The sequence below is a fragment of the Anguilla anguilla genome, chromosome 17 (genome assembly GCF_013347855.1).
Source record: "Anguilla anguilla isolate fAngAng1 chromosome 17, fAngAng1.pri, whole genome shotgun sequence".
NCBI classification, from domain to species: Eukaryota; Metazoa; Chordata; class Actinopteri; order Anguilliformes; family Anguillidae; genus Anguilla; species Anguilla anguilla.
Genome location: NC_049217.1, coordinates 5,670,306 through 5,814,170, shown reverse-complemented (window position 1 = coordinate 5,814,170; position 143,865 = coordinate 5,670,306). Strand labels below are relative to the sequence as shown.

General features: G+C 45.1%; 6 protein-coding genes across 13 annotated transcripts; 4 read left to right on the top strand and 2 right to left on the bottom strand.

The window, feature by feature from the left end:
* The first annotated feature begins 668 nt into the window (after window positions 1-668).
* Window positions 669-8,896, top strand: LOC118216303 (meteorin-like). Its single transcript, XM_035397395.1, has 4 exons — window positions 669-1,075; window positions 1,898-2,334; window positions 4,175-4,234; window positions 6,531-8,896. The coding sequence occupies exons 1-4, from the start codon at window positions 975-977 to the stop codon at window positions 6,842-6,844; spliced, it is 912 nt and encodes a 303-aa protein (XP_035253286.1). The 5' UTR covers window positions 669-974; the 3' UTR covers window positions 6,845-8,896.
* A 14,924-nt stretch (window positions 8,897-23,820) lies between these two features.
* On the top strand, window positions 23,821-37,358 carry LOC118216702. The gene is made up of 4 exons (XM_035398112.1): window positions 23,821-24,021; window positions 30,196-30,522; window positions 32,695-33,015; window positions 34,279-37,358. Exons 1-4 carry the CDS (start codon window positions 23,982-23,984, stop codon window positions 34,650-34,652), a joined length of 1,062 nt encoding a protein of 353 aa, XP_035254003.1. The 5' UTR covers window positions 23,821-23,981; the 3' UTR covers window positions 34,653-37,358.
* A 3,644-nt stretch (window positions 37,359-41,002) lies between these two features.
* Window positions 41,003-50,300, top strand: antkmt (adenine nucleotide translocase lysine methyltransferase). The gene is made up of 6 exons (XM_035398113.1): window positions 41,003-41,269; window positions 42,439-42,630; window positions 42,953-43,057; window positions 43,985-44,125; window positions 48,224-48,274; window positions 48,574-50,300. The coding sequence occupies exons 2-6, from the start codon at window positions 42,469-42,471 to the stop codon at window positions 48,769-48,771; spliced, it is 657 nt and encodes a 218-aa protein (XP_035254004.1). The 5' UTR covers window positions 41,003-41,269; window positions 42,439-42,468; the 3' UTR covers window positions 48,772-50,300.
* A 3,320-nt stretch (window positions 50,301-53,620) lies between these two features.
* LOC118217385 (transmembrane protein 204-like) lies at window positions 53,621-66,536 on the top strand. Of its 2 annotated transcripts, XM_035399346.1 has the most exons (4): window positions 53,621-53,795; window positions 53,826-53,907; window positions 58,998-59,153; window positions 65,453-66,536. In XM_035399346.1, the coding sequence occupies exons 1-4, from the start codon at window positions 53,637-53,639 to the stop codon at window positions 65,695-65,697; spliced, it is 642 nt and encodes a 213-aa protein (XP_035255237.1). In that variant the 5' UTR covers window positions 53,621-53,636; the 3' UTR covers window positions 65,698-66,536. The 2 variants fall into 2 exon arrangements, with proteins under 2 accessions (XP_035255237.1, XP_035255236.1); XM_035399345.1 differs by having other exon boundaries at window positions 53,621-53,907.
* Window positions 66,537-72,387: 5,851 nt separating this feature from the next.
* LOC118217064 (rab11 family-interacting protein 3-like) lies at window positions 72,388-121,031 on the bottom strand. Of its 7 annotated transcripts, none has more exons than XM_035398847.1 (16): window positions 116,343-119,869; window positions 114,363-116,288; window positions 97,617-97,710; window positions 95,206-95,297; window positions 92,870-93,042; window positions 91,380-91,565; window positions 86,127-86,261; window positions 85,154-85,189; window positions 84,300-84,393; window positions 83,849-83,952; window positions 82,658-82,798; window positions 80,244-80,325; window positions 78,908-79,045; window positions 77,352-77,507; window positions 76,768-76,908; window positions 72,388-76,379 (listed from the first exon to the last, which is right to left on the bottom strand). In XM_035398847.1, exons 1-16 carry the CDS (start codon window positions 118,446-118,448, stop codon window positions 76,266-76,268), a joined length of 5,718 nt encoding a protein of 1,905 aa, XP_035254738.1. In that variant the 5' UTR covers window positions 118,449-119,869; the 3' UTR covers window positions 72,388-76,265. The 7 variants fall into 7 exon arrangements, with proteins under 7 accessions (XP_035254738.1, XP_035254737.1, XP_035254740.1 ...); XM_035398846.1 differs by having other exon boundaries at window positions 114,363-116,300; window positions 116,355-119,869; XM_035398849.1 differs by having other exon boundaries at window positions 114,363-115,829; window positions 116,640-119,869.
* A 1,401-nt stretch (window positions 121,032-122,432) lies between these two features.
* Window positions 122,433-137,532, bottom strand: LOC118217333 (nucleoside diphosphate kinase, mitochondrial-like). Its single transcript, XM_035399250.1, has 5 exons — window positions 137,022-137,532; window positions 132,779-132,909; window positions 128,375-128,476; window positions 124,065-124,177; window positions 122,433-123,386 (listed from the first exon to the last, which is right to left on the bottom strand). Exons 1-5 carry the CDS (start codon window positions 137,194-137,196, stop codon window positions 123,266-123,268), a joined length of 642 nt encoding a protein of 213 aa, XP_035255141.1. The 5' UTR covers window positions 137,197-137,532; the 3' UTR covers window positions 122,433-123,265.
* Between the last annotated feature and the right edge of the window lie 6,333 nt (window positions 137,533-143,865).

Below are 143,865 nucleotides of genomic sequence, written 5' to 3'. Positions count from 1 at the left end.
AACTACGTTTTGTCAATCAGCATATCCGTTTAAAACCTTAAAAAGATTTAACTAAAATGCTGCATTGGACAATGCATTGGCCTACGCTACAGTGGTGCGCTGAGTGAATTCATAAGGTATGTTTTCTTAAGCCCTAATAGGCTACATTATTTAAAAATGCGTTACAGGAAGAATCGGTTATAAAATACTTGAATATTGGCACATTGTTGTTTTGTGATGTCTGTATCTCACCGATATCATGAGATCTTAAACTCATTCTGCTCCCTTATTTAGCGCTTAACATTTGTTGCACTTAAGCTATACGTACAGAAGCCTAATACATGTAGTGTTCTCTATGGATTTACATCACTTTATCAACCATCAGTCTCCAACAATAACAGACAGGCACATAGCCTACTTACGCGGGCTAGTTTCACGTTAATATGTAAACGAATCCAGAATTGGCTACCTAATACAAAAAATGCAATTACGAATTACAGGACCGAGTATGTAATATTTACGCCCCCTCGCCAAATTTATTAGAATTCTGCTTTGGTGGTCAGTCATTTAATGAACTGATCTGCGTGGCAAACCACACCCCTGGTACCCGTCTCTGTCCCGTCAGAGGTTTAAGGTTACTGTTCTCCCCATTCCAATTGGACGAAGTCATTCTGTGTACCACACTAAAACCCCCGTCGCCTCTAACCACCATTCACAACAGTTGTTAGTGTAGTAGGGGAGGGTGATGGAGGAGTTAGGCATGTAGATTCTACGACTCTTACTCAAGCGCGACTGCTCAGTCCGTCAGTTGTAGGTGGGATGGTGGTAGTTCACTAGGCAACAGTCGAATTATGGAATTTGTCGATCTTTCTGTCGCTGGATAAAATTAAAAAGAAGTGACGCTTTTTTGCCAAAGGAAAAACTACAGGAGATAGGAGCAGTTAAAACATTGCCGTTTTTTTTTGCTCGTTGCTACTACGTCAATTCGTTTAAAAATGCCTCCCTTTCGGGTATACATCACGTGGATCCAACTTTGGCTGATTTTTGACACGGCTTTTTCCAGCTACTCAGAAGACCAATGCAGCTGGAGAGGAAGGCAAGTTCACGTTTAATGGATGGTTGTTATTAACATGTGAAAGTATTTGGATTTTCACCTCGTAAACGGCTAAGATCTGGCTCCAAGACTCGTACTCTGCCTAATGTTCCACCTGGATGAGAGAAATGCGCTTTAGTTCTCAGGCTGTCGGTCGGTTGATGAACTAGTCGTAGGGCTGGTCTTGTCCTCTGGACCTAATACGAATCTGCGCAATAATCTCGAGAATATAATTAGATAAAACACACAGAGATATATATTTAAGACACGTTCTGTTGTGTGCAAGCCTTTTATGTTGAGTTGGTTTCTTCCAATGTTCCTTTGCATAATATAATTACGTCCTTACCGTAATGTTCTGGTTTAGCCTGCTTTAATATGGCTTTGGAATCCGTTCTGTCACTTGTGGCTGGAAGGTTGATGTAGGGATATGTGTGGAATGTGTTCTGCCTGGCTGTCGTGTTCCACACCATTAGCTGGGTCTGCGTAAATGCATAAAAACTACCCGGTGCTGTACTCCATTAGCCGGGTCTGCGTAAATGCATAGAAACTGCCCAGTGCTGTACTCCGTTAGCCAGGTCTGCGTAAATGCATAGAAACTGCCCAGTGCTGTACTCCGTTAGCCAGGTCTGCGTAAATGCATAGAAACTGCCCAGTGCTGTACTCCGTTAGCCAGGTCTGCGTAAATGCATAGAAACTGCCCAGTGCTGTACTCCGTTAGCCAGGTCTGCGTAAATGCATAGAAACTGCCCAGTGCTGTACTCCGTTAGCCAGGTCTGCGTAAATGGATTTGGCGGTGGGGTTCTAACGTCCCCTCTCTCCTTGCAGTGGGCTGTCCCAGCCGCCGGGCAGCGTGGAGCAGATCGCGCTCCGCTGCTCGGAGGGCTCGCTGGACTGGCTCTACCCGAAGGGGGCGCTGCGGCTCGCGCTGTCCCCCCGGCTGCCCTCCCCCGCGGCGGGGCCCAGAGGGGCCGGCCCCGGGGGCCACATCACCGCCTGCATCAGGCCCGCTGAGGGCTTCGGGGGGGCCCAGCTGTACCTGGAGCGCGGCGGGGTCCTGGAGCTCCTGGCGGGGGACCGGCCCGACCCCGCCCGCCCCCCCGGGGTGCGCTGCGTCCACCGGCGGCCCGAGGAGGGCGTGACCCTCTTCCTGCAGGCCACGCCCCATCAGGACATCAGCCGGCGAATCGCGGCCTTCCGCTACGAGCTGCGCGGGGACTGGGGCGCGCGGCCAGCCCTGACCTCTGACCCCGTCAGCGGCGGAGGTGAGTGTTTGCGTGCTTGCGTATCCCTGTTAAATCCAGTTCAGTTTTATTTTTATATTTATTTTGACTCTGTCACAATGAAATACTGAGCCCAAAAACCAATGGAAGCATCTCCCTGCTCAAACAGTGGGAGAAAAATAACCCTATACATCTATGAGCATATAATCAAACATATCAGCATTTATAGATACCTCTCCTTTTTTCTTGTGAATTTCTTACGGCATATGGGTTTAATTGGAATTGCTGTGTTCTGCCTTTAGCCAACAACGACACACTTTGCAGTAGGGTGGGCTTAAAAGAATAAGTGACTTTCTGGAGTTTAAAAAAATATTATTTAAGTTCTAGTTTCCGATTGGCCAAGATTGTTTCTGTATGGTGTGAAGAATTTGTTAGCTACTTACCGAAATTTCTGATAACCTGCTGACTTTATAATGGCAGTCAGAGGGGTTTTCTTGAGTTCATGGATTAAAGCAAGGAAATGACACTTCAAGTAACTCAGTGGACCCTACCTGTTCCTCTGGATTGGGTTAAGCCCCTCAGTGCCAGGTTTGGTGAGGTGCTGCCTCAAAAGGTCTCCAAATCAACCACAAACAGAGGGTTGGCTTTTGGCCTGTGCTCCAGGGCATTCCCGATGGAGTGTGAGTCCCCCCTTCCCCCCCCCACACACACACACACACACACAGAGGAAATGGGGAGGAAGAGGGGAGAAAATTAGCCAGAGTTTCCCTGAGGGGCCAGGGGGGCGGGGCTTCCATTCAGGCACACGCACATGAGAACTGAAGGATTAGCCCGGTTGCCCTGGTGACAGAGAGGCCCACCTTCAGCTGGGATGCTCCCCTTCCCATTTCTTTCACCCCAGTAGGGGTGCTTGTCTCCAGGAATTCACCCTGTCTGATCAGTGACTGCAGTGGGGGGGTCCCACGGGATAGGGCTCTGGTAATTTGGGAGAATTTTGGGGCTGGTTGGAACAGCGGGCAAAGCGTTTCTCTTCCCCCTTGTTCAGTGGAATTGGAGCCGAAACCAAAAGGTTGCGGTCGCGTGCGGGTTTATTCCGGGGGGGGGGCGGAAAGACGTGCCTTTTAGCGTCCGCTTGAACGGACGGGCCTGACGGGACAGCTGCGTGCCCCAAAGTCTGGGAGGGAGAGCCCGGTGCCTCTACTCCAAGCGCGGCTGGGACTGTAAACGTCTCCGTTCTTTCCCGCCTGCGACGGTTTTATCTGATTCGCCCCCCCCCCCCCCCCCCCCCCCCCAGGCTGGGATAGCCTGTGTGTCGCCCCATCACATCCCCTGCCCCCCCACCCACCCAGATTTGAGCCATAAAACAAACAGATGTTCTGGGTACTGACTCCTGCTTTTCAACTTTTGCATTTAAAACTTGTCTGTTTAACCTTAATTCATGGTAAATTTATTGTCTTTACCTGATGTTTTTTTTTTTTTGCTTTACCTGTCTCATTCACATTTCACACTGCACTTGCTTTTGTTTTGTCTTCATTTAACTCCATTAATATGATTTACTTCAATGTATGTTTATTCTTTGCTTTCACCTTTTGTTTGGACATCACTTTGATACCTTTTAGGAAGCACAAGTTAATTATTATAATTTATTCCTGTTGGACCTGGACCTCTAGGCTCTGTTGTAGTCTTACATTTGCACCTGAAATGTTAATGTTTGTTTTTTTGCATTTTAGGAGTGAGAGTTTACCGTCTTCCTCTCTGTTTCATGTTGTTGTCGAAATTTCAGGGCATAAAATCTTTATTTTCCCATTGCTGTGAAGGCTCTGCATTTGCTGTGTGACTAACACCCCCCCTCCCCCCTCCCCCCGCCCCCTTTTCCTGTCAGGTGCCTGTAGGCCCTGCAATGACACAGAAATACTGATGGCCGTCTGCACCAGTGACTTTGGTGAGTTTCTGCCCTTTCCCCGAAGGCCTTAGTCCTAAATTATACCCTTAAGTCTTAACCCATAAACCTAAATCCCAACCTTAAACCTTAATCACAGCCTTAAACCATAAACCTTTAACATAATTTACAGCCTTAAAGTATAAACCTTAATCACAACCTTAAACCATAAACCTTTAACCTAATTTACAGCCTTAAAGTATAAACCTTAATCACAACCTTAAACCATAAACCTTAAACCTTATTTACAGCCATAAACCATAAACCTTAATCACAATCTCAGACCTTAACCATAACCTTAAATCATAATCACAACCTTAAACCATAAATCTTAATCACAATCTTAAATCTTAATCATAACCTTAAAGGCTTACTTTGCAGGATTTCTGTTTTGAAAAATTATAAAATAACCGACAAGCCGGAAGGGTTTGTTCAAACTTTGGAATTGCTTTTCCTCAATGGTGACAGCTGAAGTTCACAAAGGGGAGGAAAAGAATTGCCATGTCTTTCTGTTTGTCCTGTAAGTAACGTTACCTCTATCCATCCAACTGGCTACATTAGGTAGCTAGATGGCCACAATTGGGTACTCGTGGCGGCAGTGTAGTGTAATGGGTAAGGAACTGGTCTTGTAACCTAAAGAGCAAGGTTTGATTCCTGGGTAGGACACTACTGTTGTACCCTTGAGCAAGGTATTTACTCTGAATTGCTTCAGTATGAATCCAGCTGTATAAATGGATGCAAAAAATTGTGTAAGTCGCTCTGGATAAAAGCGTCTGCTAAATGCCTGTAATGTAATGGATACTCGGGGTGAGTGGGCTAGGTTGAAGATGGGGGAGGAGACTTCTTTGATTGTAAACCCAGAACCACAGCAAGGCTAAGAAAAGTCTGCATAGCATGCCTTTAAAGTGCTAAATCCAGTTTTGGTGGAACATCCATGGATGGATATTAAGACATTCAGTTTATACATTTATTCAGTAGCTATTTTTGTAGCAAAAAATATGTTTAAATATATCCCTTATGATACCCAGCAGTAGCGGGTCTCTGTCATGTGATTTAAAGCAACGGTTCCAAATATGTTTTGGATGTGTCTTTGGCTTTTTTACACAAAAAAATCTCCTTGTTAACACGAAGTCCATTTGATACGTGTCAAGAGTTTAAAGCCCACGGTGGTTTTGCAGACACTACAGGCATTTAGTAGGCGCTCTTATCCAGAGAAACTTACACAACGTTTTACATAGCATTTACACTGCATCCATTTATACATCTGGATATATACTGAAGCAATGCAGGTTAAGTACCTTGCTCAAGGGTACAACGGCAGTGTCGAAATCGAACCTGTGACCTTTAATTTACAAGACTAGCTCCTTACCCATCTTACTACACTGCCACCACAGGTGTGGCTCTCCCGAGCTCTGGAGTGAGCTACTTCAGCCTGAACGCTTGAGGGAAATGAGCAATGCAATGCTAGCAATGATGACGTTCACCTAATCCTGCCCAACCCCCCAGTGCAGTCTGGGGGTTGGAGTTCAGACAGAGCGACTTCCACTCAGCCCCCACAGTGTTCAGAACAATCCTTAAAACTTTAATAGAGATGTAATGGGAAGAGAAGAATAGGATGGCATAGCCAGGTTTAGGGGAATAGTGGGGATTTTGTAATCTATGGGGTCAACCGCTCTCATTTCCCAATTTCAAATGACAGCAGCAGGTGTGACGAGGACAAGCTGAACTGAGGATGTTGTAGTTCGTTCAATAACTGATTTAAGTGACTTGAAAACAGCAGTTTTTTTTCCTCCCAAACGTCTCCAAATAAAGTATATTGTCCAGGGGTAAAGTGTCTTTAAAGTCCGCATAAATAGGTGCTTAAACCTCTAAAAACAGACAATATCAACCATTCTCAAAGTCGATCTTATTCAGTTCATTCCTTTCATCAAAATTAGTAAAAAATCTGTATTTGTGTATTTTTGTATTGTATTTGTATTGTTGTATTTTTCCTGTGGTATTGCAGTGGAGATTTACAGTGTTTTTCCTGTGTATTTGCAGTGGAGATTTACAGTGTGTTTTTCCTGTGTATTTGCAGTGGAGATTTACAGTGCGTTTTTCCTGTGTATTTGCAGTGGAGATTTACAGTGCGTTTTTCCTGTGTATTTGCAGTGGAGATTTACAGTGCGTTTTTCCTGTGTATTTGCAGTGGAGATTTACAGTGCGTTTTTCCTGTGTATTTGCAGTGGAGATTTACAGTGCGTTTTTCCTGTGGTATTGCAGTGGAGATTTACAGTGCGTTTTTCCTGTGTATTTGCAGTGGTGCGCGGGACCATTCGTTCGGTGTCGGACGACCGGGACCTCCAGACCTCGGTCATCCGGGTGGCGGCCTCGCGGGTGTTCCGGCAGAAGCGCGTGCTGTTCTCGGGCGCGGGGCGCCTGGCGAAGGCCGGCGAGGTCCGCACGCCGCTGAGCTGCGGCGTCCGGCCCGGCCCCGGCAGCTTCCTGTTCACCGGCCGGGTCCGCTTCGGCGAGGCGTGGCTGGGCTGCGCGCCGCGCTACAGGGACTTCCGCCGGGCCTACGACCTGGCCGAGGGGGCGGGGCGTATCCCCTGCGAGCTGCCGTCTGACTGAGGCCACGCCCCTCGCCTGCCAGACCAGGTCTGCCACCGCCCCTCCAGTTCCGGGACGGGCGTCGCTCCGGGCCGGACGGGCCCTCCCGTGGGCTCAGGCGCCGTGGGCCCCGCCGTTTTGGGTCCTGTGTGACCTTTCACCCCAGCTGTCGTAACAGCCCCTCAGTCCCTGCATCCTCCGGGAGATCCAGGAGCTGTGTCCTGGGTGGAGTAGTGTCTGACAGCTGAAGAACAATCCCGGGCCAAGCAGTCGATGACCCAGCGTTCCGTTCGCTGTGATTGGTCCAGCCTTTAGCCTGCTGTGGGGGAGACGGGCAGGCTCGTGGCTGAAAGGCATCTGCCAATGCTGGACAGAGCAGACTCAACAAGGACTGTGCTGCCCTGTGTGGTCATTACATCATTAGATTTTGATCACCGTAAGGGATTACAAAAAATACTCAGGAAAGTAATGACTTACCTCTTTCTTGCGTTTGTGGAACCTGCGATATAATATAAAATATAAAATAAAATTGGTCAGCTGTCAGTGAATCAAGGTTGGTTGAATGAATGGAACTGATCCATAGATTTATTTTTTCATAATTTTCATTGTTCTTGAAGTATTGACGGTGTCCTAAAAGATAAAAATGTGTACGTTATAAGCATCTCACTCCCCCGTTTATTTGTTGGTCGGTCCTGTCTCAGGCAAAGGACCATGGGTAAGATGGGAAGGTTCCACTCAGAGGAAATAGGGGGAGCTAAGCTTTTAAGATTTTGACTTGCACTGCTGAGGAAAAGGGAACTTGTACGAAATATCTATGATCCAAGCACTGAGAAATTTGGAAACCAAATGAGAAAAATGATATGATGTTGCCTTTACGTGGGGATGAGTACACAGAATTTAATATATTACTATGGTGACACCAAAGCTAGCTTTGCTGGTTTCCATGGGCGACGGATTGGCAGACTGTCTTAAATTTTATATGACAAGGTCTGTTATTCTGGTACCCATACATGTTTTTATTTTTACTAAACACAGGGTTGCACTTTTTCTTGATGACCCTGTATAAATAAAGCTATATCAGTTTTTAATAAATGTTTGTATTGTACGTACTTCAGGTATTATGTGTATCTAGACCTAGCAGTTAATCTTGTTGAACCAGTCTGTCTTTACCAAGAAATCTTTCTCTGCAGGATGGCTCTGTTATCTTCAGGAAAGGTATTTTTTATTTGTTTGTTTGCTGTAATTTTCTGACTTTAAATCTCTATGTTGGCCATAATCGCCAAGCATGTCTCTGAGTTGCTTCCCAGAGTTTCCTGTTCTCATGCAGACAGGAAGTGCTGGAGGTCACATGACCTATTTCTAAGCTTATCCGATGTGCCCAAGATGACGTGTTCTTGTGTACTTATCTAATGTGTTCTAATGTATAATTTTGGCCATTAATAATGACCACTGAATTCCACGCTATTGTATTTCTTTATGTTTTAACAGATATAAGCTGAAAATGACAGTGATTTTGCCTTGTTTGGGAACTTTTGATGGAGTCCAACGGAGGTCTTTGGCCTGTGTTCAATCTTATTGCATCATTCTATATTCTATGATCTTTAAAAAAACAATTTGAGCGATTGTTTCATTTTTTGACCTTTATGCAACTTTTTTTTTTTTTTTTTTTACTTTTTTTTGTTGTCACGATGTTCATATTTTGTAAGTGTGAAAAGAAACACAGCAGAAGCTTAACTTTGTTAGTCATCGTTATGGAAAGATTGAATTTAGGCCACAAAAGGAATGCTGCTGTTCTGGTTGCACATTTTAGTAAGAGTTTATTTAGTATTGAGTTTACTGTTCCATATCTGTAAAGTCCACCGCGTTTATGTAAGGACATCAAATTAACGTGTGTTCTAGTTGTGTGTGAAAGAGCTCTATACTGCCAGTTTTACTTCCGTTTAAATGTTTATCAATGTTAATATTTGTGTATATTGCTCATGTCAAAGGGCTTGAGCAAAAATATGCCAGGAAAAGCAACACATAATGTGAACAGCTGTATGTGAACAAAATATATAACATCTAAATATGAAACAGTGTGGTCTTTTGCATTTTTCAGGTATATCAGTTTTTTCAGGTATATAATTTTCCAGGATATATAATGTATGGTTTTAGAAGAACTAAATCCCCCATTCACTACCCAAAAGGCTAATGAAATAATAACTATAATAATCTTATACCATTATCTATGCCTGCTTATCCTGCACAGGGTCGCGGGGGGTGCTGGAGCCTATCCCAGAATGCATTGGGCGAGAGTCAGGAATACACCCTGGACAGGCCACCAATCTATCACAGGGCACACTCACCATTCATTCACACACTCATACCTATGGGCAATTAGCCTATCTGCATGTCTTTGGACTGGACATGGATGAAACTCATGTGGACACGGGCAAACATGCAAACTCCACATAGAGGAGTTAAAAGTTTGGTAATGTAGCTTGCACCTAGACCACAACGTGCTTTAAAAGTGAGCAATAAAATCTTAAAATCAATCCTAAACTGTAGAAGCCAGTGAATGGAGGCTAAAATGGGGCTGATATGCTTTATCTTATTAGTCCTGCCGAGGAATCTGGCAGCAACGTTCTGGGCTAGTTGTAATTTAGGTTCTGTTGAGCAAGATGAGTATGTAAAGATTTATAGTAATCAAAGCGTGATTAAATAAAAGCATGAATAACAACTTGAGGTTACATTGGGCAATGGAGAATCTAATTAATTCACAATTTTGGCATTCATGCAGTTAGGACCAATGAGAATAACTTCAGTGTTGTTAGCATTCAGTTCTAGAAAATTTGAAGGCATCCAATTCTGACTGTCTTCAAAACAGTTATGAAGGGAACCTGATTTAAATTATTGGGGTTTATGGAAAGTTAAACCTAATCCGCATGACAATGGGAGATTATATTGTGTCAGTGAATGATATGCCCTAAGGGCAACATATAAATGGAAAATAAAATTGCCCCTGGGACAGAACCATGGGGCACACCACAAGTCACTTTTGCAAGAGAGGCCCTGGAATTTCCAGTAAACAGTGCCAGAGATACCACCCCAGTGTTTAAGACAATCAAGCTGGATATGGTGATCCACAGTGTCAAGTGCAGTACTGAGGTACAAAAGATCTAAAATGGAGTCCCCCACATCAACAGCTAGCAGTATTACATTCATCACTTCCAGTAGAACAGTTTTAGTAGTAGTTTAGCTTTATGGAGGTTTCTAAAACCAGACTGAAACTTCTCCGAGACCATTTCCATTCATGAAGCCAGTCTGCTGATCAGCTACATTTATTTTACATGATCTTAGATGAAAATGAAAGCTTGGAAATTGGGTCTATAATGGCTCAATGTATTGTTGTCTAATAAATGCTTCTTAAGAAGAGGCTGAACGATTGCATTTCTAGTAGTTAATGAGCTATTGTTGGTTGCTAGTATATAAGGACAGGCTAAGTGAAATACTTATTTAGTAGAAGTAACGTCAACCAATGTTTCAGCAGAGACCACTTCAAAGAATTCAAAAGGAGGAACCGTAATCATTGGGACTGAGCAGCTGTGGTAATCTGCACTCTGATATTTTATCCCTCATTAACAGAAAAGCTCAAACATTCTACACATTTCTCATGAGAGGGTTCAATACTTATACAACGTGGGGCTGTGGCATGACTAATAATGTTGAAGAGAATTTGGAATCTTTGGCAATTCTTTTCAGTGAGGTCAGGGAAAAAGTGTGCTCCCGCAATTCAACATCTGCATTCTCACATTTCACTAGATTCATTTTCTAGTTCAGTTTAGAGGTTTTCCATATGCCCATGGGCTTTTGGCAGTTGCTCAAGAGCTCAAATGCTCTCAGTAGTCCGAGGCAAGAAATGACTATTTGCCTTCCTTTCCTTAAATGGCACAATTTGATCAAAATTAAAGTGCTACTAAATGATCACAACGATTCATCTGCCAGGGCTGCAGCTCCAGTACAGTCAAGTCAGTTAGGTCATGTGATATTTTACAGGGTTCTGTAGGCCAGGATTCTTTTCCCCTGTAGGAAATTAAAAGCCTTCCCACTGACGCCCCCCTCTGCTCCCTCCCTCTGTTCCCATGGGGATGAGAATTAGCTTACCCTCTCCAGATTGCTCGGGGCTTACTCTCTGCCTCCACTCATCCCCGTGTGTGTGTGTGTCCCGCAGGGCCTGGTGTGTGTGTGTGTGTGTGTGCGTCCCGCAGGGCTTGGTGTGTGTGTGCGTCCCGCAGGGCCTGGTGTGTGTGTGTGTGTGTGTGTGCCATAGGGCCTGGTGTGTGTGTGTGTGTGTGTGTGTGTCCCGCAGGGCCTGGTGTGTGTGTGTGTCCCGCAGGGCCTGGTGTGTGTGTGTGTGTGTGTGTGCCATAGGGCCTGGTGTGTGTGTGTGTCCCGCAGGGCCTGGTGTGTGTGTGTGTGTGTCCCACAGGGCCTGGTGTGTGTGTGTGTCCCGCAGGGCCTGGTGTGTGTGTGTGTGTGCCATAGGGCCTGGTGTGTGTGTGTGTCCCGCAGGGCCTGGTGTGTGTGTGTGTCCCGCAGGGCCTGGTGTGTGTGTGTGTGTGTGTGTGTGTGCCATAGGGCCTGGTGTGTGTCCCACAGGGCCTGGTGTGTGTGTGTGTGTGTGTCCCACAGGGCCTGGTGTGTGTGTGTGTGTCCCGCAGGGCCTGGTGTGTGTGTGTGTGTGTGTGTGTGCCATAGGGCATGGTGTGTGTGTGTGTCCCACAGGGCCTGGTGTGTGTGTGTGTGTGTGTGTGTCCCGCAGGGCCTGGTGTGTGTGTGTGTCCCGCAGGGCCTGGTGTGTGTGTGTGTGTGTGTGTGCCATAGGGCCTGGTGTGTGTGTGTGTCCCGCAGGGCCTGGTGTGTGTGTGTGTGTGTCCCACAGGGCCTGGTGTGTGTGTGTGTCCCGCAGGGCCTGGTGTGTGTGTGTGTGTGCCATAGGGCCTGGTGTGTGTGTGTGTCCCGCAGGGCCTGGTGTGTGTGTGTGTGTGTGTGTGTGTGTGCCATAGGGCCTGGTGTGTGTCCCACAGGGCCTGGTGTGTGTGTGTGTGTGTGTCCCACAGGGCCTGGTGTGTGTGTGTGTGTCCCGCAGGGCCTGGTATGTGTGTGTGTGTGTGTGTGTGTGTGCCATAGGGCCTGGTGTGTGTGTGTGTCCCGCAGGGCCTGGTGTGTGTGTGTGTGTGTGTGTGTGTGTGTGCCATAGGGCATGGTGTGTGTGTGTGTCCCACAGGGCCTGGTATGTGTGTGTGTGTGTGTGTGTGTGTCTCACAGGGAATGGTGCGGGACACAGTGTTTCTCATAATCATTTGAGATCATTTGCTGATTTGTTCAAGCCATTACCCCCCTGGGCAATACTTCAGTAAATGCCATTGGCTTTGGCTAATGGCATCTGCACAAGATGCCATTAGCCATTGTAACAAAAAAAGGAAACTACTCATGGTCAAATAAATCTTTGAGCATGACTTTGAGTACACATACTCCGGCGTCTCTGGTCTGGCCCTCTGGTCTGGGAGAGTTACAGCCAGGTCTGTGAACCCGGGGGCAGCATTATTCAGGTAGATGCATGTAAATTCATTCACAATTATAAACCGCTCAGGGGTGTCAGCTAAAGCAATGCAATGCAAGTAATGTAATTCACGACATTATGAGCTTAACACAGGTGTAATTTCGAGCCCGTGGGCCGGAGTGCTCTTAGCCTAGAAATGTAGGTATCTGATTTTTTAATTTGACAGCAGAGATCACAGTGCATCCTTGGCTCAGATTTTGGCAGATAGAGTCAGGAGAGCGTGGACATGGAGCTGTTATTCCTCTGCAGGCTGAGGCCGGGGGTAAGGGGGTTAGGGGGTATTGCTCTTGTTTCGGAACAGCCTGCAGATGGCCGTAATCCTCTGCAGAATGCGATGGAGGGGAGTCCGTCATGGTGCTGTACTGGAATTGGCGCTGGTGACCGGGGGGCGGGGGCGGGGGGTGGTTGGATGTTTGGGGAGGTGAAAAGGGGGGGTCAGGACGGCAGGACGTGGGGCCCTCTGGTTTTCCCGCCAAAATGACTGAAACGCTCGCCACCCCTTCATCTCCTCACCGGTCCTCTCCGCTCCCAGTGCAAACAGCCGGCAGCGCGACTCCCCCGCGGTGGCGCATTAGCGGGAATGTACGCAGAGCGCGGTGCCCACGAGAGCTGACCGTGAGGGCCGGGATGCTAACGGGCTACGGGAGCTGACCGTGAGGGCCGGGATGCTAACGGGCTACGGGAGCTGACCGTGAGGGCCGGGATGCTAACGGGCTACGAGAGCTGACCGCGACGGCCGGGATGCTAACGGGCTACGAGAGCTGACCGCGAGGGCCGGGAAGGTAATGGGCTGTTGTTTTTAAAAATGTTTTCTATTTTTAGTATAATGAATGTGTGTCGGTGCACGCATGTGTGTGTGCATGTGTGTGTGTTTGAAACCATGCAAGCATGTGAACGCCTCTATAAAGACATCTGTAAATATGAATGTTAACCTCAGCCTCAGTGTGGAGATTTCATGGTCACTGCTTCATATCAGAAAGCAGGTTCTCGTTTAAAAGTGCTTTCACCTTTGGTTTTCAAAGCTGGGGCAGCTGGCCCAGATCCCCGGCAGAGAGGCGCACCTGCTCCCTCATGAGGAACACGAGTCGGGCTTTCCTCACGGGCCCTGTCGCTAAAAACGCTCGCTGCAAAAAAAAAAGGAGAACATATTTCCCAGAATGTGTGTGATCCTGTGCACCCCCGCCCCCCCTTAAAACAACTCTGTTGACCTCTGCCCCAGATCTGGTGAGGACCTCAGGGCCGGCAGCGGATCAGGTGACCGCTCGCACATTCCGGCTGGAGCCTTACCGCACTGAATCTGCGCTGTGAATTCTTTTTCCTACATTAAAAAAACTTCAAGCTCTTTAATAAAGAATATTTGTTTGAACTACCTAGTTCTGTCTTCTCCTCCGTGAAACACTTCCGTATGAAATTCCTGCTTGTCTAACCTCTCTTCCTCTTTCTTCTTCATCTTTCACTCCCACCCTATCTGTTCATTCTTATATTCTCTCCCTGCTTCATCCTCTGCATTCTGAGGCAGTTCTTTTTCCCTCTCTCCTCCTCCTATTTGCCCCTCTTTCACTTCAGTTTTCATGCAGTTTCCAAGGAGTCTGAAGGAGGTGCTGACCAGTGACATGATCCTTACCAAAATAATGCATTTCAGAGGGTGTACATGACTGACGGCACAGGAGATAACCCACCATTTCATTTTCTGTTCTCCCTTTCTTTGCTGATGGATAATAGTGGAAAGCAGAAAAGGTAGAACAATAAGATGAACGCGGAAGTCTTGAAATGTTTAAATTGCTGAATTCCATTTTCTCCCTACCCAACTTCCACTCTCAAAAAATAAACAAAGAAAAATATTTTGTCACAAAAAACTGTGCTACATTTCTTTGTTTCCAACCCATCATCAAAATGGCGTTCAGTGTAGCATCACGTGAATATGTAATGTGTACTTGTTCGAAACACGGTGCTACGATGCATCGCGCCAGATAAAACATCGGACTGGATCTGGTTTTTGGAACACTTTGGTTGCCGCATTTTTGGACGAGGGAATGCAGGAAATAAGACCGCCAAATCGGCCACTGGGCCATCCCACTTTTAACCCGGCTGCGATGTTTCAGCAAACATTACAATGCACTCCAGCTTCAGAAAAGGTTCTATACTTTGAAACACATATTTTTAGGTACAATTATTGGGGGGGGGGGGGCTCTCCCTGTCCCTGCTTGAGCAAAACCTGCCCATTCCCATTCCATTATGTATGAACAAACACTGTCTGTGCCCCTCTCCCCTTTGAATCCTCCCCCCCAAACCCCCTCCCCTTTGAACCTCCCCCCCCCAATCCCCTCTGCTTTGAATCCGTGTTGACTCCACTTTCGCGTCGGCCATGTTCCCAGGGCATTCCATGCATACTTCCTGTTGCCCCCACCCCGCCCCCCCAACTGAGTTTTCTGGGGAATGCAAATTTGCTTTCATTAAGCAAACACTATCAATGAAATGGCAGCTCTTGAAACAAAGGCCCCCTTTCACCACAGAAGAAGACCCTGGGAGACAGAGAAGCGTGCGTTTCCTGCGTGGACATGCACATCTCATTTTCATCCCACTAAAGTTCTTTTTTTGCCATGGACTTCCCACGGTAAGCTGCTTATTGGGCCTCGCATGCATTATAACAGACTATACAGCAATGACTCATGCGCAACATAATGCAAAACAAAAAATGTGAGACAAGTGACTGTATTTAAGTGTCATTGGTGGCGTTGCTGAGCTGTGTTTTACCTTTGAAAACTGTACATGGTTTGTAGCTTTCTATACTGTTTAGGGTCAGAAATTAAGCACTTAAGAGTTTGTTATAAGGAGCATATATTTCCTACCAGTTGTCACCAGGACTTTATACTGTATATTTACATAGTAAAATGTCCAGTGTTAATTCAACTCTAACAGATAACATTTGGCCCTGCTCTGGTCCAGGTCCAGATACCCTGTGCAGTACAAACCCACGCAGGGTCTTTAAGACTCCACAGGACTTACCCCCCCACCCCCGGTCTGTAGTACTGTCGCTCTACGGCTGACGTTTATTGGGCCCTGTTAGACGTGAGCCGAGTCCGACATGAGCCAAGCCGTTAATCTGGTGTGCAGTCACACCCAAGAGTTCTATTGCGTTTGTGTCTATTGGCACTTCATCGGTCCGGAACGCATCGGGATGAAAGGGATACTTCCCCCAGACGAAATCAGCTCGAGGCTCCAGAACCGCCTGAGACTCTGTGTGCGGGCGTGAGCCTGGCGATACCCAAACTCCGGCCGACTGAAGAAGGTCTGCGGATATTAACCTCGATAATATTTACTTTAGCCCGAATATGATAAAGACCCACCGCACTCGCTCCGAAGGCTGACGGAAAAATAACAAGGGGAACGAAAACACGGCCAGTTCACCGGCCCCGGGGCGGAGAAAGTGGGAAGAATGTTGATCGCGGCGCGCTGCGGAAGACCCCTGGGGGTCGGTTCACCACAGCTGCTGCCAGGGCCCTGTCATCTGAGGTCAAAGGTCGTACGCTCCCGTGTCGCGCTTCCGGCCCAGGGGACGGGCCGAGCCAACATTTGGCTCCTTCAGCGAGTGCCCACTACCCTGCCTGCTGCCCTGCCCGCTGCCCCTGCCCGCTATCCTGCCCGCTGCCCTGCCCCGACCCGCTGCCCTGCCTGCTGCCCTGCCCGCTGCCCTGCCTGCTGCCCTGCCCACTGCCCTGCCCGCTACCCTGCCTGCTGTCCTGCCTGCTGTCCTGCCCGCTGCCCTGCCCCGACCCGCTGCCATGCCCGCTTCCCTGCCTGCTGCCCTGCCCACTGCCCCTGCCTGCTGCCCCCTGCGCTTGGCACAGAGACCGCGCTGGCACCGGTCAGACTCGCCCTCCCTCTACTTTCCCAGGATCCCTGGGACTAACGCGTCACTGACATGATCCTGCTTCCCTGTGTAAAGGGTGACATGGCCGAGCAGGAGTACCAAGCTGCGATTATTATTCTGGTTTGAGGCTAGTAGCGCTCGCGCATTCCTCTGCATCCACAGCTGTATCTCTTTCTTTTCTTTCCGCACCGTGTGCCAAGCTTTGGTTCATTAAAAAAAAAATTAAACGCATTTGTATGTGTCGTGTTGAATACCAAGGGCCATTTTTAAACGACAGGCCGGCCTCACTCACTCCAGTGCGAGTGAGCGCTGTTCTGTGTTTATTTTGGCATGAATACTTTGGCATGACTCTCTGAATACTTTCAGGCCAGTTTCTTTCATCTGTCTTTTTTTGGATTTATGAGAACATATTTCATGTTTTACTCAGGTAAGCAATGAGGCTTATCAAAAATAAAAACTGTAATAAAAAAGAAATTTCCTTTGATTTCCAACAAAACAAATCATCACAGTCATCAGGAGAACAGCCCACTACACAGGCTCTGTATATTCAAAACAATTGTAAAACATGGGGAAGTGGGGACGCTTAATGGCCTTGTTTAGGTCCCGAGGGAAGTGGGGACGCTTAATGGCCTTGTTTAGGTCTCTGGGGTCGAGGCACACTTTATATAAACCCTAATGGTGAAAATGTTCGATAATTTAAGGCCAGACATCATTTTCAGAACATTTTCACCATTAGGGTTTATATAAAGTGTGCCTCGACCCCAGAGACCTAAACAAGGCCATTAAGCGTCCCCACTTCCCTCGGCCAACGCTGGAGGACATCACGCCCAAGCTGGCAAATGCACGCTACTTTAGCGTAATGGACACATGATCTGGATACTGGGTGATCAAGCTCACGGAGGAGTCCTCCGAGCTCACAACGTTCAACACGCCATGTGGACGCTATCGGTTTCTGCGCTTACCGTTTGGCCTTATCTCAGCTCAGGATGAGTTTAAACAAAAAATAGACAAAACTTACCAAGGCCTCGACGGAGTGGTCGCCAAGGTAGATGACGTCCTTATCTTCGGCACAACCCGAGAGGGACATGACATGAGCCTCAGTGCCATGCTACGACGATCACGAGAATAAGGAGTCCGGCTCAACTCTGAGAAGAACACAATCGGAGCTATCGAGGTCAGCTACTTCGGGCATCGCCTCTCAGCTGAAGGAATCAAGCTGGATCCAGCGAAAATCTCCGCCATTAAGATGATGGAGCCACCAAAGAACCGTGCGGAACTGGAGACCGTGCTAGGCATGGCATAATTACTTAGAGATTAACGCACCTATGCGCCAGTTACTGAAGCAGTCCAATGAGTTTCTGTGGGACAAACAACATGACGCTGCATTTCAGAAAATGAAGGACGTTATCACCAGAGAGCCGGGGCCAGTCCTTGCCTACTTTGGATCCTGACAAAGAACTCAGCTTACAGGTGGACACGTCAAAGTATGGGCTAGGCGCTGTGCTACTGCAAGAAGGAAGGCCTATTAGTTACGCTTCCAAGTCTCTCACAGACAGTGAGACCAACTATGCGTAAATCGAGAAAGAGATGTATGCAATTCTGTTTGGATTCAAGCGCTTCCATCAGTACGCCTATGGCCGACACGTCCGTGTGGAATCTGACCACAAGCCCCCGGAGTCCATCATAAGAAAACCACTAGCTGCAGCCCCACCAAGACTACAGAGAATGATCCTCCAGTTACAGAAGTACGATTTCACCATTGTTCACTGTCCTGGTAAAGATATCCCTGTCGCCGACACGCTCTCCAGAAAATCACTTACCTCTCAGGACATCAGGCCTCAGTGAAGGGATGGATGCGCAAGTACACACAGTGTACAGCAGCGTACCGGTGAGCGATGCAAGATTGCAGGAGATCCAAGATGAAACGGAGAAATATGAACAGCTCGCAATGCTGAGCAAAGTCATTCAAAAAGGATGGCCTGAGGAGAGGAGAAAATGCCCTCAGGGCATGTCTGAGTCCTGGAATCACCAAGATGAACTGTCCAAAATAAACGGAATAAACGGAAACGGAGGAGAAAATTGTCATTCCTACCAGTCTCAGAGAAAAGATGTTGACAAAGTTTCATGCAGCCCACATGGGCATGGAAAAGTGCAAACAAAGAGCATGTGACATTCTGTTTTGGCCTGGAATGTCCAAACGCATTGAGGACATTGTCGGAAAGTGCTCCACTGGTCTAGAACGCCGCCCATCAAACGCCAAACAGGCGTACAAACTGTACAGGCAGCAAAAGCACTCATGGACAAAGCCAAGGCAGACGGAAGAGACCCATACCTCAGTCTCCTTGAATATTGAAACACACCAGTCGACAGCTTCAAGTCACCAGCACAACTGCTGATGAGCCGCAGACTTCGCTCAGTCCTGCCAAGCACCAACAAGCAGCTGCAGCCGGAAGTCGTCAGCCACAAAGAAGGGCATGCAAAACGGCTACAAAGACAACACCACCAAAAGAAATACAGATCAGCTAGGCTGTTGCCGCCACTGCACAACAGAGAGTCCGTCAGACTCCAAGAGCAAGGCGACTGGAAGCCAGCAGTCGTCATCCAGCCAGCTGACACTGAGAGATCCTGCATCCTATGCACTCCAGATGGACAGGTGTATCGTCGCAATCGCAGGCATCTCCGGAACACCAAGGAGCACGGTTGGTCCGACAATAGAGTAAGCTCAGCAGACACAGAGCATGATGAACAGGACAATACACAAAAGACACTTACCTGATCCACACACACCTGAAAAAGCATCACATTTCCCTGATACGCACACAGCTGAACTGTTGACCAACTCAGCTTCATACTGCACAAAGTTTGGACAAGTGGTCAAGCCTCGAATTGTCCTGGACCTCTGAAATGTAAAGGGTGTAGGCGGATCGCTGCCCTAAAAAAAAAAAAAAGAAAGAAAAAAAAAATTGTGATGAAAATGCTTGATATAGCAATTGAGACTAGACTTTGTTCAGAATTTTTGGTATATTGCTGAAATGTTCATTGCAAGTGAAATCCAGAGTTTGTTTAGAAATACCTGCTATGCAATAACAAGAGCATTAGAGTATTGATATCTGCAGTTGCAGTATTCAATATACCAAGTTGTCTTACCTGTTCAGGGTAAAGAGAATGTCTATACAGAATATAGTTTACTTATCCGTTAGGCTGCAGAGTATCCAAGCAGAAAATAAGTTATGAGTAATATGTAACACCTTCGTTCGTTTTTTTACAAGGAATGGGATGTGATATTCGTATGTGATAACCAGAGACTGTAAAAAATAACACACTGAATCACTTACGATTGCATCAGTCATCTGTATAGACACGTATTATCTGTACCTCCGCCTAGGGGTCCTTAAAGTTGGTTCCTCATTTGCAAGCGGCCAAAACCAGACTTCATTTTTGAAGCTCATTTCCTGGTGTTGTAGTTCCTGGTTGCTCACTAGCGCCACTACGGATGGCTCCAGTATAGGTGTTTTCATATCCGGTTTCCATGTAAGTCTACGGTACAAATGCGATCAAAATACAAAGTCAATAATTTTTTCTCACAAGAACAAATAGTCATAATAGGTGTATTTTATTCGTCTTATGACTGTCCATGGGTCGATTTCATGATTTATTGCGTCATTTGGGCACAGTGCCAATATTTGTTCTGGACCAATGAGGTACAGCTTGCGTCACTTCCGGATTACTGCTAAGGACTGAGCTACAGTAGGGGCTACAATCTGTGGTCACTGGGGTGGGAGGTGGCGTCTCTTTACATTACATTACATTACATTACAGGCATTTGGCAGACGCTCTTATCCAGAGCGACGTACAACAAAGTGTATAACCATAACCAGGAACAAGTATGACGAAACCCCTAGAGAGAAGTACCGGTCCAAGTACAGGGAACAACCGCATAGTTCAACTTGGACCCTGGTGGTTAACTGATTAACACTAACAACGAGAACGGCAACAACGCAATCTATGGAAAAATAAAAATAAATAAAAATACAAGTAGTCGTTAAGACTGGCGCATCAACTAAGTCACCTATTAAACAGCTGCCTAGTTACAACCCTAAGTTTAGTCATTTACAGGGGGGAAGGGAGGGATAGGGGGGGAAGGGAGGGGCCTCTTGGCCTTGACATTGCGGCTCCGACCACGGTCCACCTGTGCGAAGTCAGAAAATACAGGCATCCCATTTTGTAGTGGTTTCATTATAGCGTGTGCTATTTACAGCTGCACTAGACGACCATAAAATAATCCTCCTCTGACGTTTTGCGGTAGCCGAGTCATTTTTACTATTTCCTTTAGCCCACTTAACCAAATAATTAGTTGGCAGAAAGCGTAATCAGTTAACGCTTATTTGCTATATGTGGTAGTCCAGTAGCCTATGCTAAAACAGTTCGCAACTTCGGCTACCAAGCCATTTGACTAGCTAGCTAACCCTAACCGGCAAATATTCCATCTGTCAAACGTGTTTGACGGCTTGTCAGTCGTGTACATTCCGTAAATGTCTACCTGGGCTATGCTGCATGAATGTGACAAAGCTAGAAGCTAGCAAGAAAATAATAATAATTAGAAATTCAATGTACATTATTTTTGTCTTCATGCAACAGGTGGAAAACTTGCTCTTCAAAGTGCGTTGTCATATTTACACGCCTGTAGATCAGTTATTAAAATACTTGGTAGATTTGTTAATCACCGCTGACAGTGTTAATTTCTATTCGGTAAAAAGTGACTTGCGAACGATCGGTCAGCTAGCGTCACCCAGCAAGTAAACACCACAAACGGCGATGGAGTAGTAGCAGTTAATGGCTCATTAACTACTGTGGCGAAAACCTACGACGATAACTTGCTTGGTTAACAGCAGGTCTACCAGACAGTTATATGAAAATGAGCCTAGTCAAATCACCGGCAGTAGTCTACACATCTCTGATTGACTGACCATCAGTGCAGTCGATGTTCTTCCCCTGTAGTTTATATTGCTAATGCGTGAGCTAACCACGGATAGCTTACCTAGCTCACTGGCAAGCTGATATGCTAGCTAAACATATTCGTTTTGCCGAGAAACATAAATTGAAGATAACTGAACATAATTGTATTATTAATGTCATACATATAACGTGATTACATGACACAGTACAGTCACGGATGGAAATTAAACTCCGTAAACATTTGATAATATATTTTAAAACATAACGGCAGACAGTCAGCTAGCCTCAAGTTCGTTCAGGTTGATGGGCTTTTCCGCACCGGACTGTCAATCACATTGTAAAAATCACAAGACCGCTCAACTCTATGGTTTTGGCTCCAAATCGAGAACATGGCCGCGCCCGCCATTGAGCTTCAAAACGTGTTTTACAGACCCACGGAGAGGCAATGGGTGACGTCACAGTAGCTTTGTCCATATTTTTTACTGTCTCTGCAAGCTACACAGCAGGGCAAATGAGCAGAGACTGTAAAAAATATGGACAAAGCTACTGTGACGTCACCCATTGACTCTCCGTGGGTCTCTAAAACACGTTTTGAAGCTCAATGGCGGGCGCGGCCATTTTCTCGATTTGGAGCCAAAACCATAGAGTTAAACGGTCTTGTGATTTTTACAATTTGATTGACAGTCCGGTGCGGAAAAGCCCATCAACCTGAACGAACGATTGCAGAACGAACTTGAGGCTAGCTGACTGTCTGCCGTTATGTTTTAAAATATATTATCAGATGTTTACGGAGTTTAATTTCTATCCGTGACTGTACTGTGTCATGTAATCACGTTATATGCATGACATTAAAAATACAATTAGGCTATGTTCAGTTATCTTCAATTTATGTTTCTCAGCAAAACGAATATGCTTAGCTAGCATATCAGTTTGCCAGTGAGCTAGGTAGGCTATCCGTGATTAGCTCACGCATTAGCAATATGAACCACAGGGGAAGAACATTGACTACGTGATGGTCAATCAATCAGAGATGTGTAGGCTACTGGTGATTTGACTAGGCTAATTTTCGTATAACTGTCTGGTAGACCTGCTGTTAACCGAGCAAGTTATTGTCATAGGTTTTCGCCACAGTCAGTTAATGAGCCAGTAACTGCTACTAGCTACTCCATCGCCGTTTGTGGTGTTCACTTGCTGGGTGACGCTAGCTGACCGGTCGTTCGATTTTTTACAGTCTCTGTTCGCAAGTCACTTTTTACCGAATAAAAATTAACACTGTCAGCGGTGATTAACAAATCTACCAAGTATTTTTATAACTGATCTACAGGCGTGTAAATATGACAACGCACTTTGAATAGCAAGTTTTCCACCTGTTGCATAAAGACAAAAATAATGTACACTGAATTTCTAATTATTATTATTTTCTTGCTAGCTTCTAGCTTTGTCACATTCGTGCAGCATAGCCCAGGTAGACATTTACGGAATGTACACGACTGACAAGCCGTCAAACACGTTTGACAGATGGAATATTTGCCGGTTAGGGTTAGCTAGCTAGTCAAATGGCTTGGTAGCCGAAGTTGCGAACTGTTTTAGCATAGGCTACTGGACTACCACATATAGCAAATAAGCGTTAGCTGATTATGCTTTCTGTCAACTAATTATTTGGTTAAGTGGGCTAAAGGAAATAGTAAAAATGACTCGGCTACCGCAAAACTTCAGAGGAGGATTGTTTTATGGTCGTCTAGTGCAGCTGTAAATAGCACACGCTATAATGAAACCACTACAAAATGGGATGCCTGCATTTTCTGACTTCGCACAGGTGGACCGTGGTCGGAGCCGCAATGTCAAGGCCAAGAGGCCCCTCCCTTCCCCCCCTATCCCTCCCTTCCCCCCTGTAAATGACTAAACTTAGGGTTGTAACTAGGCAGCTGTTTAATAGGTGACTTAGTTGATGCGCCAGTCTTAACGACTACTTGTATTTTTATTTATTTTTATTTTTCCATAGATTGCGTTGTTGCCGTTCTCGTTGTTAGTGTTAATCAGTTAACCACCAGGGTCCAAGTTGAACTATGCGGTTGTTCCCTGTACTTGGACCGGTACTTCTCTCTAGGGGTTTCGTCATACTTGTTCCTGGTTATGGTTATACACTTTGTTGTACGTCGCTCTGGATAAGAGCGTCTGCCAAATGCCTGTAATGTAATGTAATGTAATGTAATGTAAAGAGACGCCACCTCCCACCCCAGTGACCACAGATTGTAGCCCCTACTGTAGCTCAGTCCTTAGCAGTAATCCGGAAGTGACGCAAGCTGTACCTCATTGGTCCAGAACAAATATTGGCACTGTGCCCAAATGACGCAATAAATCATGAAATCGACCCATGGACAGTCATAAGACGAATAAAATACACCTATTATGACTATTTGTTCTTGTGAGAAAAAATTATTGACTTTGTATTTTGATCGCATTTGTACCGTAGACTTACATGGAAACCGGATATGAAAACACCTATACTGGAGCCATCCGTAGTGGCGCTAGTGAGCAACCAGGAACTACAACACCAGGAAATGAGCTTCAAAAATGAAGTCTGGTTTTGGCCGCTTGGTAGCTTGTCACCTTCACCGTTGATTATTAAAATACCTTTTTAAGTTCATCCTCGGCAGTGCTATTATTATTATTTTGTACAAGTGTGCAAACAAGACAGTTAAGTGTCTCAGTAACGATTCCCAGCCGAAATGAGATTTGCAGTTTTTTTCGCCGTTGGACTTCTGTTGGGTGAGTAACTAGTACTAGTACTAGGTACAATCAACTGTACTGTTAGAAAGTGGAAAACTAGAATGTAATATGAGTGTTACGTAGGCTGTATCACTATATATATCACTGTCGATTGTGATATTTTTTGTAAAGTGTTATGAAAATGATAATTTTTTGAATTACGCAATGTTATGCTAAATTGCGTTAGCTAGCTAGCATACATTCTGTGCATTAGCCAGCGAACAGGCCATACATTATGAGCATATTCAACTCGCTAGCTTTGTGTAAAGTTAGGATCCGTTAATGTTCCCATCAGTTGTTGATGGGACACTTATTAACACCGTACTAATAATAACACTTCAGTTCAGCTAGGACATGCAAGGTAACGTTAACGTCAATACGTCATTTTGGGCTGGAACTGTAATTGTGGAAATAAATAAGATTTTGCTAAAAAAGTGTCAGTAATTGCATGGAGTGGAAACAAACGTTGGTCAAAACGGGCCGATTTGCGAGTGCTAATCAATCAACCATCACTAACGTTAACTATCATAGCTAAGTTACCTGGAAAGTTAATCAGCCAGCCACACATTCTCCTACCGATCAACAATGGTGCTCACAGGCGTATTCAACTAACATCAATGTCTTTATTACGTTATATTTGTCAGAAAGCCCACGTGAAGTCTGTGAAAAGTGTCAATAATTTATGTTGCGCTGCATGTGTAATTTATGTAGACAGTAGTAGCTTTCATTTGTTGCATATTCGTATAGTATACTGTAGCCTATAGCTGTACTTGCTTGTACTTGGAGAGCAGGGGAGAGGAAAAGAGATGACTGGAGAGGAGAGGAGAATATAGGACCAGAGGAGAGGAGGAAAGAGGGCTGGAGAGTAGGACGAGAGAAGAAAATGAGAGGAGAGCAGAGCAAACGCCCCTCCTGCCCACCCAAGTTTACTTGTAAATATGTGAATAAAAACAACAATTTGCTAAACCTAGGCCACACTATCTGGACTTGTCTTCATATAACAATGCATAGATTTTGATTATGGTTATGGTTGTACTTTATTAACCCCTAATCTCTGCCATTTCATACAATGAAACAAGAAAAGGTAAAAAAGAAAAAACAGAGCGATGTAATAAAATACACTATTATACATTATTGTAAAAATAATAATCATAATAATAAAAAATTCATCCCATCTGTTAGTGAATTTCTAAATATTTAAAAATGGCAGGAAATGAGTTTTCAAATTTTGAATTTTTTCTGGGGTGGGGGACCGCCAGACCTCCCGGCAGATTTGGTCCCCCTGCAATGTTGACTCCATGGCTACGGCCTTGAGTAGCATGCACACATTTTGCACCACTGAAAGTGTTTGGTTTCAAAAGGTTTAAAGTAAAGGTCTTTTTAGGTAAAGTAGATAAGTGAAATGTTAAAACCAGCACTAGAAACTGGGTAGGGTGCGAATTGACTGGAGAAAGGGTGATTTGGAAACCTTGGAAAGTGCGCAGACATCCAAACAGTCTCTGCAGGTTCTAGACCGATAAATCATTACATTTATTATTATTATTTAAATCGCATGAAAAGCTAATGTCCTCACATTGCTCAATGCTCCCAAGAAATCATGTTTATAACGCATGGCACGAAACAGGACAACGCCTTGATCCCATATGCATATTTAGAAGCGGGGGATTTCCTTGCCACTGCTCCCGTCGTCTCTTCGCTTCTGTTTGACCAGTCAACCTAAGCAGGGGTGCTGTTACCCCCTTCCTGATTTCCTCTATTACTGCATAGCATATTTGTCACACTGAATGGTTTCAGGTCTTTATACAAAATGTTATTGTAGACAAAGGAATAAAGCAATAACTGCAACCAATCGCTTTCTGTTATTTGATATCAGTCATTCATATCGCTGTGGAGGAATTTTAGCCCACTTTTCTTTGCAGAACTGCTTTAATTCAAACAAATTGGTTGGTTTTTCAGCATGAACTGCAAATGTCAGGTCCTGTAACAGCGTCTCTATTGGGTTCAAGTGAGGACTTTGACTAGGCCACCCCACAACTAAAATTTCTGTTCTTTTCTGACATTCAGATGTGGACTTGCTTCTGTGTTTTTGTCCTGCTGCATAACCCAGTTGCGCTTTCAGCTCACGGATAGGGGACCGTAGGACATTACATTACATTACATTACAGGCATTACAGTAGGAGTGTGCGATATGATGACCTTAGTTTGTGAACACTTGCTCCACAATCTGCCTTTACAGAGAGATCGGAAGCATTGTGCTACAGAGCTACTGTACGTTCTATCAGAACAGTTCTGTGATCAGAACAGTTGCACTTGTACTTAATTATTGCTTGTATTATTTGTATTGACTGCTTTGTTGCTGCTTTTATTGTGTTGATCAGATTAACCTACAGGGTCCAAGTTAAACTACACGGTCGCTCCCTGCACTTGGAACTGTACTTTTCTCTAGGGTTTGCAACACATTTGTTCCTGGTTTTGGTTATACACTTTGTTGTACATGGTACTGTAGATGGTACCTTTAAACACGCAATACTGGATTGGATACCTGTTTAACGTGGGGGGGGGGGGGGGGTTGACGGAAAGGAGTTGTGTAGGATTTGGGGAGGATCTGAGGGGGAAACGAGAGTCAGGAGAGGCCGTGGATGTGGAGTTAAGCATGCGAGAACTGAATTGGGCTCTGGAGGGATGTGAGAGGACAGCTCCTGGAGAGTTTGTGATGCTAAAACATGCATCAGACAATGTGATGGAAGCCGTATTAGAGCTGTATAGTTCGATTTGGAGGACTGCCCGCTTACCTAGGAGTTGGAAACGTGTGGTGGTATTTGCAAAGCCACATAAAGATCCCTCTAGGAAAGCCAGCTATAGACATCTAGCCTAATTTTTGTGCAAATTAATATAAAATGATATTGAACAGGATGCTGTATTTCCTGGAAGCTAGGGGATTTATTAGTGATGCACAAAGTGGGTTTGCGAAAGGTGTATTAACTATGGATACACTGGTGACTAAATGTACAGGGAGAAATAAGGCTCTGACAATGAAAGAGGTGCTGAGTGTTCTACACTTTGACATTGAGAAAGCTAACGGCACCATGTAGAGAGAAGGGCTGTTATCAGGTCTTGTGTCAGTGTATACAGCTGAGATGATGGCAGTGATCACAGGATTAAAATGGACTGAGGAGGTAAAGCCACTCAGAGTAGTGATATAGTAATGCTCTGTTGTAGTGTTGAATAGCCTGGAGTTTGGTTGGTTGGATTGGATGCATTTGCCCATGGAGACAATGCTGGTGTTAATGGGGTTGGAGAGGATGGGAGTGGTGGTGTGTTTTTGCTGGGTACCTGCTCATGTTGGGGTGGAAGGCAATGGGAGCGTGGATGCTGTGGCTAGGACTGCTGGGAAAAGAGAGAGGGTCGATATACTGGTCGTGCTGGGACCTAGGGAAGTCAAGTCCTTGATTCGAGCATCAAGGGATCAAGATCTGACATTCAATGGGACAATAGTAATAAAGGGAGGAATTTTTATAATATACATAAATCAGTTAAAGAAGAGGTGCGGGGTTAGAACTGTAGGGGAGAGGAAGTTGTGTGGAGTAGGTTACAGTTCGGGCAAACAGGACTGAATTCATCACTGAAATTGATTGTAGACATGAGACAGGGTTATGTGATCAGTGCTTAGTGGACAAAATGGAGAACGTGTGCTTATGTTTTGTGAATTATATAATCTAGATGGGTAGAGGTTGTTTGAGAGGGTCAGAGAAATTGGGCGGGGATGGGGGTATACGTGGGATATTAGAGGGAGGAAAGGGGAAGGAGGTGGTGGGTAAGGCTCCTCTTAGTTTTCTCAGTGCCTATTATTTTTGCTATTATTTGGCTAAAATTATGTAGGCTTCAGGAGTTTTGCTTATAATCAGCCATGGTACTGTGCCACGGCAAGCTGTTGAGCGTCACGGTAACTTAAATCCCCAAAATCAAATAAATTTAAATGTGATCACTGACAACATTCAGTACTACTCTCTGAAGACTAATCGGACCTCCACACTGCATGAAATGCTCAAAATTGGCATCTGTACAGTGAGAGCACCTATTATCGACCAGGTTCGTTCGACAGACAGGGAACCGTAAACAGATTTGCAACTGTATATAAAATAGGCGAAATATCAGTAACAACCTATACCTAGTTATGTATTAAAACATGTCCTTGTTATCCTCAGGTGGTTGTTTTTTTCAGTACTTTCATTACTTTTTCTGTGCCGGCAAATATGTCAGAGGTGGCCCAGCACTAGCTTCAGTTGCTAAGGGGACGTGTATCGACCACCCCATATAAATGAATGGAACTTGTGCTAAATTTAAGTATAAAGAGAGTATCATAATTGTATTAGCCTATGATAGCCTAAATAATGGAATCAGTGTTGGTAGTGTCTTCAGACTTTTGGTCCCCATGCAATGTATGTCGCTGCTTAGTTTTAAATAAAAACTGCTTCAGCTTTTTGGAGTGCTCTGCACAGGGTTGGAGTCCTGATCGATGTGGTCACTTCTGGCACTACGATCCTTACTTCACTCTAGTGTTTCTTTTGCACCTCTACATCATGAACCTATGCACTTGTTGTACGTCGCTCTGGATAAGAGCGTCTGCTAAATGCCTATAATGTAATGTAATGTGTTAATAATGCATAAAGTTATTCATTTATTATATGTATGCATATAGCCTACCGCTAGAAAAAACATTGAATTTGTCACCCTCACCCACGTAAACCTATTTACAATGTTAGTGATAACTTTTTTTTGTAGAAGGCCTACTGACATTTGTTCACAAAAGTTTATAGATAGTAACAGTTGATATAGACTTGTGCTGGTTTTAGTTTGTGATAATGTTATTAGCAGTAGGTAGCGTTTAGCCTAGTAACTTGACTAGTTCTATGCAGTGCTGTCATTGTGCCGAACAGGAGTGAATTTCATGGGGGAGCCCGCGTTTGTTAAATTTTTTTTAACCTTCAATCTCTAAAAATTACATACAGAGCTGAGCCACTACGTTTTTAAGTCACATGCCAAGGTCATACCTGTAAACTTGTGCTTTTGAGTGCACACAAACCCACTCAGCCTGTGAGTAGCAATCAATAATAAAAATAATTTGCTAATTGCATTGTTATCAAGTATACAGGCGCTATCGTAGTTATTTACATTCTTTCACTTGCAAAATGTAGTGCAAGTGATCTTACTTGGGTAAACATGGTGCGAGATGGTGGTGCTTCATTTTTAAATATGTTCTGTTATTTGAGAGTGGCCCCTTGAGCACTGGTGGCAAGGAGCACGAAAAGTCCAGCCCTGTGAGATTTCCCTCTCTTATGCATGAAAAGTCCAGCCCTGTGAGATTTCCCCCTCTCATGCATGAAAAGTCCAGCCCTGTGAGATTTCTCTTATGCATGAAAAGCCCAGCCCTGTGAGATTTCCCTCTCTTATGCATGAAAAGTCCAGCCCTGTTAGATTTCCCCCTCTCATGCATGAAAAGTCCAGCCCTGTGAGATTTCTCTTATGCATGAAAAGCCCAGCCCTGTGAGATTTCCCTCTCTTATGCATGAAAAGTCCAGCCCTGTGAGATTTCTCTCTTATGTCTCCTGTCTGTTCTGGCCCCACGATGGTGGAATGACCTCCCTGTGGAGGTCAGAACAGCTGAGACACTGACCCATTTCAAACGACGACTGAAGACTCACCTCTTCAGGCTGCACCTCTCCCCATCCCTCCCTACCCCCCTGTAAATGACTTTAAGCTTAGGGTTGTAACTAGGCAGCTGTTTCGTAGATGACTTAGGTGCATTAACTGTCTTAACTACTACTTGTATTTTTTCCATAGATTGCGTTGTTGCCGTTCTCGTTGTGTTAGTGTTAATCAGTTTAACCTTCAGGGTCCAAGTTGAACTATGCGGTTGTTCCCTGCACTTGGACCGGTACTTCTCTCTCGGGGTTTCGTCATACTTGTTCCTGGTTATGGTTATACACTTTGCTGTACGTCGCTCTGGATAAGAGCGTCTGCCAAATGCCTGTAATGTAATGTAAATGTAATGTAATGCATGAAAAGCCAGCCCTGTGAGATTTCCCTCTCTTATGCATGAAAAGTCCAGCCCTGTGAGATTTCTCTCTCATGCTGACTGAACACCCTGTTCCCCACTTGTTCTCCCTCTCCCAGCCTCGCCAGCATCTCCAAACTTTGTGGGTTTAACTGTGAGCATCGGCAGTACTGTCACTCTCCCCTGCGATGGGGCCCCCGGCAGGGAGGTGCAGTGGTATTTTAAACAGCCTGACCATGACAGGATGCTCGTGGCCGAACTCCACACCAGACCCTTTTCCCCAGGAAGCGGCTTCCAGGGACGGGTGAAATCCTTCCACCGAACAGAGCCAGGAAACTACAGCCTCCTCCTCAGTCCTGTGGTGTACAGTGACCACGGCATTTATGAATGCTGTTACAAGAATGAGACTAATACCGCTCTTAAAGATGTAAATCTAAAAACTTCAGGTAAGTCGATATCACCTTTTCTCCTTCAGATTCAGCGACTGTTTTAGGAGTTTGTGGTTTTGTCATAAGCCCTATAATTACGGGTGTACCAGTGTATCAGTTGGCACTCAGCATCTGCCTATAAACTAAAAATCCGCACAATCGACATCAGCCAAGCATTTCAAAAGCAACCGATGGTCAGCTCCGATTATGTGCTGTCAATCAAATGGGGGAAAAAAGTTTTGTTTATTTTGTAATCCACGAGTTGGTTTTAATTTGCCTGTCAGATACAAAATAATGGCACCATATTCAGTGTTTCCTTTATAATTGTACAGGCCTGGTGGGCTGCCAGGCTGGCAAAATCTTTTTTTTTTTATGCCAAAAATAACCCAAATTTAGTTTTTCATTTGGAAATCAATAATCATTTGTGCTTAGGAGCCTTATGCTGTTGTGAAACACAAGTCAACCTCTATGTTGTTGCCTGGGAAACTTGACAGAATGAAACTGGAGACAGGCTGGCTTTATAAAGTAAGATCCTGATATAGAAACTTCAAAGGTATTCCATACATTAGGAAGACCTTAGGAAGAATTTTTTCACACAGAGAGTAGTCAATGTATGGAATAGCCTGCCAGGTCATGTAGTAGAGGCAGAAATTCTGGGGATTTTCAAGACTAGGGTTGACACAGTGTTCGATACTATCTAGTCTGTAGGCAATCAGAGCACTAATCCCACAGGAAAATGGCGAGCATTGTTGGGCAGACTGGCCTGTTCTCATCATTATATTATGTTGTTACGTTATAAAATTTACCATTTTCTTGTGGAATGGCAGTGTCAATGTACAGACGGGTAACAAATTAAAGTAAAAACCGACATAAAATGTCAGTAAGGTGTTGGGCAACCACTAGCCACCAGACCAGCTTCTGTGCCCCTCTGCATAGGTTCTACAAGTCTCTGGAGCTCTACTGGAGGGATGGAACACTATTCTTCCAAAAGATTTTGTCTCTTTTGACGGTGGTGGAGAGTGCTGTCTAGCATGTCGGTCCAAAGTCTCCCATAGGTGTTCAATTGGGTTGAGATCTGGTGACTGTGAAGGTCATAGAATATGATTCACATCATTTTCATACTCATCAAACCATTCAGTGACCCCTCATTACATTACAGGCATTTAGCAGACGCTCTTATCCAGAGCGACTTACACAACTTTTACACAGCATTTTACATTGTATCCATTTATACAGCTGGATATATACTGAAGCAATTTCGGTGTCCTACCTGGGAATCGAACCTGCAACCTTTCGGTTACAAGCCCAGTTCCTTACCCACTGTGCTACACTCCGTCCTACACTCCATCCTCATGCCCTGTGGATGGGGACATTGTCACCCTAGAAGAGACCTCTCCCATCAGGATATAAATGTTTCATCATAGGATAAAGGTGATCACTCAGAATAACTTTGTTTTCATTTACAATGACCCTACCCTTTAAGGGGACAAGTGGACCCAAACCACGCCAGGAAAATGCCCCCCACAGTCTAATAGAGCCACCTCAATGGATCAAACATTCAGGCCTGTACTGTTCTCTTGGTTTATGACACACATGCACTTGCCTACTTGTCGAGAATGTGGTGTAGGATGAAAAATGAATTTAATCAGTTTTATAATAAGGCTGTAACTTAACAAAATGTGTAAAAAGTGAAGGGGTCTGAATACTTTCCGAAGGCTGTGTAAGCCTTGAATATACATAGCAAACAGACTGCGGGCTGTCTGCTGCGACATCCGACCAGGCCAATATGCCGACCAGTCTGCCGCGTCTGTTCAGGGGTTTTTTAGTGGGCCTGGAATAATTTCCCGGGGAATTTCCCGGGGAAACTCATGGCATTTCCGGAATATGCTTTTAGTTGGAAGAATGCATATTATGTGGTATTTGAATATGAATAACTATTGTTATTTTTATTATTTGGGGGACAGGATACTTCTAGTCTGTATAAAACCCACAAGCCTTGGGTGGTGTGCAGTGGACAGCATATGCTGCATCAGGGCCTTCATCTATCCCAAGCAACATGGTTGAGCTGTTCAATTCCTATATGCCAGGAATGCTTTGTAAATCTCTCTTTCTCTCTCTCTGTCTGTCTCTCTCTTTCCCCCCTCCCTCTCTGTCTGTCTCTTTCTCTCCACCTCTCTCTCTCTCTCTCAGTCCCATCACTTGTTTCCGTAGAGATGGGAATGCCCGCCACTCTTCCTTGCTTTGGGAACATTGATAAACGAGCGGATGCTGGTGATCTGGATATCCTCTGGACGAGAGGTAGACAGAAAGTCTACCATCTCCATAAGAACACCATCTCTTATGGGCTTGGGTTCGAGAACAGAGTCTCGCTTTCCCCAGAACAAGCCCTCCTTGGAAACCTGTCTTTAACCATCAAACAGACACAGTCTTCAGATGAAGGCGACTACCAGTGCACCTACAGCAATGAAACGGAGAAGGTGGAACCAGATTCTGCCACACTCACTTTTGCAGGTAAAATTCACTTCGGATCTTCAGTTTTGTTGGGGGGGGGGGTGGCTCAGGTGTGTAGGTGACTCAGGTGTGTGTCATTTTTTCTTATATTTAAAACAGCGCAAACATGAAAATATTTTATAATTTACAGGAATGTTGCTGCTGCAGGCCATTGGGAAAATAACGAATAAGAATTGGTAACCGATTAAAGTAATTACTCGTAACGTTTATTACACACTTGTGTTCTGAATTGTTTCGTTGTTTTGGCTTGGCAAGTGTAAGAGATTTAGCACATTTGTTTTTTCACAATGCCTCATTTACCCGTCAGCCTCCATCCGCTTGAGCACATCCCCTTACACATAAGAGACACAAAAGTATAGGCTTTAGGCTGAACGATTTGCAATCTTATGCTAGCCCAGCTTTGTCAATGATTCTGTCTTTTCTCAGAATTGCTAAATAAAACATTCTTCAAACAATGATTGTAGCCTATCAGTCTACTAAGGCCTGACAATTATTGGAAGACAATTACTGTAAAGTACAGCTGGAGAAAATGCTCTGATGCCGTTAGGCAGGTTTGCTGCTATAACACAAAGAATGTCCTAGAAAAGAACTGTGGCAAGAATGTCACTGTACCCCCCCCCCCCCCCCCAGTATCATGCAGGAGTTCCCCAGGGCTCCATCTCAGTCCCACTGCCTTAGCACTTAGTACGGAAGTTCCCCAGGGGTCCATCCTAGAGTCCCACTGCCTTAGTCCAGGAGTTCCACTGCTCACCTGGCTAATGGTGCAGCCCTGGATGATTTCCTTTACGTCACGGACCACAATGGAAATAAGCTTTCAGCTTTTTTGTGCCATTTCTTTGTGTGACAGTGCAAGGTTCTGTCTTATCTATTTTTCAAATAGAACAAATAAATAACTAACAGCACATTTTCTACTCAAAGCACTACATACATAGTCTTCTCCCACCTACGCTGGCACTTCCTGTTATATTGTAGGTTCACATAGTTACTTCAGTACCTACTACTTATGTGCTACTGCAGTTAGTCAGACTGCTAACTTTGCATCAGCTCTGCTTGTTGTCTGAACCTTTATGGAGGCATGTTTTGTAAGTCCCTCTGGATGTTTGCTGGATGTATTATTATTATCATTATTGTTATTATTACTGTTATCATTTTTAATCTTATTAATATTGTTATTGTATAATATTGTTATTTTACTGCCTGATTATTACCTCCTCTGCTCTATTTCTCTGAAATGAGTTCCTCTTTCTCCATGTTCTCTCTTAGCTTCTACGGGATTCTCTGCAGCAAAAGTGGCTTGGATAGTGGTGGGAGTGATTGTGTTGGTGCTGATTCTGGTTGGCAGTGCCTTTGCAATCTGGAAGTGCCTTAACAACCGAAAGCGAGCAGAGGCTGCAGTCTGTTACCAAGCTGCCAGTGCTGAAGATCAGAACGACTCCAACAGCAGAGCAGCATGCCTTCTGATTCCTGACGGCCCTGAACCCTCTCTCTCTGTGTCCGAGACCCAGCCCGCTCTCCCCGAACCCCATCTCCCCGTGTCTGAAAAGGATCCTTCATTCCTCGAACTCCATCTCCCTGAGCCCGAAACGGAGCAGATTGAAGTGCAGGAGAAAATGCCTAAGAGTGTGGAGCTGCTATGATAATATGCTGTACCTGCGGGGGAATCTGCGGTTCTGAATTTTATTGGATCGGACACGAAAAGGGAGAGGGACAGAGTGGGAGGGACAGACTTTGGGCGATGGCATTACGTCCAGACCAGCCCACCTCCCCCCCGTCCCAACCACTATGAAATTAATCAGTTGCCACTTTGACAAATTGGACTTTTTGTAACCAGCTCCAAACTTGGAAGCTGTTTTGGAGCACGTCTCATTGAACCTACTAAACTAATTTTCCAACACTTCACTTAAGCTTTAGGTCTTTAGTCTCCACCATTCCACAAAAAGGGCAGTTACCAAAGTCTTCTGGATTCCTCACAGCATTAACAGCACTACCTCTACATGGGATTCTGCACTGGAGATCACCTGATGCTTTATAATAACAAAACATTCACACTAAGGCAGTCATATTTCAAATTAAAATGCTAATTGGAAATTGCATGTCATTTTCATTCGATGTGCACAAGAATCATGACACCATTCAAATGCAAAAGCCCAGTTTACGTGTCCACTGTCAGCTTAATGTAGGAATTATGCTTCCATACCACACCAGTTTAATCTACGTGTTGGTTTTCTTCTCAGTGTCTGTTCTTTCATGTAATTAACCGTTTTAAGCCTTTACACAACATCGGTACAGTGCCTTACAGTTCAGTATGTACAGGTCTGGATTCTGCTTTCTTAAATTCGAGCACAGGTCCCGTTAGACCATCTAAGTCCAGGCTAAAACCAGGTTCTGGAAAGGGCTCATCGTCAATAGTTCCTGCAGTTCAGTTCTCATCAGATATCCTGGTTTTGGGTCCAAAGCCTCACTTAAATTAGAGCAAAATTAAGAAACCGTAGCAGTCGGTCCACCGGAGAGGCGATTGGACTCGGCTGCGCTGGCTAATCAGCCCAGGTGCTTAAAGATCTGCTGCTCTCCGCAGTTGGGAACGAGACCGGGAGCTCACACCGGGAGCGCAGTTATGATTTTCGTTTTGTTTCGGTTTGAGCACTGAAGTCAATTAAAGGAATCCTCAGCTGGGATGCTGGAGGAGCTGGACCTGGCCGGGAAGACGGATCAGCTACAGAACAGGGATCTGAAAAGTTGCTGCTCTGTTTTACTTTCTTTTGTCTTTATTTTAGCTTGTTGCTTTAGTTTATTGTTTTTTCCCGGTACTGCCGCATCTCCCTCCCAGGGATGTCACTCTCGCGTGCGTCAGAAACCTTTCTGTTTATCCAAATGCGGTGTTAAGTCTCGCACTGTCTGGCCTGTTTTTAATAAACGCTTGAACCAAAAACAAAGGGATGCAACATACAAAGATCAAACCAAAAACAAAGGGACCCAACATACGAAGATCAAACCAAAAACAAAGGGACCCAACATACGAAGATCAAACCAAAAACAAAGGGACCCAACATACGAAGATCAAACCAAAAACAAAGGGACCCAACATACGAAGCCCAAAATCCCGTATTTTAATTAACACAGAGAAAACTAATTTGCATGACAAGAAAAAAAAAAGAAAAGTAGCTAAAACCTTTCCCCTGGCTGGACGGAGCACGCCCAGCAGCCCCTTCCCTCACCTGCAGGCCTGAGCTTCTTACCTGCCTACCGAATGTGAAAAAGCCAAGGGGAGTGAGTCTTACGGGACACTAGCTCACATGTGCTTATCTTCGTGTAGCTGAAAAAGTGCACTAGAAACGGAACAAAACGCCGTCTGCCAGATAAGAACTTATACTGAAGACAAACGAGGACAAACTGACAGGGTAGCGCTGACAGAGTCGATGACCATGGGAAAAACAGCAGCCTCCTTCCCACACACCGAAGATCCTTATCTGGGCTAGTCCGGTCTCTGTCTTCTTCGCTAATTACCTACGTCTTTTGGGAAAAAAAGGGAGAGAGAAATTTCAGGACATGAGAACATAACTGGCATCTTTCGGATGAGACGTTAAACCAAGGTGCTGACTCACTGCGGTCAAAGACGCCATGTGCACACACACACATACACGCACGCACAAATACACACACTACACTCACACACACATTCTCATACACAGCACACACTCACATTTTCTGCTTTTATTTTGATATTATTATTGTTATTATTGGTGTTGTTATTTTTATTTTGTTACTATTAGTTTGGCATCACTTATGTAGTTTATTTTCCGTATATGAAGTTTATGTTCTTTATAACATTGTGGAATTTTAACATTATTTAGGTGGAGGCTTCAAATAACCCCCTGGATTTTCTGCCTCTCCCTGCACTATATATTATTTGTTGCCTTTGTCATTTTTGTGTATTTTTAAAATTGTGCCAAAATAATTAAACGAAACTAGCGCTTGTCGCAAAGAGTAGGGGGTTCCCCGGTGTCCTCCTGGCTAGATTCGCAAACTGGCTCTCTCGAACTTTCCCACTTTTTTTTGTCACTTTTCCACTCATGCACTGTAAAGCACTTTGAGCATCCGGAAAAGTGCTATATACTGTAAATGCAATAGTCGGTTGATTCATTCATTCATAAGAAAAAGTGATGATGAGAATTGGCCGTTCAGCCCAATTCAGCTTGTCTTTTTAAAAAAAAAAAATGTTTTATAATAAATGTTAAGAGAAACTAACTGACTATATAACCACCTCGACAAACCATCCACAAACAGTAAAAATGATCAAACTATAAAAAAAACCCCACCAAACAATGAATAATAAAAACAAAAAAGCAATAAAACTCATAGCAACTGTAAAATAAATCAAATAAGGATATAGAACTACAGCATATCCTGTGCTGTGTCGAGCCTGGCCTCGAGTACCATCAGACTCTTTGCTTCAACATGTTCTGGCAAACCGTTACAAGCATTAGTCACTCATTAATGACCGTTTCAGTAATTACCATTTAATTAATAGTAAATAATCGCTGCTGTTATTAATGCTGTCTTTGATAGAGTGGTAGTCGCGGGAGGGAGGAGAGGAGAGAACTAAAACTGTGAGAGGGAGGAGATTTGATGGCACTTTTAGGTTTGTTTTTAAATAAGTCCTTTTCGTTTTTTTTTTTTAAATTGGATTTTGTGAATAAAATTTTATGAATTGAATTTGTGTTTCTGGATTCTGTTTTTTTTATTTATAGTCAGCATTTGTAATTGGTAGTGTCAAGTGATCGTGTTATCGTGACCTAATTTGCTTATAATTAATTTGGACAGTTAATTGTGCCATACTTTAAATTTACTGATCAGTGAGATTAGGCCTAAGAACTGATTATGTATGAAGTTGCTGAAGCAGATGGACTGTAACTCTGAATGTGCTTCATCAGATGCGTTAACACATGATTCCGCATTATTTATGCAGCCAAAGCACAGGACAAAAAGACATTGTGTTCTATAAGTGCAGATATTCCCATTTTTAAGATTACAACGGGCGATAACCCAGGCTTGAACAAACACTGAAGACTATTTACATCGCCTTGGTACGGTCAGCGATGCACTATGGGAGTGTGGCGTTTGGCTCCGCCTCGAAATCCCAGCTGGGTGGGCTGGATGGGGTTCAGGTACAGACATTGAGACTTTGTTGCGGGGCGTTTCGGACTTCTCCGATCCCAGCATTACGAGTGGAGCTGGGGGAAATGTGGCTTAGAAGCAGGCAGTTAGCTATGGCATACTGGGTTAATCTGCAGGGACACTGGGAATCCCAGCCTGCAAAAATAATTTTGGCAAAGTGCTGGGAGCACGGTGGGGGCGGGCATACGAGTTTTGGGTGGGTAGGTGATTCTCAGACTGGGGAAATCGGACTGGCTGGGAGGGTGTACAGCCCTACTGTCATACTGCCGGTTGTTCCCTCATGGTTATTGGATCAACCTGAGGTGGACTTGCAGCTCATGGAGAGGGGGAATGAGGGCAGAGAGAGTAGTGCCCTGGTGGATGAGGTGGTGTCATACGTTAAGGCTAAATAAAACATGTCCCTTCCCAGATGGCTCTAAGGACCCGTTGTCTGAGCGTGCAGTGATTGACTTTTGCATTCCCGAATTTGAGGTGGGAAAGCGTAGGCAGGTGATGGGCCATGTGGCAGTGTTTACAGTGGAATTGGTGGCAATGCTACTGGCCTTGCAGTGGGTGGAGGCTGTGCGGCCAGATTTGGTGGCCATATGCTCAGATTCTAGTTCAGCGCTGATTCTAGTCTCTGCAAACTTTCCATTCAAAAAGGCAGGCAGAATGTGGTGTATGAGGTACTGCACACCCTTCTCAGAGTTCAGCGGGGTGGGAAATGGGTAACATTTCTCTGGGTGTTGGCTCATGTAGGGGTCGAGCGGAATGAGGGGGCTGACTATTTAGCTAAACGGGCACTAGGGAGGTCAGTGCCAGATCTGGAGTTCTCGTTGTGTCAGGAGGAAGCTAAAGGGATAATTAAAGCTGCAGTAAGGACAAGAGGGTAGGAAGAGTGGGACAGGGAGAGCAGGGGTCAGCAACTTTATCCTATACTGAGACCGGTGGGGAAGGGGACGTTGTCTGGAAGGGATAGGAAGCAGGAAGTCATGATATCCAGGATGAGGTTTGGGCATACAGGACTGAATGGGACATTGACAATTATGGGTAAACATCCAACGGGGCTGTGTGATCACTGCCACGTTTTGGAGGAGTATGGTACATGTGTGAGGGAGAGGGAGAGGTTATGTAATGCCCTGAGGGAACATGGCATTCAGAATTTAACATTTGGAGCACTGTTGAAGATGCCATCAGGAAATGTGATGTACAGACATCTGTTTTGCTTCATTAGGAAAATGGAACTAGTTAGGAGGGTGTAGGATTAGTTATTTAAGTTATAGTGCACTTACTTTTCTGTTAAGATAGTGATTGCCGGTTTAGATGAGTTTGGGTATATTTATTATATTTGTTCATTTCTTTTCTTTCTTTGATTAGTATATGGTGTTGTTTTTGGGGTTTGCTTATTTATTTATATAAAAAAAATATATATACAGTTGCAATCAAAATTACTCCACCGCTGTGGAAACTAAATATTTTTAAATGTATGCTTTTTGGGAGACTTGAAACTAAAAAAAACAACATGTATGTCACTTGTGTGTTTTGTTAAAACTCAAAATAAAAATGTATTTTTTAAGATTTCCGAGTAGCATGTAGATTTTGTATTTCAGCCGTATCATAAATATTCAACCCCCATTCAATATCACCATTTAAAAAATATTTGCTGGTCTGTAGAGTGACTAAATTTTGTGGAAACACACTTAAGCCCCTAGGAAATCCACCAAGATACTGTTTTCTTCACCTGTGATAAACATATAAATCTCACCGATGCACTTCTTCACATCAATTTGAAGCTGTCTAGCAAACATGCCAAAGACAAAGGAGCTCTCTCAAAAGTTAAGAGAAGAAATTATTTCATTACATAAAAAAGGCACTGGATACAACAAGATCTCCAAGATATTGAAAGTTCAAAGAGACACAATTGGCATCATCATGGCAGAATGTGATGCCCTCAGTGCATAAGCTGAAGCTTGGTGATCACTGGACTTTCCAGCAAGACAACAATCCCAGGCAGGGCCGGGCACAGACATTTTGGGGGGCAGGGGCTCAATTGAAAAAAAAAAGGGCAACCTCCACCTCCCATGCACCATCCCCGCTGAACGCTAAAACTGCCACCGCCCAAAAGGGCACTTGTCGAGTGAGAGGGCAAAAGGGCAGGGGCTTAAGCCCCCCTTGAGGTCTATCTGTGCACGTGCTTGATCTCAGGCATACATCTTGTTCCAGGGACATTCCAGGGACATTCCAACGATCTTGGAATGTCCCTGACTGGCCTTCTCAGTCCCCAGACTTAAATCCCATTGAAAATCTTTGGTGGGATTTGAAGAAAGCATTGGCATCACGAAAAATAAAGAATTTCGGTGAACTTGAAGCATTTGCACAAGAAGAATGGGCCAAGATTCCAAAAGAAAGGTGTCAGAGGCTTGTGAGCACTTATAGGAAGTGTTTATTGGAAGTTATGAAAGCTAAAGGATGTTCCACAAAGTACTGATTTTGGGGGTTGAATAATTTGGTCATTGATTTTTTTGGAGAGATTTTCATTTTTTTCCTTATAACAAATAAACTCTGTTGTATGTTTTCAAAATCACTTGAACATGTTCTAATAAACATGTATTTCTGTTTACAAAGGCCTTAGTTGATACATTGTCATGAAATTTTATTCACATCACAAAGACATATTATGGGTTAGAGGGGTTGAATAATTTTTGATTGCAACTGTATATATTTTAACCTCAGTTTATTTATTTATTTTAGGGGGGAATTTGCCACAGCTGTCTTTGGTCAGACTCCACCCAGTAGGTGGCGGCAATGCACCAATATTGGTTCGTCAACCGCATATTAAGCTGCAAAGACGAAGAAGAAGCGTTCGCTTATTATTAGTGTTGGTAGTACCCAGAGACTGTAATATTGTACAAATAGAAAACGAATAGTTCATATTTTAGGACAACTGCAGTCCGAATTTTCCTTAATTAATTTCATTTTGCTGAACGTAGTAGTGGTTTTATCGTTGTACTTTTATTTTGAAATTTTCAGACCCGCGCGAAAGTCCTTACTGTCGCTAGCTTCACACTGCTAGTATTGGTCTACTGACGAGAGTTAGAAGGTAAGTATTTTCATAAGACGAAGATAAACTATTGAAAATGTTGAACCCAGAAAAACTGTATTTTGTATGTTAACTTTATTTAGACATTCATATTATTACTAGTGTAATCACTTGTGCTGTTCCATGGCGCTTATGAATTGATTGCCTGCAATATTAGGTAGCTTCCTAATGCTACTGTAGCTAGCAAGGTAGCCAGGGTCATGGTTTACGAGACATGCTGTTAGTAACGTTGCTGTAAAATTTCTTCTTACCACGAAGAGTCCTTGAATTTTTAGGTTTATGTTTTGTTTACATTGTGGACGCGTTACCGCAAGCGAATCTAACTGTGTTACACTTGAAGCTGTTTTTCGACTGCCCTTCACGTGTGTGAAACGAACACGTCAAGCTACACACTATGCTAAGTTAAATAGCACTGGATGATGTTAAAGCAAAAGTACTTTGAAATGTAACTTGAATCAGACATTTATATTATTTAGCAGGGGTATAGTAAGGTAAAGATTTTTAAAAATAGACTTTTATTGTGTATTGCACATTAGTCAGCCAAGACATTCCTAGAGTAGATGGATTGCATTTGCTATACAAAGTAAACATGAATAAGTAAATAATGCCTATTAAAGATGAGGCCGAATGCTAAGTTTATCAGCTTTTTTGTCTGGAGGAATAGCGTATATAATTCCCTAAACTTTTCAGGCCCAAGGCACCCCTGTAAATAGTTTCCATTTCCGCGGCACCCTAAAATGACATGCAGTTTGCCGCATCTTATACACGTTTTTATGTGATTAAATAAAACTGCTCGCACTGAACCGGTTGTAAATCTTGTGAATCTGTATTAAAGACAGCAATAGACGAACCTGTCAAATATTATGAGCTGAAATCAGTTGGACTTACCAGTGCTACATATGACCTGAAATTTGTTGTGCTTACATATGCTTCATTATGGATTGAAATCAGTTTTCTTAATTCACAGTATGATTTATTAGTTTTGTCATAACCTTTTTCATTTTTATCACGACTGAAATTTCAAGACAGCCCTAGAGGGACCTCACAGCACCCACTTTGATGCTGTAAAATGATGCTTATCTCTGAAACAGGATTCAGTATATTTTGAAGATTTGGAGAAAACCCAACAGAAGTAGGCTAATTCTTGCTCCTTTTTACGTGTGGCTCAGTGGCGGTGAGCTCTGTGCTGCAGGCCCATAATGGATGGAGACACACCAGAGGAGGTGCTGGCCGAGTTTAAGGAGAGGCGCTTCGGCGGCTGGGGCATCCTGCAGCTGACTGCCGGCACAGGATTGGCTGTGTACGCCGTGTGGGCGGGGCTCCTCATGCCGGGGTTCCGGAGAGTTCCGCTGAAGTTGCAGGCAAGATGCGGGTCGGGCGGTTGAATGGGTCTGCAGCTTTAAAAATGGGGATGTGACTTTTTTTCACCCCGATTAATCCGGAAATACAGATTTTTCCAACTTTATATGTCTCAATCAGAGCCTGAGCAGCTGGGTATGTGAAAGCGCACACATCAAAAGCTCGTTTTACTGTCGGCTGAGAACAGGAAAATACAGTACAGTGCATTCGGCAGCGCTTGTAACCACGGAGACATGTAGGGTCTGAAAATCAGTATTTCCTGATCAGGACCCAGTTTTTATCTTAATTTAAATGCGACATACTGTGCTGGCCTCCCTCACGCAGGTGCCCTACCTCCCAGCCAGTAGGAAGCAGGTGTGCAATGTGATGACTCTGCTAAAGGGCCGATCGGGAAGCATCGCTGATCTGGGATCAGGGGACGGGAGGATTGTGAGTATACAGGCCCTGCCTCAGCCAATCACGGCTCGTGGGAGGATTATGAGTATACAGGCCCTGCCTCAGCCTATCACGGCTCTTGGGAGGATTGCGAGTATACAGGCCCTGCCTCAGCCAATCACGGCTCTCTTTAGACGCCTCCCTTACGTTGTGTTCAGAGGATGAGAAAATGTACTTTGTCCGAGGAGCTTTGAACAGTCTAAAGCTCAGTAAGGCTGCGGGCTGTGCAGTAAGTAATGAGCGTGGCATGTAGAGGAGATTCGGGGGGGGAGGGGGTGTGTAATGGGTAGAGAACTGCGCTTGTAACCGAAAGGTCGCAGGTTCGAATCCCGGGTAAGGACACTGCCGTTGTACCCTTGAGCAAGGTACTTAACCTGCATTGCTTCAGTATATATCCAGCTGTATAAATGGATACAATGTAAAGTGCTAAGTAAAAGTTGTGTAAGTCGCTCTGGATAAGAGCGTCTGCTAAATGCCTATAATGTAATGTAATGTAAAGAACTACTCTCTTAACTCTGGGATTACAGGTTCAGTTCCCAGGTGTAGCCCTGACAGTTCCACCAGTGAGCACAAGTTACTAAAACCTAAATTGCTTCGGTACATACAGTTCATATCCAGCTGTATGAATGGACTGTATATACAATGCATGCTTTATAAGTCGCTGGATTAGACCGTCTGTGAAATGTAACATTAGTCCAGCAGTACTGTGCCTTTGCAGTAGTAATACTGTCTGAAGGGTCATTTTGGTATCAGATTTGGAGGTCTGGGGAGCCTGGTTGTGATGGCTGGAGACTGAGGGCGGGTAATGCGATCCTACGCCCCGTGACTCATACACAGCTTTCTGCAGAAGCGCGGAAATCACCACGGTTACTGGTAAACAGTCTTATCTACAGTGGAGTGTTTCCCAACCGTGTGTCGCAGGTGCTGGAGGCCTACAACCAGGGCTTCAGCCCTGCAGTGGGCTATGAGCTCAACCCCTGGCTGGTTCGCTTGGCCTACTTCCATGCCTGGAGAAGAGGGCATCATGGGAACGTGTCTTATCTTCAGAAGGACCTCTGGAAGGTGCGTAGCTGTTGTCACGTGAGCACATAGCTTACTGGCTAATTGTTGTAGGATAAACTATCATCTAGAGTTTGCTGAAAATGGAGCAATTCTAAGAATAGAATTAAGAGTTTCTCAAAACTTCTCAAGAACCTGTGCAATAAAAAATGCTTTTCAATGCTCACTGTATTACACAGAAAGAACCAAATATAATAAATTCTGTGCTATTTACCAATTGTTGTTCTGTAGGGCATTTCAATTTTTTTTTTTATTATCCATGAAAAATTGTAAGGACAAACTAATTCATTGGCTGAAGTGAATTGAGAAAATGGACGTTTGCCTCTTGAAAATGAGCCCTTTTTATTAATTTGTTGCTGCTGGTTAGCCAGTCACTGGCTAGTCAGTGTGAAGCCTGTTCTTGTGCTTTATTCTGAACTAACCTTATCTGACAGAGGACAGAGAAACTTGGGCTTGGGTCCGTTAAAAAAAAAAACATATTGTAAGCAGAGGAGAAATTTGATGATGTTTTGAGTACAGATACATTAAAATAAACGTGGTGTACAAAATAAATGCTGCTATATTAAACGCGGCATCAGTACAAAAGATAAGATCAACACAACTAGAACTTGAGGAATGGAAAATTTTGGTTTGAGAAATACATTGTACAGTTCCCATAGTAACCAGAAGAGGGGGGTGGCGATCTGTATTTCAAATTCTGTTCAGTTTGAAAGTGGCAAAACAATTAGTGATAAAGAGGGGAGGTACGTTTTTGTAAAAAGGGAGATTGAGAATAAAGAGGTGACTTTATTTAATGTTTATACCTCTATATTCTAGGAACACGAAGGTGCTTTGACACAAGCCATGCAGAGCTGGGCATGACTGAGGTTTGGAGGGATCTCCATCCTCTGGAATGGGTCTGTAACCAGTATCCAGTTCCTTATTTTATCTCCTTTAGAATAGATTACTCTCTAATGCATACACCTGAGAGGCATAGAATTAGAGAATGCAGATAGAGTGTCTGAGGTATCTGACCACAGTGCAGTGCAGTTTATTTGACAACACACATGGATGGTAAAAATAAGAATTCAGTATGGAGAATTAATGTGGGCATTTGAAACATGGGAAGGGAGAGAGTGATAACCCCTCACTGCAAAAACAAGACGTCGGTCATCATCATCATAAAGGCACTGTTTTATTCATCTCACATACCGCCAATACAGATGTGTGCAAAAGAAAAAAGTGAAAAAGTGCACTAAAGAAAAAAAAATAAATGGGAAAAAGAGCAACTGTTTTGGTGTCTCTCAGACCTTCATCAGAGCTGAAAATAAATAAGTTACTTAAATAAGGAATTTGGGTGTGTGGTCACAAGCCAGGAAACAATCATCTCCAAAGTAGACTTTAAACAATTAGCAAAGATATAATAACATTCATGGGCAATTGCTAATAGGAGACAGGGTACATGGAGATTGCTATCAGGAATGGCCAATTATCAAATCAACAGTAATTAAATTGTTTAAGAAGGTGTTTTAAACATAAAAAAGGAACTGTGGACCAGATAAGGTCTGAAATACAGAGGAGAATGATAATGGTGAAGTTAACCCAGTGATTGTGTGGGACACTGTGAAGGCACTCAGCAGAGAGAAATTAATTGCCCTGACGACTTTTGAAAGAAAGGCTTAATTAGCTATTTATCAGCAGAATATGAAGACCTCAGGACCCTAGAACTACAATCTCGCATGATCCATTGATGTTAAGACAAATCAGGGAAATTATAGGGAAGATGAACAGTATTCACATAGACCAAGACGAGAAAAGGCAAGGTTTCTGAGACAAACATACCTTGAAGCAGGTCCAAGGGAAGCTACAATGCTAGCCAGGCGTTTACCTGAACAACAGATCTCTAGCACATGGATAAGAGATCCTCACTTGGACCAGTTATTAATTGAACCTGAGCAGATCAAAGATGTTTTCTAGAAATATAATAGAAACCTATATTCACAGCCACCCTCTGCTGACTAGAATACAATTAGAAACTTTCTAAATTCATTAGATCTGCCATCTATAGGAGAAGGGCAGAGTTGCATCACAGAAATGACGCCCAGAGTGATTGACAAGGCGATTAGTAAACTTGAGACTGGTAGGACAACTGGTAGTGATGGCTTCTCATCGGAGTGGTTTAGACCCTTTAGGACAGAACTGATGGCTCTACTTGTGTCTTCTTCAGTTGGACTCTAAAGGAGAGGATTACTTCCCCATTATAGAAAGAAGCCATTCGATCAGTTATCCCTAAAGATGGAAAAGATAAGGAGCAATGTAATAACTACAGGCCAATATCAGTTTTAAATGTTGACTATAAATCAATCATATCAGAGGGATTTGGGACCTTTGTAGCAGAGCTCATAGATCTAACTGGGCTTATTAAAGGGTCGCCAGACATAGAACAGTATTTTAAGAGCCCTCCATATTATAATGCAAGTGCAAAGAATGGATTCAAGTGCTCTGTTTTTTCGCTCTGATGCTGAAAAAGCCTTTGACGGCATTAATTGGACTTTTTTTAATCGGACATTTAGGCATTGATGATTAGTACAACAGTCAAAGCCATGTGCATCTCAGAGAAAGACTGCTGGCTGCATAACTCAAAATTAATCCTTCCCTTTCCCCGTGTTTACTATTATTTTCTGAAACAGGGTGGCAAAGATAATAGCTTTTGAGACAGGCTGCCAGGCTGGTTTCAGTGTGTGGGAGGTTGGAGAAAACGAACAAAATTAACAAACCCTGCTCAACACTACACATTATTTAACTAAATGGGAATCAAAATATTGAAATCTCAGATCGAGACTGGTTTGAACTTTGTGAAATTTGAACATTCTTCCACCTGTTCGTCAGAGTGAGTTCTGGAAAAACCTGACACAATTTTTTGTAACGCCCGAAATAAAAAGAACTTACCATGCAACAAGCATGCGGGAGGCTGTGTGGAAGGTCATCATAACCTTGTCTTCCAGAGTTGTCAAAAGATGAACATGTACTGGTACTACATGCATTTAATATTGAAATATATTTTGGGATGTGATTGCTTAGTAATGTATCTTGGAGGGATAGATGTAGTGTTGGGGGGGATGAATATCTGGTCAAAATACTATTTGTGGCAAGCAAGAAGTCAGTCACAAAGAACTGGTGTGATGTTGAGTCTCCAGGTAAGGGCCAATGGTTGGACATTGTAAAGGGAACATAAGAGATGGAAAGACTGACGTGTCTTTTAAGACTGATGGAGGAAAAGATGGGTCAAGTTTTATGTATCAGGAAGACTCCAACATTATTGAGGACGTAATTTGACTGAAATAATGCATTTTATCTTACTTAATGTATTTTTCTTGCTTACTCTGACAAACCTTAATAAAAATGTAAGTGACAAAATTATGTGAATGTAATAATATGAAAGTATAATCTAGCCATGTAGGGAGGAATTACAATTACAGAATTAGAGAAGAAGCATGTCATCTTGGTTGTCCAACTCTCCTGTTCATAAATTTTGTGTTACTGTTATTGCAATTATTATTTTCTTGTTTATTAAATGGTAAAAGTGTTCATTAAGCCATATTAGTAATAGTAAAATTTTATAACAATTTATGGGGTCTGTTGGAAAGTTATTTATTGCACATTTCAGGACCGAAGAGTGCTCTTAAAACAGCAGGGTCCTGGGCGTACCCATAAAGGGTCACATGACAGGAAAAATGGATGATTGGCAGCTCACTTCACAGGCCTCAGTATTGCATGTATCAGTATCTGCCTGCTGTGTACTTTGTGAATATGTGCACTGAAAAGTACAGGCCATTGCAAAGCTGATATTTTCATTCATGGCCTACTGGGGTCACCTAAAGGTAATTAGTGCATTTACAGGCAATTAGTGCTTTTACAGGTAATTGGGAGTCCTTTTACGATTCATACGCTTGATTCATGAACATATGAATCATGTTATGCCAGTTTCTAAGAATCATGAGGAAACCGTCTTGCTGTTCTTAGAAATAAAGCTTTAGTAATACAGCACTTCAAGTGCTCTGAGCTTCGTCTTAAAGAAGACGTGTGTGCATTTCCTCTGTGACGTGACCTTGTGTTTTACAGGTCAGTCTAGCAGACTGTAAGAACGTCACTGTGTTCCTGGCACCGAGCGTGGTGAGTTCCTGCTGCACTGCACACAGTACACGCTCATTTTCATTCATTTATGTTCCTTCATGAGGACTTGCACATAGAGTACAATTATACCGTTTTTATGAAAGGAGAGCAGGTAGTTCTCCCTCTTTTCCCCACTCTATTCACGGTACACCGTGTTGTGGCCAGGAGTCGACCCCCCCTGCCAGAAAGGGGCACTTTGCGTACGGGTTTGAGAGCTGGCTATGGGCTGCTTGACAGGATACAGTGTAAGTGCACAAGCTGATGTTTAATCTGCTCTGCCCTGCCGTCTTCATCTCCAGCTCCCTCTGCTCCAGGAGAAGCTGCTCGCCGAGCTGCCTGAAGACGCCTTGGTGGTGTCCGGCCGGTTCCCTTTCACCAGCTGGACCGCTCGCGAGGTTCAGGGAGAAGGAGCGGACCGGGCCTGGGCCTACGACATACAGGCCCAGAGGCAGCGCGCCGTCCCTCCACGCCCAGCAGGGGGCAGCCTCAGCTCCTGACCTCCTGACCCACAGCCTGCTCCTGTGGAACCTCACTGTTTGTCTGTTCCTGAACGTCTTGAGCAGAGACAGAGGGCTAGGATGTGCCAGAAACTTCTGTGCTCTCTGCCAGCAGACAGCAGGAGAAAGTGTCCAGCGTCAAAGCCAAACACGAGCGGGCCCACGGGCATTAGGGTTCGAAATTCAGTGTTGCCCGGTTAATTGGGTAAATTCAGGAAAGATCACGTCATGACGTGTGCATGTCCTGTGCATCTCTTCTGCTTCTCTGAAGACACCTCTGAAGAGCCAAGAGGAACCTTGAGTCTGGGAACTCAAAAACATTTAGTTCAAATGCCTGAGTCCCCCCCCCCTCCACCACACACATTTTTAAAAGTGTTTTTATGCTGGAGATTCATCCCCGGACTGACAAACCATGACGGAGTACTTAACAGCATGTGTGGGAGTTCTGCCTGAGAATAGGACCTTAGCATTTATCTTCACACGCTTGCATTTGTGAAAGGAAATGTCGGGGTCACTTCATGATTTCTTGGCAGAATGGGGTTTCTGTGGTCCTCACAGCTGGAGGTTAATCAAAAACCCGAGCAGCCCTTTCTGAAATGGCTCAAGAGCGGCTGAGAGTGCATTCTGCTTCCTACAGGGGTTTTGAGCAGCACAGGTACAGCACACGGCTCGCAGACTGGATGTGTTTGAAAGCACCTGGGGCCTCATTTTTAGACCATGTGGCTCAGGCACACACCGGCTCAGCTACACAACCCATTTGGTGATTTCAGACATTTTGGCTTATTGTGAAGAAGTGTGTGCTGTGCTGTACCTCTGTCCAAAGTTTAGTGGCTGAATGGTCATTCTGAAAGCCGCAGATACAGTGAGCTCCATAATGTTTGGGACAGACATTTTTTACTATATTTTGTTATTTTAGATTAGTAATCAAATATGGTTGCATATGGTTGAAGTGCAGATTCTCAGCTTTTATTAAAGGCTAACTTTATACATTTTGGTTTCACCATGTAGAAATTGCAGCACTTTTTACATATAGTCCACCCATTACAGGGCACCATAACGTTTTGGACAAATGGTTTCACAGGTGTTTTTGACTGGTCAGGTGTGTTCATTTGCTTCCTTAGTGCAGGTATAAGAGACCTTTCAGTACCTAGTCTTGATTACTACCAGAGAAGATACTCGGCACCTGGTGATGTCCATGGGTCACAGACTTCAAGCAGTCTGCATGCAAAGGATATGCGACAAAGTACTAAACATGACTACTTTCATTTACATGACATTAATATTCCCCAAACATTATGGTGCCCTGAAATGGGGGGCTGTGTATAAAAAGTTCTGTCATTATGGAGGTCACTGTAGATGTTTTTTTGTGTTAAATAAGTGATTGGGTGTGTAAAGAGGTTATTTAAATGACATTGCTATACCTGTTACAAATAAAGGCCTTTAAACCTGGACTCTAGTGCATCTGTAGTAGAACAAAAACTCTGTAGGACAGAGATGAAAAAAAAAAAAAATAAACATTTGGGATTATACTAACGATCTGCTCCTGTTTCTATTAAAGGGTTCTCTGTGTTAGTTCTGATTGTGTAAGTTTTAGAGTACTTGTAACCTCCTGCTCCGCGTCTCTGATTGGCTGACCATGGTTCTGCACGTGGGATCAGGGGTGGAGTCTCCAAACCGTCCTCCCACAGGTGGCCCTGCTGGATTTCCTAAACCGCTCGTCTCCTTAGCCTGAAGCTGCGCGTCCACGGTCAAGACACTGGAACCATACAAAAGTGCTGTAATCAAAGTCAAAAGATTTTACCAAAGTGTTTGGATTTCAATAAAAAAAGTTGCTTCATTTTTACTCAATATATATTGTTTTCATATTAATATTTAAGATTTTATTTACAAGTATCTGGAAGATGTCTGGGTTCACTAGCAGTGTCTTACACCATATCCCCTTACCCCCACTACAATGCTGCCTAGCAATACTACATCCTCTTTCTCCCTTGCACCTACTATGGCTTCAAACTGGCAACTGTAAGATTATCTGTTCATTATAACGACAGTATTGGTTGGTACCCAGATGACCTTGCATTAGGCACTAAACCTATGTGTTAGCACTTTGGTATGTCGGACTGTGACAGTCTTGCTCGAGAATGTTCTCTCTACCAACACTGAGTTGATGGAAGAGGGGAAACCCTGCAGCCTTTGTTCTAGAATGTCCATTATAAATTTTTACCAACTTGGACTCCATTGGTCAGCAAGTTAAACTTTGTTGGTCACTGAAGTTCCTGACAAACCATCACCCCTTTTTTAAAAGTCACTGACGTCTCCTTTTGAAGCCAAGCAGTGATGGATGTACAAATTCAAATGCTACGACTGCGATTCATCGCGTTTCGTTTTCTTTTCGGTTGGTAAGATGGCAGTTGCCTGGTTGCGCGTAGCAACCAGCGAATCTCTCCCTGTGTTCAGGTCACGGTATAGCTTTTCCGGGCGCAGCTGCAGAACCTCAACACCTTCATGAACACCAAACCTTTCCACACACTGGAGCTGATGAGCATGCTGTCAGCAATGGCGTGGCACCACAGAAATGACTAGCCTGGCAGCAGAGCTCGGCGGTCTCTCCTCTCGGTGTTTTGATAGCGGTGAACAGTGAAAGTGAGACTCTGAAAGGGCTGCTTAGCACAGTGAAAGTGTGACTGACAGGGCTGCTTAGCACAGTGAAAGTGAGACTGAAAGGGCTGCTTAGCACAGTGAAGGTGAGACTCTGAAAGGGTTGCTTAGCACAGTGAAAGTGAGACTCTGAAAGGGTTGCTTAGCACAGTGAAAGTGAGACTCTGACAGGGCTGCTTAGCACAGTGAAAGTGAGACTGAAAGGGCTGCTTAGCACAGTGAAAGTGAGACTCTGAAAGGGCTGCTTAGCACAGTGAAAGTGAGACTCTGACAGGGCTGCTTAGCACAGTGAAAGTGAGACTCTGAAAGGGCTGCTTAGCACAGTAAAAGTGAGACTCTGAAAGGGCTGCTTAGCACAGTGAAAGTGAGACTTTGAAAGGGCTGCTTAGCACAGTGAAAGCGCTCGTGTAAGTGGTCTGGCGGCGGAGCTCTGACCGTGCGAAATGGAATGTGGGAGAGGGCCACGACCTCCCCCCCCCCCCCCCCCCAAACCTCCAGTGCAGATTCCGCGGTCATCTGTTCCCTATTCTGCCTCCCCATCGCCCCCCGCCCCCTCCTTTACCAGATGCAGATGTGGGCTGTTTATCGAAGGCAGGCAACAGGAAATTCCCAGAATCTTTAGGGGCCTCAAGACCGCTGGAGCGACTCCCTGCCCCCCCCCCACCATCACCCTGTCTTACTCCACTAAGACTTCTGTCCTGTGCACAACATTACTGCACTAACACATGAGTCCTGTCTGTCTGTACTTAGAATTACTCCATTAACCCATAAGACTCCAGTCCTTCTGTACTTAATACATATGAGTCCTGTCTTTCTGTACTTAACATTACTGCGCTAACACATATAAGTCCTGTCTTTCTGTACTTAACATTACTGCGCTAACACATATAAGTCCTGTCTTTCTGTACTTAACATTACTGCACTAACACATATAAGTCCTGTCTTTCTGTACTTAACATTACTGCGCTAACACATATAAGTCCTGTCTTTCTGTACTTAACATTACTGCACTAACACATATAAGTCCTGTCTTTCTGTACTTAACATTACTGCACTAACACATATAAGTCCTGTCTGTCTGTACTTAACATTACTGCACTAACATGAGTCCTGTCTTTCTGTATTCCTGTACTGGAGGGTCTCTCTCTCTCTCTCTCTCTCTCTCTCTCTCTCTCTCTCACACACACACATACACACACACACAAAGGCTGAAGGACGAGCCCCTGAGATGGGGGAGGGAGAGTTTTAAATCTGTCACACCCTTCCCCCACCACCCTCAGCCAGTCCTCTTCCACGCAGGAAACACATCCTGTTTCTGGTTGGCTGCAGGGGTAGAATGTTTGTCATGGTGAGAGAACACGCCTCCCCACGCTGAAAAAATACTCCCTGGCACACAGGCGTGCACACACACACACACACACACACACAGGGTGTGCTGGAGATCAGAGAGCGATCCCCACATTCACTCCTCCACTCGCTGCAGCGGAGAGCCGAAAAACACGCTCGCGCCCGCAGAATCAGAAACACCCACAGCACCCAGGCAAGAGAACAGAGCAGCAGAGAGAGGGAGGACAGAGACCGAAAAAGGAGAGAGAGAGAGAGAGAGAGACGAAAGGACAGAGAGAAAGCGAGAGAGGGTGGAGAAGAGAGGCAGAAAAGGAGAGGGAGAGGCAGGAGGAGAGAGACAGAAAAGGAGAGCGAGAAAGGGAGAGAGAGGAGGAAAGAGACAGAAAAGGAGAGAGGGAGAGAGAAAGGGAGAGAGACAGAAAAGGAGAGAGGTAGAGAGAAAAAGGGAGAGTGGGAGAGAGAGAGAAAGGGAGAGAGGGAGAGAGAGAGAAAGGGAGAGAGGGAGAGAGAGAGAGAGAGAGAGAGAGAATAAGGAGAGAGGGAGAGGGAGGAGGAGGGCTGGGAGCCTGAGCAGCAGTGTCAGCAGCAGGACCCTGGAGGGAGCGTTTGGAATGGACCTGGCTGCTCGCTGGAGGAACCCGCCGTCACCCGCCGTGCCCAAATCAGAGGAGGAAGGGTAGAGGGTGCGCGCCGTCCCTCCGACCGAAACCGCCAGGAGCACGGAACCTATCCCCGTCCCGGATGAGGATGAACGGTGATGTCCTCTAGCTGAGCTCCAAAGTGCGCGCGTTTGGCTCGGGTCGGTGACTGTCCGGGGGGGGGTTCGGGGGGGTTGGGGGTGGGGGTGGGTGTGGGGTATCCGCATGTCCGCGCGGAGGCTGGTGGCGGCGGCGGCGGCGGTGGCCCTGCTGTCCCTCATCCTGAACAACGTGGCGGCGTTCACGCCCAGCTGGGTGGTGCAGGCGCTGGAGGACGGACGCAAGCGCGCCGTGGGGCTCTGGAGGACCTGCCCTGCGGGGGAGCGCGCTCGGGACGGGGCGGGCGCGGCCCTCCGCCGCCCGGGACTGAGCTGCGAGGCGCTGGGGTGGGGCTCGGACCCCGCGGGCTACCAGGAGTCCCGCAGCACCGTCAGGCGTGAGTACGGGGGGCAGGGGCGGGGGGATCTGCTCCTCCAATGGAAATGCATGAATGAAGCTCAGAACTGCATTTACAGCATGTTTCAGACACTCAGATCCTTTTACAAAAACACTGCAGGACAAAATACAAATAAAGACATGATATAATGTAACCATGACGATTAAAGTAAGATAAAATATACGGTGCAAAACACGGTGACATGAAATTAAATTCAAAGCAAGCGTGAAATAACGTGCCTTTAAAAGACATGCCAGTGTTTGGGCATCTCTAACAGCTGCAGGTCTGATATTACACCACTCTATTCCTCAGAAGCTACAATATATCACGTTCGATTTTGTTGGTGAATCCAGCCGATGCTCTCAGTTTGACCGTGGCTGCTATTTGAAACTGCTGTTTTTCCGGGGGGGGGGGGGGAGAGGGAGGGATTTTGGCCACGTTTCAGTGGGAGTTCACGGCACATGGTAGCACCCACAGCGCTGCAGAAGGGCACCAGGCGTCTACTCACTCTCGCTGCTGCAGCTGCTGCAGCTGGTGACTCACTCTGAGCTGAGCTGCACACTGACACTGCAGCTGCTGCAGCTGGTGACTCACTCAGAGCTGTGCTGCACACTGACATTGCAGCTGCTGCAGCTGGTGACTCACTCAGAGCTGCACACTGACACTGCAGCTGCTGCAGCTGGTGACTCACTCTGAGGTGAGCTGCACACTGACACTGCAGCTGCTGCAGCTGGTGACTCACTCAGAGCTGAGCTGCACACTGACACTGCAGCTGCTGCAGCTGGTGACTCACTCAGCCGAGCTGCAGTCGGGCGCATGCGAGCTGCAGCCAGGCGCATGCACTGCACATCACAGCCAGCGCGTTTGTCCCTCCTGCGTCAGCATGGCGATGCTGCAACAATGGGACAGATGTTTCTAACCGGTGAATAAAGGAGAACAGTGTTAAAAACGAGGCAACACTAAGCACATTCCAGCAGGCTGCTCATGTGGAAAAGCAGGGTGTCAAAGGTCTATGCGGTGAAGATATCTGAATGGCATTGACTGCTAAAATACTGTGAATTCATCAGTTACTCGCACCACAGAAATGATAAGTGTGAACTCTATTAAAGACACTCTCAGGGTTTGTGTTGGCCCCTGTATAACCCCCTCATGATTCCAACAACTCCAACCCAGACTGTACAGCGTTAGACGTCCGCAAGCTTTTCACCACAGGACAGGATGTTCATCTTAGCGCAGTAGCCGATTCTTACACAACTCCTGCCGTCAATCTTCAGTCTTTCGTTTTGCGAAATAAAATGAGTGATGAGGTCATCCCGCACCATTCTCTGGCTCGGCCCTGGGGATGGCTGTGTAAGCTGCTTTTTGTTGCAAGCTGGAGTCTCTTGCTCAGTTAAGGTTGCGGTGCACGTGTTTAAGTGCTTTCCTTAGTTCTACCTTTGACGTAGTAACACGATGCAGGTTTGGCTCATTGACATTTTCTTTGTCTTTCAATTCTTCATTATCTACCAAATGGATAGTTTTAGTGACATTTCTGAATTTGAATTCATTTGACTCACCTCAATAGACTTTAATTTGATCGGTCAGATTTTTTGACCACTTTTTATGTAATCGTTTGCAATAATAGCACAATTTGCACAATGTGAGCATGGGATTTTTATTCTTCATGCCATGCATTGCTTTTTATGGCATAATGTGAATTGAGAAGGTAAATAATCTCTCTAAACATTAAAAGCACAAAATTAAGAAAGAATAACAGCTTGTTAAAATTTTGGGATTGCGAATGTGATTGGAATGAAAACCAGCATACACAGGTGTCCCCCAGGACCGAGTTTGAGAACCACTGATGTAGAAAACATGCGGTCGCAGCAAACAAATGTGCAACAGGCCTAATACTGCATGCAATGCAATACAACCATGGCTGTGGAGGAAGAAGGGCAAGCCATTGGTACAGGGGCACTGTCTCAAAATGGAGACATGGAAAGTCTATCATCCTTTCCATGAGTGACCAAAATAAATTAAATTTAAAGACAGAAAAGCTGAAAGGTTTTATGAATGATAAGGTTTTATGAAGTATATTATACACACTAGGTGTGCAACAGATTGTAAAACTAGCTGAGCATACTTCGGCATATATAATGGGTCTTTCGGTTTTGGATGTTCTCCAGACATATTTGTCAGTACAGTTACCCTGTTGTTAAAGCTGCATTATATGCTTAATCGAACATTATCTTAAAGCAGGGCTACTTACCCCTGGTCCTGGGAGAGCACTGTTCAGCAGATCTTCTGCATTTCTTTAAACCATGAACAGCCTCGGTGGGAGATAGGCCAAACTGGCTTCAGCTGAGCAATGTTCAGCGGAATCTGGGGACTTGATTATAAAAATGTTCCTTGAATTAAACTTAAATGTGATCTTAAGATAATTTCTTAACCCTCCTGTTATGTTGCGGGTCAAATTGACCCTTTTTAAAGTTTGAAAATCTAGGAAAAATACTTAAAATTATTTTTTCAGTATGAAACTTCTTCTACTGGCCTTAATTAGTGTAATCAACATTTTAAATGAAAATGGTTCATTTCATGTATTTGCAAACCCCCCCTGTATGGGGATTGACCCGGGAACATTTTTGCTGTACCTAAAAAATGAACAGAACAGGAGGGTTAAGTTGTGCTTGTGACTGATTAATAACTGAGACTGAAAAAAAAGTCGCTTATGTTGGTTTAAAGTGGTGTATCGTAGTCTTATGCACTCATGAGACATAAATCTTGAATGAACTTCAATTGTGAACTCCAATAATCTGAGTCCAGCCATGACTGAATTGCAGCTTTCCCATGCAGCATATTATTTACAGTATAAGACATCTTATCATGTCTTAAATAATGACACACGTGGGACTGCTAATGATTCTTGCTCTCTTCGTGCCTAAAATTGATAATCAATGAAATGTTATTTTTAAAGCACACACGTAACCTACTCCAGGGATTCACGACAAGCCTTCAAATGTGCAGTGCCTCCACATAACTTAGGTCTGAAAACTTTAAGAAGAAATACGATCATATCCACGTCAAAGTGGGATTTTATGAATAACTTCTTAGTCACGGTTACAACACGTGAGCATAACAGCTGCGGGGTTCTCATTTCATGGAGATTCAGAGCTCTGGCGGACACTGTGGATTTAACAGTAACAGAAAACAACTGGCCACATTTACACCTTTAAATTTCACCGGCCATTTTGGTGAACATAGGCTCTCTTTTAGCTTGTTTTCCTCAGAGGAGAGAGCAGAGGGATAGAGATGAACACTGCTGGCCAAATTTTGTTTGCCAAAACGCCCAGTGAAATTTAAAGGTGCAAATGTTACACCTTTTGCATTGCGGTTGGCATTTAATAAGGGGAAACTCCACTCAACCTTTGCCCTTCTGATTGGATATTAGCCTAGGTCATGTTAGGTGAGATAGCTAGCTGTACACTAGATGTAACATTCGATGTCTTAAACTTGGGAAGAATTCCTGCTAAATCACAGGTTCTCAAATGTATATTTTGTAGACCCCCTAGACACAAAGTTTTGTGTGCAAGGAAGGATATTTTAAATACTTACAGAAGTTTCTGGCAACCTGCCAGCTAGTATAGAGTCATCAATGGGTTTGTGATTAAAGCAAGAAAATACACTTCAAGTAACTCCAAAGCAGCCTGTACTGTGATGTTCATTTTCTTTTTCATTTCCACATATGAATAGATTCTTTTTATAGAGTTTATCCACAACATAAAACATAAAAAATATATATATTTTTTTTATTTTGTGCAGGTCCTTCTTCCCTTCTCAGTTCAAAAGAGGCACAAGGTCATGGAAGTGTTATCATATGCCTAACAATAGCCAAGCTACTTACTGTTTACAACTGAAACTGTCGGTATGGCCCGACTTCAAAACAGAGGAGTTTCAGCTTATTTACTCCGCACCGATTTCACAGATGATGCGTTGCAAGAAATGGAGGCGATGAAAGAGGGAACAGGAACTGACATGCTGATATCCTGTTTGGGGACAACTAGCCACATTTTCAATAGAGCTGGATTGTCTGAAGGCAGTTGGTGAAAGTACTGTTGATACAGGAAGTCATGCCACTTTTTTCACTGAGCACAATGGCCTCAGCCTGGCTACAGCAGAGAAATGTGTCTGAGAAAGCATATACTAAAACAAATAACAACAAAATAAATAAAATAAAATATTATTATTATTATTATTATTATTATTATTATTATTATTATTATACCTGGGGTCCAACAACCCACAGCCAATCTTATGACACTGAACAGGCTGTGGCCACTTGTGGTTAGACCAGAACTGGAGACAGAGGAAAATGGGTAATAGCCAATTTGTCATGATCAATTTAAAAAATGGCGGCAATCCAAGATGGCGCCAACAAATAAGGAACACATATATGATCCAGATGAGGAAATTGATTATGACAGCAAGTTTTAAATGTCTTAAAGTTTCACATTTAAAAAAAAAGAAATTATATTGTGCTCCATAGTATCACCATTCAATTGTGCCAATTGGGTTTTTCAAATCCAATATGGCAGACTTTAATGGTCCTTGATGCAAAATTGTCAGTTATGAGTCAGGGAATCAGAAAAAAAAATAGTTTTGATGAAAGACCAAATGGTTCAAAAGTTATAGCCCAAAAAAGGTAAAGAATTTCACTTTCTTCCAATAGTACCACCATCCGATCAATCTGGAATATTTCTTACCTGTGTAGTGGGTGAGAATGGGAACCAACCCACCTAATTTAACTGCTCCACGATGTACAGTTTTTGCTGTGCAAACACTTTCAGGGCAGAAAAATAAGGAAAAATAAAAATAAAAACCAGAACAATCCCAATAGGGTTCCAGCACCTGTGGTAGTTGGACCCATAATAATAATAATATTAATTCTACTACTACTACTACTACTACTAATAATAATAATAATAATAATAATAATAGTAATAAAACATTTATTTGTAGAGCCATTATATCTTGGTGCATTATTGTTTGGGGTGGATAAGTATTGAATATTTAAGTTTGGCTGGATTTTAATTACCCCCTTCTTTGCCCCCCAGTGCAGTTCGACATGATGCGGGCCTGTAACCTGATGGCGACGGTAGCCCTGACGACGGGGCAGCTGATCTTCCTGCTGGGGCTGCTGGAGCTGCCCTTCGTGGCCCAGGACTCGCAGTGGTGGGAGGAGGCCATCGCCGCCCTCTTTCAGCTGGCCAGTGAGTGACTGTCTGTGAGCAACTATCGCCCTGTCTGTGAACGACTATCGCCCTGTATGTGAGCGACTATCGCCCTGCGTGAGCGACTATCTCCCTGTCTGTGAACGACTATCGCCCTGTCTGTGAGCGACTATTGCCCTGTCTGTGAACGACTATCGCCCTGTCTGTGAGCGACTATCCCCCTGTCTGTGAGCGACTATCGCCCTGTGTGAGCGACTATTGCCCTGTCTGTGAGCGACTAACTCTCTCTCTGTGAATGACTATCGCCCTGTCTGTGAGCGACTATCCCCCTGTCTGTGAGCGACTATCACCCTGTCTGTGAGCGACTATCTGAGGATACCTTTTAAAATGTGTTTGCCTTATGTTTTTACATTGGAAAAGAAATAACCAAGCAGGTTTAAGGCGTAAACCTCACACGCCTTGGTCACTGGTACAGCTCAGAACAGCCACATCTCCACCAATACCCATTCCCACAGGCAGCAGCCTGCCACTGGTCTTACTAAAGCATTGCTCAGTTCCTGTAGTAAAAACAGCTAGCGTGCCACAGCGCTACAGGAAGTGACCTGGAAACCAGGGGGCTACACAGTTCAGCCACTCAGCAGGACTGTTGTGATTCTAACCTTCAGCCCGGTACTTACTCTAGCTGCTTCACTCCAATAGCCATCTGTTCAGAGGGCTAAAAGGAACACGGGGAGAAACTATACAAAAACAAGATAATGGCTAGATAATTGCCTCTGCTAAAAATACATTATACAGTCCTAGCACTGTAAATACAAATATAAACCTGAGATCTGTTTTACTGGAACCCTTTTGGAGTTGATAACAGCTGCATTACTACAGCATGATGAATGGATTTCTGAAGGGTTCCTCCTGCAGCAAAAACTATAGATGAACCCCGATCATCGACTGGAACATTTCAAGTCAGGATTCATTTTTTACTTTTTATCGTTTACTGCTGCACACAACTCCATAAATTGAACTATCCCTTGAAGCACTAGTATTTAAAAAACCACAGAAAACTTTACAATGCAAACATTAAATGTTCAAATGTACATTGCCCAGTGAGAGAGCAGTATTCTACATTTAAAAACGGAATTATTTCAGTGTATTCAGCTATAAAGGTGTAATCCTGGGGAAGCTGGTTCAGGTTTGTTTTTTTCAGCTGAATTATCAGTGCTCTCCATGTATGTCTTGCTGTGTGCTGGTAGCTACTCCTCTAATAGAACTGACACTTGCAGAGCCTGCAGAAGCCAGTATCTAAAATTGTGTCTCTCATAAAGCCTTTTTGATTTTCTAGTTCTCTTACATACAGTTCCTTTACACTTAAAAAAAATGTCAGTGATACGAAATGCGGTTTGTAGCCGAGTTTTACCACTCAGCTCAATAGCAGTTGAAACGCAGAGCCCCAGCCTTGATGCAGAGCACGCAGTGGGGCTTGCAGTGCACACATTCCCGCATGCAGTGCACACACAGCCACGCATGGCTGCATGTTTCAGTGCATCTCACTTGTTGCGTCTCCACACACAGGCCTCATGGGGGATTTTGTTGGCAAGAAGACATGCGAGCGATATCAACAGAACAATGGAATCATCTTGATCTCTATTGAAAATGCACATAAAAAGAAAAGTTATGTAACAGTTTGGAAGTGGAATGAGCGAACCTCCTGAGGTCAGGGCTGGGCTTTCTTAGACAGTCCTGAAAGCGAAGGACTTCCAGACCAGAAATAACCCCACAGGGAAGGAAAATGAATGGCTATGCACATGGCCTCCATCCCCTGTTCCAGTGTGACGTTTGACTTGGGGCCTGTGGGACTGTGGTGTGGGGGCAGCCTAATTTTAGCCCCCCCCCCCCCCAAGAGCAGATCCAAGCTGAGAGGCCGACTGTCCGGCGCCAGGATATCCCTGCTCAGGACAAGGAAATGCCTGTGGCTACCTGTTATGCAAACTGAGCGTGAGACAGGAGCGTGGGGGAGAACGCTGGGTTATGCAATCTGAGCGTGAGACAGGAGCATTGGGAAGAACGCTGGGTTATGCGAACTGGGCATGAGACAGGAGCATGGGGGAAAATGCTGGGTTATGTAAACTGAGTGTGAGACAGGAGCATGGGGGAAAATGCTGGGTTATGTAAACTGAGCGTGAGACAGGAGCGGGGGGAGAGCGCTGGGTTATGCAATCTGAGCGTGAGACAGGAGCACTGGGAAGAACGCTGGGTTATGCAAACTGGGCGTGAGACAGGAGCGTGGGGGAGAGTGCTGGGTTATGCAATCTGAGCATGAGACAGGAGCGTGGGGGAGAATGCTGGGTTATGCAAACTGGGCGTGAGACAGGAGCACGGGGGAGAACGCTGGGTTATGCAATCTGAGCGTGAGACAGGAGCACTGGGAAGAACGCTGGGTTATGCAATCTGAGCGTGAGACAGGAGCACTGGGAAGAACACTGGGTTATTCAAACTGGGCATGAGACAGGAGCATGGGGGAAAATGCTGGGTTATGTAAACTGAGTGTGAGACAGGAGCATGGGGGAAAATGCTGGGTTATGTAAACTGAGCGTGAGACAGGAGCGTGGGGGAGAGCGCTGGGTTATGCAATCTGAGCGTGAGACAGGAGCACTGGGAAGAACGCTGGGTTATGCAAACTGGGCGTGAGACAGGAGCGTGGGGGAGAGCGCTGGGTTATGCAATCTGAGCGTGAGACAGGAGCGTGGGGGAGAATGCTGGGTTATGCAATCTGGGCGTGAGACAGGAGCACTGGGAAGAACGCTGGGTTATGCAAACTGGGTGTGAGACAGGAGCATGGGGGAGAGTGCTGGGTTATGCAATCTGAGCGTGAGACAGGAGCATTGGGAAGAACGCTGGATTATGTAAATTTAGCGTGAGACAGGACCGTGGGGGAGAGCACTGGGTTATGCTATCGGAGTGCAGCACAGGAGCATGGGGGAACATTTCAGGGGAGGGGGAAAGTCTGATACAAATAAACTTACTGTAGCTCACAGATGAAGATCACTGCAGGGTGGAACAGCTGTGGTCTACATAAACAGGCTCATCTTTCATGTTTCTCTTTAAAAGCATCTGAGAACAATAAACAGCATTTCAGCACTTCAGGCAGAATGAGCTGTTATTACAAATCCACACCCATGCAGGGTAGTTAAGATCCTACACAGAGACAGACTGAGATCAATGAAGGGCCTGCAAATCATAAACACCATGAATATCAACACAATGGACACATATATATATATATATCAGACCCAGCCTAGAGAATGAATGGGGTGGTGTATGCAAGTTGAGCAAACAGTTTGTATGAAAAACTCTTACCAGTTTCAGTCATATATTTCTCTCCACCTTGTTCAATATTCAGCTTACCTGTATCCGGGGCAATGGAGCGCATATATGTTGCTGGGGTTCTTTAGTACAATATATTTTTCAGTCTGAATCTATCATGAGAGGGAAGTGCGCTGCCATCGTAATGGTTTGCTGTAAATCCAGAGCGAGGAAGAAGATAGGAAAGGAGAAAGTGCAATCAGGACACTGGCTGCAACTGAGCCTTCATCTGTGGGATAGTCCCACACTGTGTGCTTATCAAGGGCATTGTTTAAATTCCAGAAGTGACCGAGACATTTAAGGTAGAAGGTTTAGAGGTCCTGCTTACTACATGCAATTTCCTGCATTTTTACAACATTCGGCATAACTTTTAGCATCTCTAATATTTGATCTTGTAAGGGTCCAAGTAGTTTTACTCCTGGAACCCAGTTCTGGCACGATTATGGTGAATATACTACGGTGATTATGGTGAATATACCAGGGAGATTACGGTGAATATACCAGGGTGATTATGGTGAATATACCCCGGTGATTATGGTGAATATACCAGGGTGATTATGGTGAACATACCAGGGTGACTATGGTGAATATACCAGGGTGCTACCTTCATCAGATAGGCTTTCTGCTCCATTGTATATTTAAGGGATCCATTTCTTGAGCTTGAGTGTGGAGTTAAGCTTGGACTAGGATGGTACCCACAGTGCACAGAGGGTCTGGAAGCGCCTGAAAAAAGGCATTTACAGTGTTGGAGAATAATGTCCTACTAAAAGTACTTAGGATCTGGTGTCAGACAGAACTGTAATAATTTGACAGTAATAATGGTCTGACAAGTCAGGATTGTGGGACATGACTGCTATTCATTGAATACATTCATCAGATGTTAAGCCATGTTTCAGTCAAACATAGATCATCCACTTGGTGATCAGCTAGTAGTTAATTTTTATTAGTATTAGTTCATACAAGAATTTCCTTTGGTATCAGTGATCCTGCGTTAATTAAGCCAATCTTTAACTCTGTTTGGTTGAATACATTACTTGTAAAGGGTCACATTTGTTGAGATTGTCAGAACAAATTCCACAAATGAGTTTCTTTAAAAAGCTTAGAAGGTCAGGGTAGAGACACTGTCAATAGGATAAAACCAGGGCAGCCTGTGTATGACAGACAGTCTGCTGCCTGGCCTTGGCTTCGGTTAGTCAGGGATTTGAATTCATAAGACTATAGGCCAAATGACTAGAGATAAGAGGTGGAGACCAGGCCTCTCCTCTGCGGAGGTGAGTGACCTGTGTGTGGCGCTATAGAGCAGGCCAGTTGGGTTCACAGATGGAGAGGAACCTCCCTCCACCCAACGCCCATCCCGAGTGGGGCATAGAGGAAGGAAGGAAGGACAGAATGAAGAAAAAGACAAAAGGAAGCCAGGGAGATTCCGTTGCACCAAAAAAAAAAAAAAAAGGTTCACTCAGCTTGCTGTCCCCCTGACCCCACCCAGGAGTTTCGGAAGAGCTTTATTACTTTTGTCAGAAGCGGAGGCAGCTAGGCTAAACACAGACAGTCTTTAAAAACCCATTCACTACTGTTAACCAACTCATTCATGCTCTGGTTCACTCACACCCTCTTTAGAAAAGCGCACTGCAGCTCGAGAGTAACCCATTCCGTTTTATATTACTGTTTTCATGCCCTTAAGGGAGTTTTGCCAAAAACAGGAAAACATGTCACTCTGAAATCCAGTTTGACTAGCTTCATTCGCTCTGTGTTATGGAATGAAAGGCTTTATTTTTCAAGCGCAATCAGGCACGTTTGCAAATTTCAACTGCAACCGCTCCGTTCAAAAGATGACATAACCGATATATATATATATATATATATACAGCTATAACAAAACGGCGAGATGATGTCGCAGGCATTCTTTGCCGTCAGAAGCCAGCGGAAAACCGCCCATGACAACCCCCTCAGAGGAGGATGTCCCTAATCGCGACGGAAGGTTCGGCCGGACGAGGCCCCGACCGAAACGGCGCGGAGGGGCGGTCTGGGACAGACTCACGCTTCCTGAGGTCACGCGGGGTGATGCTTCCCCCCCCAGACGGGCCCGCTATCTGGGACCCGCGAGCCTCACCTCCCCTGGGAGAGGATCGGCCGGGGGGGCCTGAGAAGGGAAACGACTTGGCCCAGATAAATGACTTTATTTTGGGGTCGTGGGAGGGGAGCCATGTTCCTGTTTCACGCTAGTCAGTCTGGTGACCGACACTTGTGTCCCTGACGATGCACTTACAACAAAGAGCTGAACTCCAACATACGCTATTTCTATTTGGGGGAGAGGGGATCAACGGTACCCCTCTCCCACCAACCCTGAGCCAGACTGTAAACAAAAATAAAACAAAAATTAAGGATTAAATAGCATTTGTGTGAAACAAGTAACACATTACACCTGCCTATATGTATTAGTACATACCTACATAATTGAGCAGTCTAATGTTTCTTACCCTTGGAAGGATTATCTGGAAAGCTTTCATGCAAAGAAAACTGTTTTTTGTATGCTTAATTAAATCAAATTACTGATGGCTACAGAATGTTATTAACACATGTGGTCAAGAAGATAACGATTTCGAATACATTTTTGCATATGAAAATGACTCCAAGAAGCAACAAAAGATGAAAGGGCACAGATAGTTTGTACTCTATGCGATATGGATGTGATAGAAATACTGGTTTTAGGAGTTCTTGCAGTTTGTAGGAATGGCATAGTTGTGCAGGTGTTTGTATATGTGTTTATTTCATCTGTACGTGAATGAATCCTTGCATATTTAAAAAATGAACTCCTGTCCTTACCATTGATAGCAGAGCTGTTTTCAGTAGCTGTTATAAGAAGCAACAAGGACTTTTTTTTTGGATGCCTTGAAGCCATTTCAAAATATTTATGGTTGTGGTGAAATTTCTTCCCAGAAGATTCCCCCAGTAAGATCTCCCTTTCTCTTGTGTTCCTGTAGGTTTCGTGCTTGTTATTGGATTGGTAACCTTCTATCGGATCGGACCGTTCACGCACCTGTCCTACTCCTGCTACCTGAACATTGCCGCCTGCTTGCTAGCCACGCTCGCAGCGGCGATACTCATCTGGAACATCCTGCACCAGCGGGAAGACTGCCTCGCCCCGCGCATCGTCTTCATCAGCCGATCGCTGACGTCTCCGTTCGGCCCGCGCCTCGACAACGACTACGTGGAATCGCCCTGCTGAGCACGAAGTCTCGAACCCTGCACCCATTCCAGCAACCCACCAGCACGACGAGTCTAGCAAGCCTCATTCGGAGTACCGTGAATTTCATTGTCGGGGTTTTGTTTAGTCCTTGTGTTATCGTTGGTGTTTTTGTACTGTAGCCCATTGCTGCACAATGCACTCATGGACACCAGCTGCAGTACTTCAGCGTGATGAGAAAATATGGGCAAAGTTTAAGGGTCAGGTAAGGTCAAATACTGGAGTGATTACTTCAAAATATTTATCAATTTATCTTTAAAATGCCACAAAAACGAATATGCTGCTCATGCAATTTAGCACAGCACCACAAAACAAACATATAAACCAAAGGTTTTCCAAAGTTCTGGACATATGTTCTTTCCAGTATGAACTCATTGTAACTTATATTACAGACAGAGAACAAATATTTAAGATTTCTAGAATGAGTATTTATGTAAAAAAAAGAAAAGCAAAAAGAAGCACATTTTTTTTTTCATTTTGATTTAGTTTACAATATATTCATTTGAGGGCTATTTGGTACCAGACTATAACTTTAAAGGTAAACTGTGTTCATGTAAATTGGCCAAGAATGATTGAAAAATTGAGGTGGACAGGGAACAAAATGTCAACTCGTGGATGTATTCCCTTTTATAACATGCTCGCTTGTGGTACATGTATTAAGTATGCCAATTTTGTATGGTTATATTAATATTATATTGTTGTTCTATTACATTTTTTACTTGTGTGTTTCAGTTGAGAAGTATTTTTAACTGCTTAACAACTGGGCTGAGTGAAAATAATAAGTATGTAATAAATGTATGAACATCTTTGTAGCACAATCACTAGTGTTGTTTCCTGTTTCTAAACTATAACCTTCAATTCCTTCGAGACACAACCCTTGACATGTGGTGGTCAGTGCAATTAGTACAGATACATGGGAACTGGGCCTGACAATATATATTTATATATATACATATATTTTATATATAAATATAAAACTTGTAAAAGATGTATAAAAACATATATACTTTTTTTAATACAGAAAATTTTTTATTTAATGATTACATATTAAAAAGATATGTTTCTCATTCAATTAATTGTCATCTCAAATCTGGACTATGTGCCTGCCATACCATTAAATGCACACCATGCTTACATTTGATATCTCCTTGTGAGTCTGTACTCAGTAAAATGTCCAGTGTCCAAATGGTATCATATGCACTTTGTAAGAATTGATTTAACACTGAACATTTTACTGTGTGATATTTTAGATTTATGCAAATGTATGACCAGAAAGAACTTATTTCAGGAAATGCTGGTAGTCAAAGATGACCCAATTTGAACCCCCACCACCTCCATTTTAAGTGCAGTATATTTTAATTTGATTTTCAAAGGGTCATTCTGGTGTTAACATGTATGATCAAGGATAAGGGGACATTTAATGAATTTTATTGAGACATTGAAATGTAAAAATGTTGTTTCTCTTTCTGACTTTGTTCATAGAAAATGTACAGCTTTGAAAATATGCAAAATGCCCTCCAAAAGCATAGCATTACCCGTAGCATAGCATTACCTGTAGCATAGCATTATCCATAGCATAGCATTACCCGTAGCATAGCATTACCTGCAGCATAGCATTACCCGTAGCATAGCATTACCTGTAGCATAGAATTACCCGTAGCATAGCATTACCTGTAGCATAGCATTATCCATAGCATAGCATTACCCGTAGCATAGCATTACCTGCAGCATAGCATTACCCGTAGCATAGCATTACCTGTAGCATAGAATTACCTGTAGCATAGCATTACCTGTTGCATAGCATTATCCATAGCATAGCATTACCTGTAACATAGCATTACCCGTAGCATAGCATTACCTGTCGCATAGCATTATCCATAGCATAGCATTGCCCGTAGCATAGCATTACCTGTAGCATAGCATTACCCGTAGCATAGCATTACCCGTAGCATAGCATTACCTGTAGCATAGCATTACCCGTAGCATAGCATTAACTTAAGGGAATGGTGTCATGTTAATCATATTGCTGTATTTGTATAGATATAGTGCTTATAATTAGGATAATTTCTAACAAGTAGCTAAAGAGCTTCTCTATAGAGAGACACTGAATGCATACATTTATCCCTGGTTTTATTCATGGATTTTCTGTTTATTGCTTTGGAACTTTCTGTGACCTTCTGACCTTCTGAACCTCTGTGACCTTCTGGATGTTGTCACAAACTGATAGCCAAAACGATCCGTCCCCAAAGTTAGTTTTGATGTTTTTTTTTTTTTTTTTTACTGTGTGTACATCTGAGGCTGGATGGAAAATGAATGTGTGTGTGAGAGAGCTCTCCCTGCACGTCAGTACACACTCAGGCGTCCGAGGGATTAAGCGATACCGCGGCCTGGCGCTGCACCTCATTGACCAACCTTGTGTCCCGGGTGTGTTTCCATGGCAACAGGTCAGAACGGTTCTCGGCGTGGGTTTTTTCCTCCCATGATCTCCCACCGCTGAGGGGGGAAGGGCCTCGCAGGAATGTGCACTGCCTGTTTCCATTTAGCTGTTCTCAGAACAAACGGTAAAAATAGCTTTGAAACAAGGAACTTTTATAAAACTGTCACCAGAGCCGTTAGACCCTCTGTGATTTCCGGGACGTCGGATATGCCATTTCTTTCCTTCTTTGTTGTGAAAGTAATTTCTTTTTCGGCGTGGCAGTGCGGCGAGGTGAAAGAATAACATTCGCACAGAGACTCGGGAAGTGATGGTTACACACTGGTGACGTGGGGAGCTGAGGGCCTGGGTCGAGTGCCTGAGCGTTTAAGGGAAAGGAAGTCCTGCAGATGAGCTTATTGTAATAGTAATAAATCAGAACTACTGTCATCAGTCACGGGCTGACGTTCCCTCGGCTACATACACACGTCCGCTCTCTGGCCTAATTTACTGCTCTGCTGAAAGCTGAACTGGAAGTTCAACTCCATTATGTTGAATGGAAGAACCTGTTCAGCAGATCCGTTTATAAAAGTAAATCCTCCTCTTGTCTGATTTTGTAAAACAAACACATTTTTAATCTATTTTTAAAATGCTGTGAACAGTGGGAAATAAAGTCCACACTTACCTAAGTTACACCTCTCACTGAACACACAGTGGTGTCAAACGTATTTTTTTTGTTCATATTGCTTATGATTATGAAATGAGGCAAAAGTATGTCTTATTGCAGCGAAAGCATGTGAAGAGTTATGCTGAAAATACAAAGCTTCAAAAGTCTGTGGTTAGTCTGATAATTGGATTTCATTTCATTTGGTCCATGACTGTATGTAACAGTGCTATATGAATTAACATTTCATCAATGGAGAGAAATTACCCATATGAAAACAAGATTGTTTGAAATGGTAAAACTGGGTCACAAAACCCTCTGAATACTCCTCAGATAGTGCTGTATCCACTGATTCAACCATGGTTCACTTGATTCAGTTCTTCATTTGCCTTCAGCTCATTAAGTCTAATAAGGGCTTTTCTTTGATGAATTCAGATGATTTGTTTTTTTGGACTGTCGCCCCCATCCCGCCATTTCAGAGCAGCCAGCCACCAGCACTTATAGTTTGCCGCAGACAAGCAGCGCTGAAATGACGAGCACCCGCAGTCATAGGTAGGACCACCAGTTTGTCTCCACCACAAGACCTGCAGATATTACACTGCGTGCATCCTTGCCGCAGACAGTCTATTGCCCAGGCAAGTGATTTCACCCCAAATTGGCCTTTCTGTTTATTCAACAGCCCAGATTGATATGCTTGTTCTAGTATCTAGTACTCCAAAGTGTCTCGTCATGTTTCTCCTTTATAGGTTTCCAGAATTCCTCATCATCCAGGAATACTCCATACCGTACTTCCATACCATTGAGCAGTTGTTGTACTGGCCTGTAGAAGACTTCTGGAGCTGAGGACATCCCAGAAAAAGACAGACGACGAAATTTATATCCACTGAACAGCATGTTAAATGTGCATAAATCTGAACTTTCTTCATTCAGCACATTCTGGTAAAACCCTGACAAAGCATCCATTTTGGAAAAGTAGCGTGGTCCTGTCAGTGCACTTGTGATGTTTGTTTTGGTTGGAAATGTTCTCTTTTAATCCACTTGTTCTGGTCTCTGGGGTTAATACACAGACTGAAGTCTCCCTTTCCCCCCACAATTGCCAGATAGTTGATCCACTCTTTAGGTTTCTTGACTTTCTCCACTACCTGTTATCCCACTAGGGATATCAGCATTGCATTCAATCTCTCTTTCAGGGCAATACACACCTTCCCTGCTGGGTCAGCAGCTCTGCAGGGCATTCAGCTGTATCCTGCAGTGACCAGGTAAGCAGTCAATGAGCTGGAACCCATCTTTGAATTCCTTCAATATCTCTGTGATGTTCGCTTGCGCTCTTTTTGCGCTCTCATCCCAGGCACTCAGATGTTGTCCTTGCAGCTCCCTACAACTCTGCGGAGCTACCATAGGCCTATCCCCACTGCTCCTCACAACTCTGTGAAGCTTCCATAGGCCTATCCTCAGACCTCCCCACAACTCCGTGAAGCTTCCATAGGTCTATCCTCAGAGCTCCCCACAACTCTGTGGAGCTTCCATTGGCCTATCCCCAGAGCTCAGCAACAACTCTGTGGAGCTTCCATAGGCCTATCTCCACTACTCCTCACAACTCTGTGGAGCTTCCATAGGCCTATCTCCACTACTCCTCACAACTCTGTGGAGCTTCCATAGGCCTATCTCCACTACTCCTCACAACTCTGTGGAGCTTCCATAGGCCTATCTCCACTACTCCCCACAACTCCGTGGAGCTTCTATAGGTCTATCCGGAGAGCACCCCACAACTCTGTGGAGCTTCCATAGGCCTATCCCCAGAGCTCCCCACAACTCCGTGGAGCTTCCATAAGCCTATCCCCAGAGCTCCCCACAATTCCATGGAGCTTCCATAGGCCTATCACCAGAGCTCCCCACAACTCTGTGGAGCTCTCCTAAATTCCAAGACTCCCAGAAGGCCTAGGAATGCTGTTATCGCCATAGAAACTTGTCTCAACAGATAAAGTCACTATCCACAGCAAATATGTGTTCAGCTGAGTGGGAATTAGCACCATGGAGGAGTTTGTTATGTGTGGATATGACTCCCTTTGCATTGCACTTATTGAAGGTATCGCTCACGCTCCTAAAACGGCAAGTGTCCTTAAAGAGGAAGTAGCAGGCTAAGTAAATTAGATGTACGGCTCATCCTGAACTGTAACTAGAAAGGGTAGAACCTGAGCCCTCATCAGATGATGTAAAACATCTTATATTTCATATTTTTAAATGTTTTTTGTTATTTAAAAAAATAAGTTAGCTTTACACAATGTAGTTAAGTATTGCTTACTATGTACAACCTTGTAAATATTCATTTAAAACAAAATAATTACATAAACTTTACTTACTGACTCTGTGAATGCTCAGGTTTACAGATAAGGTGGGGGAATGGGGTTCCAAACTTGACTAGATTTTTCAGATCAACCCCTGCCTCTACTACATGATCTGGCAAGCTATTCCATGCAGTGACTACTCTGTGTGAAAAAACACTTCCTAACATCTGTGCGGAATTGACCTTTTGCTAATTTCCATTTATGCCCCCTCGTTCTAACAGAACACAACCTGAAGAATCTCCTGAAGTTCACTGTAGTTCATCCCTTTTATAAAGTAAAAAGTCTCAATAAAATCACCTCCATGTCTCCTTTTACTAAGCTTCAAGAAATTAAGCATCTTAAGACTTTCCTCATAATTTTTATCATTCATACAAGGAATCAATTTGGTTGCCCTTCTTTGAACATTTTCCAGAGCTTCTATATCTTTCTTGTGGTACGGTCCCCAAGACTGCCCAATACACTCTAAGTGTGGCCTGACAAAGGTGTTGTAGAAGTATAACTTCCTTGGATTTACCCTCAATACTTTCACTTATATATCCCAGCATCCTGTTTAAATAGATGGAGAGCAATTATCTCTTCAAGAACTATTAACAACTTGTTATAGTTGAGCATTTATGGTTAGAACAAAGACAGAACACACAGTCCCCCACCCCCAAGAGACTGAATTAGAATATCCAAACTCTCCTGAGCACATCTACCTAGCCCTTACACGTGATTAGGTGTACCTTATTTTTCTGTGGTTATTTGCTTTTGTTCCTTTAATGTAGTTCAGTGCTCATTAGGGTAGTTTTGTTCCTGTTTGAGGTAACGTAGTTCAATGTTCTCTTGGGTAGTGGACGAGCTGTAAATCGAGTCTGTGCTTTTTGCTGGTGTTGCATTTCCAGTGGCTTGGGATGAGATTGTCTGCTAGACAGCAGTAAAGAATCCCTGCTATAGGGCAATAGAGACAGGAAGCACAGAGGGAGGTATAGAGTAGCACTGCAAACAGAAACAAGAGTGTGGCTCTCAGCAGAGGATCAGAGGAGAGAACAGAGTCGTGTTTACTCTGCTCTGAACAGAAGAAGGTGAAGACTGGTCTCTGAGTTTGTATGCAAGGTTTTTAAAGTGAGCATTTACAAGGACTAAAACTGATGCTGCCCTCTAGTGTTATGTTCTTGCCCTGTCCTTGTGTCTGTATGTATGTATGAGTGTGTGTGTGTGTGTGTGTGTGTAAGAACAGAGCCTTAGGAATGACAGCAGTGAGACACACCTTAGGTTTCAAATATTATTATTCAGGGCATTTTTCCCCTCATTTTTTTTTTTACAGTAACTTGGAAATTATTATTCTTCAAACAATAATATGATTACATCATCTGTCTGCATTTTTTCCAGAGAAAACAGTAACATACCGCAGTAAACAATACTGATCTTTTCATTAATACAATATCGTTCACACTTAGATTAAACTGTATTTACAATCCTGTTACTATGCGAATGAATGATTTCTCTCAGGTTAGCAGTGAGTTCAGCACCCATTAATAACATCTTGTGCCTTTGAGACAAATGTTCTTTGGGCATTTGGAAGCTAAAGTTTTTCAGTTTTTACAAAAAAAATGAATTATTTATATACAGTACACACTTAAACTTTATTATATTTTTTATTTCACACAGACAAAAAAGTGGTCATTCAATGCTGTTCATACCAACAACTGGGTACGTTCTGGGAGAGAAGGTCGACTTAACTGAGCCTTGGGCCAGCTTACCAGAATTTCAGAGCAGACGGGTCAGGTGTTTTAAACAATATACACGTGATGAAGTGGTGAAGCCAAGCCAGAAACTGGAGTCTTATCATAACGAATGAGCATGTCATAACGAATCTATCAATTTTGCAAGCTTAGCCTTATTTTGAAGTGGTGCAGTCACAACGTCAGGAAAAAAAATCCATGTTTATGGTTCCTGTCCAAGAATGTTGTTACCATGGAAACTAGATCAAAGTCCGGTGCTACCAGCGCTCGGAGAAAAGGTCATTTCTCAAGAAGCAAATTCTTTGGCAATTTTGTAAACAGGACAAATGAGATGTTGAAGTGGTGCTAAAGTGCATCTCGAATTTCCATTCATCAGTTGACGTTAAATCCTGCAGTGGGGAAAAGACAAACAAAACTACTAATTGAATTGTTGTGCAATGAAAAGGGTGTCAAAACCACACCAGTAAGTTGATTTTACCACCGGTTCCCCTCTGTGAACAGGAATAGAGTAGCATTAAACCCCCAGAAATCTGATAGCCAAAAAAAAAAAGTCTACTTGAGAAGCGTGTTCCTCCAAACCCGTCCGTGGTTCTGGTTTCTTAGCGGTTCAGTGGTCCTGGTCTTTCCCAGAAAAGCCTTGTCCTGCACGGCTAAAAACAAAAGGAGCGGACTACCGGACGACTTTCCAGGTCTCTGGATTTCAGACACGACAGCGAGCAGCTACCCAGAAAGATAAATCGGAGAAAGGAAAAGATCTTACATGGCTGCAAACAGATAAACTGCGGCCTTGGGCATCTAACCCGCCAGCGAGACGTTTTGGAGAAACAGCCCACCCCACAAACACAGCTCTCCCCCAGGACCGAGTCCACAGACAGCCGAGCTGGGACCGCAGCACTGACATGGCTCTCCCCCAGGACCGCAGCACTGACACGGGATGTTCAGAAGCTCAGTTTCCTTCACTATACAAAAAAAAAAAAGAGATAAAAATATAATGGTCCCTCTTGCCGTGGGTTTAAAGGGGGAGTCCGAGGGATGGATTCTGAAATAAGGGCAGAACCATGCATCGTATTTACACAGGAGGGAAATAAATAAAGTCCAGGCAGGGGAACTGGAGCTCCCATTCCTCCAGGAGAAGGCATGACCCCATGGAGAACCCAACCAAATAGCGCTGTCCTTCTCTTCCCATAAAAATAACTACATCTACAGGGTAGAAAATTCTCCAGCTGTGGCCATGTACAGCCATTTACATCTAAGGCCATTTCATTAGGTACTGAATAAAGAAAGGAATAGTCGGTGAGCGTTTTGGGGCGCGAGTGAGATGGCAAGATCCAAGGCCTCTTCCACGCTTAGCATTGCGGTCCCAGAGCACCGCCTGCACACCCAACAGTGCTGCCACACCCCATCCCTCTTTAACATCCACAGTCATTGTGCCTGTTCAGTGTCCCCGTCAATGATGTGTCCACGTCAACTCGTTGGCAAGTGACAAGAGTCTGTTTGGCCTCTATGTTCCAATTAAATACTAAATCAAACTGAATCAATCCGACAGTTGCCTTGAAGAACTGGTGAGGTTAAGGTGGTCTTTTTCATGGGTGACTCAGATGGAGCTTTGTTGGTGGTTCCTCACACCATAAAACTGATGTCTTTTAGCTCCCCAGTCCTGTGCTGCTCCTGTTCTCACTCTTACCACGCCCTCTAGTTATTGCCCAGGAACGTCCGTGCATTTAAGTTAGTATCTTCCTGTGTTGTGGTGTCACTAAATGTTCCCTCTTTCTATTGGCTGGACATTTCTGTAGGCTGGCATTTCTATCGGCTGGATCCTGTGTATCTGTGTTCTTGCTAGCTGATACTGCAGGGTGGAGTTCAATATGTGCCCCATACATGTGCGATGAACGTGGAGTGGAGTCCCAACACCTCCACTAGGGGTGTGTTTGTTTAGCATTAGCACCTCGTCATGCAGACCCGCAGGATACCCTGTTCTCCGCAGCTGAGCCAGACTGCTTCAGGAAATTTCCCTCAGGAAGAGGCGCATTTCATGGGAAACATTAAAATGGGCCCGGTCTACTCCGTCACTCCATTTCAGCCATGGGATTCAGGCTGGGACTGGCATGGCTAGCAGCATGGCTAGCAGCACGGCTAGCAGCATGGCTAGCAACATGGCTAGCAGCACGGCTAGCAGCACGGCTAGCAGAAGAGCTAGCAGCGTGGCTAGCAATATGGCTAGCAGTACGGCTAGCATCATGGCTAGCAGCACGGCTAGCAGCATGGCTAGTAGCACGGCTAGCAGCATGGCTAGCAGCACGGCTAGCAGCATGGCTAACAACTCGGCTGGCAGCATGGCTAGCACTCAAAACTTTCAGGGAAAAAGACTCGACACAACCTCTCCGCTAACAGGTAGATTTTATCTCTGTAGAAGCCTATTGTGGTGTTGCAGCTATTAATACAAACATTTTGACATTGTTACATTTTTCTAAGTGCTATAAGTGCCTACTTCCACTCCCCTCTAGTGCAGGACAGCTGACTGAAAGACTGCAGAAACCTTAGTGAAGAATTCCAAAAAAGCTTGTAAACTGGCGCAAACTCAAGCGTGTTAACATCATATTTGGATGCCAAAGTTGATTGATATATTTGTGAAAATCCCAATTATATTTTTGGTCCTCAAACTTTAGCATGTGCACCTATGAGAGACAGTACAGGTGACTGAGGTGAACATTTGTGATAAAGAGTGCAAAACTAAACTGGTGAAGCTCCCTTAGTTTTAACCAGGTAAGGAATCAAGATGGCGGAGCAAACCCCACTGCCTGCTGTAGGGACATCTCACCACAGTGCGACATAGTGCCCAGAATACCTCCAGCTGCAGCAGATTAACAGTTTGATGACGACTCATTAACAGTGTGCAGTGCTCTTATAGCCATGTGACAGGTGACAGGTGACAGGTGGAACTGGGGTCCTCAGCAAACCAGTCCGGAACAGTCAATTACCACTTTCGCTCGAACAACCCGGCCCCCAAAAACAGGGGGTGAAACGAGGCCACTCCAGGGGGGTGGTGGTCACCCCCCCCAGGGTCTATAGTAAGCCACAGACACGCCAAAGCTCCCCGCCACGCCCTCCCCGGGGGCGTCACGGAGACCGCACGGCGTGCACGCGGACTCGTCCGGTCCATGGGGTCCGCTGGCAGCTCACTGATCCCCAGGAACCAAAATACACCTTCTCCAGGGTGCAACAAAAACACCCACCACCAGGGGGAACCCTTCACGAACCCGCCACAAAGGATTTAGTCTCAAATTTGGGAATTTGTTCCCTCTCCTTTAATATCCGGTGTGTGTGGGCCCTGCGGGACCCCTCCCTCAGGTGTCAGGGTCGGCGTGAGGGTGGATGGGGGGGGGGGGGGGGGGATGACCTGGCCTTTATTTGACTTCCAAAATGGAGGGGTTGGATTCCATGATGGCGACGATGATGCGGTCGATGTAGTCCTGCAGTCTGTAGTTGATCTCCTCTTGCTTGTGAATGGCCTCCATCAGCTTAGAAAGCAAAAACACAAGAATTGCCCCTTAAATAAGGTACATGGTGATATTCTGTGTCTTTGTGGTACTGTAAAATATATAGTAGTGTATTTAGTGTAAAGTGTAAAAGCCCCCTTTATAACAGAACTGCTTTATAACACTCTAGCTTTTCTGCAACGAGAATCCATTAGAAAAAGTGAAAATTACTGTTCAGGTAACTGAAAGAGACCACTCTGTGAAAGAAGAGCTATTCTACACTGATGAATGATCTGTGGCTAAAGGAGCTGGCTAATCTGTACAGGGACATAAGGCTTCCTCAATCTGAAAACTGACAGACTGCTTCTGCGACCATCACGGGATAACGAATGAAGGAGAGCCGGGTTCTGTGGTCATGTGACATCCCCACCTCGTCCCGCGACACGGAGTTGATCTCGGCGGCCAGCGACTCGGAGAAGGACGCGGCGAACAGGTTCTTGGCCCCCTGGATGCTGAGGGTGATGATCTGCCCGTTGAGCTCGTCGTTCTGCTCCTTCAGGCCACGGTTGTCCTGTGGGGGCGGGGGAGGGGGGGGGTCACGAGAGGTTTTTTTCTTTTTAAATTCTCAAATCATTCAAAATAAAAGATCACTAAATATTTCATAGGCTAGTGCTTTTAATGTGCACGACTTGCTGTCTTCACTTTACTCGCTGTCTGTTGAAAAGATGGCCAACTTTCAAAAGGGTGCCGTGTGTGGAATGATTTTGAAAAGCTCAATGAAAACGCCACTCGGTGCAAAATATGTGCCCCCAAAATCGGCTACCACACATCGACATTTATAATGTTAGTTCACCCAGAGCATGGGGGAGTGAGCATGTTCCTCTGTGGCAGCACACAGACGAATGGATAGACGGATGACTGAATGGATGGTTATTCCCCGGGGCCAGACGGCAGCTGCAGGGAGGCCCCGTGGGGGCATACCTGTTTCAGGCGGAGGGCCTCGCGGGGGCGTACCTGTTTGAGGCGGCGGACCTCCTGCTCCAGCTCGGCCTCGCGGGTGCGGGTCTGGTACTCCTGCAGCCCGGCGCTGGTGGAGCGGCCGCTCCGCGTCTCCACCTCCAGCTTAAAGAGCTGCAGCAGCTCCAGCTGCTTCCTCAGGTCCTCTATCAGCTGCAGGAGGGAGAGACTGAGTGAGCTAACACACATACAAACACACAAACTGCTCACACACACACACAAACACACACACACACACACACTGCTCACACACACACACACACACACACACACACACACTGCTCACACACACACACACACACATACATGCACGCACACAGACACACACACACACACACGTACACACACACACACACCCAGACAGACAGACATGTACGCACACAGACACACACACTCACAGATAGACAGACAGACAGAGACAGAGATACACAAATGCACTCATAGCGCTCCATAAAACATTTTTCATCTGTGGTTTAGGTCACAACGATAGCAGGGCTAAACTGTAATGCAAGAACAGATTACAGAAAAGTTCCTGCAGTCCAGCTGTCTTTAAATACATTAGCATCTTAAAAATTCAACTGGTCTGCCCAGAATCAATGTCTGGAAAGTTCAGACTCTACAGTACAGCAGCAGGACTGTCTTGTGAAGCAATGATGTCATGAAAATGTCATCAATCTCTGTGCCTCCTCATTAGTAAAGACCAAAGGGCAGGGCCATCGTAATAAACAGCACATTCCTGACTCTGTTAACAATTTGAACGCATCGCCACCCATCCTACATCTAACCAACCTCGCCCCTCCAAGAGTAGCCCCATTTTGGCTCCTCCCACTGAGGTCACCTCTGAGTGACAGCTCTCACCACAGGACTTCCTAATTTCCCAGCATGGAAAAGGAAACAGCCTTAAGCACACTAGCAAAGGGGAACTGTTCAGCTCAGAGCTGGAATATGAGCTTCCCTGATTTCTTTTCCTCAGTAATCAGGAAATGCTATTTGACAGGCTATTTGCTACTTGAATTAGAAGCAAAGGTCTGGGCCATTTCATTACCACACACAATAAGATTTTTTTCATTCCTCGATAGCTCAAAGTAGGAGACAATGTTCTGCAATGAATCTGAAAACTAGTGTCCCTAGAAACATTTAGTGTGTGATGATCAGTATTTACTGATTAATCGGGTATCATCACGCTGAGTTACGCTGAGGCGCACACGCTAACCTCTTGTGTGTGATAATCAGTATTTACTGATTAATCGGGTATCATCACGCTGAGGCGCACATGCTAACCTCCTGTGTGTGATAATCAGTATTTACTGGTTAATTGGGTAGAATCACGCTGAGGCGCACACGCTAACCTCCTGTGTGTGATAATCAGTATTTACTGATTAATTGGGTAGAATCACGCTGAGGCGCACACGCTAACCTCCCGTGTGTGATAATCAGTATTTACTGATTAATTGGGTAGAATCACGCTGAGGCGCACACGCTAACCTCCTGTGTGTGATAATCAGTATTTACTGATTAATCGGGTAGAATCACTCTGCGACGCACATGCTAACCTCCTGTGTGCACTCCTTCTCCTTCTGGCTTTTGTGTCGCTCGTGGGACAGCTTGCCGGACACTTTCCGTTGCACCTCCAGCTCCTCGTTCAGCCTGTCCGTCAAGTTCTCTGTCTCGTCCTGCAGCTTCCTCTTCTCCTGTGGGGGGGGGGGGGGGGGGGGGTTAGCTCTGTCAGACCTACAGGGAGATTAGATTCCCCTCCTCTACTGCACCTGGATTTATGCATTACAGAACCCCCTGTCACTCACCAGTCTGTCAAAAACAGACTATATATGCACTATAAATGACTAGCCTATTCATGTGATTGACAGGCAGCTGTACGAGTTATTTGATAACAGCTAAGTGTGTGTGAACCAATACTAAGCCGACTACCACCCTGCTCTGTGAAGGCTTTCGAAAATGGCACATTCAGTTCTCACTGGTTAATCTCCATCTGTATCCGCAACAGTTCAGATAGGGTCACTGCAAACACTATACAGTGTATACTCCATAACACTAACCCTGGATAGTACAGCATCATAAATCAGCATAAATCAGCTGCAAGCCCCAGTGTCCCATATAAACACATCACATTAAAGATTAATATTTAAAGATGTAGCAGATGCTATGATCCAGAACTATTTAAAATAGCGTAAACATAAAGGTCTAAGCAACAAACAGCACAGCATTTATGTCAAATGTCAGCAGTAGTTGATGCATAATTTAACAACATACAGTTAGATTCCACAATAAGAGGTGCAAGGGTGACATGGAGAACGCAGTATTATTAGGAAGCAGATTGGTTCGGGTAAGCAGCTGCAGGAGATTGAAATGTGTACATTTTCAGTCTGTGGTGGAAGATGGGCAGGGACTCTTCTGCCCTGACTGTAGTAAGGACATTTCACCACTGGGGGGCATATTAGAGAGGAGAGGTGATGGAGAGGAGGGCCAATTTAGGGAGGGGTGAGATTGTGTGGTGTAGCAGAGTGTGTATATGAAAGTGGAGTGTGTGTAGGAGAGCAGAGTGTGTGTAAGAGAGCAGTGTGTGTGTGTGTAGGAGAGCAGAGTGTGTGTGGCATAGCATAGTGTGTGCGCGGGAGAGTAGAGTGTGTGTGGTATAGCAGTGTGTGTATAGGAGAGCATAGTGCGTGTGCGGGAGAGTAGAGTGTGTGTGGTATAGCAGAGTGTGTGTGTGGGAGGGTGTGTGTGTGTGTGTGTAGGAGAGCAGAGTGCGTGTAGGAGCGTAGAATGTGTGTGTGTGTGTGTGTGTGTGGGAGAGCAGAGTGTGTGTAGGAGAGTAGAGTGAGTGTGTGTGTGTGTGTGTGCGTGTGTGTGTGTAGTATAGTATGTACTGACCTCCTCCATCCTCTCAATGCTGGCGTGCAGGCAGGACACACAGGACCGTAGCTCACAGTTCTCCTCGTCCAGCTGCTGGAGTCTGTAACAGCAGAGAAACAGCAGAGTCAAGCAACACCCTGCTGTAGCCACTACATCCCCCCCACCCCCCCAACACCCCGCTGCACCCCCCCCCCCCCCAACACCCTGTTGTAGCCACTACACTCCCCCACCCCCCCCAACACCCCGCTGCACCACCCTGACCACAGCCTCGGAGCCTCTAAGCTCTCTTACACGGTATGCGGCTCCAGATACGATCTTCTGCTGAATTCATATCACATAATTCAAGAACCTAACAGGAACATTTATTCTGGGTAGTTTGTGGCTGACACCCTGGTATTGTTAGATACTAGTCGTAAAATGGTATCTCTAGCATAAAGCAGCACTTGTGAGTGCTGTACAGAAACTGTTTCTCATTGTTTCTCAGTTGTGCGAATATTATCATTCATAAACTGCTTCTGCCGTCACAGAAAGAGAACAGGATTGGGGCAGCAGTGTAGTATAATGGGTAAGGAGCTGGCTTTGTAACCTAATGGTCATAGGTTTGTTTCTCAGCTAAGACACTGCCATTGTACCCTTGGGCAAGGTGCTTAACCTGCATTGCTTCAGTATATATCCAGCTGAATAAATGGATGCGATGTAATGTAAATAGCTGTGTAAGTCTCTCTGGATAAGAGTGTCTGCTAAATGCCGGTAATGTAATGTAATGGATTCTTATTGAAGTACTGAAATCCACCACAAGGTGGCAGGGACGATCCATGGTTCTGCCCCAGGCTTTTAGGCTCTTATCCAGAGCGGTTTACACAGATCACTTTACGTATAATCCAGTACAGCTGCACATTTAATGAAGCAGTTAAGCACCTTGCTTAAGAGTACAACAGCAGTGCCCCACCTGGGAATCGAACCCACAACCTGGGAATCACGATCCCTGTTCCCTAAGCATTATGCTACGTTTGGCAATACGGCAGGTAAAGTTACAGGGGTGAGACAGTTGTACTGTAAGCTTGGTTTCCTGCTGCAATAAAGTAAAAAACTGAAGGTATTTCCCTGGCATCCTTCAATTGGGTCAGGAAATGAAGAACAAAAAAAAACTATATCCTGGTTCCCGGCACTGAATCCTGTTTGGCCAACAGGCACTGCGGAGCTGTCTGAAGCATGTGAGTCTAATGTGCTCACTGTCAGATGAGTCCCTGTAACGTGCTCACTGTCAGACGAGTCCCTCTAATGTACTTTCTGTCAGACGAGTCCCTGTAATGTACTCACTGTCAGACGAGTCCCTGTAACATACTCACTGTCAGACGAGTCCCTGTAATGTACTTTCTGTCAGACGAGTCCCTGTAATGTACTTTCTATCAGACGAGTCCCTGTAATGTACTTTCTGTCAGACGAGTCCCTGTAATGTACTCACTGTCAGACGAGTCCCTGTAACGTACTCGCTGTCAGACGAGTCCCTGTAACGTACTTTCTGTCAGACGAGTCCCTGTAATGTGCTCACTGTGAGACCAGTCCCATACATTAGGCCTGTGTGAGCTCAGTCTGCCTCTACACCCAAGGCAATGTCTGCATCCAGTACAAAAATGAACTCACTCATCCCCTACCAACATTTTTAAATTCATATCTCCATTCTTAATAGCTCCAGCCATCTTTATATTACATCTTCCATATACTGTATATCCTGTGCATGTTTACTACCGGAAACCCACTGACTGAACCATTCTCTAGATTCTCTCTCTCTAGAGACTCAGGAAAGGGAAGTTATAGGGAAGTTGTGACTCTTATACAGTGTGTATAGTGTTTTCCTGCATTCTGATTCCAATTTTAGCCCCACCTACACAAGATCAGGATCCATCCGATGTGGCGGGTGGTTAATTAGCAAAGCACATCTCCTGAGTGTGGTCAGACTGATCTCAGCTTGCGATTAGACTGATCCCAGCTTCTGGTCAGACTGATCCCACCCTGTGGTTAGACTGATCCCAGCCTATGGTTAGACTGATCCCAGCCTGCGGTTAGACTGATCCCAGCCTGCGGTCAGGCTGATCCCAGCCTGCGATTAGACTGATCCCAGCCTGTGGTCAGACTGATCCCAGCCTGTGGTTAGACTGATCCCAGCCTGTGGTCAGACTGATCCCAGCCTGTGGTCAGACTGATCCCAGCCTACTAATCCCATCCTGTGGTCAGACTGATCCCATCCTGTGGTCAGACTGATCCCAGCCTGTGGTCAGACTGATCCCAGCCTGTAGTCAGACTGATCCCAGCCTACTAATCCCATCCTGTGGTCAGACTGATCCCATCCTGTGGTCAGGCTGATCCTACCCTGCGGTCAGACTGATCCCAGCTGGACAGGTGTGGTTGCTGGGAGACGCACGGAGGCTTACCTGGTCTGCAGGTTCTCCAGCTCCATGTCCCTCTCCCTCTCCAGCTTGCCCAGCGCCTCCTTCTGCTTGCGCACCTCGAACTGCAGGTCCTCCTCCGCCCGCGCCTCCTGCTCCTTCAGCTGCTCCTCCAGAGCATTGGCCCTGCGGAGGGAAGCACACACATAGGGCAGCTGGTCAGGCACGGTAAGGAGTGGTCACACATGGTATGGAGTGGTCACGCATGGTAAGGAGTGGTAATGTATGGTAAAGAGTGGTAATGTATGGTAAGGAGTGGTAATGTATGGTAAGGAGTGGTCACGCATGGTAAAGAGTGGTAATGCATGGTAAGGAGTGGTCACGCATGGTAAGGAGTGGAAACATACTGTAAGGAGTGGTATTACATGGTAAATGAGTGTAAATGCATGGTAAAGAACCCCTTCGCGCAAGCCCCTTAGTGGCCAGGATGCTGATGTCTTTAGATTGCTCCACTCAGATATTCAGTGCTCCAACATCCAAACTATGAGTGGAAACAACAAACTCTGTGTTCTAGCGTCAGGACAGAAATTCACATAGACATTTTTGATATATCTGGAGACAATAAGGGACACCAAGGTAATCTTCTTATTTTTGCTTCATAGATTCTTTAGTAGTTCTGCATATCACCCTCAGATTTTGCACACTTGCGTTCAAGGAGATTATAATTCAGGACATGTATAGTTTTCCCAATTTTATATATGTGATCTCTCAGCATTTCATTACAAACTAAAGGAGAACAACTTCGTTTTTGCATTTGCGCCAAGATAATTTCATTTGTGGAACTTGAGTTGAAGCCTTAAATAGAACACCCCCTAAATGGGCGAGGATTGGCCAGATTTGGCATCGATGCAAATGGGTAAAGGCAAAGAGTGGCAGCATGTGGTAAAGGTCCACCCCACAGACCGTGTGAAGAACATACGCCACACTCATAGCCTAACACAGAGGAAGATACTCAATGCGCTCTACTATAAGTGCTTTATAAGAACACAAGCAGAAACATGAGACAGGCAGGCATCTCACAGCTCATTCTTAACCACCATGGAACAAAACATCGCAGCAAACCGTAAATTGCCGAATCATTTTTCATAGACATCTGATGACTGTAGGCTGCGGCAAGCGCTGAAAGCTGAATCTGAAGGCCGTAGACCCGACGCCGAATCGCCCTACGCCTCTCACCTGTGCACCAGCTGCAGGTTCTCCTGCCGCAGGCGGACGTGCTGCTCCGCGCTGGAGGCCGAGTCCTGCTCCAGCTCCGACACGCGCTTCTCCAGGTACATCACCTGCAGGGGGGGGGACACGCCCACTGCTGTCACTTCCTGTACGGGCTGGGACTATTCAACTGGCCTATCACACTGGCTTATAAGGGAAGACACTCTGCTGGTCAATCCTGATTTTAAAATGAAAACGCTTGGACCACATGAACCATTTTAAAAAGAATCCGGTCCTCCGAAAGAAGTAGTTGTGGAACCCTGGATCAAATAAGGATTATTATTATTATTATTTATGTGCATAACTTGAATAAATATTCATTTGTAGTGTCCTAGTTTCCCACAATCCTGTCCAGCCCAAATGAAAAGACACTGGCCAATCAGAATGATTCAGAGGCCGCACTGGCTTCCTGTTCTACCTTGTCGATGAGGTCGGTGTCGGCCAGGTCCAGGATGTCACGGGTCAGCTCGTCCGTGGGGCCCAGGGACAGCGTGCCGCTCTGCAGGAGGTGCCTGTTACAAGGGGGGGGGGGTGGGGGGGGGGGGGGCACGGTTATGACCTCTCCTGAACTCAAAAAAGCCTCCAGTCACCAACAGACCCGTCTTCTCGGTTCCTTCCAGCGGTCAAAATAAATGGACCAACCTTGAAAAGTGCTACACTTTCAACAGCCCTGTTCCTGAGCCGAGCTTGGTTTAGAGGACGGTGTGGGCATTCCACTGACATGCAAATCATCCATTCACTGACATGACTTAAACATGTCGGACATGAACAAACGAGCACGGCTGTGGTTGCCATGTTGCCCGCTGTACTTATCTGTAGCCCATGTGGCTAGTTATCATGGCATGGCTAGTTATCAGCTCACAGGTGAACACACAGGTGTTTAGAGCTCACAGGTGAACACACTGGCATTCAGATCTTACAGGTGAACACACTGGTGTTCAGATCTCACAGGTGAACACAATGGTGTTCAGATCTCACAGGTGAACACACAGGTGTTCAGATCTCACAGGTGAACACACTGGTGTTCAGATCTTACAGGTGAACAGACATAGGTGTTCAGATCTCACAGGTGAACACACAGGTGTTCAGATCTCACAGGTGAACACACTGGTGTTCAGATCTTACAGGTGAACAGACATAGGTGTTCAGATCTCACAGGTGAACACAATAGTGTTCAGATCTCACAGGTGAACACACCAGTGTTCAGATCTCACAGGTGAACACACCGGTGTTCAGGTCTCACAGGTGAACGGATAAAGGTGTTCTACATACCTGGCAACCTTTCTGCTGGACAACCTCTTGCTGGTGCTGAGGGAAAAAAAAAGAGAAGATGTGCTGAGGAAGAGGATGACAAGAGGTGACAAGAAACAAAGTGTGCTTCCTATCAGCTTCTCCTTCGAACCCCACGGCTGTTATGGCAACACAGCTGGGGAGTGAAACACACACGCACACACACTCTCCGGGATTTCAGTTTGAGATCCCTGGTTCATATATTCTCTCAGTTACACCAGGAGTATAATGCACACACCGCAGTCTAATGAAAGGGTCGGCTGCATGCTGAGGCAGCTCCCCTGATTCTCAGACTTACAGCGTTATGGAAAACACTGACCTTTCCATCAAGTGGAGCCTGCACATGTGCAAACAATTGTATGTGTATTTCCACTCAAACTAATGCAGCCGTAAGGCACCAGCCCAAACTCAACTACAGTGAAATTGACTCTAAAGGTAACCCAGACAGCTGTGCAGGGAATTACTGACCAATAAACACATAGGGTATCATTACTGACCAATAAACACATAGGGTAGCATGACTGACCAATAAAAACTGAGCAAACAGAATTACTGACAAATAAACACATAGGGTAGCATGACTGACCAATAAAACTGAGCGAACAGAATTACTGACCAATAAACACATAGGGTAGTATGACTGACCAATACAAACTGAGTAAACAGAATTACCGACCAATAAACACATAGGGTAGTATGCGTGACCAATAAAAAGAGCAGACAGCATTGCTGACCAATAAAAACAGAGATGACAGCATTATTGACCAATAAATACACAGGGTAGCATGACTGACCAATAAAGACAGAGCCGACAGCATTACTGATCAATGAACAGCAAGGCCCTCCCACACAACAACTTACCTGAGATGCATCATAGCTACACCATTTACACACAGGAAAGCAGGTGCAACACACACACACACACACACACACACACAGGAGCAGTGCGCTTTACCTATTCATCTCAAGGAAATTCAGGCGGGTGGAGAGGTCCTCCAGGCGGCTGATCTGTTTGTGACACTGACTACAGAAGAAGTCCAGAAGCTCCTCCCTGAGGAAGCTCTGAAAGCCAGCAGGGAAAGGGTCAGCGCTGAGAGAGGAAGAGAGAGGGAGGGAGACGAGGAGAGGAAGAGAGAGGGAGGGAGAGGAGGAGAGGGGGAGGGAGAGGAAGAGAGGGGGAGGGAGAGGAGGAGATAGGGAGATGAGGAGAGGAAGAGGAGGAGATAGGGAGATGAGGAGAGGAAGAGAGGGGAGGGAGAAGAGGAAGAGTGAGGGAAGGAGAGGAGGAGAGGAAGATAGAGAGGGAGATGAAGAGAGGAAGGGAGATGAGGAGAGGAGTGAGGGAGGGAGAAGAGGGAGAGGAAGAGAGGGAGGAAGATGAGGAGAAGAAGAGAGGGAGGGAGAAGAGGAGAGGAAGAGTGAGGGAGGGAGAGGAAGAGAGAGGGAAGGAGAGGAGGAGTGAGTGTCGGAGGAGACAGGCAGGTGAAGGACCTAGGCATTACTGACACACAGCTTCTGAGAGCATTGGGGGGGGAGATCCGAATTCTCCACCGTCTGAAGTCTATTAATGGGGCAACAGTACAGCTGTCTCACACTGCCTGAAACCTGAACCCTGCAAAGGACAGTGTGGTTGGATTAGCACTGCAACATATAACCCCTCAGTAACCCCTCTACACAACCCTACTATGACGCCTCAGACTAGACATTAGCCCAAGATTTTTATGTTACCTGATCACTGACACAGGTTTATAATTTAAAATATGTCTGGTCATAAGGCAGCAGGGTAGTTTACTGGTTAGGGAGCTGGGTTCGTAACTCAAAGGTTGCAGGTTCGACTCCAAACTGATTGACAGCAGTTGTGCCCTTCAGTAACCTGAACAGTTTCAGTAAAAACATCCAGCTGGGAGTCGAACCTGCAACATTTGAGTAACAGACCCAGCTCCCTAACCAGCTTAGGGCCTGGGAAAGAGCCTCTGCTTGGATAGCAGTTTGTGGGGTTACAAGCACGTGAAACAGCACTGGCACAGTTTGGGGTTCAGGTCTGAAGAGTTCAGCTCAGAAGCTGTGCGGTCAGTAAGAAGAGATTACACAGAAATCCCACAGTGATTCAGTCACAGTCATCTTAGTCGGTTTCTTATCCAGGATGATCACCATGGAACTGGCTTATCAGCCCGTTGCCATGGCAACCTCGTTTGACAGCAGCATTCTGCATCCAGAAGGTCGTGGGTTTGAATTTTGCCACTGTGCCGGTGCAAGCATTGCTTCAGTAGAGACTCGGACACGGAAACAAGGGTTGCCCAGGATACAGGCCTCTCGGCTACACTAATAATCGTGATTGGCTGTGCAAACGCAACTGGCTACATTCAGGGTAGGCGGTTAGCACTGCCGACCAACCCATCAGCCAGGCTGCATGCTAGATGGAAAAAAGCTTAGCTCCATTCTGCTATGGTTCTGCAATGTTCAGCAGCCATCTGAAATGTGTTCGCTCCAGTTGGGTGGATGTGCTGGAGTGTATAGTGTGTCAAACCTTACACAATCCCCCTGTCAGTAGCCATAGTAACAGTGACTGGATGTTCAACACACTCTCCAGAGCCAAACAGAGACCATCATTGCTTTAGTTACTCGTATTCCATTTCACGTTATAATTACCCAGTTCCTGATGCATTCCAACCAAGATATCCACAGCCTTCTTTTAAAAAAAAATTGGTGTTGACACCAATTTGAAGCATCCCGCTAACAACTGTATTTCACATTCTCAATCGGTATAAATTGTGGGGAATGACGAGTGCTCCTACAGGAATGAGATTGCAGAACTGGTCAGAGAGAGAGCCCTGAACAACCTGGCGCTCAAAGTGAGCTAAACTGAAGAACTTCTGTTGTATTTCAGGAAGATCTAGTGCAAGATCTAGATCTACCCATCAATGGCCGGACAGTGGAGGTGGTGAACTTCAAGTTTGTTGGGACAACCATCTCAAACACCCTCAAACACTTACATGTCTATTTGATGTTTTTGTGTGTGCTTTGTATGTCTTTTATGTAGAGCACACTAAGACCATTTCCATGCATTTGTGTGCTATGGCAGTATACTAATAAATTACTGAATTTAACTGAACTGACCAATCTTCTGCAACCTCAGCCACGTTCATGCGGTAAACCCCACTGCCTTTTCAAGTGTACGCATCTCTGGTTCTCCTCTGAAAACAGTGATGTTGGCAGCCTGCTTCGGTTCACACTGCATACACAGCTCACAGAGAGTTGAACTGGAGGAAGACCTTTCACATGTGACTTTGGCATGCAGTCCATGAGTACTGTGTGGACCAGTGTGGGTTGGTAGACGAAACGCTAGGTAGCGATGCAGACCAAACCCTCGCGTGCCCTGGGTGACGCTACGATGCTATGAAGCTAACGCTGTGAGCACTGGCACGGTACGGATTCGACTCGGGACCCCAGGGCCTTAACCGAAAGACCAACCCAGAAGCCCCTCACATCCTAATGCTTCTTCACCGCGCTGCAGCCGTTTAACCTGTGCGGTGAGCAGTGTTTCTGAGAAGTGGCGGCAGTGTAGTATAATGGCTAAGGAGCTGGTTTTGTAACCTAAAGGTCGCAGGTTCGATTCCCCGGTAGGCCACTGGCGTTGTACCCTTAATCTGCTTAATCTACTTAATCTGCATTGCTCCAGTATATCCAGCTGTATAATTGGATACGATAAGCACGTCTGCTAAATGCCTGTAACGCAATGTAATGTAACATCACTGCCTGCAGGGGCAGCACCACCAACACAGGCTGCCTATCGGAGTGCAACTGATAAATGACACCTCAGAACTCCCATAATGCCGCACTCTCAGAAGCCTCACAATCCCCAGTGAGCATTATCACTGAGGTGCTCATCTGCGCTCTTTCACAGGGGCTTCACAGTGTGAGGGAAAGTTTGATACCCTGAGCCACACTCTGTAAGAAGAGTCAATCCGCCATTATCACACAGGACTGCACCAGCTAGTCCCACTTACCTGCTCTTAAACTCACAGCACTATGAGCATGACCAAGATGAATAATCACATGAGATGTGATTATTCTTACTTCTGTAAGAAGAGTCAATCTGCCATTATTACACAGGACTGCACCAGCTAGTCCCACTTACCTGCTCTTAAACTCACAGCACTATGAGCATGACCAAGCTGAATAATCACATGAGATGTGATTATTCTTACTTCGGTAAGAGTCAATCTGCCATTATTACACAGGACTGCACCAGCTAGTCCCACTTACCTGCTCTTAAACTCACAGCACTATGAGCGTGACCAAGCTGAATAATCACGTGAGATAAGTCTGCCTGGATTCTGGGGGTGTGATTTGCTAATAAGTAGGGCCACCAGTTTGCCTCCCCTTGTACGGTACTTAAAAAATATTAACAGCCGTAAAAAATGAATGAGCTGGTTGAAGGAAATGTGGTTTGTTTTTGAGTTTATCAGGACTGTAATACGTTGTGAGTTTCTCTACACCTTCACTGAAAAATTTGACCCAATGGTGGTTTTATGCATCAGCCAAGCAAGTGCAGACTATTCATTTGTAAGCTCTTCAGAGTCCGCAAAACCTATAATAAAACTGATGTCACGACTTTCATACCACTGGATTACACCAACCAGACGCCTGCCATTTCCAGCGATTAACAAGAGCTGTCTCTCCAAACCCTTATCTCTCAATGATGCATTGAGCTCTGTCAGCACAATGGTGTTTGCTCTGATATCCATGCTTGTCGGTGCACTTAAACTTCCATCCATGTTCACTTCCCTTCCTCTGACTCTCCCCATATAAGATCAACTAATCGTTTTTCTACACATCATTCGTCTCTTGACTGTGCCGCTGAAGTGCCTATGGGGACCCCTGGAGGACAACCACTGAAATACAAGTTTAAATCTCTGCAGGTCACGTGGAGGAGACAAACTGGTGGTCCTGCTAATGAACCAATGGTCCGTGATGTCTTCTGAGGAATCCTGATCTTGTGACATGACATGCATCTGGTTAACACCTGGCAGGACCAATCAGATTGCTGAAATTCTCTCAAGCGAACCTCCCTTTCCAGATGCGGTGGATACGACGGAGTCTGGGGTTGAGGCTACCGGCTAACTGATCCCAATATAAGCAGCATGCGCGGTCAGTCCTAAGCACCAAGCTTCACCACGAATTTACAACCAAAGCTCTGAGCCAGGCAGCCACTGGCTCCTTACAGTAATGAAAATATTAAAGGCTCTTATAGGAAGCAGGATTATCAAAGCCTGGAACAGAAACCTGAGTGCAGGCAGGGAGGAAGGGGAAACGGACACGCAGACCAGTGTGAGCACACCAAGGGGGACAGAAGAACACACACACCTCAGACTGACTGACACACACACACACACACACTTCAAACTGACACACACCTCAGACTGACTGACACACACACGCACACACACACACACACTTCAAACTGACACACACCTCAGACTGACTGACACACACACACACACACACACCTCAGACTGACACACACACACACACACACAAACACACACACCTCAGACTGACACACACACACACACACACACCTCAGACCTACACACAGAACAACAGGACAGGCCCCGCCTACCTACTCAACCCTGCACGCCAGCTCGACCACCCCGCTCTGCTGCACTCCCTGCAGGGGTCACACTCGTCCCTACCACGGATCTTCTCCACCCTATCCCCCAAGTGGTAGAACAAACTACCTGTTCCTCTACGAACCACTCCCTCCTTGCCCATCTTCCACCGTTGTCTTAAGACGGATCTCTTTCAGACTGTACCTGGACTAACTATCACTACTCTGCAGGGCACTCCCTATCCAGGATCACTCTTACCACTTCAGTCCTTCTAATTTGTGCCTGTAGCATTTTCATGTTACATTGCTCTTGTGTCGTTATCTTGACGTTGTAGCTCGTTGTCATGTCTCCTAGTTTGACTTAGCATAACTTTCTGACCTAGCCTATGTGTACTGTGTGAACTGGACTTAATGTGTTCATGGCTATGAACAACTGTTATATTATGAGTATTGTACCTTATCAAACCTGTGTTTTGTAGTTGTTCCAATGACCATCGGTATGCACCTATTGTACGTCGCTTTGGATAAAAGGGTCTGCCAAATAAATGTAATGTAATGCCCATATGCGTGCGATGTGACGTGTCATAGGACCGTTACCTGGGAGACAGCAGCAGGCTGGGCTGCGGCACCAGGCTGGCAGGGCCCCCGCCCCCCTCAGACTGCAGCGGCCCGTCCTGGAGCAGCTCAGACTCATGCCCTTCCCCAAAGTCCTCAAAGTGCTCCTCCCCCGGCTCCACCACCGTCACCAGGGAGACGCTGTTCAGCTCCGAGGCCAGGGACAGCCTGAGGCGAGAGAGGAGGTCCTGTAAGAACACTCAACCGCACGCCCACATACACGCACACACACATACACGCACACACTCAACCGCACCTCCACACACACGCACCCCCACACACACACACACACACACACACACACACACACACACACACCCGTTCACATGCTTCAGCAGCTGTACAGTATGTGAGAATGCTAATGAGGCTAGGGCTAATCCGAAGCGCTTTGCGCAGGGAGAAAAGGCCACTTCTGTCTCTCCCGGCCCCCGGCGACCCGTCTCACTTCCACCTGACATTTGCAAGGGCAGATAAATCAGAGTAAACCACAAACAGGCCGATATCCATCTGCAGCCGTCCTTCTGGCATCTAAAGGCTTTACAATGTAAACGAGCCAGTAGCCGGTACGCCACACCTTGGGGGTCAGATACATGCCAGGCCACCCCCCTCCATCATTCCCCGCCCTCCCTACATGGAAAGGGCCAATCAGTGAACAGTGTACAGGGAGTACCCTAGAGTTCTGGCTAATTAGACCAGGTCAGTGTGCTGTCATTAAAGGCAATCGGGTAATGAGGGGCAATGTACGCTGTCACAGGAAGAGCCTGTTGACACTGTCTCCACTGAAAAAAGTCAGCATTAAGAAGTGAAAAACTAATTCTTCCTCACTTGTTTCCCTGTCCTGTCATCAATTCCCAATTAATAGCAGGGTAATCGAAGTCAACCATAATAATCTCTAAAAAAAAAAGACTCACCTTTCTGACAAGCTTGTTCTATGTTTCACACTACTGTCAGAAGCTGGCGGTCGGTAACACACTCCTATGTTAAGCCCCTTCTCATGTTCCCCAATGAGCCTAATCCAAATATCCTCTCTAGGCATGAGCTGGTCAATTTCTGGAATTTCCTGCACATCAACATAGAGAGCCACACCCCCACCTCGCTAACTGGATTTATCCTTCCTAAAAGGTTTGAACCCCTGTAAATTATATTCATCCCCATCCCCTTCCCCAAGCCATGTCTCTGTAATCCTGTAAAACTGCCCCAAGCCCCAAGGACCCTGTCTGTGTTTGTGCGTGACTGTTTGCATGCGCATGTGTGTGTGTGGGTCTCATTTCTAATGCGCCTTGTGACACATTACACATACATTGTTCTTAAAGTGAAGACGGACACAATAAGTACTGGTTTTCGGCTGAAAATCTCCTTTAAAGTTTGACATTTGAGGCAAAACAGCACATCCTAGGATATAGTTTTCTTGAATGGCGGAGCAGGAGCCGTCCTGCACAGTCAGGTGATCAGTGACGTCAGAGCGCAGTCACCTCCTCCCGTCCTCCTCGGGGTCGTTGAGCGCGGACTCGATGGCGCTGTCGGTCTCCACCTCCTCGTGCAGCTCCGGGCGTGGCAGCGTTCCCGCGTCCTCGTCGATGAAGGTCTCGTACTCACTGTAGGTGCTCTCCGAGCCCAGGTACGCGCTGTCCGACACCTCGTTCTGCTGCGGGAAGAGGAAAGAATCAAAACACTACCAATCACACTCTGCAACTTTTAGACACTACCAATCACACACTCTGCAACTTTCAGACACTACCAATCACACACTCTGAAACTTTTAGGCACTACCAATCACTCGCTCTGCAACTTTCAGGTATGGCCAATCACACGCTCTGCAACTTTCAGGCACGGCCAATCACACGCTCGGCAACTTTCAGGCACGGCCAATCACATGCTCTGCAACTTTCAGGCACTACCAATCACACTCTGCAACTTTCAGACACTACCAATCACTCGCTCTGCAACTTTCAGACACTACCAATCACTCGCTCTGCAACTTTCAGACACTACCAATCACTCGCTCTGCAACTTTCAGACACTACCAATCACTCGCTCTGCAACTTTCAGACACTACCAATCACACACTCTGCAACTTTCAGACAGGTCGGGTCTTGAGGGTGGTAGTGTAGTATAATGGCTAAGGAGTTGGTCTTGTAACCTAAAGGACGCAGTAGGACACTGCCGGTGTACCCTTGAGCAAGGAACTTAATTGCTGCATTGCTCCAGTATATATCCAGCTGTATAACTGGACACAATGTACGTCACTCTGGATAAGAGCGTCTGCTAAATGCCTGTAATGTAATGTAATGTTGAGGTGATGACGGTGTGAATGAGGGTTTCTGCAGCAGGGAAAGGGAGTGATGGATGTAGGCAGGCAATGTTTTTAAGGTGAAAAGAGGCTGTTTTATCTCTTTGATTCACAAGGCCTTCGTGAGTAGGGGGCGCTCTTCTCTCTGGACCAAACAGAAAAGCCAGTGCCCCAGTGAAGGTCATGGAGGCACCGTCCTTCAGATGGGACGTTAAACTGAGGTCCTGACTCACTGCGGTCATTAAAGATCCCATGACACTATTCGCAAAGAGTAGCGGGTTCCCCGGTGTCCTGGCTAAATTCCAGATCTGGTTCTTGCAAACTTGCCACCTAATCATCCCCTGATTTAATTGGCTATAAAATGTTCTCTCCCTCTCCACCTTCGCTAATGTGTGGTGAGCGTTCTGGCGCAAAATGGCTGCCGTGTATTATCCAGGTGGGTGCTACACATTGGTGGTGGTGGGTGAGGTGAGTTCACCTTCATCACTGTAAAGAATGCGTTCTGCGTTCAGAAAAGTGCTATATAAATGCAATGATTCATTCACTCATTCATTCACTCACTCATTCATTCATTCATTCATACAGTGGTCATTAGAGGTCCCACGATGATTTATGAGAGTGAAGGGGTGTTAACCCTGGTGTCCTGGCCAAAATCTCACAAAAACAGGCTCTCTGTCTCCACCTAAGCACCCCCTAACATTCATTCCCCAGGTCTGAATTTAATTCTGAGCTTACCTGCTTGGTTAAATAAGGCAAAAAAAAAAATCCATTAATGAAGCTTATTTTTAGTGTCTCTCAAACAGTGTTTTAACTGACAAAACCTTAATCAGTTTCAGACAGAAATTACACTCGAAACCCAGCCCATACTCAATAGTACATTTTCCATAAACGCGTACACCTGCTTCGGACTGGCTGAGATGAACACTGTATTTTATGACCAGTAGAGGGCGCTGCAGCTACACTGAGGGCCCAGGGCACAGGCAGAAGGCAATGGGCCGCAGCTCATGGGAGCTGAAGAGCAAGAGCACTGAAACTACAGCTAAATATGCACAACCTGGCATGGAAATGAGGAGGAATTCCACACACGCCGACCACAGCCCTACACACGCATGCGCATGCTAAAGCGCTATCTGCTCCTATCTGCTCCAATGTGCTGCAGTGTTTGCCCAAGACAGGAATTCAGCCAGACGACAGGCCATTCTCCACCAGATCACCTTATTTAGCACGATAAATATTTGCAGTCAAACAGCCAGTTTTGGGAGCCAATGAGCTATTTGCTCTGGGAGGAACACAGTGGACATGGGGCGTTGTAATCAGAAGAGGATGCCTTTGCACAATTATATTTGAGCTGTGGAAGGTTCCAGTTAGGGCTTGTATCTCTCCCAGGAAGGGGATGAGCACAGAATCTCACATTTGAGCCCAAATGGAACCGGTACGTTCTAACCTACCATAAACATGCTTGGTTCTGAAAATCAGAAGTGATAACATGCGGTCTAAACACACACGCAGTGTCCTCACCTCAAACGCGGCGTAGTCGTCGTACTCCTCCGGACAGCCAGATGCCTCTTCCCGGGGGAGAAATCCCACGTCACAGAGCTGAGGGTCCGTGCCTGAGGGGGGGTGTGGGGTGTGGGGGGGGGGGGGAGGAGTGCGGTCAGGGGCAAGGTCAAGGGCAGGGTCAGGGGCAGGGTCACACAGACGGGGAACATGCATGTGGAATTAGCCCCAAATCAGATACCAGAAAGAACTTGGAGGAACAGGGCACAGACATTGTGATGATGTGACGCCATAAATAAACCACTGTGCTGGGTCTGTCAGTTACAGGTGTGAAGAGCATTAATAAAATCTGGGTCATAGCAACCACACCAGCAACCGTTTCCATAGTTACACGCAGAGCTCTTCGGTGGGAATTCAACAGGTCAAGAGAGTTACACACACAGCTCTTCAGTGGAAATTAAACAGGTAAAGACAGTTACACACACAGCACTTCAGTGGAAATGAAACGGGTAAAGACAGTTGCACACAGTGGGGCTTTGATTGTGTGGTGGGTGGTGTGTGTGTGTGTGTGTGTGCTGTGTGTGAGTGTGGGTCTGTGTGCGCGCTGTGTAGTGTGTGTGTCTGTGTGTGCTCGTGCTATGTGCTCATTGTGCTGTGTGTGTGTGTGTGTGCGATTGAGCGGGCCAGGCATTTCTTTATCAGTCCATGATCGCTGAGGTAATTGGCTGCATTTCTTTTAAACAGACAAGTGCAGCATTTGCTGTTTCTCACTGCGGAGGCGAAGGCAGAACGTTCATTCCAGATAAAGTTCAGATAAGGAGACGGAGGCTCTGTTTACAGCACTGACTCCAGGGGGGCCCTGGTGATGCGGAGAGCCACCGTTTCCAGGGGAAGGCTTTTCAGAGCGCAGCGCATTCTGAAACACTGCACTGAGCGGTGAGAGTGCGTTCTCACTGGTGCAGCTGACTCCAAAGGAGAGTTTTCAAGAGACCGATCACTCCGCCCACAAAATCACACATTCAATATGTTCTACCCAATCACATCAACTAAACCTGGGGTGTAAAACTCCAGTCCTAATCCACAGAGTCTGTGGCTTATTTTCAATCATTAGCCAATTAAGGCCTTGTGTGGAATATTTAGCAAATCGGCATCTGAAGTGAATCAGTTCTGCTGGAACACACTGAAAACCTGCAGACACTGTGGCCCTCCAGGACTGGAGTTAAACCTGCAGACACTGTGGCCCTTCAGGACTGGACTTAAACCTGCAGACGCCGCGGCCCTCCAGGACTGGAGTTAAACCTGCAGACACTGCGGCCTTCCAGGGCTGGAGTTAAACCTGCAGACACTGGCCCTCCAGGACTGGAGTTAAACCTGCAGACACTGCGGCCCTCTAGGACTGGAGTTAAACCTGCAGACACTGCAGCCCTCCAGGACTGGAGTTAAACCTGCAAACACTGTGGCCCTCCAGGACTGGAGTTAAACCTGCAGACACTGCGGCCCTCCAGGACTGGAGTTAAACCTGCAGACACTGCGGCCCTCCAGGACTGGAGTTAAACCTGCAGACACTGCGGCCCTCCAGGACTGGAGTTAAACCTGCAGACACTGCGGCCCTCCAGGACTGGAGTTAAACCTGCAGACACTGCGGCCCTCCAGGACTGGAGTTAAACCTGCAGACACTGCGGCCCTCCAGGACTGGAGTTAAACCTGCAGACACTGTGGCCCTCCAGGACTGGAGTTAAACCTGCAGACACTGCGGCCCTCCAGGACTGGAGTTAAACCTGCAGACACTGCGGCCCTCCAGGACTGGAGTTAAACCTGCAGACACTGCGGCCCTCCAGGACTGGAGTTAAACCTGCAGACACTGCGGCCCTCCAGGACTGGAGTTAAACCTGCAGACACTGTGGCCCTCCAGGACTGGAGTTAAACCTGCAGACACTGTGGCCCTCCAGGACTGGAGTTAAACCTGCAGACACTGCGGCCCTCCAGGACTGGAGTCAAACCTGCAGACACTGCGGCCCTCCAGGACTGGAGTTAAACCTGCAGACACTGCGGCCCTCCAGGACTGGAGTTAAACCTGCAGACACTGCGGCCCTCTAGGACTGGAGTGATTGAGCAATTGAGCCAATGGCCTCCATGTAAGCGCCAATGCTAGTTAAACCAAATTTAGTGTCCAAGAAATGAAGCTAAAGTTAGAACGGTGGTCCCTTTTGTCAATTCAATACTGGAAAAGTGACAAAGCAGGCATATTCATTGCTTCATATAATAAGCTCATTTGACATCACGGGTGATCAGCGAAAAAAATATTGCATCTAGAATGCACTGCTTATGCCATTAAAAAGGGCTTCAAAGACCAACAACCAATGCTCAAAGTGTAGGTAGTATATTTTTTCTTCCAGGATAAAAATATGAATTTTAAAAAAATGGCCACTCACCTCCATTACCAATGGCTCCGATCCCTCGGTAGAAATCCTCGAAACTGATCACCCCCAATCCACTGGGATCCAGGAACCTCGTGAGATCTTTCACCTGTGAGGAGGGAGGGAGGGAGGGAGGGACCGCGTCAGGTAAAAACAGCTTTTTGGAAGGTGAATTTTAGGGGTCGTGCGGCTGTTCTCGTGTACCTGAAAGAGAAGGCCTCGCATGCAATGCCAGCTGTTAAGCAGGTGTTATGCATACTGGGAAGATGCTACACTGCTCTTACGTCATGGTTTCACGCCCTAGATAGTGTTCTCTTCCTGGGAGAAGCCGCTGATATTAAAATGTCCCTTTGCCTCGCGCTGAATGAGCTCCTTATGTGACTCTCGGCCAAGACAACTGGAGCCACAGCATTTCTATATAGCACATAGTACACAGCACACAACAAACAGCACAGTAGAGCACAGAGCACAGCAGAGCACAGAGCTCAACACAAAGCTGAAAGCACAGAGCACAGCATAGAGCACACAGCACAGGGTACACAGCACAGAGCATACAGCTCACAGCACAGAGCACAGAGCACACAGCACAGTGTACACAGCACAGGGCACAGAGCACAGAGCACACAGCAGAGGGTACACAGCACAGAGCACAGAGCTCACAGCACAGGGTACACAGCACAGAGCACACAGCACAGGGTACACAGCACAGAGCGCACAGCTGACTCTCTCACTGCATTGGGATGGTCAGAAGAGAACAGAGCAGGTCTGTTCTACACCCTGTACATGCAGTTAAACCAAACATTCATCCTCGCCTGTCTTCGCCTCTCAAGAAATTAACACTAACTAGTTCGTTAAACATTATTCAACATAATGTGCAAAAGCCGTGAATGTTATTCAACTTTGTGTTATGCACAAGAACCATTAACGTGATTCAACTTTGCTATACACCTTTTTTAAAACATCGGACTTGATGGCACTTATCTTGAAAAGAATTCAGTGAGGTTTAGATAATGAAGGTGACATCAAACTTCATCGGCAAGGCGCATAACACAAAACGTACTGCGTAAGCACTTTAAAAATTCAGTTTCTCAGACGCTACGCAATCTTTATTACGCATCACATGACCTCTCCTCAGACCCCGTGCATGTCAGCTTCCATCCAATACCCTCATGGCTCTCTACAGGCTCTGGCTTCCTAGCAACCATAAAAATCAGTAGCCTAGCAACATAGGATCAGGTAACCAAGGAGACAGCTGCCGAGGCTTGAAGCTCAGCTGTGAGGGAGCCCTCGGATTTAGGCTGAAGGTTCAGCTGAGAAAGATGAGGTAATGCACTTCCTGACACCGCCCCTAAGCACACCAGTGTATACAGACATGAGGGGGAACAGCAATGCAGCATCTAAAATAAATAAACCTTTTTTTTCCAGATGTTTCTACAATGGCAGCCAGGGAAAGCCAAGAGTGCTGAGGTAAGCTTGATACTATGTGGTGTCCAAAGGTGAGGACTCCTCATAACTAATGAATGTAATACAAAATGGCACACTCATTTCAGAGGGGACTAAAGAAAGTGGCTATTTTACTCAAGAAACAATACGAAACCTAAATGAGATTTCAAGCGAGAGACACTGAGAGACATTAGTTGCTGAATTAAGTGCGTGGTAACCGTGCAACTGCCAGTCACGTCTCTCTCGCACCTGTAGAGGGCGGCAGAGAGCACATCTCTGCGGATCTGCTAAAAGCCCCAGTCAGTAAAAGTCTCTGGGATTCAGTACTACGCAGATGTATAGCTGAACATTCTCTCCTGCCATCAGCTGCCAGAGACAGAAGCAGCTCTGGAGACATGGGACGGAGTCTGCAGGCTGGCGGACTCTGGAGCCCAGTACGGGTTCCCTCGTGCAGCTGGGGGGGAGCGAGTCCCCCCGTGCAGCTGGGGGAGAGCGAGTCCCCCCGTGCAGCTGGGGGAGAGCGAGTCCCCTCGTGCAGCTGGGGGAGAGCGAGTCCCCTCGTGCAGCTGGGATGGCGATTCCCTCCACCACGGCACCTCCACACAGGTGCTTTAAGTGACGCTAGTCAACGTGAGGCATGTAACTAATTTACAGAGGTGTGTCATCCGCTATAAAGACGCAAAGCGGTTTTCACAACATAAAAAGCCAAAACGACAATGTCCTGCGCTTTTACTGATGTTAGACTGAGCAAAACTGCTCATCTGCAACCAAACAACAACAAAAATGGCAACTGATGGCACCAAGAAATGTCGTGTCAAGAAATTCTCAGCGAGTCTGTTGAACTTTCAATCATTTAAATGAGGTTACTGAACTTGAAGTCTGTAACAGCATTTAATTACCATTTTAACAGTTTCATACAGTAAAGTTCATACATCAATGTACTTCTATGCCACCTATGTACCAGGACCTGTAAATCAAGTCTGACTCATTGACATCACTAAACGTTTGCCATCTTCTCTGGAAATGCCTATCCAGGCCTTCACTGCAGCCGATTTCAGCTGATCTTTGTTTCAGGGGGTTTCTGTTTTCAGTCTTCTCTTCAGCAAGTGAAATGCATGATGGATTGGATTTAAATCAGGTGACTGACTTGGTTAATCCAAAACCTTCCACTCTTTCCAATTGATGAATGATTTGGTTGTGTAGGCAGTGTGTTTGGGGTCATTGTCTTTGCTGCAGAACCAGCCAATGAGGGTGGACGAATTTCTTTGTGCATACTGTAGCCAGACAAAATTGATACACTCCCAAATCCATCCTCGTGCTGCCATCCTGTTACACCATCAATAAAGATGAGTGAGCCTGTTCCAGAAGCAGCCATACATGCCCAAGCTATGACACTCCTCGTTTGGCCACACTTTTGGCTTTCCATCGCTTGGGTAGAGGTTTATTTTGGTCTCACCTGTCCATGAACCTTTATTTCAGAACTCTTCTGGCTTGTCTGTACTTTTTTGCACCAATTCTAATCCTGCCTTTCAACTCTGTAGCCTCTGCAAAGTCCTCTATAATTCGGCTCCAAATTCTGATGTTTTCACCCCTTCCCTCTGGAGACTGATGGTGATGTCACAGACTGTAGTTTTCGGGTTCTTTCTCACACTTCTCAGGACTTGTCTGCCATCGACTGCAGTCATCTTCCTTGGCTAACCTGTGCGGTGTTTATTTCCGAGTCCACCAGGAGTTTCTTTATTTATCGCTCAAGACTTTCCAAACTGCTGTCCTCAATATACACAGCTTCTGTGCTATCCTTCTGAATTAATTCTGTTCAACCGACTTTCAGATTAGTTGGTTTTCAGGCAAAGTTGAAAATGATGATGTATACCATTCTGACTCCAAATGCAATCCACAAAGATGAAATCAAAGGCTAAAACCAAGACTAGACACTTATTGCTCTTTTGTGTGAACTATCCATGCAAAACCCCTCAGCAATAGGTAACATAGGTCAGTCATCCACTACGTTACGTTTGCACAGCTGAAAATGGGGGAGTCAGCCGTAAAACAGCCGTTTCTGTTAAACGGTAAAACATACGCACATGTAAATACAATCAAATGAAAACTGATCACCTATAATTGTCTGATATTCATCGTTTGATCATTGATCTCTTAAGCATGTAGCAAAAATAACTAATTTCACCCGACCATCCCCATACTTGAAGGGCACTGTATAGCAGCCATTGTGCCACGTATGACAGTGCCCACAGGACTATATTAATGTGTGACAGAGGCCACTGCAGAGCTGGGCGGTATACCCTTATTTTTTTTTTTTTGGTCTATCAGCAGTATATCGGTATGAATGCGCACACCGATGGTTTTTATCGTTCAGCTCTCTTGTTCATCCCGGAAATGTCGGCCGGCTCACCATTCATTCGCTATGCAGGCCACTAGTTCTCTCAACGCGAGGCGGTCACGCAGCTACAACATCGGTAACGGGGGGGACTTTAAATTTACCTAAATGAATTACGTACTTAAACAATCAGTGAAATAATGTATTGTAAACGTAATTAATTGTAATAAACTTACAAAAACAAACATACACATTCTTTTGTCTTTGTGCCTGCCTTTTTGCCCCCCCCCCCCCCCATTTTGGATGTAACATGCATAACAGGAAGCGCCAAAGAGTATTTCATGGCATTGCATTGCAAATATTTTAACGTTAATTTTACAACAAATATACTGTTGTTTTTTGAAATGCAGTATTTGAAATGTCATTTTTTTGGTCCAACTGAAAGCCCTACTTCCTTGCGTCCCTGCCTAGGATTCCACTGGAACCTGTCAGACCATTTAAAACAGTGGGACTGCACAGAAACAGACCATTTGTGTGCAATTTGCTGGTGTGTGTGCGTGTGAGTGCATGTGTGTGTGTGCGGGTGAGTGCATGTGTGTGTGTGTGCGCATATGTGCGGGTGTGTATGTGTGTGCGGTGTGGGTGTGTGTGTGCGGTGTGTGCGCGCGTATGTGTGTGTGTGCCTGCACGTATGTGCGTGTGTGTGTGTATGTGTGCGCGTGTGCTTGTGTGTATGTGTGCTTGTGTGTGTGTGCACGCGTATGTGTGTGTGTGCGTGTGCTTGTGCGCGTGTGTGGGGAGGTGTGGGGGAGTGCGATGAGAGAGAAATCCTCTTTAGGATTCCACTCCTCCAGTGGAAGCCTCGTGTTTGATGCAGAAAGACATTCTGCACATCTCTCTCAAACACGAGCCAGCAAACCCTCCTCTGCTCATAAAGGGAGGAGCCACTTCAAAGAGCAGCTGACAAGCACAAGCAAGAGAACCCACATCTTTACCGATAGGCACACACACATGCGCACGCACACATACACGCGCACGCACACAGGCACGCACACACACAAATACACACGCATGCACGGAGGCACACACACATGCACACACGCGCACACACACACACACACACACACGCGCACAAGCCACGCATACAGGCACACACACAAATACACACGCATGCATGCACATCCACATATGCACATATGCATGCGTGCATGCACACCCACACACAAACACATACATGCAAAAGACTACACACACATGAACACACACACACACACACACGACTGCACATCCACACATACCCATGTGCACACACACAAACACACCTACACGTAGGCATACCCACACATGCATACACGCACACCCACACATGTACACCCGCACACATGCCAATATGTTCATGCATATGCTTGTACGCACACATGCACACACCCACGCATTCACTCAAGCACACACACACACACACACTAATGCGCGCACACACACAGCCACACATGCACTCACACACCCATGCATGCATGCATTCACACACACACTCACACACACACACACACACCAGGGTTTTTCCTGTTTTTTCAGGCGTGCGTCAAAGTAAAATTTGCCAGCGCCAAAACTGAAAAAAGGAAAAAAAATTTAAATTACAGGGAGAATACTAATTAGTATTTGGTGGCCCAATGCAGCCATCTGATAATCAGAGAAAGAGAGAGAGAGAGAGACACAACAGAAAGAGAGCACACTCATGGGCTCTGTGGGCGGGACTGCTTGTTGGCGTTGCCACCCACCAAACAGAGCTGAGAAGGTATGTGCAGGGAGAAAGCAAAGGCGGACAAAATCTTGTGTTCTTGAATCAGTGATGCCAGAGTTCATAATACTTTATATGATTTTTTAATATTTTATAATACTTACTAAGAAACATGTTCTATCATTCTGAGTAGGCGGTTTCAAGGGCTTGTTTGTACAGAAACTAATCAAATCAGACCTGGAGAGTTAAACTGTCAAGCTTTTTTCTCTTCATAAACAGTTTGGTGACAGTTATGATATAAATGAGCATTAGGATTGGGTGGTACACCTTTATTTTTAGGTATGCCAGTATGAATTTGGCGGTTTTGCAGTACTGTGAATGCCATTTCATTGTCTTTCAGCCAAAGAATACAAAGAATAGTACATTGCAACACTATGATAAAGAATTTGCAACACAAACCTAAAGGTGAATTGTCTGTTCTGAATGAAACTCACACCATTTCATTAAAATAACAAAAATGCACAGACAACGCATACAGAGATGTTTGTGGAAACACATGGAGTCTAAGCCAAGGAACAATTACAGAAAAAAAAATAATAATAATAATTAAAGCGGATAAGTTGTATGGCAGTGATGACTGTTATTAGCCTACACTTAAAAAAGCACTCAGTAATCATAGACTGTTTATCATCCAGTCCTACCCAAAAGTATATTTTCTCATTTAATAATAAACCTAGAAGTTTTTGTATTTTAAATTTACTTGAATATTTTGTATAGTTGCCTGACTTCTGCGGTTTATATATAATAATTGTTTCCCATCCAATTATTGAATGTTATTCAGTATTTCACATCATTCAGAGTTTATTTTCCAAATTCTCCTTCACAGTCACATATATGCTGAGATTCCTCCCTTCACAGACACATATATGCTGAGATTCTCCCCTTCACAGTCACATATATGCTGAGATTCCTCCCTTCACAGTCACATATATGCTGAGATTCTCCCCTTCACAGTCACATATATGCTGAGATTCTCCCCTTCACAGTCACATATATGCTGAGATTCTCCCCTTCACAGTCACATATATGCTGCGATTCTGTCCTTCACAGACACATATATGCTGAGATTCTGTCATTCACAGACACATATATGCTAAAATTCCTCACTTCATATTACCTTACATTCAGTCAGCAGGCACTCTTGTCTAATGTGAGTTAAATTAGAGCATTCGCCTGAGTTCTGAGCGCAACAGTGCAATCTGCCAGGCTATCATCAACCGAGAGCGCAACATCACTGATGCACTAATGTAGGAAACCACTGCAAACCCAGAACCAAAATGGCTTGCTTTACTCTGCAGCATTCCCACTGTGTGCAGGTCGGGGTGTCGTCTCCGTGCCACAATCAACATTTGTCCTAAACCTATGGTTAAATTAAAGTTTGATTGATAAAAAGGTGATTGACGAACTTGTTAACTGTGTTTGTGTTTGTAATGTCTTTTTCTCAAACACAGCTAACAAATTCAACAATATGGTTAAATAAAAATAGTTTCTTCCCCCTTACAAATGCAGTTTTGCCAGATAATATTGGCAAACTGAAATTGGCAAACTTGTCAAAACATTTTTTCTTCACGAACGCATTTCACAGTTCAGCAATCATAAACATTATCTTGGAGAAGAAAAAAAATCTTTCATCTCACCATCTCAAAGAATGTTAAGGACAAATGTTGATTGAATTCAGACCAGTTTTGCCAACAGGATAAGAATCAGACCTAAGAATTCCAACAGCATCCTAAAAATACATTTCTACAAAGAATCCCTTCTGCATTTCTACACAATAACTAATGTGACAGTGAGCACTTAAACCCACTAACATCTGGCAGGCAGCAGCCATTAATGATGGGCTAGACTGCAGGAAACCCTCGTGCCACAGGAAGTGAACCCTTCTTACTGAGGAGAGGGAGGAACAGTGGGACGGCTTGGAGAGCACTCTCACAAAAGGCACAACGACAGTCAATGAGCGAAGGCCACCGCCTATTCATACCCAAGATGCTCCGCTGCGGAATCACATTAAAGCGACGCCGTGTGGAATTTCGGCAGGTGACCGAGAGCGGGACAGTGAATCACAGAAAACAAAACGCCCCCCCCCCCCCCCCCCCAAGAAATCTGAGGTTAAAAAACAGGATATTCCTGCCGAGATTACTCTGGACCCGCACCTCTCACACTGAAGCGACCAATCAGGTGGGATACGCTCCACCAGCTCAGGTTTGCCCTGACGATGCAAGACATGCCCCCTACCAGTTAGAAAAAAGCCGATTCAAAATTCAGCCAATCAGTCCAGTCCACACAAGCGGGCTAATCTCACAAGCAAAAATACCAGAAACACACATTAATCAGCCTTATATTATCAGGTAGGCTACGTGCGACAGGAACGACAAAACTGCCTGAGGTCTCATGCTGCCATTCTAGCGGGTCTATTTAAATCAATCTCAGTGCTAAATGCTAATTAATGAGCCACTACACGTCGTGTCAGCAACTGTGGGCCTCAGAGACATTTCATACAGAACTAAAGCCGGCCTCTCCCGAGCTGTGCACCAATCAGAGTGAAGCACCGACATTACATTACATTACAGGCATTTAACAGACGGGCTTATCCAGAGCAACTTACACAGGATTCACACGCATTTTCATATGATAATTTCAGCCACTTATTCCAAAAAATAATTTCATAACAGTTTTTTTGCCTTCCATTTCAGCCATCTGACCGTCCAAATAGCCTAAAATGGATTCTTTTGTGTTGAGTGCTGTAGCCTGCTCTGAAACCTAGAAGGGGACCCATACGGTCAACTGTGTCAGCGGTAAACAGGATCTGAGAGATGAAGCTAAGAACTGATATTCAAAATCCAAAAAACCAACGACATGACTTCACTTCCTGCGTTCGGTTTCCTCCTCCCATGAGCGGCGCTCTGGCGCTCTCCCGGATCACTTCCTGAAGGGGATTTGCATGAGAGCTGTAGAAGGGACGCAAAGATCAGCTCATCACCACAGATCCAGGCGCTCTGTGAAATATATGCAAATTCCAAAGAGGCTTTAAAACATATGGGTTCTGTTGCCTCCCTCACGTGGAGTAGCACCAGCATGGCTGTTCAACAAATGAGGTTTCCACCACTGACTAACCTTCATGACCCCTGATGCTTTAAATAAAGATGTCTTCCTCGGTTGTCACACATTTGCATGACGATGCACTGAGTTATGATTCTGGCCACGAAACGTTCATCTCGCCAGTTCGAGATACGTGACACGTTGCCAGATATTAAACGTGACCCCAAACGCTCCCCCCAGAGAGGGGATTAAACTGCTAACAAATTGCTCAAAGGCTCTGAATGCTGAAAAGCTGCATACTGTAAAACGGCCATTTTACAGTGTATGGGCCGTGACAGCCGTAAAATGGAGATGACAGATGGGACAGAGGACAGCAACCCCCAAACTCCACCACAGGGTGCACGGAACCCCCAAACTCCACCACAGGGTGCACGGAACCCCCAAACTCCACCACAGGGTCCACAGAACCCCCAAACTCCACCACAGGGTGCACGGAACCACCAAACTCCACCACAGGGTGCACGGAACCCCCAAACTCCACCACAGGGTCCACGGAACCCCCAAACTTCACCACAGGGTCCACAGAACCCCCAAACTCCACCACAGGGTGCACGGAACCCCCAAACTTCACCACAGGGTCCACAGAACCCCCAAACTCCACCACAGGGTCCACAGAACCCCCAAACTGCACCACAGGGTCCACAGAACCCCAAAGTGCACCACAGGGTCCACAAAAACCACAGGGTCTCCTTCACGGCACAACACATTCCACTCCTCAAACAGACCGAGACGATTAGCACTGGTCACAAGGGGCCAGGACAGCAGTCACAGGCTGCAGCCGAACAGTTAGCCCTTAATCCATTACGCTCATTCAGTTAGCAAAGGTACAGTAACCACAGCCAGCAGGGCTGCAGGGTGCACATGAGCACACGCACTTTACAGAGCGCGCCGGCGCTAACGTTCCTGCCCTGGAGAGCCCGTCCACAGGCTAACACAGCAGTGAGAGCCCCTCTGCAGTAGCGTATTCCCGTGACCGCTAAGTAACCCAACAAAAATAAATAAAAACACACTTCAGTCCTTTGCTTAATCGCTGTGGTGACACGGTCATCCGGCTCGACCTTGCAAACCAGCGAGAGCGCCCAAATGACATCAGTTCAAAGTCACATGCCACAGTGAGCGTAAGAGCAGGGTGGAGACAGGGAAGAGAACGGCGCATGTGGCTTTCACATGAGGGGAACAGTTAAAGCAGAAAAGCACATCCCCGAGCACTACTGTGTCTCTTCAATGCAGACGAGCTGACTACAGCAAGAACTGGGCCATTAGAGAAACACACCGGGGCTCGTCTAATTCCAATCGCCCTTACGAATGTAGCCTTTGACTATAGTTCATATGGGAAAGAAAGCAGAAAGGCGATTGGTGCATTTCAGCATTGGACAACTACAAAACACAGGTTCAATAAGGTACAATACTTATTTTGTACAGCTATTTATAGCCAAGAACACAGTTCAGTTCACGTAGTGAACGTTATTCTGACCTAACTTATGCCAATTTGACTCAGCTCACACACGGCCCAGGGCTTCTCGACATCGGCTCACTCACACCGCCACAATATCAGAACACAGCCGCCACGAAACAAACAGCTGCTCAAAAAGTCGCTCGATAGCGGGATTTATTTAGGAGAGGCACGTTTGGAGACGCAGAGTCATCGCAGATAGACGGGCGCACGGGTAAGTAACTTTTGCTTTTATCTCCAACGAGGAAGAGGAAGTTTATCGCCCTCTCCCTGGTCTGCTTTTGCAGTCTCTCTCCCGATGCCCCCTCCCCCCCCCAGGTGCATGACAGCCATTTAAATGACACCATCAGTAAAGTGCCCCAGCTACCTATCAGCCATACACTGTACAGCACATAGTGCTGCCACAGAGGTGACCTCCACCAAGGAGAAACACTGCAGTCTACTTTAGATCCTTAAGCCATGCACGTAAATCAACAGGCACAGGTGTTCTCCAAATTAATATAATTAATTTTAAAATAAACAAAACACGATAAAGGACAACAAGGACAATGCATAACCATACAAGATGAAACCCATTAGTGAAAGCATATTAAAAAACAACATTTAAATCCTTAAATCATCAAAGGTCAACACAAGTGATATCACAGAAAACCCACAGGATACACGCATGGTCTATATTAATTCATCAATTAAATCAATCAATCAAAGGGAAAAGCATCCTCAATACAATCAAGTTGATCGATCAAAATCCATTAGTAAGAAACAAGCTAAACAACAGAAAATACATTCTTAAAAGGAACAACGTTCAGATGTGATTCCCACGCCCATTAACCCACTACAAATTACCAGCCTGGCCTTCAGGTTGAAAACTGACCCGTGAGCAACAACGCTTCATGTTTTTACAACCTTGTGGAATGCCCTTAACCTAACCTGTTTCAGAATAACCTGCTTCAGAATAAAAAAACACAAATAACATTAACAGAGTATAGCCCCAGAGAAACTATGAAAACACGAGAAATATTTTCCAAGGACTCTAAGAGATGAGATAAGACCGGCAGAAAAGGAATTAATGCCTTAAATTTCTACCCCTTCTCCTTTTTCTTTGGGCCTGTTGGGGAAGGGGGGTTTAGGTTGGATTTGGATTACCACTATAATAGATGCAGGAACACAGCTTACATGCATTTTACTAGAATTTAATACCGAAGAGCCAAATTATTCCATTAGAGAGTTTAAATAAAATCTCTGCCTCTTTACTCCATCTGTACCTCCATATGAGGAAAAAGGTCAACACTTTTCTGCAACACAGCTCTCTCCAGAGTGGAGTACTGCAAGTAGGCTACACAGAGTGAGTGGCAGGAAGATTCTGACATCACAGAACAGTGAGCCCGTGTGGCTGCAGAACTACCAGCATGCCGTGCGGCGGCCACAGGACGGACAGACAGAGCGAGCAAATTTCCACGCATTCCCAGAGCACCATGCACTGAGTCATGTGGGTACTGAGGAACGGTAGCAACGTCCCTGCAGGACACTCAGAGCAGGCAGGACCCAGCTCCACAGACCTGCTAGCAGAGCACTCACACTCACGCACACACGCACACACACACACACACACACACACACACATGATCGCAGTAAACTGGCTCTAGATGACCACAGTAAACCGGCTCTGGATGACCACAGTAAACCGGCTCTGGATGACCACAGTAAACCGGCTCTGGATGACCACAGTAAACCGGCTCTGGATGACCACAGTAAACCGGCTCTGGATGACCACAGTAAACCGGCTCTGGATGACCACAGTAAACTGGCTCTGGATGACCACAGTAAACCGGCTCTGGATGACCACAGTAAACTGGCTCTAGATGACCACAGTAAACTGGCTCCTGTTGGCGAAGGGGAGCACGGTGGTCGAGTAATGACATGCGTGTCAGTGCAGGGGACGCTGGGAGCACATGCTGGGCGGGGTAAACACACAGGCAGTGTGAACAAGCGTCTCGACAAACAGCTTTTAAACTGGGTTTCAATGATTAAGAACGTTAAAAATATCATGTTAATATGTTGTGCCTTGGGCTGGGCGATACGGCCAAAATATCATATAAATAGGGTAGTCACTCCACACTGGGGTGCTTAATCCTGTTACATTCACACACTGTTCGGTAATAGAACAGAGCAACAACCGCATTTTACCTGAAATTTTCAAGTACTGATTACCCAATTTCACTTCGGTAGTGGTTGCTATGCGCAGTGTGTACCAGAATTGCCCTCAACCACGAGTTCTGCGTGGCATAAGGTGCCGTGCACAACTCCTTGTCATTTGTTCAAAAAAAAGAGGCACATGGTAGAGGGTTGCTTTGGACTGGATGGGAGACCAAATTATGCATAAGTGCTGTATCTGGGTGGAGGATGGGGATTACAAAAAACCTAAGTGGGACAAAAACGAAACCAAAGGGTTTTTTAAACGAATTCTCAGAGCGGGTGGGACGCAACACCACAGAGTGAACGGTTAAGATCAAAACTCTCAGAACTGCGTACAAAAAAGTTACTAACAACAACCACCATTTCAGGGCTAAGGAAACTACGTTCCACTGAAAAACCGCACTCGGAAGTGCTAAATTCATGATCAGAAGGATACTGCCCTGCTCTCCGTGTTTCGTAACAGTCAGTCGGACAAACTCAGGACAGGACAGTTAAGATGGATTCATCTGCACACGGAATGGCGGTCCAATTAGCTGGGGATTAAATAATACAAACCCGCCTTCTCAGTCCTTTCAGAGTGCGTGTAGTGCCAGAAAAATCCCCCGTCAAGTTCCCAGATCGTTACCGCCACCAGAGGAACATTGGATGCACTGGGTCACTCATGTAAATGAATAATGTCAGCCACTCAAAATAACCTGGACAAGACTAGTGCTTCTGCGCCTACACCACCATTTAACAGTCAGTTTCAGCTAAATGCACAGCAGGATTTAGGAAGAAAGAGCCACTGAATAAAAAATTTCAGCCACATGAACAACTGAACACTGACTCCACTGAATACTGCTGTCAGAATCCAAAGGCAGCAAAAATGCATCCATATCAAAAGCGGAGAGCTGAGCTTCACTTCTAGACTACAAATGCACAAGTTCTCTCCAAGACTGACCATGTGACCAAGTCTCACCATGATCATTTTTAAATCAAACCTACAACCTTGCATCTCCAAGACTGTAGGTTTGTTTCCCCGGTTGGGTCAAATACTTAGCCTGATTTGCTTTGGTAAAATATCCAGCAGTGTAAGTGGACTGTATCTGTATGTTAAAGAATGCAAGTTGCTCTGGATAAGCCAAAAAGGCAAATATAAAAATGTTGTGTGTGTATATATATATATATATATACATATATATTGTAAGGGGAAAAAAAAGACGACTCTTGAACGTGATGAAAATGTACAAAGTTTATTTCCAATACCGGCAGTGACAAAGCGCATGAATGACACTTTGGATTCAGCAGAGTCCGACTGAACCACGAACCTTTCCAGAGGCTGCTTCTTATTTGTTTTCAAAGCTTTGATCAGGAGTGTTGAATACACATACTAAGAAGGATGTAGGCTAGTCGGTTTTGTAACACCTATCAATTAGGCCGTAGTGTATTGGCCTTCCTGTTGTGATTGAATTAGCACGTCTGTTGACTTGGATGGTTCCCAATCTCTCACTCCCGGTCGCTATTCTACCATTGTACCAACTGTATTGTGATAATGATAAGATCAAGGTAATGTGTGGCCAGCAGACATATTGGCATCAAAGACAGATTTCTTACAATATATATATATATATATATATATATATAAAATCATCTCTATCCTGTTCCAGGCTTCTGCATCAGTATTTTTCAGATCTTTAACTCATTCATATTAAATACAGTAATACAAATAATGCCTTAATCTAAACTACAACCAACACTGCATATATCACATAGCTACATTGTGTGTGTGTGTGTGTGTGTGTGTGTGTGTGTGTGTGTGAAAGAGATAGACACACAAGCCAGGAATGTACAGCGTCCCTTCAAATATTACATATTTTTCTTCAAGTCAAGTTTTGGATATTATAAATTTGGCCACAATCAGACTGCATGCAGAGGGAACAGGCTTTTGCTGGGCTGACAGCAGACCGCGTAAAGAGAGAAATCGATTCTCTGTCTTTGAATCATGTCCCCAATCACACTTCTAAGAGTTCTGAAATCCAATCTCAGCATGAACAACGTAAACCCTTCCAGGGGGAGTAACGTGACTGTTACAGGGCCCCGCCCTCCCTCCGAGGAGGGTTTCGCTTTGAGGTTCCGATCGCTGCGGCCGGACACAGGGGCTCGACCCGGTTCAACCGCGGGGCGGAGCACAGGAAGACGACCCACGCGCGGCTGTTCCATATAAACCCTTTTGGCGGTGACAAAAACAGCTTTAAATGTAGGCATCTGGGTTAGGTCCGCATCAGGGACCGGCCAGTGGACCTATTTTTACAGCACCGAGCCATTACTCAAAACAGACCCCCCCTGCTACCGGCACCGAAGCGGATTCACGGCTTCTAAATCAACCGGAACGGGTGCGAAACCTTGACTGCACATTTCAGGGGAAATCCACACCATGGTAAAATATGGAAACGCTCGCACAAACACCATGATGCAACATCCCCTCATTAATAATTCACCTCACTGATGTTCATCTGGGCTGCCACACAACATCCAAACACTCAGAACATCAGCGCCGTTGGAATTTGGCTTCTGTTTACGTGCATTGGGAAAATATTTAGATTTAAAAGAAAATGATTTTAATGATTCTAGTAATCACCAGATCAGGAAACAGAGTGGAGCCTTCAATATTTATGAGCAGGGCAAATCAACAGCCTTCTGTGATGCTTGTTGCAATATGGAGCAGCAAATCCTTAACACTATATGGGTACAGATATCTACAGCACGTAAATGTGCCAAATCCCTGCTCTTTCACAAGGATCCAAAAAATAGAGTTTAATAACGTATGATTGGCAGAAAATGCTGCTCATTGCCAAATAAGTTCAACCAGAGTATTTAAACTGTAAATTAGGAAGGAGCTGCCAATAGTTAGGGTCTATTGGGCATCCCACAGATTTGCAGATTGAGGACACAAAAATTACAGGTGATTCAGCTATCTGAGATAGCCAACTATATCTGTGCACTTAAAAATGTCACCTCCAAGTATTTTTAAGATAACAGACTATTTTTACATGTTGTAGGCCCAGTTATTCTATCTAAACAAGGCTAACTTTCAAATACCATTGTAGGTTGACCGACATAAAAAAATCACACACCACAGATGAAACGATTACAGAAAAATAAATAACAAATTAGCGAGTACCCCATGATCTTGCTTATGAAAGGACAACTAGAAAGCTACTAAGGTTATTTATCCTCCATGATCTTCCTGGTAGGGGTGAGGGCAAATGTTTGAAAGGTGACAACAAGTGACTAGCACGCTTAGAACGTTCCATGAATCACAGGTATCATGATTCCATTTCTCTCCAAACAGTAACCAATGGCACAGCATGGCTGATGAGATTAGACGATTTTTGTAACAAAGAGGGAAGTCACTGCGGTTATCTTGAAAACAGCGGGAGGAGACAGAGCAGCTATGTTGACATTCAAGTCGTTCCATATGACCGCGGCTCAGCGGCACGTAGTGGAAACGACCTTGCGTATTTGCATCCAGGGAAAACTAGCATCCGGAGGTGAAGCGCGATTCAGAGCCGTTTGTTTACTGTACCGCTCCGACCCAGCACTACAGATGGTAAGACGTCTACAAAGCTAGCCCTAGCCTATAACCGCGGCTCGCACGAGCCACCACACAGCTAAATCCTGTCAAGCTGCTTAAACAGAAACGCTTTTCTACAGCCTTGTGCTAATATTCAGGCAATACGTCCTGTCAGTTGGCATAGGGATAGTATTTACATAGTATATGCTATCATTACCGGCTCCTGCCAAGAGAGCAAGAAGGACTATGCTGACGGCTGCGGCCTTTAATTGTACCAATGCGTTACTAATGCCTGCCCAACCACACCATGTCCTCACGTGCTACGGAGAGATAAGCCATTGAATGTCACACATATACAAGCGCATAATTGTGCGCGTGTGTGTACGTGTGTGTGGGTAAATGGACACTTCTTCTGCAACAGACTTCAAATGCAAATGCCACACTTACAATAAACGTGAGACCTGTTAACTTTCTTATGCACGAACTAAACATGCAATGACAACACAGCCGGCCAAGAAACAGCTGCGTGGCCAACGGTCCAATTACTTACCGGCCCCCCTAAAATGGGTTGCTATTCCTACACGGATCACCCAATCCGGGTGTAAATACCCTAATATTAAAGCTGCCAGGCTGTACTTCAATTTCATATTCTGTTTCTGTTTTCATATTTCTGCTTTCAAATGCAACGTACTCTAGTACAGAAACGACTGAAATTGTGTCACTTATGGACTGCACTGTATGTATATATTAACATGTATGTGTACACACATGTACACATACATACAAAGGAAATATGTAAAATGAGTACTCAAAGAAACAGTAACTGCTGGTAGTATGCATGCTGGTAGTGTGCATGCTGGTAGTGTGCATGCACGTGTTCTTACCTGCTCTGCTCCGTAGGCCTTGGCGAACTGCAGAAACTCTTCAATTTGCACAAACCCGTCCCGGTCCTGGTCCAGGGCACTGAACACCGCCCTCAGAGGGGACAGCTCATCCTCGCTTTGGGACTCACAGCCCCCCACAGACAGGGCCGCACACACCCCGTCCCCAGGCAGTGACAGCCCCGCTAACGTCTGTTCACTAGTCCGAGCCGAGCCAGGGTCGTGGGACTGCTGGGTGGAGCAGTGCTGTTTCTGGTAAAGTGCATCTATCGAAAATTCCAAACCAACGTGCACAGCGCTGTGCCTAACATGGAGCTCCGGTTCGGAGCCAGGCCCACACAGCGTTTCATCGGGCGGTTTGGGACGCAAAGCTTCGCCGTCGTACGCGGACTCTGCAGTCAAACGCTGATCCTGGATCAGCCCGTGCTGCCGTTTTTCACCGGCAGACGCATCCGGATCCGGAACCGGGCTGTACTCCATTAAGGGGTCCGGATCTGAGCCCAAGCCGCTGTCGTCCAGGTCACCCTGGCAGGGGGCGTCTCCATCGGGGGGCCCCCTGTAATCCTGAGGTTGTGGGGACGGAGGGCGGGGCAGAGAAAACCCGCCAGTCCCAGTCCCGGTCCCGGTCGCGCCGGGTTCCGGAATCTCTGCGCAGTCGGGCGAGCTCAAGAGCACATCTTCACCGTCTGTTAGGCTGGGACAGTGGTCACGGCACGCAGCGCTAATCTCAAAGAGCCACGCAGATCCTTCCACTTCCAGAGCCTCAGCAGGCAGACTGCTGCTGCTGCTGCTGCTGGCCTGGCCTCTCTCAGCAGTCCTGCCTGAAGACTCCTGGAAACAGCTGTACAAAGTGAGCAGCTCACCGGCCAGCTCGCAAAACAAACCTTTGTCCCCGGTTTCAGGTGACAGAGACTCTCCGCCTTGTGACGAGGGACTGAGACCGCCCCCCTCGACTTGCGACTGCTCTACTCCGACACCCAGTGACCTAGCCTCTGCGCTCATATCCACCAGGCTAGCCTCTGCGCTCATATCCACCAGGCTAGCCTCTGCGCTCATATCCACCAGGCTAACCTCTGCGCTAACACCCTGTTGGCTAGACTCTGCACTCATATCCACCAGGCTAGCCTCTGCGCTCATATCCACCAGGCTAACCTCTGTGCTCATATCCACCAGGCTAACCTCTGCGCTCATATCCACCAGGCTAACCTCTGCACTCATATCCTGTGGACTAGCCTCTGTGCTAACAGCCTGTTGGCTAGCCTCTGCACTCATATCCACCAGGCTAACCTCTGCGCTAACACCCTGTTGGCTAGACTCTGCACTCATATCCTGTGCCTGTGGACTAGCCTCTGTGCTAACAGCCTGTTGGCTAGCCTCTGCACTCATATCCACCAGGCTAGCCTCTGTGCTAACACCCTGTTGGCTAGACTCTGCACTCATATCCACCAGGCTAACCTCTGCGCTCATATCCTGCAGGCTAACCTCTGCGCTCAAATCCTGTGGACTAGCCTCTGCGCTCATATCATGCAAACTAGCCTCTGCGCTAACACCCTGTTGGCTAGCCTCTGCGCTCATATCCTGTGGACTAGCCTCTGTGCTAACAGCCTGTTGGCTAGCCTCTGCACTCACATCCACCAGGCTAACATTTGCACTCATATCCTGTGGACTAGCCTCTGTGCTAACACCCTGTTGGCTAGCCTCTGCGCTCATATCCTGTGGACTAGCCTCTGTGCTAACAGCCTGTTGGCTAGCCTCTGCACTCACATCCACCAGGCTAACCTTTGCACTCATATCCTGTGGACTAGCCTCTGTGCTAACACCCTGTTGGCTAGCCTCTGTGCTCATATCCTGTGGACTAGCCTCTGTGCTAACAGCCTGTTGGCTAGCCTCTGCACTCACATCCACCAGGCTAACCTTTGCACTCATATCCTGTGGACTAGCCTCTGTGCTAACACCATGTTGGCTAGCCTCTGCGCTCATATCCTGTGGACTAGCCTCTGCGCTAACACCCTGTTGGCTAGCCTCTGCGCTCATATCCTGCAGGCTAACCTCTATACTCATATCCTGTGGACTAGCCTCTGTGCTAACACCCTGTTGGCTAGCCTCTGCACTCATATCCTGCAGACTAGCCTCTGCGCTAACACCCTGTGGGCTAGCCTCTGCACTCATATCCTGCAGGCTAACCTCCACGCTCATATCCTTTTGGCTAGCCTCTGCACTCATATCCTGTGGACTAGCCTCTGTGCTAACAGTCTGTTGGCTAGACTCTGCGCTCATATCCTGCAGGCTAACCTCTGCGCTCATATCCTGTGGACTAGCCTCTGCGCTCATATCATGCAAACTAGCCTCTGCGCTAACACCCTGTTGGCTAGCCTCTGCGCTCATATCCTGTGGACTAGCCTCTGTGCTAACAGCCTGTTGGCTAGCCTCTGCACTCACATCCACCAGGCTAACCTTTGCACTCATATCCTGTGGACTAGCCTCTGCGCTAACACCCTGTTGGCTAGCCTCTGCGCTCATATCCTGCAGGCTAACCTCTATACTCATATCCTGTGGACTAGCCTCTGTGCTAACACCCTGTTGGCTAGCCTCTGCACTCATATCCTGCAGACTAGCCTCTGCGCTAACACTCTGTGGGCTAGCCTCTGCACTCATATCCTGCAGGCTAACCTCCACGCTCATATCCTGTTGGCTAGCCTCTGCACTCATATCCTGTGGACTAGCCTCTGTGCTAACAGTCTGTTGGCTAGACTCTGCGCTCATATCCTGCAGGCTAACCTCTGCGCTCATATCCTGTGGGCTAGCCTCTGTGCTAACACCCTGTTGGCTAGCCTCTGTGCTAACAGCCTGTTGGCTAAACTCTGCGCTCATATCCTGCAGGTTAACCTCTGCACTCAAATCCTGTGGGCTAGCCTCTGTGCTAACACCCTGTTGGCTAGACTCTGCACTCATATCCTGTGAGCTAACCTCTGCGCTCATATCCTGCGTGCTAACCTCAATGCTGATATCCTGTGGGCTGACATCTGCAGTCATATCCTGTTGGCTAGCTTCTGCGCTAACAGCCTGTTGGCTAGACTCTGCGCTCATATCCCACAGGCTAACCTCCGAGCTCATATCCTGCAGGCTAGCCTTTGTGCTAACACCCTGTTGGCTAGCCTCTGTGCTAATAGCCTGTTGGCTAGCTTCTGTGCTAACAGCCTGTTGGCTAGCCTCTGCGCACATATCCTGCAGGCTAACCTCTGCACTCATATCCTGCAGGATAGTCTCTGTGCTAACAGCCTGTTGGCTAGCCTCTGCGCTCATATCCTGTCGGCTAGACTCTGCGCTCATATCCCACAGGCTAACCTCTGAGCTCATATCCTGCAGGCTAGCCTCTGTGCTAACACCCTGTTGGCTAGCCTCTGTGCTCATATCCTGCGGGCTAGCCTCTGCGCTGACATCCTGGAGACTAGCCTGACCATAGGGGTAGACAGAAGAACCTGTGGAGGTGCACTCAAGCCTCTGAACAGTTTCTAATAAAGATAAATCTTCCCTGCTGGAATCTGGGGTGCTCGCCAACACCTGCAGAGGTGACTGAGTGTCGCCAAAATCAATAAGCTCTTCAGAGCTGCTGTGGAAATGAATTGGCCCCGCGGAATTGTGATCCCCGACTGAAAAATTGTCCTCGCTGGAATCCTGAGGGCAGGTTGAGCCCTGTGTGCAGGGAGAGTTGCTCACGTCCAGAAGGTCCTCAGCCCTGCCACAGATGCTCAGCGACTCCGGCATGCAGCGAGGGAAATCCTGAGCCGGAATGGAGGGCGTCTCCCACTGCAACACAGAGCACACTGCCCCTTTGTCCCAGGGGTACCTGGAGCTCCGGAAAAGGTCGTCTAGACACAAGGCATTCTCCTGAAGGATCTCGTCGAGGCTTAGAGACACCAGCTCTTTCTCCGCCTTACGGAAGTCCAGCCCCGGTTCCCGACTTCCTGTGTCCCCCTGGGGCAAAGTGGCCCCTTTATCTGGATCTAAGAGAAGAAACCCCAGAGCCGGATTCTGTTCCCGTTCCCACTCCGAACGCCCAGTTGGGCTAGACACCAAAACCTGCTCCATTCAAACAACTCACAACTTTATCCTGAGGCAGTGTGGAAAAAACCGACGAACTGTTGTGGAAAACTAGCAAAAACAGCAAGATGCCCTTCCAGGTATGACTGCATGTGTTTACTAATCGCCACTACTTCCTTGTCACTGACAATAAAAACATTTCACAGGTAATAGTCATCAGCAGGTCCTCGCTGAGAGCAAGACATAGTTGCTATTGCTTCCGTAAAAGCGCCTTCCAAGTCAGGTCCTTAAGTGTTCATGAATTATTAAGTTCATAAAATGACCCGCGCGCCCAACTCCCAGGGCTGGAGTCCCCATTTTCAGCGCTGTTTGGCGACAGGGTCTCAGTGCCGGCGAGACTGCACGCGCGCTCGACTCTTCTTTTGCACACAAAAACACGTTTGCACTCTTGAAGCTGTTCGCTTGTTTTACTTTAATTGTGCCATATCGGTTACATAGGTTTAGAGCGGTTATGCTTTGATAAAACGATCACATGCACGTTGAACATCAGTGCTGGGTGGTTTGCTTCTGGCTGTGACCCGTTAATATCTTATGATATTGTGAATGCATTATTAGCTGACTAACACGTTAACGATTACGCGCGGAGTGGCCGATGCTAGCTTGTCAATACTATTTCTGAGAGATCTTACATTTCCAATGGGCATACGGTTTAGATGAATCTTCAAACAGTACCAACAAGATGACTGGCTAGTTAGCTAGCAAATTAGGTTGCTAATTTGACATTCACATTTCTCATCCCATCTCTCACGTATCGCAAAAAAAATCCGTAAATTGTTCATATTAAGCAGATTTGATCGCGTCCTTTAACGTAAGAAAATTCGCCTATGTAAAAAAAAAAAAAAAAACTGGAATGAGACTATTGTGCCCTCTTCCCCAGCTGAGCTAGCTAACCAGCAACACAGTAACCCAAGCAGGGTGCTAGAATTCGTTTATACAATTCCTCTATTCGAATTGCCTGACGCCAGCATCACTCCATCCTCATTCGTCCTTTTTAGTCCCTGGTCTCAACAGTAGCTTAACTCGCCATCCAAAAAGACACCCTTCGCCGTTTCTCTCGCATCCGGTTTTCCTCTTACTCAATCATGTAAAAATATTATTAGCTACCGATTCATAACTGTATTTCTCTCAGCCTCATTCCCAAGGCGCTCCCCGACTGGACTTGGATCATCCACCTGCGTTGACTTGTTAGTCTGTGTGGTCTTTAGTCAGAGGTAAGACATCGCTCGGATATTTTCCCGATGTCCTTTAGTCGCATATGACCGTGTCCTGAGGACGAACTTCGATCTAAAGACGCAGTTGTTGCCATAGACGATTTGTCTATGAATCTCGGTCTCTCATCAGCAGCTGCTCCGCCATCGCCAGCCGCATACAGCAGTGACGTCAGCACCCCCCAACGCGCACGCCCGTGAGCCCACCGCAGTCTGTCGACGCAAAACAAGCCCTTGTGCAAAATCAAAAGCAAGGTCTGACGAACATTTGTTTGAATGCTGCAGGTTGCAATATAAATATTTTTGCCACAGCAGGTAAATAATGTGAGCTATAGACACTAAGTACAAAACAACATTAATTGAAATAGCATGACATAACAGAGACATTAGGCCTACCGCGATATGTGTAAGATAAATAAGGTATAGATTTTGTTTCACCCAGATTAAAAAAAAATAATGCGCTAAAACACACACACTGAGACATATCCAAGAATGTATGGATTTTTACAATAAAAAATAAATCGTTCTTGTCCACTTGTGCCCTCGTGTGGAGGAAATGTTCATGCATCGCATGTGCAGCTGATTAGTTGGCTAGTTATTGTTTGATACTACAGCACAATAAAAGAGGAGATAACGCACCAACATTCTCACACGTAAACAACACAAAAGCTTTGAGCATGTGACATAAACATCTACATTAGGCAGAATAAAATGGTTGGCAATTAGTAGATCAGGTTTCAGTAATTATCACTTGATACAGGCATCTACGTGGGCCACACTTAAAATGCGATCGGGAATGTCTGATTCCCCAATCCACCCAAAACAGTAAACTATTTTGGGAAACATACCACGTAATGTCGGCCTACAGTACCCAGCAGACATTGCAAAAGTACCACAGCAAATCATTAAATACCAAGCTATACAAAAACCGCAACATGTATTTAAAAGACAAAGTGCGTTAAAATTGACAAACGTTGGCTCCCGACAGCCTCCTTACGGTTGTATGACCGTGGTTCACTTTAAATCATCATATGAACTAGAAGTCTAACACAACTAAAATAATGCACTGTAAACGGTCTGTACTTGAGCGCCAGAAGGGTGTTTATGGGGTTATACATCCAAGGTTCATGAGAATCACCTGACGGAAAAACCACGGATTCGAACACACTTTACCTGTTTTGTTTTCACGTGCGGCACGTCCATTATTTGCCGGTAAATTAAACAGTGACCTAGCGCGTGGGAAGACCCTTCTCTCTTCTGTGACGCGTGGGTGGGGTCACGATTTCAAAGTAACAGGCCTTGTCATCTGACTTTCAGAACCATGTGGATTCTCCAGCAATTTTCGTTCCGAAATTGACTTGACTTTACTTTGGCAATAACACTAGTACACATGTGTGCTTTGGTAAACAACAAATTGTTTCCCTCCAGTAATCAATCATCTCACTGTTTCTAAACTGTGACAGCCCTCTGTCTGGCTGTGTGCGCGTGCTGTTTCCATGCCTACCTGCAGGGGGCTCGTTAGGCTGATGCAGAACACCTGGGGGAATCAGTGGCACTCACCTGTACAAAGGCAGCTGAAACGAACCCATCTCTTACCTCCTCTTCAGGTTAGCTCGTTTTGTGCTCGTCTGGATTATGGGACTTTGATTATGTTCTTTTGCTTTTAAACTTTACGACACCTGACAGCACATGTTACGCACAACAAAACGCTCCCTTCACTACTGATCCTACTGACTTGCACATTTGCTACCATTTTCGGAATAGTTTACTATTTTAAGTTCATCATTAAACCTTCAGTTAAATTCCTTTAATCATGTGTCGTCTCCCTCTTTTGTCCTTCCCTTAAAGCTGGGTCGTGACAAAATATATTCAAGATGCAATTTAAATGTATATTAATGGTAGAGGGTGGTGGAGTGAGCCACTTTAGAGTTAAAATATATACCCAGCTTGTATTTCATGGTATTTACATGTGTATGTTTCACCATTTTAGAGAAACACGTGTTTGAGTCCTCCCATTTCCAGCTGTGCAAAATTAACAGATGAATTTAAAAGGAAATCAAAGCATTTTAGTTTGATATTTGGTTCCATAGCCCTTAAATGCCATAACTGCATCAGGTCTGTGACTCATTGACATCACCAGTCATTTGGCACCTTGTTTGGAAAGGCCTTTCCAGGCCTTCACTGCAGCTGCTTTCAGTTGGGTTTCTGTCTTCAGTCTCCTCTTCAGCAAGTGGAATACCTACTCGATTGGATTTAAATAAGATGATTGACTTGGCGAGTCCAAAACTTTCCACTTTCCTGTGAGTATCATGGCCGCAGACTGTGCCAGCGCTGACTGTGTCTCGTAGGTCCACAGAGGAAACGCACAATTGCCACCTCTGTTGCCCAGTTTACGGGAGGGTTGGTTAGGGGGTCTCATGTTTCATTGCTATGTAGTGACCCCTTCTGGTTGATCAGATGCCTCTGGACTCCATGTTAAAGCTGCATTTGAAAGGACTTCTGACCTACTATTTGTCATCAGACACACACTCAGAGAAACACAAACATGCCATGACATTCCACTAGTGTGCGGATTTGTTAAAAAAAGGGCTTTACGTAAACAAGACCAGGTCAAAACCTAGTACATGGCTGGACTTAACACACATGATCTGGCCGACCAATGGTGTAACTTCATCACTCACTCAGTCACAGACATTCGCGTTTGTAGGGCTGGCCCCGCTGTTGCGGTCCAGCCAACAATATAAGTCAATAAGTTACAGCATACCCGTTTTGGCAGGCACAGATTTATTGATAAAAACACTGTTTAGGCTACCGTCATATTATACAGTATGACCAGCTCAATCAGGACAAGACTGATGTGAACATCCACAGTGTCTCCTATAAAATGCTACGGTTCATTCAAGACCAGTCTTGATGAAGCTGCCTTCCTTAATGCCATCTAACCATACCTCCTGTACAGCAAGGCACTTTCCAGTTTTTACAGTCTTTAAGGCATCGCTGTTCCTTCGGTCCCAAACACTACCCTGCAATGCACCAAATAGCAAAATCACACTTTAGCTTACCAGACTTTTAAACCACTATGTACCTCACTGCAATGCTCATCAGATAGCCGGTTGTCATTTGTAATTTTGCCTTTAAATCTTTTTATTTTTTATTTTAATATTTTTTTAATATGAAGAACGATGAAACAGTCAACAAACTAGGCTAGCCAGCGTGCTCAAGATAAACATTTACCACCATAACCAACGCCTGACGTAATATTAACATAGTTCAGATCAAAGTGAGTTTGGCACTTGAGAATCGCCCTTGTGATGACACATTCACAAAATATTGCTGATAGAAGTTTTATCAATGCGTCCACTCTGTGCGAGACACTAGCCTGTGGGGAGCAGTTGTTCAATATATCACTAGTCAGTCCGCTGGAACAGCAAAGGCACCAGGTCAGCTTGCGCCATTGTGTCCTCGCTGCATTGACATTGGGGAGGAGAGCAGTGGCACTCTGGGATGCCCCTGGGGTGTGAGACGAGGTAGCTGTGATGTCACCGTGGTGCACCCGCGAGGCGGCCCTAGTCTCCTCCTCCGCCCCCCCCCGTGACCTCACAATTGGTAAGTGTTGCTATGGTCGCAGCAGACCCAGTCCAGAAGCTCTGTGCAGTTGAACCACAGCTGGATCTCCCTCTGCGCCCCTTCCACCGAGTCGCTGGCGTGGATCACGTTCCTGTCAGAGGGAGAGACCACACCCGCAGATTTGGGCCACCGGACGTAACAGGTGCAGGGTTCAGCTCTTACCGAATCTCTATTCTCCGCTCACATCAACAACATGCGGCCTCTCATTTCCTACGGGTCATGTGATTGAGGGTTTTTAATTCACAAAGGGGGTCAACAAAGTGAACTTCGTAAGAGTTCTGTAAGCAGAACAAGGGGGCAGAGTTTTAGGTGTTAATTAGCTAAAGGTAAAGTCTGCACTGACATCAGAAGTGTTTTTCACTACAAAGGGTGGTGAATGCACAAACAGCCTGCCACATCACATAATGAGTCAGAGACCCGCGGGGTGTCTACGCATGACACAGTGCTGGACATCCTCTAGCGCAGTGGTCTCCAGCCCTGGTCCTGGAGAGCTACAGGGTCTGCTGGTTTTTCATAGTGACTCTGCACTTCATGAATCAATTAGAGCAGTCGATTACGTAGTTAACTCAACTCACCTGGTGTCTTGGGTCTCAATTGGGTGCTGATTTTAAGGTGAAAACAAAAACCAGCAGACGCTGTAGCTCTCCAGGACCAGGGTTGGAGACCACTGCTCTAGCGTGTAGGCCAATGATTAGCCTAGACGGGCTGGGTGTGTTCACATTCGTACTCTTATTCCTGAATTCCAAAGGGGGGGGGGGGGGGGGGTTACCTGCTAATGTGAATGCTGAAGTCCCCCCGAACCGTGCCAGGGTGGGCCTCAGCCGGGTTGGTGTCCCCCACCATCAGACGAGACGTCCTGACCACATTGTGACCCTCCCACACCTGTGGGACAGAGGTAAGATACCCCTTAATGTCCTTACCATTATTGAAATGGAGTACACTGCAATATGTTCAAACAAAATATAATAACAATATATTGCAACACTTATACAATAAATATACAAATATTGCAGAATCCTGATAACGCAATATTAATTAAAATACATATAATATTCTTATTATATTAGATACAATATATTTCCAGTAAACTGCATTTTATTCCATGTCCATTTGATTAAGCCTTATTTCATTAGTACAAAAAGCTTTGAAACTGTGGTGAGAACAGCACCCTCCAGCTTTATTAGGCGTCCATATTGTTTTTGTTCTGAATATTATTACTATTATAATTAGTGGTCCAAGTGCTGGAACCCTATTGTGTTATTATTATTATTACTATTATTTTCTTAGTCTCTGTTCCTACAGAAATTGGCAAAACTAAAATCCGTCAGTAAAGCTCAGCTGCTAGGCAAGTTAAACACTTCAGTAATGTCACTGGGGTTTTCTCGCTGTCAGTTGCTCTAATAAACACCAGTTGATCGTGCCTTCTCTAAAACGAATACTTTACCAGAGAATCTGATTCATCCACAGCATGTTAAACTATGTTTTATTTATTTCAATTTTGTTTCACATTTTATTATTTTCCAATCACCAAAATTCATGCCCAAAATGTCCTTCTGCGGTTGTATGTATTATTACACCATTTCCTCGTCCAACATCAAGTTTCTTTTGTATTATTTTTTACATTAAAAACGTCTAAAATCCTCTGTGGAAGAGAGGTGTGGTCACGGAGCCGGCTGCAGGCGTGGGTGAGGGGGTGGGGTGGGGGGGGGTTAGTCGACCTGCAGCCGCAGCTGCAGGCAATTAGATAATTACTGCTAACGCTTTATCTGTTCTGCCTGCAGGGAGATCAGGGGCTGGAGTGAGAGATGCACGAGGGAGCTGTGAGAGGCGGTAACTCGTGTCTGTGTGCTATAATTCAAAAATAAAAACCCTTGTACCACAGTCTGCCCATAAACCTGGAGAGTACACAAGCATACAGTCTGCACATAAACCTGGGGAGTACACAAGCATACAGTCTGCACATAAACCTGGGGAGTACACAAGCATACAGTCTGCCCATAAACCTGGGGAGTACACAAGCATACAGTCTGCACATAAACCTGAGGAGTACACAATCATACAGTCTGCCCATAAACCTGGGGCGTACACAAGCATACAGTCTGCACATAAACCTGGGGAGTACACAAGCATACAGTCTGCCCATAAACCTGGGAAGTATACAAGCATACAGTCTGCCCATAAACCTGGGGAGTATACAAGCATACAGTCTGCCTATAAACCTGGGGAGTACACAAGCATACAGTCTGCCCATAAACCTGGGGAGTACACAAGCATACAGTCTGCCTATAAACCTGGGGAGTACACAAGCATACAGTCTGCCCATAAACCTGGGAAGTATACAAGCATACAGTCTGCCCATAAACCTGGGGAGTATACAAGCATACAGTCTGCCTATAAACCTGGGGAGTACACAAGCATACAGTCTGCCCATAAACCTGGGGAGTACACAAGCATACAGTCTGCCTATAAACCTGGGGAGTACACAAGCATACAGTCTGCCTATAAACCTGGGGAGTACACAAGCATACAGTCTGCCCATAAACCTGGGGAGTACACAAGCATACAGTCTGCCCATAAACCTGGGGAGTACACAAGCATACAGTCTGCACATAAACCTGGGGAGTACACAAGCATACAGTCTGCCGATAAACCTGGGGGGGACACAAGCATACAGTCTGCCCATAAACCTAGGGAGTACACAAGCATACAGTCTGCCCATAAACCTGGGGAGTACACAAGCATACAGTCTGCACATAAACCTGGGGAGTACACAAGCATACAGTCTGCCCATAAACCTGGGGAGTACACAAGCATACAGTCTGCCCATAAACCTGGGGAGTACACAAGCATACAGTCTGCCCATAAACCTAGGGAGTACACAAGCATACAGTCTGCCCATAAACCTGGGGAGTACACAAGCAAGGGGCCCTCCGTGTGCTCACGTTTATAATGCAACTGCAACCCCTGAATTAAAATGAGCTGCTAACTGTCCTTAATTACAGACCCTTATTTCTCATTGTCACACCGTTTTTCCTCCTTTGCTTCCAGTGCCCAGTCATGTTTGGATTCATGCTGGGAAAGCCCAGTCATGCTTGGAATCATGCTCAATCATGCTCACACTGCATGGCTCATTGTTGAGGGATTTCTCATTCCTTGGTCAGTGATTTTAACAGGCCCAAAACAGATTAAAGTACACTATATGACCAAAAGTATCTGGACACCCCTTGGTCTGGGGCTGTTTTTCATGGTTTGGGCTCGGCCCCTTAGTTCCAGTGAAGGCAAATATTAATGCTACAGCATACAATCACATTCCAGAGAATTCTGTGCTTCCCCAACGGTTTGGGGAAGGCCCTCTCCTGTTTCGAGATAAAAAACATTTCTATATGGACCTGCTTAGAGCCCTGACCTGAACCCCATCCAACACCTTTGGAATCAATTTGAAAGCTAACTGCGAGCCAGGCCTAATCATCCAATCAGTGCCCAACTTTACTAATGCTCTTCTAGCTGAATTGAAGCAAATCCCTACAGCAATGCTCCAACATCTAGTATAAAGCCTTCCCAGTAGAGTGGAGATCGTTATAGCAGCAAAGGGCGGACCAACTCCATATTAATGCCCATAATTTTGAATGAGACGTTGAATATCAGGTGTCCACACACTTTTGGCCATTTAGTGTATCATGCATTTGGAGTTGAGATCAAAAGATGAATTTAGGGATGTAGGGATTTCATAATACGTACAACTACATTCATACTCTATTGCTACTTTATTATGAAATCCCTACATCCCCATGGTTTAAATGAAGAATTTCAGCTGAACTCTCGTCTCAAATTCATCTTTTGATCTCAACTCCAAATGCCTTAGGTACACAGTAAAAATAGCACATTTCACTCTACACTTCACATACATTTGAAGGGCACAGTACAGCGTACATGACCTAACACTGTTCAATGACAGCGCTAAAAGAGCTGGTGTTGGGAACACTGCATGAGCGCTGATGCTGCAGGTAGGTCTTCACTTCAGGTCACGCAAGCTGTTGCCTGGCAGTCCTGTAAATTATATTTCAGGCCTATTATGTAGCAATCACTTTACACTGTCATAGACACAGTATTATAACTTGTTTTCATTTGGTTATTTTATATTTATGGTCTCTCGTTTTCTCCCTCTCCATCTCAGTCGATGTGTGGTGAGCATTCTGGCACAAAATGGCTGCCATGCATCACCAAGGTGGTGGCAGAGGAGTTTCCCTCCTCATCACTGGTAAAAAAAAAATGAACGATTTGAGTTTTCTAGAAATATATGTAAATCTAAAGAATTATTATAAGAATTAGTATTACTATTATTATTATGTTTTTGTAACGTTGACGCCACTTTATTTAGGTCGTTTTCGTTTAGTCTGTATCATAAAATTACATTTACTCTACTTTTTTCCAAAGTTAATTCACCTTGTATTTATTTTACCTCACGTTTTTTATTAGTAAGAATTTTGGTTTCTTGTTTTGCAAGCTATCTGGTGAATTATTCAAACTTTAGTGTTAACTTCAGCCTTGCCTCGTGAAAGGATCCGGCAGGCCATGCTAGTTGTGAAGGTCGGTAATAACGGCATCAGCATTGATTAGAGGGAAGTCACACCAGTGTCAAAATAGTAACACCCTAACAGGTCTACCTCCCAGTAACCATTTTATTTAATGTGGTTATTACACAATATTGACTTATATATATATATATATATATATAAATTTAGATGAAAGGACTAGAACATGGGGGCAACATAGCTCAGGAGGTAAGACCGATTGTCTGGCAGTCGGAGGGTTGCCGGTTCAAACCCCGCCCTGGGCGTGTCGAAGTATCCTTGAGCAAGACACCTAACCCCTGACTGCTCTGGCGAATGAGAGGCATCAATTGTAAAGCGCTTTGGATAAAAGCGCTACATAAATGCAGTCCATTTACCATTTAGAACGAAAAGACAAAATACTCCCTTGTTTAATATGCTCATATTAAAGACAGAAAAAAAGCCTTGGGTGCTTCGTCTGATTGGCTCACTGAGTGCCACAATTTCTCACCCTGTTAGGACCACTCACCATGGCAACCACTGGTCCAGAGTGCATGTAGCGCAACAGGTTGGGGTAGAAGGGCTTCTTCCTGAGGTCGTGGTAGTGCTGGGACAACAGCTCCTCCGGTGCCTGGGAGGATCAGCGACAGATCATCTTACACCCCGAAAAAATGAGTGCCGCACCACTGAAGTGTCAGCAAATGTAAAAACGTCATTAACATGCTTCACAGGGCCTGGGGCAGGGTGACCAGACGGACACACATTCGGCAGACTTCAACAAGTGCATATCTGCCACAGGGGATTCTCCCGTCAGTAAAAAAATTACAAACCTCCTGAAAGTACGGTGAAAATTTTTTATTAACATTAACCCCTTAAAAGCCATTTTAAAAACACATGGCTTTTTTTGTTAGAATCCCTCCCCGTCTTAAATAAACCGCATTATCTCCAAAACTATATACAGTACAGTCATGGCTCAAGTTTGACATAAAGAGCACATCTGTACAAAAACGGCCAAATCCTGATCATACAGGAGCCTCACTCAGTAAGCATACAGGACGTATTTATTCTGAAAAAAACAACAACAAAGAAAATTGTTTTGCATTTTCTTCATTCTGTAGTGATTACGTGTACTTTTCATACTGGACGAAACCAGATTTCTTTTTACAACTGTACCCATTGCATTACAGTACCGAGGGATGTATGCAACACCAGGATAGAAGTTTGGAGCGGATTGAACAAAGCAGAAAAATTTGACGTGTTTGACGCATCCAACTGCTGCTTCAGTCAGGAGTTCCACTGAAATTCGATCGGCTGCATGCGGAACCCCTCAGGAGCCAAGCCACGTCTGCTTGGACTGAGGAGGACTGCGCCGATGAAGGGAAGGCTTCTTCGCTGGAACAAAAATCTTCAAATCGGCAAGGGGACTCCTCCAGGAGATCTGTGATGATCTGGCCATATTCTGTCCATTTCTCAGCTGCAATGCTCAGTGTGCAGGTCCACCTCTTTCAGGTCTGGGGTGCGTGCGAGATTTTCTGCCTGATGAACGCAACAACAATCACTTACCCATTTTGGACTGTGAATAATGAAACACCCGGAACCCGATACATTTAATGTTTCACTTGCAATTCTACATAGGCTGGTTGATAAGTAGCACTGGAGCGGTTGAAGTTCGAGCTTGAACGCTCTCATGGGGTCGGTGAGTTAGTTGATCAAATTGTGCTTTCATTGCAATGGCAGAATCAGCCGATGCAGCAAGACGGTAACATCCACAAGGAACATGAGGTCTGAACCCATTTCTTGTCTGACTAAGGGTTTGTTCCAACAGCTTTTTTAAAAAATTTTTTTACCTACTTGCTTCCTTTCCTTGCCTTCTTTCCTTGTACAGAAGGCCAAATGGGTCAAAAAATATGTGACGTCAAGTGGAATCAAGTGTTGTCAGTGTGGGTGCATTCCAATCGCTTATTTTATATTTTATCGCTTATTTATTTTCATCCTTTGTCTCTGAGGTCCTTGATTGACACGCAAATTGATTCACTGAGGAAATTCCAACCCGTTAAACGCTCCTTCAAGGAGCTAGGAGGCTCCCTGAGAATTATTGAGCAAGGAAACACAAGTGCATCCTTTGTGGAAGTATTTTTTCGGAACGTGTGAGGTAAAACAATCGACCAGTCGATCCACCTCTCCCCATCTGCTACGTCTGTAATTGACGTGGCTTGAAACTGACGCTTGTAGGAGTAAGGATGTGGCCTTACGCACATTTCCACGATTCCTTTGTTCCCGCGTCCTTTCCTTGCGTCTCCGGTAGATGGAGCTAGGAGCAAGGAAAGGAAGCAAGGAGATAAAATAAGCGTCCAACAAATTCCGTCCAGCAGCGTTGTGAATTGTCGGTGATTCGGTGCTTTCGCTTGAGCCCCGTTCATTTCTCACACTGCTGCTCCAGGTGTAAAATGCAGCGGTATCTGGCGACTTCACGTCCACATTCTTGCAGTCTCACTGATGAGTGTTTCCAGCCCACCTCAGCTACCGCCTATGTCTGCTGTGGGGGGTCATTCCTGTGTTCCCCAGATTTATATGGCACATAATGGGAACATGACAAAGGGTCCTATGTTCCCAGGGTCCTATGTTCCCCAGCTCTACATGAAATCCTATCTGTGTTCAGTAGACAGAGACAGACAGTAAATCAATGATTTTCTGTCTTACTCCAGAAAACAATGTCAGCTAGGTCTACCAGCAAACAAATGGCTTAGCTATGCTCAGAAGTCCTCAATAATAATAATATTTTCCAAGAAATTATGAAAAATTGTTCACAACGTTTCGTCAGGTGCAGTAGAACTTAGGACCCTGGGAACTTAGGACGCTGGGAACACAGACACGCTCCCTCTGCCGTGCCGAATCCGAAAACCGTGCTCTTATCTAATTTGAGAGAATATTAACAAAAAACTTGTGCTTTATTCTGTACCTTCCCAGAGGTGTTATGTTCCTCAAACGCACTGTGTAATTGTGTAACGCAAGAGCCTGATGCTTTTTAATGGGTCCGTGTTTGGCAGGACACAATGCGTCAGTGGCCAGTGTTAGACATCCTTTAACAAATTCACCGGTTGCAAATGGCCTCCCTCTCTTTGCTGTCTGTAATACCGCAGCTCGCTCGTGCGGCATTCCCCTGAAAGTCCTTCCCAGCGGCCCTCGCTGCGCACAAAGCTTTGCATGTAGCTCCGCATTTAGCGCCAGAGCCTTGTCTTGTCTTTCCTTGCGATCCCAGAGTGTGCTGGCCAAATGTTTGGCATCATAGTGCTGTCTTTCGTGACTGCAAGACTCCAGGCAGATCAGGCATACTGCCTTTCCGTTCTCATCTGTGAAAAAATAACTCTCAAGCCACTTTTGTTTTTCCATTTCCCACTTTTTTCCCACCTCTTCAGACTCTTTACCTCCATTTTGCTGTGATCGACTCTAATGATCGTTCAGGCAGGGGGACCGCTGAAATGCAGGCTAGGGCAGTCAACATTGGCCAAAAATGACAGTCGAATATTCCTTGGAAAACACGTTAGTTTGAATATATTTGAATATGCTTTGCAATTTAAAGTAATAATTCTGTTTAAACCTTTTGAATAGATCAGCTTTTTTTACAGTACGTTATCCTGCCAAAATGCCAGAACCCTCAAAACACTAGCGCGGGAAAATAAATAGGTAAAACTAACTGAACTTGGTAAGCATTTTATGCCAGTGTCAGGCCTGCATGTTATTTTCCAAAAATACCAGATGGTCCACTTGCAAAGCGGCCAGTGCAAATGTCTTTCCATTCACCATGTTCTCAGAGGAGGAAGAGACACGTTCCCATCGCACTGAGGAACCAGGGAAGAAACGAAAGTGCCGTGTTCCTCAAGTAACAGCATAGCAACTACCAGTATGACGCAGCGACGTTTTGAACAGAGAAGGCGCTAAAGTGCGAGATTTATTTTTGGTTTCACACACACAAAGTTGAAAGAAAGACACGCTGCATTTTTTTCTCTCACATTTGAATATTAATTTTTGAGCTCAAATGTGTTTTTTTTTTTTTTTTTTTTACAATTCGAATAACATTCAAATATCAAACCATTGTTTGACAGCCCTAACGCAGTCTATGAAAATTTCTAGTTACATTCTGACATTTACTTCATTAATGTATAATTATTATATTATTGGCTGGACCGCAACAGCAGGGCCAGCCCTACGAACGCGAATGTCTGTGACTGAGTGACTGAGTGAGTGATGAAGTTACACCATTGGTCGGCCGGGTTATGAAGTTACACCATTGGTCTGCCAGTCCCAGCCATATACTAGGTTTTGACCTGGTCTTGTTTTTATTGTGGTTATGATTATGGGTGAATAATTTACATAATAATCTTATACTTTATGTGCATATTATTATTATTTGTATTTTTTAAACTGCATCATCTTCCTCTCCTTCCACTGCCTTGATGGGCCAAACCCAACGGCCAAACATTGCAGGCCATGGTTTGGGCCCTCTGGTATAGAACATATGGAAAATTGAGCAAGATTTAAAAAAGTAGACTTGAGATAATTAATCATTAATTTTAATTCTTAAATTCTTAATTAAGGCAAATATTCAAGTCAAAGTATTCCAACATCGCCCGTGTTGTAGAGCAAGTCTTCGTGATTACACTGACCAAATTACGGTTGTGAAACTGTTACTGTAGGTCTTCAAAATGGAGGTAGGTAGGCCAAAGATGGAGCGTAAAGCAGGTCCCTGGCCTGAATGATGGCCTGATGGTTTGTTTTTTATAGTAAACCAATGGTCATCACTCCAATGTCAGAATGAGTGTCAAATGTCAGAGAGGTCAAGATGGAAAAGGAGCTATTTTCTCCCAGAATCACCCTCCAGGGAAACTCAAGCTGAAGAATCGTCCCTGCTCCCTGACCCCCGACCTTCTCTCACCTTCACCATCTTCAGTCCCACCAGTTTGAAGCCCCTCTGCTCAAAGCGCTGCACGATCTGGCCCACCAGGCGGCGCTGTACCCCATCTGGCTTCACGGCGATCAGCGTGCGCTCTCGAACCCCGGGTATCGCTGCCATGCACACACAGACAGAACCACACACACACACACAGAGAGACACACACACACATGCACAGAAACACACATATATTAATTCTTTATTTAGGTCCACATTTATAAATACGTCATAAGGGCCCAAATATATTTCAGTTGCTGTCTGATGTCCTTCACTTCAGTGGCAGAAAGCATATCAGTAGGGATAAAGCAAACAAAATGCAGGTTAGACATTTGCACCTCAATTGCACCGACAGGAAACATTATGGGTACAAGAAACATCTTCTCCTCCACACACACAGACACACACACACACACACACACACACACAGCCACACCCACAAACAGAAACACACACACACACAGACACCCACAAACACACAGACAGACACAGAAACCCACACACAGAGACACACACAGACTGTGGGGAACAGATAGCACAAGGAGAGCAGTTCCTTGCGCACTATACCCCACCCACTTTTTCTGGGGGCCTAACTAATGCCTCACAACCAATCAGATCAACTCAGTGAAGGCTGGTCTGAGGCGAAGGCAGCGATTACAACTGGGAAACACCTCTGCAAACTGCCTTCTGAGAGTCTGACCAAAACCTACACTGGCGGCTCCATGGCACTCCTATTGCCATTTACTGTCGCACTAAATGGCAACCCAAGCTGGTCAGGCGAGACGGTCTCTTGCCCTCCATGATCAAACCATCTTGGATTCCGAGACAATTCATTACCTGCCTTCCGCAGTCTAGCATCTGACTGTACCAGCAGCCTCACCAGCCCCAACCGAATTATGGCTGGGGTTCAAAAGTGTTTTATATAAATCTGAAACCAGTATTGAATTTGCTGATTGAATCAGAATCCTTTCAAATCCCTTATTGAATCTTTTAGGTACATTTTTGTGGGGAAATAGTGGACAGAGCAGGGGAAAAACTATTTCTCAGATGTACTGCTTTTATTGAACTCAGTAACAATACACATACATATTTTTGACTTGCCATTATCTAGGCCATGAATCACAAACAATTACTGTAAGTTACGGACACTGACACCGCAACCTCTCAGGGAAAAATCCATCATACCTATATGATGTGGTTAATGGACTGCATTTATATAGTACTTCTATCCAAAGCGCTTTACAGTTGATGCCTCTCATTCACCCATTCACACACACTCACACGCCAACGGTGAAAGGCTGCCATGCAAGGTACCAATCAGCTCGTTGGGAGCAATTAGGGGTTAGGTGTCCTGCTCAGGGACACTTCGACGCGCTCAGGGCGGGGGATCGAACCGGCAACCCTCCGACTGCCAGACCAACGCTCTTACCTCCTGAGCTATGTCGCCCCTGTGGAATCTACTGTGCTGAAAGGATGTAGGCCTTTTTGTGGCACTCATTTACCCAGTCCTCCCTCACCTTTCCGCTCACTGCTGAAGCGAATGGCTTTGCCGTTTGCGGGCCACCGCACAAGCACTGACAAAGCTGGAAGTCTGAGCAGAGCTGCCATTGCTAGAGACGCCGAAAGTAATGTAATGCACAGAGAGGAGAAAAAAAGCAATTACCAGCTTATCACTCAGTCTGTCAATGAAAGAAATCATTGCCATGACTGTGTAGGCTAGCTAGCCTAGCCTCGTAGCACTAGCGACATGTTGCGCTTTACCTAAGACTGAACCGGCTGCACTTGTCGCTGGTTGAGCACACTGCACTCAGTTTTATTTGATGCTGTGTATTTAAATATCTAAGCAGCAGATGAGTAGTCCCTCTTTCATCTGTGAGAAACTTTATCTGAGATAAATTTTTGAGGTCCACTTTCTGTGGTGGGGAAAGACTCAATAAGAAATTTCTTTACCTTATGCTTATGGAGTCTGAATACTTCACCAACTCAGAACTGGTGCCAAAGCCCAACCCTACCCAAGTGGATAATTACCCAATGATAATGCAGGCACAACGTATCACATGTTGTGTGAGCTAATAAGACTGGGTGACTCACTGATTTCTGACCCTAACCACCAGCATCAGCAGAAAGACAGCCATGTCCCCGGCCACTGAGGTTCCCTAATTCTGCGTGGGGGACCAGTGTCACTCTGGAACACAGTCTGCTGTTCACCCAATGCAGTGGCATTCCTGCGAATCCCAGCCAATCACAGCAGAAACAGGCAGAAGAGGTAGGATCCAGTTACTGTAGATGTGCTGTGGCCAGCAGATGTGGTTAACTGTCTGTCACTCAGCCCGATGTACAGTCCATCCCAGCTAACTCTGCACAGAGAGGGACTGTTCTGTCTAATGACACAGAGAACTCAGCAGGCATGGCGTCTCATAAGGGTCATGTACACCCAATTACATTCAGGGAACAGCAGTGCCGTTGTGCTGGCACGCCCGTGTGCGCTCTCACTTTAGCAGCCCCACATCTCCGCACTCACAACCACACACTGTCCACGGCGTTACGCTGTTACCCAGGTAACCCACAAATCTCCCTCTTCATTCATAAAAACAAGCTACTACTACTACTACTACTACTACTAATAATAATAATAATAATAATTATAATAGACTGAAGAGACCGGTACTCAAGTCAGATACAATTAAATAGGGACAATATAAGAATAATCCAACAATATTTAAATCACTTGAGAAAATTCATGTTATTAAAGTCCAACTGTGCTGGAAGTGCAGGGAGACTCCTGACACTGATCGACTGAACATAACGTATTCACAGCCGGTCAGGTGATTTACTGTAGCACAGATAAGACGTGAAGCACACGGTGCTAGATTAGCCTGTTCTGCTGTACCATAGACATTACAACACCATTCTGCTGTAGACTGATACAGAATGAGGCCTGTTTAAAAAACTGCATGGTGGCAGCAATGCGTCCAGTAATTGGAGGTGACCTGACCTGATCAGTGTTTCTGAATGCAGCACTTCTCTACCTAATTTTGTCCAACAATCTTTTCTGACAAACTGAGGACTGTAACTCTGCATACACGTCCACTCCTCAGTCACTGCAGAGACACAGGCTTTATCAGTTTTCACAATTGTTTCCATATGATTTGCCTTTTACTGCATAAACATGAGCCCAGTGTAAAAACAAGACTGGCAAGAACCTAATTTCATCCTGAAAACCAGCTTTGGGGGCCAAGAATGTCAGTGGCAGTCTATGGCCTCTGTCATAAAGCCTTCTAAAACTTGACAGTTCACAATGACCAGACTTACTCCTGAAACTGCCCTAAAACTCGCTGAAAAGCCTGTGGGAACCTCTTGACCGGATGGGGGGCTATGAGTTAGATAAGGAGGAAAAGTAACTACCCAAAGACTTTCAGCCCTTATTTTAAAATGCACTACGACAGTTTGATCTGCCGATGTGTACATTACAACTAGTCCTGTCAGTGCAGCGCTGTCAATGTTTAAGCAGTCAGCAGTTTCGACGTGTACAAAACGACGTCTGTCGCCAACTATGGAACATACTATTCCGCCTACATACAGAAACATTGACAAGGCAGGAAGTAAATGCTAATTCACCTCTTAACCCGTTACAGTGTAAAAACACTCGTGACAATACAATAAAACGAACACATAGTTTCTAGCGTAATCTATCTTTCTTAGAGTAGCTTACTTTAAAAACAAAACTAAGAGTTTTCGAGAACGTAAATGCAATTTCTGCCCTGAAATGAAAAAGGAAGTGTTTCTGCATATAATTCGTATCTGTAGTGTATCGAACAATGCAATGTTTAAATCGCTTCCGTTTCATAATTTGAAACAAGATAGCCTATGTTGTGTACACAATATCTCATCAGCCTTCATGCACTCGTAGTTATGCGTCTGAAATAAGTCGATTCGCTTGTTTTGTCTTCTGACATGTTGCACTGGTTACATCATTGCAATTTGAGAAATATAAACGAAAGAAAGAACCAGAAGGGATTTTAAGCAATCGCTAAGGTTCTGAGTCCGTGAAAAGGACGGCTGAACGAACTTAAGACATCTTCATTCGACTGCCTTTCAAATCAGTTTAGAATTATGACATCGTGACTTTGACTGACACATTGGGCAGCTATAACATAAGTACAAAGCACGAATTTAACCGTATGAATAAACATAGCAGGTTTCATATTTATGCATCCTAAATACCAACCTGAGGTGGTGGCGTAAAAGCGCCCCAAACCACAATTGTTAGTCGGATCGGGGCGTCTTGTTTTCGCAGAAGCCCACGCCGGGTTCGAACTTTCTTTTCGCGGTTGCGATGCACAAATACTCCGCTGGCCTTGCAGGACAACGTTTCTCAGTATACATCGTTGTAATAACACCATAGTAAAATATTGATAAGAGACTACCTATACTGTTAATAAAAATGTATTTAAATCCAAAGCTCCGTTAGCTTTGCTGGATTGCGTCTTCCTCCGGTCCGTTTCACTGGCACAACGTGGCAGCTGACTTGGTTGGAAGTTGCAAAGTCAATGTCCTTTCTTTTGTTGCAAAGCGCAAGCTTCCAGCTTGGAGGCCTGTCTAAACGAATGTAATTTGCAAATTTTCGCCAACAAGAGAACCCCACCTCCAATGGAATATGTTAAAATTTAAAGGGGAATGGAGGGAGCTTTTTTAAACCCATGAGTTTCTGGAAGCCTACCTGCGTATGGACTAAGAAACTAAGATATTTAAATATAAATTATGTCTGGCAGTGTGCCACTCGCGACAAATGCGGTCTGTCAGCAAGGCTTCAACAAGCCACCTCCCTCAGGACAGAGTTTGTCAGAGAAATGAATTACATGCATCAACCTTGACATAAAAAAACGGGATTGCGTGTCATTTAGTTGTTTATGAATGCCTTCATGGAGAGGGTCCCAACAACTAAAACAAATACAGTGCCCTCCAAAGGTATGGGGTGAAATTAGTTATTTTTGTAATATACTGTGACCTCCATAATGTTTGGGACAAAGGCATAGTTTTGATTAGCCTCTGTACTCAACCATATCGATTTGTAATGAAACAATTTACATGCGGATAAAGTGCAAATTTTCAGCATTTATTTAAGGGTATTTTTTTATACACTTTGGTTTCACTATGTAGAAATTACAGAACATTTTTGGGCACCATAATTTTTGGGACATATTAATATTATGTAAATGAAAGTAGTCATGTTTAATACTTTGCTGCATTGTCTTTTGCATGCAATGACTGCCTGCAGTCAGTGACCCAAGACATCACCAGGTGCTGAGTATCTTCTCTAGTGATGCTCTGCCAGGCCTGTACTGCAGCCCTCTTCAGTTCCTGCTTGATTCAGGGGCTAGTTATCTTAACTTTTCTCGTCACCATAGGAAACTCAATTGGATTCAGATCAGATTATTGAATCGACCAGTCAATAATTTTCCAGGTTTTACTTTGAAAACCTCCTATGTTACTTTAGCAGTATGCTTGGGATCATTTGTCTTGCTGTAGGATGAAGCACTGTCCAATGAGTTTGGAGGCATCTGGGTTAATTGGAGCAGATAAGATGTATCTGTCTTCAGTCTCCTCTTCAGCAAGTGAAATGCATGATGGATTAGATTTAAATCAGGTTATTGATTTAGCTGATCCACAATGTTCCACTTCTTCCAGTTTGGTTGTGTAAGCAATGTGTGCGCGGTCATTGTCTTTGCTGCACCAGCCGAAGAGGTTGGAGGAATTTCTTGGTTCATAGCCAAACAAAATCTGTCAGTGCATTTCTGAATCCATCCTTCTCCCGCCATCCTCCTCCATTACATTATCAATAAAGACCAGTGAACCTGTTCCAGAAGCAGCCATGCATGCCCAGGTAATGACACTACCGCCTCCATGTTTCACACTGTGAAATTCACAGATGAGGTGGTATGCTTTGGATCATGCTTTCTTTGACCACACTATTGGCTTTCCATAACTTTGGTATAAAGATTTATTTTGGTCTCATCTCACCATGAAATCTTTGTTTCAGAACTCTTCTGGCTCATCTCTGTATTTTTGACAAATTCTAACCTGCCATTTTGATTCTTGCTCCTGATGAGATGTTTGCATCTTGCAGTGTACAATCCTGCTCTCTATGTCTTCTGTGTACGGTGGCTTGTGATGTTTTCCTCCCTGCCCTCTGGAGACTGCTGGCGATGTCACTGATTGTTGCTTTAAGTATTTTTTTCTACCCGGCTCTTAGGATTCATCTGTCATAAACTGTAGTTCTCTTTCTTGTTGGGCGTTCTATTTCTGAGTCCATCAATGTTTTTTGTTTTTCAAGACTTTCCAAACGTCTGTACTCGATATACTCAAGTTCTGTGCTATCCTTCTGAAATTAATTCTGTCCTCTCAATTTAGAGATTAGTTGTTTTTCAGCAATAGTTATTTCTCTGGTCTTCATGACGGTGTATGCGTTCTGACTCCAAATAAAGTCTCTACAGGTGAAAACAAAGGCTAAAACCAAGACACTCGCTGTCAAGAAATGCCTTAGCAACAGTTAACACCTGTCAGTCATCCGTTAACTTTATTTTGCACAGTTGAAAATGTGGAGACTCAACACAAAAATAACTACTTCTGTAAGATGGTAAACCATATATGCATGCAAATAACATGAAATAAATGCTGATTGTCTGTACTTGTGTGTCATATTCAAATTTTGATCTTAAATCAAAATGGCAAAACAAAATATATAGTACTGTATATATAAAAAATAACAAATTTAATTCTACCAATACCTTACTTTTGGAGGGCACTATAAATAAATGATACAAAGTAATTACAGCTCGCTGGATGGATATTAGATTGCACTAATCTATAGATCAGTAAGGAATCATTCATCAGTAATTACACAGGAATACCTTGATGCAAGGAAAGTCTCGTGATTGTAGCTATCACCACACATTGTTTGATCCACCCCTTCTGACAGCCAACAGACAGCACTGGGTCATTAACCTGCATGAAGGCCAATGCTATGTTATCCAATACTGGGGACAGTAGTCATGCCATGAGTCTGAAGTACAAGGACTGTGATTGGGGGTCATTTTGACTACAGAATGTGCTACAGTCTGTTGCAAATTGCTTCAATATAGGGAGCTGTCCCCCTAGTCAAATAAGAATGGGTTTCCATTACTTAATAATGTTAACCCCTTCACGCAGGTCCCCTAGTGGCCAGGACGGCAGCTACCTGAGATTGCTCAACTTAGACATTCAGTGCTCCTGCAACCACACTATGAGTGGAAACAACAAAGTGTGCTCTAGATTTATTAGTAGACGATACACAACAACTATGCCAAATACAGAGTTTCTAAGGGCCACCACTGTCACGCAAGTTGTCCATTTAACAAGCACCCCCTCTCTGCAGTCTCATCTTTACCCCCCAAGCATGATGCACACTGGACAATAGCTATCTGGGAGTTCATAAAAATATTCTTTTACCACCAAAATTTTGTATTACGTCATAACAGCAAGATAAAGCCAGCAATAGCCCAAAAGTCTGCCAATACAATGGTAAATGACGCTGCTCACTGAATAGCAAAATAAACAAGAGGATTTTTTGTGCAATTGTAGCACGTCATTCCACTGTCAAAATCTGCGACTAAATATGGAATAAATATGCTAACCTACCATCGGTTTTACATGTAGAGATGTCCCTTTCTAGATTAAATGCCATTAGCTGTCTTGAACAATCCGTTTGAGAAATAAACATGGAAACAGAAAGTGTGGGTAGGCATACATCGGTCAAGCTCAAAACCCAACATGCTTTTTTGGAGGCAGATCATTCTGGTTTGTATGGGCTCTCCAGTGGTGTAAGGCATGTTTCATTGGAATTTTATAATGATTAAGGGCCTTGTGCAACAGCATGAAAGGATGATTTCCCAACACAGAACCCATTCGCCCTGGATTTACTGGCAACCTCAACCTCACAAGCTTTTGCGGAGAGGGTATTCAGCGCCACAGGTGACCTTACTCGAGGAAAACGTAATGGAGCCAGGGTTCATCTTGGAAGGAACACGTTCTTGTAAATGAATTTTTTAAAAAAGGACACTGGGGGCCAGGTTCACTGACGTTTTATAGACATTAACAAGAGAGGGCAAATTTGAGAAAGATTAGATTTTTTGTTTTGTTTAGAGGAAGCCATTAAGGGGAAAAACTAATGAAAACATAGAATGGGTATGAAAACTGAATAATTTCATTGCAATCAGTATTAATTCTTTTAGCTGGATGGATTTTAATGCCTTCACATTCTATTTTGCCATTAATGTTTAACTTTCAGTAGCACTGGTTTGTGCATTGCCAAAATGTATGCCTTTTTCATATTTTCAAAATTGTAATACCCAATTCATGTTTTATGTTATTTTTTCTCATCTTGTTTGTGACAGTTGCTTTGCAAAGCTGCTTTGTGACAGTGAAATTTACTCTGCAGCTTGACATTGCTGTATGTACATATGTAGTTGAGCAGAGTTCACTTGTGAAGGTGACATGCACTGTCACAACTGGTGCCTTGTCACAATCACAATTCACAACTCTCTAAGTTACAAAATATTTTATAATCATGGCATTTCCTGGAGGCAGGAGATGAAATGGCAAAAATGAAGTTAGGACAAAATGTGACAACAATACTTGGTTCTTTTTTGTCAACTAACATAATACGATTTAGTCATTTTTTGTCCTGACTAAAATGAATGAAGACATGACTAAAATATGACAAATTAAAATGCATTTGAGTCAAAAAAAAAAACAAAGACCATGACGGACTTAAAAACTGGCAGCAAAAACACGGATCCAATGCGAGTAATGCAGAAAAGCAGGACTCGCCGGTAAATGAGTGCCTTGGTTAATAGCACTTACGGCACAAACGGCCTTCTTTGCTGAGCTCTGTGACTCCACACTGTCTCTGTCTCTACTCCACACTTGTCAAAGCTGTCGAGCTTATGGAATCAACCCTCCACCATTAATTACACGCCTGTTTTATTTACATGTAATGTTCTACTTAACTGCTCTAATTTTGTGTGTAAAACCCCAAAGGTTTTATACATGTGCTGAGCATGCCTGTGGAGGTATGAAAGTGGGACACTATGACAAACAACATACATACATTAAGGGATTTGCGCTAGTGTGACACTTTTCCAGTATTATGTGGTTGTCGAGTAGGCCTACACTAAATCAGTCTCTGGCATTTGACTGCTACACAAGTCATGCTGTGAGCTTTAGAGTCTAACCAGGGCTGCATCTTGTTTTTGCGATGCACACCGCGATGCCTTGAAGTTTTTTGGAATCTTCTTGTTTTCACTGCTGCCCGATAAGGATGACTTTCTCCAAAACAAGGAGAGAAATAACAGAGGCGAAAGCAAAAACTTTTTCATTTGTTACCGAAGAAAAGATTCTGTGCCCCAGCTGCGGTGCTGGATTATGTTTTTCCTTAAGTGACTCTGTAGATGACCTCAGCAGAAGACTCCAGCGCCTTAAAAAGATTGAAGGAGAATTTGGATGGCATGCAAGAACTCAGTGAATATCACCTGGCAGGGGGAATCCCAAGAGGTCTACACATTCACAAAGAACCACTAGTTGAGATGTCGAAATGGCATGAAATCTTAAATCAGTGTTCTACAGACTTAATGTTGTTAGTCAAATCTTATACAACAAAATTCCCCTACATCAAGATTTCAATTGATAGCCATTCAGAAGACCTCCAAAAGATGTGTGATGGGTCTGTTTTTGAGGAAAGGATGAACCTGGTCCAAAAACAGGTGGACTACAACAGCCTGAAAATAAAGAAGTTTTGTCACGATACCTTAGATTATAATCTTTGGCGAACTCGGAGGAGGCAAAGACGCCTTCGGACCGAGAGGTTCTCATCCGGAGGTTCTCATCCAGCGTTTCGGTTTTTTGGGAATGCACTGCTTGAGTTGCCTTTTCCCTTTGGGATAATTTGCTCTTCAACACAGAGCATCTCATCCATCCTGATTTCTCTGAAGCTCTTCAACAGAGGACAAAAAGTGGCCTTACTTTGAACAGCCTGTTGTAGCGAGGCTGACCAGCGGGAACTTGATCCTCGTTGTTGGCAAAGTGTAGGAATTTGCTTGATGGAATCTGATTGAGGTGGGTACCAAGATTGAAGCAAGGCTTGTGATATTATATACTTACATTTCCAAAAAGGTACCACATGACTTATTGTCAAAATGAAGACTGTAGGAATTACATGAGGTATTTTCAGAGCTGGTTTGGAACTGGCTATGTTGTAGAACACAAAAGGCAATAGGAGGTATCTTATCTGACCAGAGTACTATGGGAATAGAGTCCCACAAGAATCGGTGTTGGGACCAATGCCCTTCCTTATTCACATTAACAAACTTGACAGGGACTTTGAAAGTACATTCGTTAAATCTGTTTCTTATTCTAAAAGCTTGAAATCTGCTAAATGTAAAGCTGTACATTGTACAGGAAAAAAAAATTAAGACAGGACTACTTTATGGAAGGAACAAAATTGGAATGTGCTCAATTTCAAGAAGACTTGGGCGTAATAGTTGATCAAAACCGTTCAGGTACTCTAGGGATAGTGCTACAGCAATAATAAAATACAAACAGGATTCTGGGACAGCCAAAAGTATAAATCCAAGTTATACTTATATACCCTTGTTTGACCACACTTAAGAGTATTGTACTGGGGACCGTACAGAAAAAAAAGATAGAGGCTCTGGAAAAGGTTCAAAGAACGGCAACATTACATTACAGGCATTTGGCAGACGCTCTTATCCAGAGCGACGTACAACAAAGTGTATAACCATAACCAGGAACAAGTATGATGAAACCCCTAGAGAGAAGTACCGGTCCAAGTGCAGGGAACAACCGCATAGTTCAACTTGGACCCTGATGGTTAAACTGATTAACACTAACAACGAGAACGGCAACAACGCAATCTATGGAAAAAAAATACAAGTAGTCGTTAAGACAGTTAATGCACCTAGTCACCTACGAAACAGCTGCCTAGTTACAACCCTAAGTTTAGTCATTTACAGGGG

What these genes read in the sequence shown, in the direction of transcription:
- LOC118216303 (XM_035397395.1), top strand. Translation starts at nt 975, where the DNA reads ATGCCTCCCTTTCGGGTATACATCACGTGGATCCAACTTTGGCTGATT. An exon ending in CAATGCAGCTGGAGAGGAAG is followed by an intron (nt 1,076 to 1,897) that starts GCAAGTTCACGT and finishes CTCTCCTTGCAG; the next exon opens with TGGGCTGTCCCAGCCGCCGG. An exon ending in TGACCCCGTCAGCGGCGGAG is followed by an intron (nt 2,335 to 4,174) that starts GTGAGTGTTTGC and finishes TTTTCCTGTCAG; the next exon opens with GTGCCTGTAGGCCCTGCAAT.
- LOC118216702 (XM_035398112.1), top strand. Translation starts at nt 23,982, where the DNA reads ATGAGATTTGCAGTTTTTTTCGCCGTTGGACTTCTGTTGG. An exon ending in CGCCGTTGGACTTCTGTTGG is followed by an intron (nt 24,022 to 30,195) that starts GTGAGTAACTAG and finishes TCCCTCTCCCAG; the next exon opens with CCTCGCCAGCATCTCCAAAC. An exon ending in TGTAAATCTAAAAACTTCAG is followed by an intron (nt 30,523 to 32,694) that starts GTAAGTCGATAT and finishes TCTCTCTCTCAG; the next exon opens with TCCCATCACTTGTTTCCGTA.
- antkmt (XM_035398113.1), top strand. Translation starts at nt 42,469, where the DNA reads ATGGATGGAGACACACCAGAGGAGGTGCTGGCCGAGTTTAAGGAGAGG. An exon ending in GAGTTCCGCTGAAGTTGCAG is followed by an intron (nt 42,631 to 42,952) that starts GCAAGATGCGGG and finishes TCCCTCACGCAG; the next exon opens with GTGCCCTACCTCCCAGCCAG. An exon ending in GATCAGGGGACGGGAGGATT is followed by an intron (nt 43,058 to 43,984) that starts GTGAGTATACAG and finishes CGTGTGTCGCAG; the next exon opens with GTGCTGGAGGCCTACAACCA.
- LOC118217385 (XM_035399345.1), top strand. Translation starts at nt 53,637, where the DNA reads ATGTCCGCGCGGAGGCTGGTGGCGGCGGCGGCGGCGGTGGCCCTGCTG. An exon ending in GTCCCGCAGCACCGTCAGGC is followed by an intron (nt 53,908 to 58,997) that starts GTGAGTACGGGG and finishes TTTGCCCCCCAG; the next exon opens with TGCAGTTCGACATGATGCGG. An exon ending in CGCCCTCTTTCAGCTGGCCA is followed by an intron (nt 59,154 to 65,452) that starts GTGAGTGACTGT and finishes GTGTTCCTGTAG; the next exon opens with GTTTCGTGCTTGTTATTGGA.
- LOC118217064 (XM_035398844.1), bottom strand. Translation starts at nt 118,448, where the DNA reads ATGGAGCAGGTTTTGGTGTCTAGCCCAACTGGGCGTTCGGAGTGGGAA. An exon ending in AGGCCTACGGAGCAGAGCAG is followed by an intron (nt 97,711 to 114,362) that starts GTAAGAACACGT and finishes CCCTCCTCACAG; the next exon opens with GTGAAAGATCTCACGAGGTT. An exon ending in GCATTGAGAGGATGGAGGAG is followed by an intron (nt 79,046 to 80,243) that starts GTCAGTACATAC and finishes CCCCCCCCACAG; the next exon opens with GAGAAGAGGAAGCTGCAGGA.
- LOC118217333 (XM_035399250.1), bottom strand. Translation starts at nt 137,196, where the DNA reads ATGGTGTTATTACAACGATGTATACTGAGAAACGTTGTCCTGCAAGGC. An exon ending in CTGGACCAGTGGTTGCCATG is followed by an intron (nt 124,178 to 128,374) that starts GTGAGTGGTCCT and finishes TCTGTCCCACAG; the next exon opens with GTGTGGGAGGGTCACAATGT. An exon ending in TTCAGCATTCACATTAGCAG is followed by an intron (nt 123,387 to 124,064) that starts GTAACCCCCCCC and finishes TCCCTCTGACAG; the next exon opens with GAACGTGATCCACGCCAGCG.